This window comes from Oncorhynchus mykiss, chromosome 2, assembly GCF_013265735.2.
Source record: "Oncorhynchus mykiss isolate Arlee chromosome 2, USDA_OmykA_1.1, whole genome shotgun sequence".
Taxonomy (NCBI): Eukaryota; Metazoa; Chordata; class Actinopteri; order Salmoniformes; family Salmonidae; genus Oncorhynchus; species Oncorhynchus mykiss.
The window spans coordinates 23,260,546-23,395,347 of NC_048566.1; the positions used below are offsets into that span (position 1 = coordinate 23,260,546).

At 42.6% G+C, this 134,802-nt stretch overlaps 7 protein-coding genes and 3 pseudogenes across 17 annotated transcripts in view; 5 read left to right on the plus strand and 5 right to left on the minus strand.

Annotated features, from left to right (window-relative positions):
• Nucleotides 1-557: 557 nt before the first annotated feature.
• Nucleotides 558-1,317, plus strand: LOC110538320 (annotated as a pseudogene).
• A 600-nt stretch (nucleotides 1,318-1,917) lies between these two features.
• On the minus strand, nucleotides 1,918-6,514 carry LOC110538325 (protein lin-37 homolog). The gene is made up of 10 exons (XM_021625073.2): nucleotides 6,424-6,514; nucleotides 6,030-6,079; nucleotides 5,829-5,904; nucleotides 5,646-5,693; nucleotides 5,472-5,501; nucleotides 5,292-5,377; nucleotides 3,418-3,578; nucleotides 3,174-3,305; nucleotides 3,007-3,080; nucleotides 1,918-2,823 (listed from the first exon to the last, which is right to left on the minus strand). The coding sequence occupies exons 2-10, from the start codon at nucleotides 6,061-6,063 to the stop codon at nucleotides 2,736-2,738; spliced, it is 729 nt and encodes a 242-aa protein (XP_021480748.1). The 5' UTR covers nucleotides 6,064-6,079; nucleotides 6,424-6,514; the 3' UTR covers nucleotides 1,918-2,735.
• Nucleotides 6,515-6,613: 99 nt separating this feature from the next.
• LOC110534494 lies at nucleotides 6,614-15,547 on the plus strand (annotated as a pseudogene). Its single transcript, XR_005039445.1, has 13 exons — nucleotides 6,614-6,904; nucleotides 7,119-7,203; nucleotides 7,318-7,430; nucleotides 7,554-7,846; nucleotides 8,072-8,222; nucleotides 8,547-8,653; nucleotides 9,241-9,326; nucleotides 9,431-9,564; nucleotides 9,783-9,989; nucleotides 10,127-10,513; nucleotides 10,911-11,069; nucleotides 11,614-11,693; nucleotides 15,414-15,547. The product of XR_005039445.1 is annotated as a proline and serine-rich protein 3-like (transcript).
• On the minus strand, nucleotides 15,493-18,240 carry hspb6 (heat shock protein, alpha-crystallin-related, b6). 2 transcript variants are annotated; one of them, XM_021625096.2, is made up of 4 exons: nucleotides 17,797-18,240; nucleotides 17,238-17,403; nucleotides 16,822-16,944; nucleotides 15,493-16,602 (listed from the first exon to the last, which is right to left on the minus strand). In XM_021625096.2, exons 2-4 carry the CDS (start codon nucleotides 17,394-17,396, stop codon nucleotides 16,435-16,437), a joined length of 450 nt encoding a protein of 149 aa, XP_021480771.1. In that variant the 5' UTR covers nucleotides 17,397-17,403; nucleotides 17,797-18,240; the 3' UTR covers nucleotides 15,493-16,434. The 2 variants fall into 2 exon arrangements, with proteins under 2 accessions (XP_021480771.1, XP_021480779.1); XM_021625104.2 differs by lacking the exon at nucleotides 17,797-18,240 and adding an exon at nucleotides 17,526-17,783.
• A 330-nt stretch (nucleotides 18,241-18,570) lies between these two features.
• LOC110538355 (gamma-secretase subunit PEN-2) lies at nucleotides 18,571-21,306 on the minus strand. The gene is made up of 4 exons (XM_021625116.2): nucleotides 21,176-21,306; nucleotides 20,663-20,773; nucleotides 20,370-20,474; nucleotides 18,571-20,058 (listed from the first exon to the last, which is right to left on the minus strand). Exons 2-4 carry the CDS (start codon nucleotides 20,721-20,723, stop codon nucleotides 19,919-19,921), a joined length of 306 nt encoding a protein of 101 aa, XP_021480791.1. The 5' UTR covers nucleotides 20,724-20,773; nucleotides 21,176-21,306; the 3' UTR covers nucleotides 18,571-19,918.
• Nucleotides 21,307-22,018: 712 nt separating this feature from the next.
• LOC110538034 (histone-lysine N-methyltransferase 2A) lies at nucleotides 22,019-83,347 on the plus strand. Of its 7 annotated transcripts, XM_036942594.1 has the most exons (35): nucleotides 22,019-22,441; nucleotides 28,786-28,864; nucleotides 35,910-40,346; nucleotides 42,160-42,353; nucleotides 42,578-42,691; nucleotides 42,934-43,096; nucleotides 43,244-43,478; nucleotides 43,590-43,888; nucleotides 47,215-47,318; nucleotides 47,618-47,881; nucleotides 47,963-48,073; nucleotides 48,797-48,910; nucleotides 49,102-49,251; nucleotides 49,603-49,813; nucleotides 49,947-50,060; nucleotides 60,353-60,537; nucleotides 60,879-60,980; nucleotides 61,106-61,216; nucleotides 61,791-61,867; nucleotides 63,073-63,308; nucleotides 63,422-63,576; nucleotides 64,866-65,003; nucleotides 65,161-65,319; nucleotides 65,408-65,525; nucleotides 65,651-65,729; nucleotides 65,826-65,986; nucleotides 67,303-67,446; nucleotides 67,609-70,882; nucleotides 71,459-71,571; nucleotides 71,700-71,831; nucleotides 76,330-76,582; nucleotides 79,023-79,130; nucleotides 79,669-79,752; nucleotides 80,175-80,304; nucleotides 80,494-83,347. In XM_036942594.1, the coding sequence occupies exons 1-35, from the start codon at nucleotides 22,109-22,111 to the stop codon at nucleotides 80,767-80,769; spliced, it is 12,957 nt and encodes a 4,318-aa protein (XP_036798489.1). In that variant the 5' UTR covers nucleotides 22,019-22,108; the 3' UTR covers nucleotides 80,770-83,347. The 7 variants fall into 7 exon arrangements, with proteins under 7 accessions (XP_036798489.1, XP_036798454.1, XP_036798483.1 ...); XM_036942559.1 differs by having other exon boundaries at nucleotides 47,618-48,073; XM_036942588.1 differs by having other exon boundaries at nucleotides 47,618-48,073; nucleotides 71,459-71,508.
• Nucleotides 83,348-100,037: 16,690 nt separating this feature from the next.
• On the plus strand, nucleotides 100,038-104,884 carry LOC118944131 (histone-lysine N-methyltransferase 2B-like). Its single transcript, XM_036962212.1, has 7 exons — nucleotides 100,038-100,092; nucleotides 101,937-102,080; nucleotides 102,259-102,596; nucleotides 102,694-102,874; nucleotides 103,198-103,450; nucleotides 104,135-104,242; nucleotides 104,785-104,884. The coding sequence occupies exons 1-7, from the start codon at nucleotides 100,038-100,040 to the stop codon at nucleotides 104,882-104,884; spliced, it is 1,179 nt and encodes a 392-aa protein (XP_036818107.1).
• Nucleotides 104,885-114,333: 9,449 nt separating this feature from the next.
• Nucleotides 114,334-119,223, minus strand: igflr1 (IGF-like family receptor 1). 2 transcript variants are annotated; one of them, XM_021625005.2, is made up of 7 exons: nucleotides 118,698-119,223; nucleotides 118,392-118,460; nucleotides 118,231-118,270; nucleotides 117,856-117,973; nucleotides 117,583-117,684; nucleotides 117,240-117,404; nucleotides 114,334-116,338 (listed from the first exon to the last, which is right to left on the minus strand). In XM_021625005.2, the coding sequence occupies exons 1-7, from the start codon at nucleotides 118,739-118,741 to the stop codon at nucleotides 116,016-116,018; spliced, it is 861 nt and encodes a 286-aa protein (XP_021480680.2). In that variant the 5' UTR covers nucleotides 118,742-119,223; the 3' UTR covers nucleotides 114,334-116,015. The 2 variants fall into 2 exon arrangements, with proteins under 2 accessions (XP_021480680.2, XP_021480673.2); XM_021624998.2 differs by having other exon boundaries at nucleotides 118,392-118,584; nucleotides 118,698-119,219.
• Nucleotides 119,224-130,714: 11,491 nt separating this feature from the next.
• On the plus strand, nucleotides 130,715-131,166 carry LOC110534504 (annotated as a pseudogene).
• A 1,957-nt stretch (nucleotides 131,167-133,123) lies between these two features.
• LOC110538238 (zinc finger and BTB domain-containing protein 16) overlaps nucleotides 133,124-134,802 on the minus strand; it is an 11,758-nt gene continuing 10,079 nt past the window's right edge. For both annotated transcript variants that reach the window (XM_036942736.1, XM_036942732.1), the window contains exon 5: nucleotides 133,124-134,802. This exon is cut by the window's right edge and continues 339 nt beyond it. The gene's annotated coding sequence lies outside the window, so the exon portion shown is untranslated.

The window sequence follows — 134,802 nt, forward strand, 5'->3', positions numbered from 1 at the left end:
TGGTTTTCTTAATATAAAGCAATGATGAAAATTACAGGCCTCTCTCATCTTTTAAGTGGGAGAACTTGCACAATTGGTGGCTGACTAAATACTGACTAAAGGCACTTTAAACTTAGAGGATGTTTGGAGAGAAAGGGAGGGAGGAAGAGTGCAACAGTGCGCACGTGAGAGAGAGCTGTTTCATTTGTGGTGGGAGAGAGTGGATGATATTCATTGCTATAGAGAATAGGATGGAAATGGGTAAGACGCTTTAGTCTTATTTTCTACCCTTTTGATCTCTGACCTCAGATGCTTTAACTTTTCATTCAGACTTATGCTTCATTTGTAGAAGTAGTGTCATGACAAACATGCAATTCCTAATGTCATCTCATAATTTTTTAGAAACTCATATGCATTAGAATTGTTGCATTGTGTGAATAAAGACCATATGAGGGCGAAGTCATGTACTAAATGTCTTCTATAAATCTAATGACTTTATTTGTTTCAAGTCCTACTTGGTCATAGGTGGGAAATGTATAAAAACTGGGCTAACAAATTACCAAAATGTAACCTTCAACATGTTCGCCAGCATCTTCCTCCTGGCGGCCATCAGCCTGGACCGCTGTCTGTCCATGTGGGTGGTTGTGTGGGCCCATAACAAGTGCACGCCATGCAGGGCCGAGGTCATCTGTGTGGGGATCTGGTTAGCCTCATTGGTCTGCAGCCTCCCGTTCACCATCTTTCGGCAGATCATGCACTATGGTAATAGGACAATATGCGGTTATTAATTTTCCCATGATTACTCCACCTACAGGAAAATGGTTGTGTTCCGCTTCCTGCTGGGCTTTCTCATCCCCTTCCTGGTCACCATAGCCTCTTACATTGCCATATGGATACGCACCAGGCGCCTTGAGAGGAAAAACGTGCAGATCCCTCCGGATCATCGTCTCCGTTGTCCTGGCCTTTTTCATCTGCTGGTTGCTCTTCCACGTCTTACAGTTTCTGGACATCATGACAAATGGCAGCCCAGGCCTCAACCTGGTCGTGCATATTGGAATTCCCCTGTCCGCTAGCCTGGCCTTTCGCAAAAGCTGCCTGAACCCCATCCTGTACGTCTTCATGTGTGACGAGTTCCAGAAGAAGATGCGTCAGTCCGTGCTGGTTGTATTCGAGAACGCTTTTCCAGAGGACCAGGGGATGAACTTTGTGTCATCAATGCGCTCCCATCTCTCCCGTAAAGTCTAAGTCTATGACTCCAGAGAAGGACATTTACGCCTCACTGGTGACCAGTCTGATGGTAAAGTGGAAACCGAGGTGTGAGATGTCTTCAAAAGACAGGGCTAGTACATCTGTATTACAGTGTAATTTGACTATCTATACTGTAGTTATGAAACCTGAAATGGTCAGTAGTTGTGGTCATTGTGGTTTTCATGGTGGTATTAATCAAATCAATCAAATGTATTTTATAAAGCCCTTTTTACATCAGTTGTCACAATGTGCTTTACAGATACCCAGCCTAAAACCTCAAAAGTGCAAGTAATGCAAATGCAGTTAACGGATTTAACTTCTAATGTTATAGTGATGTTATGTTGAAGTTATGGGGGACCTTTTTTTGATGTTATGGGAAAATTATGGGGATGCTATGTTGACGTTATAGGGAAATGATGGGGACATTATCACACACAAATAGACAATAACACTCCTAAACCTCGAATTTCAAAATCTTACAAGACTGTTCGACCAGACGGATCGATTAACTGAAGGTATTTTGGTATCAAAAATGTTTAAAAAAAAACTCTTACGGTCATTTATTAATTTCTGTGTTTATATTTTTCTTGTAGCTAATATAAAAGAGTTGACTCCTAAAAGGACTCTTCGTAAGTGTTTTTCTTTGGTCAGATAAAGGTTTAACTTCAGACGACATTCCTTTGTGATCCAAAACAAACTGAACATTTAATGCCTGTATGTGATCAATATCTTGGACCTTATTTCATCCATGTGGACTGTGTTTCTGACCTGCAGATGACAAGATCCCTCTGGAAAAACCCTCTCCCAAAATAACTGCTGTGGAGAAATCCTTTGAATTACATTTCAGTAATCAATCAACTGTAAAAACAGCACTCTGGCAGATTTATTATAGCGATAAATAAATTACAATAGCTCAATAGTTTATAACTTTTTTACACAGTTTACTTACTTTAAATTAGGGAGACGTGTGTGAGACTTTTCTTTTGAACATCTATGCAAAAAAAAATATTCCCAAGGGCACTGCTTATCTGGGAAACTGGTGATCCTAAAACAAATATTTACCATTGGAATTGATTTAGAGTATCCCAGAATTTAGACAAATGTTGTACACTACTTAACCTGTTTACAAACTTTTCATGACACATTGTGGAATCAACAACAGACTATATAACGCATTACCAGATATTCTGTAATATGACAAAAAACGTTAATGTAATTATTATCCAAGAGTCCCAATACACCAGTCACAGGTGAACTTGGGCCCACCAGAAGCATCAACTTGCTGAAAGTATTGCTACATTTTCAAAACGAGGACTTTGGGTCCTTAAATGTGGCAGTATATGGTAAAAATGGGCTCCATGAGGCTCCTTTGACATTGTCACACGCAATGGCCTCCTTGGGGAGAGGACTAGGGCAGCGTCCTGGGGTAGATGACTTCCTCGTAGCTCCTACCTGCTCTATTCTTTTCTCCTCCCTCTGCTGTGGGATACTACCTGGAGGATTCCCAGCTAGCGGTCGTACATTTCCTTCATCTCTTTCAGGATCTTGATGCTCTCGCTATACCTCAGCTGATTCTTGTTGGACGCTTCTTTCCATCTGAACACAGTTATGTATATTAAGATTGATCGCAGCTAGATAAACAATGTTTACTGACAGAATTTGTATAAACTTTTTTCCCCAATCAAGATTACATTCGGATCAATAGTTGATATTCGACTCCCCAATCTATCCATGTCAACTAAGTTAGCTTTTGTGATTATTTAGATGCCTTGGACTTACTTTTGCCTTATCTTTTTCCAGCGTTCTATGTGGTTGTATATGAGGGGACCAGAGACAAGAGCTGTATCTGTAGACTGGTGACAAAGACAGACAGATTGTTTCAATCAACCGTTTTACTGTGGCAAATATGAAAGTGATGGCTAGGCGTAGTAGATGTTATACAGTACCTTGCTGACGATAGGCTTTTCTGTGGATGGGATCCTCAGATTGACAGGATCTCCAGAAGGGTTGAGAGGACAGGTGGTGGGCGGAGGGAGGCGATACACATTCTGTCCCTTACCATTGAGCATGTCTGCAGCCTGGTAAGATGCACGTGAAAACAAATACTGAACAGAGAGCTCTATTGAAAAATATATATATTTATGCCCACATTGTGGGCATCTTTGTCCTGCTTTTTGGGTGTGAGCTTACCTCCTCTTCCCCCATGCTGTGTGGGGGGCTTGGGGATGCAGCTCTCTCTCTCACTGCCGGGTTGTTCCTCATCCAGGCCCGGCAAATGGGGTAAAGTGGGGTACTGGTGGTGTACTGGGCCAGGTCCACACTGCGGTCAAACAACTTGATAATGTAGGCATCTAGCAGAGAGGGAGGAGAACAAATGATTGTACATGTAGGTGAATATCTAGAGCTTGAACGGTAGAGTCAGTGAGTGAGAGACAAAAGGTTTTTAAAAGTCAAACTACAGTGCCTTGCGAAAGTATTCGGCCCCCTTGAACTTTGTGACCTTTTGCCACATTTCAGGCTTCAAACAAAGATATAAAACTGTATTTTTTTGTGAAGAATAAACAACAAGTGGGACACAATCATGAAGTGGAACGACATTTATTGGATATTTCAAAATTATGCAAAATTATTCAGCCCCCTTAAGTTAATACTTTGTTGCGCCTCCTTTTGCTGCGATTACAGCTGTAAGTCGCTTGGGGTATGTCTCTATCAGTTTTGCACATCGAGAGACTGACATTTTTTCCCATTCCTCCTTGCAAAACAGCTCGAGCTCAGTGAGGTTGGATGGAGAGCATTTGTGAACAGCAGTTTTCAGTTCTTTCCACAGATTCTCGATTGGATTCAGGTCTGGACTTTGACTTGGCCATTCTAACACCTGGATATGTTTATTTTTGAACCATTCCATTGTAGATTTTGCTTTATGTTTTGGATCATTGTCTTGTTGGAAGACAAATCTCCGTCCCAGTCTCAGGTCTTTTGCAGACTCCATCAGGTTTTCTTCCAGAATGGTCCTGTATTTGGCTCCATCCATCTTCCCTGTCCCTGCTGAAGAAAAGCAGGCCCAAACCATGATGCTGCCACCACCATGTTTGACAGTGGGGATGGTGTGTTCAGCTGTGTTGCTTTTACGCCAAACATAACGTTTTGCATTGTTGCCAAAAAGTTCAATTTTGGTTTCATCTGACCAGAGCACCTTCTTCCACATGTTTGGTGTGTCTCCCAGGTGGCTTGTGGCAAACTTTAAACAACACTTTTTATGGATATCTTTAAGAAATGGCTTTATTCTTGCCACTCTTCCATAAAGGCCAGATTTATGCAATATACGACTGATTGTTGTCCTATGGACAGAGTCTCCCACCTCAGCTGTAGATCTCTGCAGTTCATCCAGAGTGATCATGGGCCTCTTGGCTGCCTCTCTGATCAGTCTTCTCCTTGTATGAGCTGAAAGTTTAGAGGGACGGCCAGGTCTTGGTAGATTTGCAGTGGTCTGATACTCCTTCCATTTCAATATTATCGCTTGCACAGTGCTCCTTGGGATGTTTAAAGCTTGGGAAATCTTTTTGTATCCAAATCCGGCTTTAAACTTCTTCACAACAGTATCTCGGACCTGCCTGGTGTGTTCCTTGTTCTTCATGATGCTCTCTGCGCTTTTAACGGACCTCTGAGACTATCACAGTGCAGGTGCATTTATACGGAGACTTGATTACACACAGGTGGATTGTATTTATCATCATTAGTCATTTAGGTCAACATTGGATCATTCAGAGATCCTCACTGAACTTCTGGAGAGGGTTTGCTGCACTGAAAGTAAAGGGGCTGAATAATTTTGCACACCCAATTTTTCAGTTTTTGATTTGTTAAAAAAGTTTGAAATATCCAATAAATGTCGTTCCACTTCATGATTGTGTCCCACTTGTTGATTCTTCACAAAAAAATATAGTTTTATATCTTTATGTTTGAAGCCTGAAATGTGGCAAAAGGTCGCAAAGTTCAAGGGGGCCGAATACTTTCGCAAGGCACTGTATCTGTGTTTGGCAGGGGATTGACATCTGCAGCAGACTTACTTTGTTTATGTTGGTTGCTCTCTGTTAAGCTATCATCCATCTCTTTCCGTTTCTTCCTCCGGTGCTGTGGAAACCGTGACGATGGCCTATGACATCAACAACAAGGGAAAGGGGTCAAGGCCTGTCAGTGTCTAACAGCCACACAGTCAGATGTGTTTAAAAAAATCAAATAAGACTTACCGCTTCCCAGCAGAAGATGGAGACACATCCCTATGGAAGAAATAGGCAATCGGAATTACTACAGAAGTAGTGGTACTAACGGAACCACAATAGGCTATTGAGTAAGTCTAAATAGCATACTTCTTTTAATATAAAAAAAAAATACAAAAAAAGAAAGAAAAAAAATGGCCATACTTGCTCAGAGACTCTTCTGCCATCTTTGTCTCGTCTTCATTTTGCTCCCTGTAAAACAGCAAAAACAGCATTTCCCATCACCTAAGCTTGATTAGAGGAAAATGAAAAGTTCCTGAAGCTGTACGTTTCAATGTCAAGCCAGTTAATGTACTGCATCTTCACAAATAAAATGAAAACACCAACCTCTCACTGTCACTCTTCTCTACCAGCCCCTGTAATACTGCATCTAGTCGGCTGCGTGCACCACTCCCCTCTGCATCTGTCATATATAAATAAACAGTCGACTTTACTTAGGAGAGATATAATAATTCCAGTAGATAGTGTTAGGTACCACTGTATCGTCAGCTGAATGGGTTTTTGGTTTTGAAATGTTCAAGCTCTCACCTGGCTTCTCAGTCTTGATCTTGACGTGATGCATGATCTACCCGTTCACACTGACATTCAAAAATCCCCAAAACAAAGATAAAATACAAGTTAGTTGGTAGCTAGCTACAACGACAAGCTTGATAAATTGATTATATAAGAGAAAACCCTGATTCAAAATGTTTCTAGATATTAACGTTAAATGACCCAAGGGGACACTGTTGTTGTGCCTGGATACTGAACCTAAGTAGCTAGTTAACGTTAGCTAATTGAAGCAGTCTTTTCTTGAATACGCATGTGTAGCCGCATTATTCGACTTGTGTCTATTTTATACATCACTTGTCATCAGCAGAACATTATTGTCGAATTAATGTCTAAAGGCCACGTATCTATACATAGAACGTAGTTTTGTTACCCTCCAACAACTAGCTAGCTAGCTGCCTGGTTAGCGCGGTGGTCGGATTTGTTTCAGTAGACTTTCCTCTTCCGCGCGCAGGTCGTTTCCTTTCTGCTGGTTGGGCAATGCGGAGTCAACTACACGACTATCATTGGTCCAGATCGATGTCTGTCACTTACCAACTTTCTGTAGATTGGCCAGAATCGATTGTTGTCGATAATGATGTTCTCGGAAAAGATCAACTCAACATTATCGAATCTGTCAAATAATTGAATAAAAAGTTATCCTACGAGGAATGTAACATTTAGAAAAGTATAACTAATTGTCTAGACTATGCATATTTTCCTAATCTAACTATTTTATTTAGCCGTTTGGTTGCCTGGTAACTGACACAAGTCCAAGCCAGATAAAAACCCGGAAGGCACAGTGTGTTTTTCTTTCATTGAATCAACCCAGGCAGTGATCAAATCGAGATGCTCAAGTAACATTTACATGGAAAGTACGTGCTTTTTAAAAAGTTAATACGTTATCGGTGTCAGTGATCTAGCCTTTCTAAATGAACAAACTAGTTGTAAACTGCAATGCTGTTAGCTAGCTAAGTTACAGGGAAAACGTTTTGCAGTGCTCTTTTCACTCTCTTGTTAAATCAAATGCATGTGTGCTAGCTATTTACCTGACACACACTTTAACACTGTCTCATCCTATGATTATAGCAAAGAGTAGTCTACATGTGGGCTATAACACTTCGCTGCCCATTGTGTGAGTTGGTGCCGGTGGTACTGTCAACATGAAATCCAGGTGAGACGTGGAACAAATAAAAATTAATGCAGAACTACCGTTTTCAAAACCAGAACGATGTGGGTTTTTTTTACCACAATGAAAATGGTCATCTTTTGTCTCTTGCTCTCTTAGTGGTGCTGCTCTGTTCACAAGGAACAACCCCTTTCCGCCAGACCCACCTCTGGGAAAAACACATTTACAACCCCTCACGCACCAAGAAGCTTCCAAAACAACAGAGGAAACCCGTAAGAACTGAACTATGGGGCTGTCGGGGTCTTTTCCAAATACACATACTCCAATACAGTAAATGCATGTATTGTCAGTATAGTCTCCTGATCAAACTAACTTTTTTTCCTGGTTTGTCTTAGACCCTGAACCCTGTTGGCCTTGCCCAGCTGTCTAGCCCTCCTCCTCCCCAGACACACTCACTGAGCCCAGAGGACCTGTGCTTCCTTGGGGCAGCCAACCACTTTGTCCTCTGTCCTCCTCCTGCCACTAGGCCCAGCCTAGTTTTTAAGAGTCCTGGCCCTCCACTGATCTTGTGTCCTCCCCGGCCAACACTGCCGCCTCCCCGAACACAGACAAAGGCATAGGACCCAACATCGGGAAAGTCCCTGGTTTCCACTGGGGGAGGAGAGCAGGAAGATTCAGTGTTGGTAAAGTATGCTTAATTCTATTTCTAGAATTACATAATGGTGATTTGTTTTATTTGTGACGTGTCATACAGCATTTGTGACCCTGCATCCTCATGTATGTCTTCATTGTAGTGTGTATAATGATATCCACAATAAGCTTGCAGGTGACGAATATAGGATTTTTGTATTGCTTTATGGTGTTATGCCCTTTACATGTCTCATTAATAACTACAATAATTCCTATTTCCAAGAACATTGAACGCTTTCGTCACGGAAGGCCGCAGAGTCGAGAGCAACGTCTGCAGACGTCGGCAATGGTGGGAGAGGGCCAGCAGCCTTTCTGGTGGCTGTCCTCCTCCCCTCTACCCTCCAGTTCTACACCCACTCAAACCACTGACAAAGGTACTTCACTTTACTCATTCATTGTTCTTTACATCTCATTGAAACTCATTAAAAGTTTTGCTGGCTCGATAAAACAAGGAATCTAGTGACCGTTGTGATGCATTTGACCAACTGTTTAAAGGAAAGAAATCAAGAATGTAAGGACAAATCCATCTAACAACCCAGATAGCACCATCAAAATGAAATCTATACACTGGATGAATATGTACAGCAGTAGCTATATTAGTGAGATATATCAAGAATCCAGTATGTAAATAAATATGCTGTGTGTATAAACAGTAAAATACAATTTCTTATTAATTCCCTATTTCTTTATGCACACAGGCCTTTCCCTTAGAAAAGACTCAGCCACCACCCTCAGTCCAGTTGGGTAGTTTTGGCATGGCACAACCCTCTCCCCATGCAGGGGACTCCTTGATCTTAGTGCCATGGTGTGTGATGAACCTTGTTGTTACACGTGTACATTGAATTGGTGGGGTCAGTGTAGCCATCTAGTGGTGTTAATTGGAACAGCATTGTTCTGTTCATGCTATGTTTTGTTAAGAGTTTGTGTTTGAGATGTATTGGACAGGTTTATGTAATGCTGTCAAGTGTGCAAGAGCCAGAATGGCTGAGATCTATTGGAAGAAAGACTACCCATGCAGAGTGCCTCTCCTCATAAATATTTGCATACCAACACCAGATGACATGTCCTGCCCAACCAATGTGTTTATGTGAACTAGTCAGAAGCTGTTCCCTTTGATTATGCAACTGTGTTTGATGACTTTGTTGATACCCCTTCTGGTCAAAACACCGCTCCATATCCAGCTTGCTGCATATCCCTGAGGGAATGAGCTAAACTCTATGCAACTGACGTGAGCTTTTATAGAACTGATCCATAAAGCGTTTTCAAAACGAAACCCGCTGAGGGCTCAGTTACACAACATTGTGAATGTTCTAGAATGTTGGTGATAGAAATGGTGACAGGAGATGATGCCTCTAATGCACTCACTGGCCTCTCTTTCTGATGCCCTGTCAGGGCCTGTCAGACTCCTCTCACGGTGACCTTGGAGGCTCCGAGATACTGCATCTACAGGAGAAGGCCAGTAGACTGCTACACAGAAGGTGGATATGCTGGGAGGAATGGGGTTGGGGTCAATTAAATGTAATTCAATCAGTTGCAATGTGGAGAATTGGATTAGTCTTACAAAAAAAAAAAATGTTTTCAGTGAGCACTCACTCAGTAGTGGATATATCCTCATCAGCTCTGAGGGCCTGGGCTGCTCCAATTTGTCCTCCCCTGTGAGCATAGATGAGCCAGTCCGAAGGCCTATAATTACCACTCTTATCAACTCAACCACTGGTGAGTCATGTGGGTTGGGAAGTTCAAAACATCTGATTTGCATGAATTTCCCTGGTCTCAACCACATTATATTGCTTTTTCAAACTCCCAGAGCCACTGTTATTCTGTGCTCTTGCCACGTCCCTCATTTCTCATGGTCACCATTTAGTTTCCTTTTGCAACTTTCTTTATTCTCACACATATTGCAATAACTCTTCTTGTGCAACCGCTTCCTCAAGTTGTGGGGAACCTAAGCTCTTCAGACCTCTATGCTGGAACCGTGCCCAAACTGTCTGTGGTTGGTCCCCCTGACCCATGCACTCGCCCAGAGGAGGACATCAGCTTTCAGTGGCGCCTGAGGAGAAAGATGGAGCAGGCCAGTCGGTGGTCACACCCACATCAGGTTCGCACCCTTCATCAGCACTCTGTCAGCTGGCAGGCACAAGGTACTTACCCTCCTGTCTACTACACCTGCTATTAGAAATATCTTTTGAAGTCTCTTTGAAATGTCTGCTATTGTGTGGTAGGATTTTCCAATGCATTTAGCTAATCACAGATAATTTGATTTATTTTCCTTCGTTAGATACAGCGGAATCCCCACCCTGCATATTCCACTCACCTGCTCCTTCACCCCAGCCCCCCAGGAGACCAGTGTCCCCCATGGACCATTCTCCTCTGCAGCTGCCCTCCCCATCTCCAGCCCCACCGTCTCCAAGTTGTAGCCGGATACCCTGGTCTGTCCCCACATGCACCTCCTCTGTGACATCGTTCCTTATACCACTCAACCCCTCTCCCCTCCACCCAGCCACCAGAGGAGCCCAAAGAGGAGGGAGGTCTCTAGGGCCGACCGGACCATCAGGCAGCCCAAAGCCCAGTTCAGCTCCACAGACACCTCCACTGAGGAGCCCACTAGTAAACATGAGTCCTCTTCAACACCACCCGCCTTGTCTCTTCGCCTTGCTCGCATCACGTTGGTGATGCCGACCATGCTGAGAGGCCCAGCTATACAGATTGGAGTGTAAGCCAACACAGCACCAGATGTAAAGACAGGGTCACCCCATGGAGAGAGGAGCCCAGCAGAGGCGGGGGCAACAGGAAAGCAGGCCAGGGGTAGTGAGAGAGGGCCGCCCTGGAGATCGTGCTCCATCACCCTCTCCCATACACATTAACCTGGGACAGGTCAGTTAACACCGTGGGTCATCAGCATCACCGATGCTAGATACCATTAATACATTGAAGAAAGACAGTTATACATTTTTCATTGTTACAATAATATTCATTTACTTTATTAATTTATCCAGGTTAGTTTAATTTAGATGAAGATATTAGATGAGTAAAGCATATTAATTTACCTTAGTAAATTGTAGTTTCAGAGGTAATGTTACCGACCATGGACTCCCCGGACCCGCCCAGAACCCCTGTGTCCTCTGACTCGCCCAGATATGCGCCCCCACAGTCCCCCGCCCTGCCTCCCAGTGCACAGCAGCCCCGGGAGGTCGTAGCTCAGCTGCTGCAGGAGGCTGAAGGTGAGACTGCCTGGTGCAGTGGGGACTGCTGACCTTAACTCTCTAGGTAGCAGAGGTGGAATAGACTCTGGCCGTATAATACAGTGTGTGTATATATAGCCTCCAGTCAAGTTCCACCGGGACTGAATCCAAACAAACTTTTTCCTGAAAATTTCATTTCTATACATGCATTACTTACTCTAAATAATAAGTTAGGATTTTGCCCTAAATGCTAAAGGGGTCTTTTGCTTACTATATAGGGCAGCATAACAATTGAGTGATGCCATAGTCTTCTGTTACTGTCAATGTACTCCTGTGTGGACCAGTGACAGTTATTGGTTTTTACTTCACCTTGCTCTTGTTCATGTGTACATTTCTGGCTATCTATACCTTTGTACAATTAACATGTGATCTAATATAACATATTATGACCACCTGGCATAGCTTTGCTGGAAAGTAACTAAAGTTAGAACAAAAATAATCGGTCATGTAATCAACTGCTCCTAAAGTTACTTTTGTTATCTGCACAGTGACATTTTAACTGCGTATTTTTTTCCCCCTTAAGATTCAGACGAGCAAGAGTTTAAAGACGACCCCTTACTGAATGTCTTAAGGCAGCAGAGGATGGGTGAAGGAGTAAATCAGGTAAAGAACTGGTATATGTTCCCTAGATACAGTACATCCTTCGTCATTTATTTCATTGACCTTTCCATTACTCATTAAGATAATGAACTTAATATATTTTCAGGGTAATTACAGTGCCTTAGAAACTATTCACTTTTTTCCACATTTTGTGTTAAAGCCTGAATTTAAAATGGATTCATTAGAGATTTTTTTTGTCACTGGCCTACACAATACCCCATAGTGTCAAACGTGGAATTATGTTATTAGAAATCGTTACAAATGAATTAAAAGCTGAAAAATGTATTGCGTTAAGTATTCAACCCCTTTGTTATGGCAAGCCTAAATAAATTCAGGAGTAAAAATGTGCTGAACAAGTCGCATAATAAGTTGCATGGTCTCAATCTGTGTGCAATAGTGTTTAACATGATTTCTGAATGACTACCTCATATATATATATATATATATATATATATATATATATATATATATACCCCACACATACAATTATCTTTAAGTTCCCTCAGTTGAGCAGTGAATTTCAAACACAGATTCAACCACAATGGCCAGGGAGGTTTTCCAATGCCTCACAATTAAGGGCACATATTGGCAGATGGGTAAACAAAGAGGAAGAAAAAAAGCAGACATTGAGTATCCCTTTGAGCATAGTGAAGTTATTAGTTACACTTTGGATGGTGTATCAATACACCCAGTCACTACAAAGATACAGGTGTCCTTGTTTACTCAGTTGCCGGAGAGGAAGGAGACCGCCTAGGGATTTCACCATGAGGCCAATGGTGACTTTAAAACAGTTAGAGTTTAATGGCTGTGATAGGAAATAACTGGGGATTGGTCAACCACATTGTACTTACTCCACAATCCTAACCTAAATGACAGTGAAAAGTAGGAAGCCTGTACAGAATAAAAATATTCCAAAATATACATAATGTTTGCAATAAGGTATTAAAAAGTAAAACTGCAAAAAATGTGGCAAAGAAATTCTATTTTTGTCCTGAATACAAAGTGCTATGTTTGGGGCAAATACAACACATTACTGAGTAACACTCTCCATATTGTCAAGCATAGTGGTGGCTGCATTATGTTATGGGTATGCTTGTAATCGTTAAGGACTGAGGAGTTTTTCAGGATAAAAGAAACTGAATGGAGCTAAACACAGGCAAACTCCTAGAGTAAAACATGCTTCAGTCTACTTTCCACCAGACACTGGGAGATTAATTCAAATCAAATTTTATTGGTCACATACACATGGTGAACAGATGTTATTGCGAGTGTAGCGAAATGCTTGAGCTTCTAGTTCCGACAGTGCAGTAATAGCTTACAAGTAATCTAACAATTTCACAAGTACTTTGTATACACTCAAGTGTAAAGGAATGAATAAGAATATGTACATATAAATATATGGATGAGCTATGGCCGTGCGGCATAGGCAAGATGCAGTAGATGGTTTAGAGTACAGTATATACATATGAGATGAGTAATGTAGGGTATGTAAACATTATATAAAGTGGCATTGTTTAAAGTGACAAATGATACATTTATTACATTAATTATTAAAGTGGCTAGAGATTTGAGTCTATGTTGGCAGCAGCCACTCTGTTAGTGATGGCTGTTTAACAGTCTGATGGCCTTGAGATAGAAGCTGTTTTTCAGTCTCTAGGTCCCAGCTTTGATGCACTGATCTCGCCTTCTGGGTGATAGTGGGGTGAACAGGCAGTGGCTCGGGTGGTTGTTGTCCTTGATCCTTTTTGGCCTTCCAGTGATATCGGGTGCTGTAGGTGTCCTGGAGGGCAGGTAGTTTGTCCCCAGTGATGCATTGTGCAGACCTCACTACCCTCTGGACAACCTTACGGTTGTGGGCAGAGCAGTTGCCGTACCAGGCCCGACAGGATGCTCTCGATTGTGCATCTGTAAATGTTAGTAAGGGTTTTCGGTGACGAGACAAATTTCTCCTGAGGTTGAAGAGACGCTGTCTGTGTGGGTGGACCATTTCAGTTTGTCTGTGATGTGTACGCCGATTCACCTGTCAGCAAGATTGTAACCTAAAACATAAGGCCAAATCTACACTGGAGTTGGTTTCCAAGGAGAAAGTCAATGTACCTGAGTGGCTGAGTAACAGTTTTTAATTAAATCGATTTGAAAATCTATGGCAAGACCTGAAAATGGTTGTCTCGCAATGATCAACAACCCATTTGACAGAGTTTGAAACAAATAATGGGGAAATGTTACACAATCCAGGTGTGAAAAGCTCTTAAAGAGACTTACCCAGAAAGATTCACAGCTGTAATCACTGCCAAAGGTTCTTCTACAAATTTCTGTATTTCATTTTCAATAAATGTGGAATAATTTCTAAAAACATAGATTGTGAATTCAGGCTGTAACACAACAAAATGTGGAATAAGTCCAGGGGTATTAATACTTTCTGAAGGCCCTGTATACAGCCTTTTTCTAAAATGGATTAAATAAATAAATAAATATTTTCATCAATCTACACACAATATCCCATAATGACAAAGCAAAAACAGGTTTTTAGAACAGGACAATGACCCTAAGTACACAGCCAAGACAATGCAGGAGTGACTTCGGGACAAGTCTCTGAATGTCCTTGAGTGGCCCAGCCAGAGCCTGGACTTGAACCTGATCGAACATCTCTGGAGAGACCTGAAAATAGCAGGGCAGCGATGCTCCCCATCCAACCTGACAGAGCTTGAGAGGATCTGCAGAGAAGAATGGGAGAAACTCACCAAATACAGGTGTGCCAAGCTTGTAGCGTCATACCCAAGAAGACTCTAGGTTGTTATCGCTGCCAAAGGTGCTTCAACAAAGTTTTTTTTAATTTATTTTATTTCACCTTTATTTAACCAGGTAGGCTAGTTGAGAACACGTTCTCATTTACAATTGCGACCTGGCCAAGATAAAGCAAAGCAGTTCGACACATACAACAACACAGAGTTACACACGGAGTAAAATAAACATACAATCAATAATGCAGTAGAAAAATAAGTCTATATACAATGTCAGCAAATGAGGTGAGATAAGGGAGGTAAAGGCAAAAAAAAGGCCATGGTGGCGAAGTAAATACAATATAGCAAGTAAAACACTGGAATGGTAGATTTGCAGTGGAAGAATGTGCAAAGTAGAAATAAAAATAATGGGGTGCAAAGAAGCTAAATAAATACAGTAGGGGAAGAGGTAGTTGTTTGGGCTAAATTATAGATGGGCTATGTACAGGTGCAGTAATCGGTGAGCTGCTCTGACAGCTGGTGCTTAAAGCTAGTGAGGGAGATGTGTTTCCCGTTTCAGAGATTTTTGTAGTTCGTTCCAGTCATTGGCAGCAGAGAACTGGAAAGTTCTGAATATTTATGTAAATATCATATTTCAGTTCTTTATTTGTAATACATTTTGCAAAAAAAAAAAAACTTTTGCTTGGTCATTATGGGGCATTGTATGTAGATTGAGGGGGAAAAAAACGATTTAAACCATTTTAGAATAAAGATGTAACAGAACAAAATGTGGAAAAAGTCAAGGGGTCCGAATACTTTCCGAATGCACTGTATTGTTAAATCATGATGTGTTATGCTGATTGTTTTGTCTTGAGTAAAATTGTACTTTTTCTTTTCTCATTGCAGACACAGATATGGATCCTAGAGTGATATAATATTTGGCTATGCAAAGCATTGAAGCAACCTTGGAACATGCTCTAAAAATAGATGTTTTTTCTTTCAGCGAGGTGGACTCACTGTTGGATGAATTCCAGGAAGCGTGATCACTGGTGGTGAGCACACACATGGAACAAAAACAACAATCAATTCAACAGCATTTTTATTTTTGTACCGAAATATAGTGCATTTATTTTTGTTAACAAATTCTCTTTTTACAATGAATAGTTAAATATACAACAACCTTACAGTTGGGTTTTGTGAACATTCTTGATAATCTGATTGTTAACCTTTACACATGATTTAGAGGGCATTAGACACGCCACACAATCAAATCAACATTTTCAATGGTTTTATATCATATTTACAATAAATGGTTCCATAAAAATATTAAGATTGATGAGTTAAATGGGATTCTTTAGGATGAGGGATGCTTTTAAATGAGAGATCTGTCCTGTTAATATGTACAAACCTAATTTTAATGCTGTGACAGCTTAGTTAATGGGTGTTTTGGTACAGGCAGGCACCAGCTCCTTGGTGAGTGTTTGATATGTCTGTTGGAGGAGAGCGTGCCTGTATTTTTGCTTCTATCCTTATTTGGTGTGTGTACAGTTTACCAAGTTACCAATTACTTCACACTGGAAGAAGTTAAGATACCCATAACTACTTTTTTATTTTCTTTAACTAAAGTTAATTTGAAAAATTGCAAACTTCTTTGCGATAAACTATTTTAAATTATAAATGTCAGACTACAAATTGCAAGAACAGATCACTCTGTAGTAAGATGTTAACAGAAAGTGTAATTTAGCATATTAAACAACTGTTTCAAATGAGAATTAGAAAGGGGTAATACTGAAAAAGGAAATGATTGCCTACTTCACCCATGTTTTCAATTTGCAAAAGAAGTAGTGTGTAGTTCCAGTAGTTAACTACTTTTTTTTTTGCTGTGTAGCAAACTACCAGATATGAACTGCCACCAAGCTACTGCAAAATGTAGTTAAATTACTAGTTGAACTACATGTAGTTTACTACTACCCCCACAACACTGGTTCCTATGGATTGTGTGTTTGTTCTTATGGTGTGTATGCTCATGATTCTGAGTGGGGCAGGTGTCTGGAGTTCTCCCCCTGCAGCATAGGGGCCGATATGATGAGGATGCCTTCAGGCGACACAGCCGACTCCAGAGCCATGGAGTCCACTCCCTCTGGAATCCTGTAGCGCCGGTTAAACTGTCGCGTCACCAGCCCCGACCCATCCTGCAAACACACGTTATAGTGAACACAGTCAGTGAGGAATGCTCGTTTTCAGGCTAACAAGTGGCCTTGTTTCCAGTCTGTTTGGTCAGTAGTTGTCTGAAGCAGAAACAGACTGCATAGCAACCAGGCTATATTCAATGTCTGTCATCACACTATGGCAGTGTGATTATGAACAGAGAACAACTCTTGCATAATACATGTAACACAGTAGTTGCTTACTTTTTTCTCTTTGTGTTTCCCTTGGACCTCCACAAAGTCTCCTGTCACCTTGACCATCAGCTCCTCTGGGTTGAAGTGTTTCACATCAACCTGAACTGTGAATCGACTGTGGTCACAACACACCTGGCAACAGGGGAAGATACCAATATTACTACTCAAATTGACACTTGCTGCTCTATTACTGCTGGTTTAATATACTTTTATGTAATTATATTCAAATGATAAAGGCAAGAGCACCTGCAGTAAATGGGCATTCATTAAAATGTCAGTAGAATATAGAAAGTAAAACATAAAATGTATTAATCAAAGCTACCTCATTGATACAGAACAAAGTCATGAAAAATGAATCCAGAAATGGTTTGATCAGTGAGAAATTAGAACACTGCATGCGTGCAGTGTAACGGGAATAAACCTACCTGTGCAGAGCCAGTTTGCTCCGTCACTGGGGTGAGCAGCTCCGACGGCGTGAATGAGTACAGCCCGAATGTCCCGTTCAGCCCGGGAAGAAGAGGCGGCAGGACCCTCTCCCATGCGATACCGCTGGCTGGAAAAGTGGGTGGCAGATCGAAGTCCATTTCGCGTCTGAGGTAAAAAATTAAATATGCAGTGATTACTACAGCCTTTCACACCCGTATGGGCCGGGGATGTTACGAATATTCTAGGCCACAGGAAGAAATCGCACATGGGAAAAATGATAGACCTACATTTATTGGACGATTCGAGAAACTATTAGCCTAATAGAAGTTGTTAGAATGAAGCAAGAAATAATTCAACTATAATATATCCCCTTCACTGCGGAGGTTCAGAAAGTGATTGATTCGTAAAGACTACAGCGATGGTTTTTATAGTCCTTGTCAAATCTGGAATATTGTAAATAATACCGAATACGCTTGAACCTCAAAGACCTTTCAAATTGTTGCTGGGAAGGGTCACCGTGTAAAATCCCGTTTGAGACGTAGAGTCGTTAGCACTTACCGTTATGAGATGCCTGCAAGTCCTATTATGTTCTGACTGCCAATAGGATGGATTGCTGCGTCCGTGTATCTGACTGCCCTTTTCCCTGACAAACTGTGGAAGTGCCAGTTACGGTCTGTATTTATGATAGCAGGAGTTAGATAATGAGGCGGGAACTTCGCTGTGGGGCACCCTGCTTGCTTTGGATTCACCACCAGACCCCCTGGGAATAATGATTTTATTTTAGTTGTGATCAAATGCTTCGATAGCGTGGGGACCTGCCTTAAGGAACACTCCTCCCTATCATATCAACCTAAATATGAAGAACTGTTACTATATTCTCCATTATAATCATATAGTGTACGTGTGATAGTGCACCTTTTTAATTAAGCTTACATGGTCGTTTTCCTTGACACCTATTGGGAGCCCCTTCTGGTGATTTGGCAATTGACATTCAACACTGCCAAAAGCAGTAATCTCAATACAGTGTTCTGCCAGGCAACAGTTCAGACGCTTCCTTCTAGGGATAGACTGCATAACTGACTGGACTGCTCAATAATTGCTACAACAGATTCGTTGAAAACTGATTCAATATTGCAATTTTATTTTGACAGGCTTAATTGGAACGATGGTATCCATTAGGCCTACACTGCATAAACTGTGCTTATCCCGGGTTATCAACTGGGGCATGAGGATTCTTTTTCTTTACCTACACTTATTAAACAGAGGTTGAACAAGGTCACAAACATTGTCAATGTCACACCCTGTAACAATATTTGACCAAATACTGGAATGTTTAAGATGTTACAATATTTATTGTATAGGTCTACATACTTCAGATTTTTCTGTTACATTGTTTATGTAATGATCTTTTGATCAATGTGAAGCAGGCACACTAATCTTCAATCACATTGGCCTTATTTGGAAGTCTTTCTATTCAAAAGAAAAATTATTCAATATTTGTATTAATTTTATAATTTCTACAGAGATGATCATAATCCCAAAGAGAGGGATGAACAAATCTGTGATTAATGTTGGCCAGTCTCCCCGAGCCACTTTGTCCTGGTGATTAAAACGACCTTATAATAAATTAGGTCATCATGACATGCAGGGTGAACATCATGTTCTACAATTACACTGACACCACATCCACAACAATGTCATATAAGCCTCCAGCATGTCACAGATCTTAGCACCTCATCGATTGGGTATCTTATGACCATCCATCACACACACATCTGATTTGGGTTTACATCCACTGCCCCTTGACCCCATTTAGAGCAGACAGTCGTGTGACTTATACAACCCTGGCAGACTCAATGGACTTGTTAAGTACTGGAGCTGGTGGGGTGACATGTCCTTCCTGCCATGGCGTCAGTTGGTAATAGAAGTAGAGTCTGACTGAGTGCCTAAAAATGGCATCAACCATGATCCTGAAGAGGGGGGGGTAACATTTGCTACAGATGGATTGAGTTTCATAATAGGCGCCTAAGAGATTGGCCAGAAGCGGACCTCATTTAAGCACTTAAAAAAATAATAATTCTGCAATCATAAAGTACTTTACTGGCTAATATCTCATCACTGTTGGAATGGTTTACACAGAGTACAAAGGATACTATGAATATTATTATCTGGAATAAGTATGTTGTTATTGTGAGCAGTGTTACACAAATACTGACATATTAAACACAAAGCCAATTGGATATTGTTATCCAAAGCTATTCTCATGCCATTCATATTATCCATAGGAGTCAAATGTCTAATGAAATGCACACTAGACCACAATCTGGCATCTAAACTCAAAACCTTATTACAGCAAATAAAAAAGGCATACACTTCCATTTAATTTAGAAAGTTAATGAATTTGCTATTTATTTTTGTCATACATACCATTCGCCTGTATAACCTTCCAAATTTACTCAAACGTGTTGAGACATCCACACACTACACACAATTTGGGGAAAAGGTGCAGTGTTCATAGGACATCTTCCCACTCATTAAAGCCCAGAAGAAAATTACCATGGTTATCCATTGAGAAACTACACGTTTAACTATTTCAACCTATGTTAGATTTGCCTATTAATTCTGTCATGGTAAAGTTTTATACAGTAGGAAGCTTTCTTGTTTCCCCGCCTTGTCTGTCTCAGGGAATGCCAAGTGGAATGGTGAAGGAGAGGTAGTCGCCCACCTCACCCCATTCTGCTCTGAAGTGCTGGAATATGGTTATCCATGTGGTGAGTACTGCAACCCACAGTAGCAACCCCAGCCCTGAACGCTTTACATCTGAAAGAGAGATGTAATGTATTGTAGTCATGTTTGCATAGAAACTGCATGCTTTCACTAATACTTACACTAATGTTAATTAAACTAATACAAAGCCAACTTTGTTTTAGCTGGATCATCTTATCTCATCATGGATCATAGGCCTACATCTCATAAGACACACAACCTGTAACAAATGTATTATTTATCCAGTATGTGGATTTGCCACAACAAATATGGACAACTAATCATTTGTACAGGAATCTTGAGTTACATTAATTAACAGCACTTTCTCTGTGTACATTGACTCTGATTGGATGATTGACACTCACATGTTTTGATCTGAAGTTGTTCAGTATATGTTGGCTTTACAAAGGCCTCTTTGAAAAACCACACCACATTCACCAGCCACAGGAACGGAAGGAATGCAAATCCCCCTGAGATAGAAAGTCATTACAGTATTACTACATGATTCTTGCATTACTTATATATATATATATATACACACACACACGTTGTAAACACTAACATTGGAGAGCTCATGCAATGTTTTTCTCTTTGAACCATGCTATTGGCTTATAATTAGAGAAAAACAACACTTGGTGGTTCAGACTTACCAACTTACCGAAATAGTATTTCCTACAGAGGGTGAGTTTCTCCTCATTGGGAAGGCGCTCTAGGTTCATGTTGATTTCCTGTTATTTCCCCCTTCGTATTGACAGCTTTTCAAAGAGACCTTGAAGTATGATGGAAGAGGATAAAAGTGAGAGGGTATTTTGAAGATCAAGACTGGCACATTTCGGCTTCATGGAACTGCCCGTCTGTAAAATACGAGGGTGCCATCTATCGATAAGAATGGAACAAGTCTTGTGTTTCCACCGAACTTTTGCCTGGCTATCTGCCCAGATGACACGATAACATATTTAAACACCAATTTTGCGAACTGAAGTATTTTAAGGCGAAATGTGTAGGCTAGTAGATACGTTTTGAAAAAGCAGTCGAGAATAATGCGTACTGGATGGATAAAAATATATGCTACAATGTTAACAGCAATTGTCCTCTATTACAGAAAATACATAATTAATAATATTTTCCGAGGCTTTTACCTGTAATCTTTAATTACATAGATGTCAAATACCTCTAAATTGCTTGACAACTTCACGTTCAACAGCTCAAAACATACACACAAAAGAGAATGTCAATTTGTTCATTTCCGCTTCCTACTCCAGTTTTCTGAAGAGGGGGATGTGACGTCCATATTGCCCCCCCCTCCGTTCGTTGTAGTTCAGATAGCGTACATAGAAACGTATGTTTTGGCATTTAAATTAAAATATATTTCAACAGTGTAATTCACTTTTGCTTGTAGTAAATCACCTATGATTGCTGACAGTGCAGATGATGTGAATTGCAATGCAAAATATGTGCTTTGCAGTTGCAGAATTACTGTTAACCTGCCTGTCTTATTCTGTGAATAATTTTCATCAGGGAAGTTTACTACAATATACAACCATAATTCTCCTCTTATCAATGCAAAATAATATAGGCCTAGACTTGTGGATATTTTCAATTCTTCTTTTCAAATTCTGTTTAGAGCTTGATTTAAGTGCATATACTCTCTCTCTCATGTAAGGAGCGCGCACATAATGTATAGTGGTGCAATTTGTATGATCATATCAAAAGACGAGGACAAGCCGCTCTGAGGAATAGGAAAAAGCATAAAAATATTGGTACAGCGGTAGATGGCCATTCACAAAATGTGTATTTTTTTGCATGGAGGGAAGCTGGGCCTTGTAGTTAATTATCAATAAACGTAATGGTTGTAATGAAACGATGATCGACCAATGCGTCCTTTGTTTAATATCAAATGGGTTTATTACTTGTATTACATAATGCATTGCACACACCACCCCTATAAATTCCAATCATAATTTAAATAAAGATTTGCAAGTTACCCTGTGAAGCTTTCCTTGGACATACTTCATTTCCCGGCAGCCTTGCGGGTCCCCCCTCCCTTTCTCGCGCCTTCCCTCTTGTCTCACCTCAAGTTGCTATCGGTGTTGTTTTTGAAGCTATGATGGCGGCAGCGGGATGCGGATCAGCAACCGCGGCTGCCATAGGAGGCCAAGTTGGTACTGCTGCACCCCGAGGTCGCTTCCCTGGTCGGCCATGGTCGTCTCGCAGCCGCTTGCGTTCTGAGAAGCGATGGCAACTCGACCGATCAGGGGCAGAAGCTGACGATGTGACTAATGCTGGAGGCCCAAGGCCCACAAGCCTGGTTCTCTCGTTAAACGAGGACCAGTCTCACTTGCGCTTACTTGGGATAGAGTCGAACCACAAGAGCTTAGCAGAGGCTGGGTACAGCTCAAGTGGGAGCGAAGAGGTGAGAGCCCAAATCGCTGCTGGAGTTAGTATATTTTTGCTTATTTTATCATGCCATTTTGGTTACCTGTGTTGGTGTGTAGTTTTGTGTGTGTGTGTGTCATGTAGAGTTGGCCCCGTTTCATAATACTTTGCTTTAAGTGTCAACATTAGTTAGCTAGCCAGCTAACGTTAGCAGTAGCGACTTCATGAGATGTTCGTCAATAGCGCTAGCTAACAAAGGGGAAGGCTAATGTAATATTTGTCTACATTGGAGCTCTATGGTTAGTTAGACATAATATTTACCACGAATAACTTACACCCACGCTAGCTAGTCAGGTATTTGTCTTAAATTAGTATTTAACTGGTTCATGCCTGTAATTGCTGCAGTGAGTAACGAACGTAGCTACATAAATGTTTCTATGGATTCAAGAGGGGGAGGGGCTACGTCAGATACCTACTCTCTATGATAGCTAACTAACTACGGTGTATGGGGATCATTTCACGTTCCTTTCAAGAACAAGGCTTGCAGAATGTCACCAGGTCAGTTTTTTTGTCGCTGTCACTGAGTCAATTAATGTAACTAGGTTGTTGAAGTCATTGGAGGGAAACTGATAACGAAACCCGGTAGTGGGTACATTTGTCATGATGTGAGATGTTAACGTTACTTGGCCTGCTATTGCAGTCCATTTTCTATTTCATCACAAGCAAGAGAGGAGCACCAAGCATATTATATATTTACATTTGAAATATAAATGACCTAGGCCTACCTAATGACTGCAAGTATTCATATGTTAATAATCTGGCTTGGACCCAAGCTCCACATTAGCTGACAAAATGCTGCTGCCACAATATCGACTTTATTTGCATATTAACAGGCATGTAGCAGATGTAGTTAGAGGCCTGCAACCCCTCCCCAGTTCCCAGGCATGACTGGGTAAATTGCTGCTGGTTTCTTGGTAATGTCTCGCCATCCATGAACAAAGATGCATTACCTGGAGGAGAAGATCATTTGAAAGATGTGCTTGGACTGTTTTTGAATGATTAACTTAACTAGTTGATGTAATGGCTTGTCCAGTGCACTTGTGTTGGGTTTGTAATGGTATAGTTTGGTGCTCAAGACTAGCACAATAATCTACAGGTCATCCCAGTGATAGTAAACATTTGACATGGGAGACCTATTCCAAGTAGGCAGTAACCTATAACACTATACATGGTCATTTCCATGTAAAAGAACCCATGAGCACCAAGGTGAAGTTCGTAGGAGCATATCAAATTGGGTGTCAAATGAAAGCGAAGAGTATATTTTTGGAAAATAAAGGTACAGATGCATTAAAGAAAATACAGTTTTTTTGCAAATTAGGAATTGATTTCTGGCACAAAAAAAAGATGGAAACGGGTCTTTAAAAATATCTACCAGAAAGTCCTAAAAGGTATTAGAAATAAATCAAAACACAATGTTGAAGTAAAGACTAGAGGTCGACCGATTATGATTTTTCAACGCTGATACCGATTTATTGGAGGACCAAAATAATGACAATTACAACAATACTGAATGAACACTTATTTTAACTTAATATAATACATAAATAAAATCAATGTAGGCTCAAGTAAATAATGAAACGTTCAATTTTGTTTAAATAATGCAAAAACAAAGTGTTGAAGAAAGTAAAAGTGCAATATGTGCTATGTAAGAAAGCTAACGTTTCAGTTCCTTGCTCAGAACATGAGAACATATGAAAGCTGGTGGTTCCTTTTAACATGAGTCTTCAATATTCCCAGGTAAGATGTTTTAGGTTGTAGTTATTATAAGAATTATAGGACTATTTCCCTCTATACCATTTGTATTTCATTAACCTTTGACTATTGGATGTTCTTATAGGCACTTTAGTATTGCCAGTGTAACAGTATAGCTTCCGTCCCTCTCCTCGCTCCTCCCTGGGCTCAAACCAGCAACACAACAACAACAGCCACCATCGAAGCAGCGTTACCCATGCAGAGCAAGGGGAACAACTACTAGAAGGCTCAGAGCGAGTGATGTTTGAAACACTATTAGCGCGCGCTAACTAGCTAGCCATTTCACTTCGGTTACACCAGCCTCATCTCGGGAGTTGATATGCTTGAAGTCATAAACAGCGCAATGCTTGACGCACAACGAAGAGCTGCTGGCAAAACGCACGAAAGTGCTGTTTGAATTAATGTTTACACACCTGCTTCAGCCTACCACCGCTTAGTCGGATACTTAGATGCTTGTATGCTCAGTCAGATTATATGCAATGCAGGACATGCTAGATAACATCTAGTAATATCATCAACCATGTGTAGTTAACTAGTGATTATGATTGATTGTTTTTTTATAAGATAAGTTTAATGCTAGCTAGCAACTTACCATGGCTTACGGCATTTGCGTAACAGTCCTTGTGGAGTGCAACGAGAGAGAGGCAGGTCGTTATTGTGTTGGACTAGTTAACTGTAAGGTTGCAAGATTGGATACCCCGAGCTGACACGGTGAAAATCTGTCGTTCTGCCCCTGAACGAGGCAGTTAACCCACCGTTCCTAAGCCGTCATTGAAAATAAGAATGTGTTCTTAACTGACTTGCCTAGTTAAATAAAGGCGTTAATATAAATAAAAACACATTTTAAAAAATCGGTGCCCAAAAATACCGATTTCTGATTGTTATGAAAACTTGAAATCGGCCCTAATTATTCGGCCATTCCGATTTAATCGGTCGACCTCTACTCTGAATGCCAAGTGTCACGTCTGGAGGAAACCTGGCACCATCCCTACAGTGAAGCAAGTTGGTGGCAGCAGCATGCCATGGGCATGTTTTTCAGTGGAAGGGACTGGGAGTCAGGATCGAGGGAAAGATGAACGGAGCATAGTACCTTGATGAAAACCTGCTCCAGAATGCTCAGGACCTCAGACTGGGTTGAATCTTCAACAGGACAACGACACTAAGCAAAGAAAGGGAAAGGGGGATACCTAGTCAGTAGTACTAACTAAATGCCTTCAACTGAAATGTCTTCCACATTTAACCCAACTCCTTTTGAATCAGAGCTGTGCGGGAGGCAGCCTTAATCGACATCCACATCTTTGGTGCCCAGGGAACAGTGTGTTAACTGCCTTGCTCAGAGGCAGAATGACAGATGTTTACCTTGTCAGCTCGGGGATTCGATCCAGCAACCTTTCGGTTACTGGCCTAACGCTCTAACCACTAGGCTAGACAATACAGGAGTGGCTTCGGGACAAGTCTCTAAATGTCCTTGAGTGGCCCAGCCAGATCCCGGACTTGAACCCGATTTGAACATCTCTGGAGAGACCTGAAATATGCTTCAACAAAGTATTGAGTAAAGGGTCTGAATACTTATGTAAATGTGTGTGGGGGGGGGGGGGGGGGGGGGGGGGGGGGGGTGTAATACGTTTTAGAATAAGGTTGTAATGTATTTTTGTGTTGTAGAAAAAGTCAAAAGGGTCTGATTTACACTCCCCCCCCCCCCCCCCCCCCCCCCCAGTTAATGCAACCTCTCCCAGCTCTTACTGACAACTACCCACGAGACCACTTGCTTTCCATTTACTGTAACTGGCACGTTGACATTTGGTCAGTCCGCCATGGCCTTGATTTCAACGTCCAGAGACGTCGGGTTTAGACCGGCCTCGATTTAGCCCAAACATAGACGTCTATGATCGGTGATCATACCAAATCATGGACGTCTGTTTCACAAGTTTGCACAGTACAGTGAAGCACAACTGGGTACAATAAAGAGTATAGATCATTACGCGTTAATGCAGAAATGTTGCATTTTTCCCTCAGAAAAAGAGAACGCCTAAGATGCTGTATCTTGCTGCGTTTTACAAGCACAGATCTAAAATGCTTATTGTAATTTCTGCTTGGCATCAGACTAATTTTGTGTTTCAGTTGCACTTCACTCGAATGAGAATTCACAAACAGGCATTGTGCTCTGACTGACATGTAGGTACTTTTCTCTGGTAATTTTATCGTTGTAGCCTATTTTTCTCAGGTAAAATGCAAGATTAACTTCAAGAGACACATTAGGAAATGTAGCTAGCTAATCTCTTTCTATGATAATAAACAATTGAAATATGATGGTCATACATCGTTTTTGCAAAAAATACCTAGATTTTTTTTCATTGTAAGCTAATTTACTTGTGTGGCTGTAAGCCAGATAATGTTGCACTTCTGTTGTCATCTGATGAAAATGAAGCTATTTTCTGACGAATGTGTTGCACTAATGTATTTTCTGTAAAGAACTATAGTTGCACTCCACTGATCACCCTATTGAAACAAAAAGGCACTCTTTCAACATAAAACTCGTGGGAAATGGTTTAAAACGCAGATTTTGATGGAAATGCAGATTTCTGAACTCTAACGTGATCCCTTGTACAGTAAAGTTTGGTACAGTAGAGTCTACTGTACTGAATAGGGATCTTAACAGTTAATTGGTTAGCCGCCGAAAATACAGTTGACCGCTCATGCTTATCAGTCTATGGGTTAATTGGCATAATTTAGGGGAATTAAATTGTTCTTGTGTATTTTCATTGGTTCTCCTGTATCTTATTTATCGCACGTGCACAGCATACAGAGAATGGCCTATCACCTGTCAGAGAGCAGCTCCTCAAAAGATGGTACTGGAGTGAAACGTGCTTTTATATATTACTTTTTATTTCTCAATCTCAACTCGTAATTTAAGCCTGCCTCCCATTTCCCATTCGAGTGCATATGCTATAGTCAACGATAGTCAGGCTATCACCCACCACTTTGCAACATGAGCTTTAGGCAGTATAATTGTTTGAAACCTGAAAGTTTTACTTTACTTCAAATAATGAGCCATTTCTTACCTGGCTTCAAGGTCGCCCAGAGAAAATCCAACCATAAAAACAGGCAATTATTTTATATAGACTTCCTCATGCCATTAACTTTAATTTCTCTACTGTTCTATTGATTTTCATATCAACTTTCTTTTGTTGGCTAGAAGCAAAAGGCACAATCCTAGTCATATTAACAACCCATCCTAGTTGTTGCTTTTAGATTCCCCGTCTTTTTGTGTGACAGATTTGAATCCCTGTCACACATGAATCGGCTCGCTTTAGGTGCACAGTTTTAGAACTACTTTTTCCCGCATAATGCATTTTGGCAAGTGTTTGAAAATGACGTTTTATTGGCTGCTTCATTACAAGAGTTGCATGTTCCATAATAGGCTATAACATTTTGACTTTAAAACAATAGGTGTGGTAGAGTTGCATGTTTGCATTTAAGCTCTTAATGAAAAATGTCCTCTCCTTTTTAATGCATAGTATTTTCAGTTGGTCATGCCATTTTACTGTTTGTAAAAATGTAGCTGTTTTATTGACCGGTTAATGATGGTCGGATAGTCGGCAGCAAAATTTACCAAAATGTACAATCCTAGTACTGAACTGTACCCTACATAGAAGTCTATGATTGGTTCAGATTTGTTCTGGACCAACCAAATTTGGTCTTAATTGGTGACAGAGATCATGAGAATAATGGCCAGTGTGTAGAATAATACCCATATATGCAAAGTAAGATATTGCATATTTTGTACCTTTTTGTGTACCTAATTCAGGATACATCACCATGAAGAGTGAAAATCATATCCATAATTATGCATTTCTGTGTTGTACAGATCAGAGACCGATTAGGTAATTCCGCAATCATTGTTCTGTTGCCGGTTGTAAATTCACTTCACATAGTGTATTCAATAACCAACATCGATTTTCAAAGTCAAGGTGTCATGTCATAGCTGACACTCCATTCTTTCTGCTAACATCTTTGAATCTGACGTTTTTGGAAAATGTGGTTGCAATAACAGAGGGAGATTTTACTGTTACCAAATTTAGCATCTGCACAGTTCTACCAGTAAATGTATTTTTGTGAAATGTTCTGTGTAAATTGTTCAAAGTAGTCCTTGTGCATAGAGTTTGTTCGGTTTGTTCAACTTTGAAATCAATGTTTTTTTCTTTCGCATACATTTGAATGTAAAAAATAGGAGTCTCCGCGTAATTCTGTTATCATGGAATAACCTACTCACTACATGACATTACACAATATAATTTTTGATTGCCCTGCCACTGTTCTCCCTCAAGATTGGGATATAAAAAAAGATCCTGTAGTCAACAGTATTAGTACTAGCAATCAATTGCATAGGCCTAGTTGTGTTCAGGTGTGTGTGTGTTAGGTTATTGTCACAGTTGTCAAAGCTTTTAGACCTATTTGTTGCATGTAAACTACTATTCATCAATTTCAAATGCATATTCGGTATCAAACTGTTGTGAGGTTATGGAAAATTGTGAAACAGTCGGAAAAAGAATGTTGGGTGTCCAAAGTTAATAATCTGACCTTGCCTTTCAGGGAGATGATTTCACAGGATTTGAATCTGATCGTAAAGGATATAAAGGCCCCATACGGTCCAGACATAATCCCTCCAAAAGTAAGTATTAGCCTATTCTACACCTATGCCCATCCCTTGCCACCTATCTATTATTCTTGGGCGGAATCGAGATTTTCATACTGTTATTCTGCCATACCGGGATTTACGGTATTACTGGTATAGCACACAAGAGGCTCAAAACGCAAAAAAGGCCCATTGGCAGTCTATTACCAGAATTACAACAAAATTAGCACAATTAATGGCAAATTCTCATGGACGCTTTTAGCTGAATGCTAACGGGCACAAACAAACAAACCAATTGCAAAGACTGGTAAATCCAGCTAATAATGTTATACAAGTATAGCTAGTAGTAATTTCTGGTGTAGACATTTACAAGCTAAAGTGAACGAGAGAAATTGTGCAAATAAACAAATTTGTATTGCATGCTTGTCTGAAGGAAGAACAGCATCTGTATGCTGAGAAGAGGGGAGGAGAACAGAAAGGGTGAAAAAACAATAGTTGGAAGCACAGAGAAAAAATGGCAACTGTACAGATAATTCATCCATAGCTCTTTGACTTATCAAACACGGCAGAAAGCTAACCGCCCATCTCCTTATTAATTCAGCCACTTACAAGTAACTAACAAGTAACCAAATACACAGCTGGAGAGTATAGCACATCTTAGACAGTTTATAAGATATCTGATGGCTAACACTTAGTAGTGAATTGCATACAAGTGTAACTTTATCACCTCATGTGCGCCACACAGAGACCGATAGATAGAGAACACAATGGACTCACCAGCTCCCGCTTTCTCCCGAACACGACTGGCTGCTGTTCTGGGAAACTATGGTATGCTTCATAAATAAAAATGTGACTGGGGAAATAGGGTTGCACATTTTGGGGAATATTCAGAGGTGGAAACTTTCTGTGGGAATATATGGAAATTTGGAAATTTAATATTAATACCATTTAAATGTAGATGTTTTTTGCATTGGATATATTTACCATATCATATGGAGACAAACATAAACCTTTTACCTTATCATAAGTAGACATAATTGCAAATTATTAAATCCTTCCAATGGAAAAAAATAATTTAAAAAATGCAGTTACTAATTGAACTTTAATTAAATGAGTTGACTCTTCACATGGGATGATTTCACTGAACAACAAAAGGGAATATATGATCCATCGCTTCTCCCAAAAATGTTTTCAACATACAGTGGGGAGAACAAGTATTTGATACACTGCCAATTTTGCAGGTTTTCCTACTTACAAAGCATGTAGAGGTCTGTAATTTTTTTTATCATAGGTACACTTCAACTGTGAGAGACGGAATCTAAAACAAAAATCCAGAAAATCACATTGTATGATTTTTAAGTAATTAATTTGCATCTTCACTATCACTTTCCAACCTTGTTGAGGATGTCTCGTTGTCAGTCTCAAAAAGCCTCAAATTTGCCCGGATGTCCACCAATTTTTCAACCCTTGTATTGGTCAGCCTGTTGCCTGCTTTGGTGTGTGTGTTCCCAAACAAGGACCAGTTGCACTCTGACTCGGCTGATGTTGGTGAGATTTGGAGGATGATGGGAGGCAACAGGGGAAAGAGCCTCAGATCCACAATGCCCCTTCCACCAGGTGGCTGATTAGATATGTTGGCACGACTGCCATGTTGCATCTCCATCCCAAAGCCCTTGCTTGGAAGTGTACTTCGCCAGACTGCCAAGACCCTTGCCCTCATCCAGGCCAAGGTGGCGAGACATGGTAGTGATGACACCATAGGCCTTCTTGATTTCTGCACCAGACAGGATGCTCTTGCCAGCATACTTAAGGTCCAACATGTACACTACGGTGTGTATGGGCTTCAGGCAGAAGGCTTTGTGGTTTTTGATGCATTTCAGAACTGCAGTTTCCTCTGCTTTGAGCAACAGTGAAGTGGGCAGGGCCGTACGGATATTCTTCTCTTACATCTGCAAGCAGAGTCTGAACATCAGACAAGATGGCATTGTCTCCCTCAATCCGTGTAATGGCTACTGCTATAGGTTTTAGGCTGTTTACCACTCTCTTCCAAAATACATCATCGAGGAGGATCCTCTTGATGGGGCTGTCCATATTGGCAGACTGTGATATGGCCATTTCTAGGAGAGACTCCTTCCCCTCCAGGAGACTGTCAAACATGATGACAACACCACCCCAATGGGTGTTGCTGGGCAGCTTCAATGTGGTGCTCTTATTCTTCTAACTTTTCTTGGTGACGTAGATTGCTGCTATAACTTGATGACCCTTCACATACCTAAGCATTTCCTTGGCTCTCTTGTAGAGTGTATCCATTGTTTTCAGTGCCATGATGTCCTTGAGGGGCAGATTCAATGCATGAGCAGCACAGCCAATGGATGTGACGGTAAAACTCTTCCACTTTAGACCAAGCAGCCTTCATGTTCGCAGAATTGTCTGTCACCAGTGCAAATACCTTCTGTGGTCCACGTTCATTGACTGCCTTCAGCTCATCTGCAATGTGGAGACCGGTGTGTCTGCTGTTCCTTGTGTCTGTGCTCTTGTAGAATACCGGTTGAGGGGTAAGAGAATGTAGTTAATTATTCCTTACCCACGAACATTTAACCACCCATCAGAGATGATTGCAATACAGTCTGCTTTCTCTATGATTTGCTTGACTTTCACTTGAACTCTGAACTATGCATCAAGCAAATTAGTAGATAAAGCATGTCTGGTTGGAGGGGTGAATGCTAGGCTAAGAACATTCAGAAATCTCTTCCAATACACATTGCCTGTGGGCATCCGAGGTGAACCAGTTGCATGCACAGCTCAACAAGACATTCATCAGCATTTCTCTGATTACGTTCCTCCATTGAGTCAAATAAACTTCTGATTCCAGGAGGACCATGAGCTGTTGCTATCGATAAGGTGTCTCATCATTTTCACCTCGAATAGAAGTAGAGGGACTTTTGTCAGAGGTTGCTTGTTGTGAGCGCTCAGGGAACTTTATGCACTTGGCCAGATGATTCTGCATCTTTGTTGCATTCTTCACATGATTTAGCACAGTATTTGCAAATGGGCACAGCTTTTCCTTCTACATTGACTGCAGTGAAATGTCTCCACACATCAGATAGTGCCTGTGGCATTTTCCTGTAAAGATTAGATTTTTTTTTAAAGAAAATCCAAAATACAATTCCATGTACAGATAAATAGTTAAGCAGTCAGATTAAACAACTCCTTTGTAAGATAAATGTTTTAAAATGAAACGTATTGAAACGGATGAATTAACACTCCTCAGTTAGCAGGCTCATGCAAGCTAAAACACACATGGTAGCAAACACTAACTAGCAGAATTTGTTAACCAGTTAGAAATGATTTAAACACACTTTGCTGTAGGCAACTATTTACTAGTTAACAAATGTATGTATGTCATATAAAATATATCCCCTCACCCAGTATTGTAATCAAAACCTACCAGAAAGCATGTAGTCCTTGGCTCAGACAGTGTAGTAGTGTGGGCTCAACATTAGTGTGCAAGATCTTGAGAATCAGCTGTACATGTGCTGGAAGAGTGCACTGCACATTTGATGGAAGATGCCGTGGGTTGCAATTCCATTGAATTGGGGATAGTTTAACCAAAATATGCCACAAGACCTAGAATTGCCTCGTGTATCCCACATAAAAGGTTCACCGTTATAAGTTAACTTTTTTGATGAATTTAAGCAAAAGTCCCAGGCTTATCTTCCCATGGAAAATTCCCGGAAAGATTCCGACCCTTTGCAATCCTTCTCATGATACCTAGGAAGTAAGTGTTATGTTCGGGGTAAATCCAACACACCACATCATTGAGTAACTCTCTTCATATTTACAATGTTATGGGTTTGCTTGTCATCGGCAACTGCTAGTGAGTTTTTTTTTTTTTAGGACAAAAAGAAACAGGATAGAGATAAGCACACGCAAAATCCTTGAGGAAAACCTGGTTTGGTGTGCTTTCCAACAGCCACTGGAAGATAAGTTCACCTTTCAACAAGACAATAACCTACTACACAATGACAAATATGTACATCAAATTAATATTTGTTACATGCTCCGAATACAACAGGTATTTCACCTTACAGTGAAATTCTTACTTACAGGCTCTAACCAATAGGGCAAAAAAGGTATTAGGTGAACAATAGGTAAGTAAAGAAATAAAACCACAGTAAAAAGGCTATATACAGTAGCGAGTCTAAAAGTAGCGAGGCTACATAGACACAGATTAGTCAGGCTGATTGAGGTAGTATTTAGATATGGTTAAAGTGACTATGCATATATTATGAACAGAGAGTAGCAGTAGCGTAAAAGAGGGGTTGGTGGGTGGTGGGACACAATGCAAATAGTCTGGGTAGCCATTTGATTACCTGTTCAGGAGTTTTTTTATGGCGTGGGGGTAAAAACTGTTGAGAAGCCTTTTTGTCCTAGACTTGGCACTCCGGTTCCGCTTGCCATGCGGTAGAGAGAACTACATACATACATGCATACATACAGTTGAAGTCGGAAGGTTACACACTTAGGTTGGAGTCATTAAAACTCCAACCTCACAAATGTCTCGTTAACAAACTATAGTTTTGGCATATCGGTTCAGAAATCTACTTTGTGCATGACACAAGTTATTTTTCCAACATTTGTTTACAGACAGATTATTTCACTTCATTCACTATCACAATTCCAGTTGGTCAGAAGTTTACATACTAAGTTGACTTTGCCTTTTAAACAGCTTGGAAAATTCCAGAAAATGGTGTCATGGCTTAAGAAGCTTCTAATATGCTAATTGACATCATTTGAGTGAATTGGAGGTGTACCTGTGGATGTATTTCAAGGTCTACCTTCAAACTCCGTGCCCCTTTGCTTGAAATCATGGGACAATCAGCCAAGACCTCAGAAAACAATTGTAGACCTCCACAAGTCTGTTTCATCCTTGGGAACAATTTCCAAACGCCTGAAGGTACCCCGTTCGTTCATCTGTACAAACAATAGTACACAAGTATAAACACCATGGGAACGCGTAGCCGTCATACCGCTTGGGAAGGAGACGCGTTCTGTCTCCTAGAGATGAACGTACTTTAGTGCAAATCAATCCCAGAACAACAGCAAATGACCATGTGACGATGCTGGAGGAAACAGGTACAAAAGTATCTATATCCACAGTAAAACAAGTCCTATATCGACTTATCTGAAAGGCCGCTCAGCAAGGAAGAAGCCACTGCTCGAAAACTGTCATTAAAAAGCCAGACTACGGTTTGCAACTGCACATGGGGACAAAAATTTTACTTTTTGGAAAATGTCCTCTGGTCTGATGAAACAAAAATAGAACTGGCCATAATGACCATCCTTATGTTTTGAGGATAATGGGGGAGGCTTGCAAGCCGAAGAACACCATCCCAACCGTGAAGCACGGGGTGACAGCATCATGTTGTGGGTGTGCTTTGCTGCAGGAGGGACTGGTGCACTTCACAAAATAGATGGCATCATGAGGAAGAAAATTATGTGGATATATTGAAGCAACATCTCAAGACATCAGTCAGGAAGTTAAAGCTTGGTCGCAAATGGGTCTTCCAAATGGACAATGACCTCAAGCATACTTCCAAAGTTGTGGCAAAATGTCTTAAGGATAACAAAGTCAAGGTATTGGAGTGGCTAGCACAAAGCCCTGACCTCAATCCTAAAGAAAATGTGTGGGCAGAACTGATAAGGCATGTGTGAGCAAGGAGGCCTACAAACCTGACTCAGTTACACCAGCTCTGTCAGGAGGAATTGGCCAAAATTCACCCAACTTATTGTTGGAAGCTTGTGGAAGGCTACCCAAAACGTTTGACCCAAGTTAAAGGGAATGCTACCAAATACTAATTGAATCTGTGAAATTCTGACCCACTGGGAATGTGATGAAATAAAAGCTGAAATCAACCATTCTCTATTATTCTGACATTTCACATTCTTAAAATAAAGTGGTGATCCTAACTGACCTAAGACAGGGAATTTTTATTAGGATTAAATGTCAGGATCTGTGAAACTGAGTTTAAATGTACTTGTCTAAGGTGTATGTAAATGTCTGACTTCAACTGTACGTACCTTTTAGTATTTTTACTTAAGTAGTTTGTTTTGGACTTTACTATTTATATTTTTACTACTTTTGCTTCACTACATTCCTAAAGAAAATAATGTACTTTTTACTCCATTTTCTATGACACTCAAAATTACTTGTTACATTTTGAATGCTTAGCAGGTCAGGAACAGGGTCTAATTCACACACTTATCAAGAGAACATCACTGGTCATCCCTACTGCCTGAGCTGGAGGAATCACTAAACACAAAGTGCTTAATTTGTAAATTATGTGTAAGTGTTGGAGTGTTCCCCTCTATCCAGAATAAAATGGTGGTCTGGTTTGCTTAATATAAGGACTTTGAAATGTATTTATACATTTACTTTTGATACCTAAGTATATTTAAAACCCAATACTTTTAGACTTTTACTCTGGTATTTTACTGGGTGACTTTCACTATTACTGGAGTCATTTTCTGTTAAGGTATATTGGGTACTTTTTCCGCCACTGCAAGTCTATACTGGTGTTGCTTACGAAGATGACATTGAAGGTTACTGAGAGGCCTAGTTACAACTGTTCCCTTAAATCTGCTTGAAAATCTATGGCAAGACTTGAAAATGGACGTCTAGCTATGATCAGCAACCAACATGACAGCCTGCAGAATTTTTAATAGAGTAATGTGCAAATATTGTACAATTCAGTGGTGCAATGCTCTTATAGACTCACCCATAAAGACTCACAGCTGTAATTACTGCCAACAGTGATTCTGACAACTATTCACACCCCTGAGTAAATATATATGTAAATTAGATTTGTGTATTTCATTTGCAATAAATTAGTTTTCACTTTGTCATTATGCGGTATTGTGTGTAGATGGGTGAGAAATTTCATTTTAAACCATTTTGAATTCCGGCTGTAACACAACAATGTGGAATAAGAGAAGGGGTATGTATACTTTCTGAAGCCATTGTATATCAGCTTAGATATGATAGTAATTTCTTCTCTCATTTGTTCTTTTCCTCCATAAGGTGATCCTGTCCAAACAAAATCAAAAAGGATACGAGAGAAGCCACCCCTTGTAGTCACCCCAAAGGAGACAGATGAGTCTCCCACTCCTGAAGAAGATGCACGATCTTCACAAGAAATCCACTGTGCAATTTCTCCAGATGCAGTGCCTTCCAATGATGGTAGGAAGGGTTCAAAAAACAAGCACTCAAACCCAGCAAAGGAGAGGCGTCCTGCGAAAAACGGGGCAGCTTTAACTCCAAGGATTACCATCAAGTTGGTGGCCAAGAAGACGGTGCGAAAGGAAAAGGGAGGACGTATAAAATCTGTGGAGAAGCTGAAGGTAAAAGGATTACATTTTCAATCAAAGGCTAATGACGTCAAAGGTGACCAGATCTCCAGTGCCCATGTCAAATTAAAGACCGAGGCACAGCATCTGAATGGCACTGAGGATGAGGGAGGCGGAGGAGCCATACCGGCAAGGAGGCGTGGTAGATCTGCCTCCAAGATCACTGAACCCTGTGTTCAAAGGGGGGCCAAAGTTGGGGATGTTGATGACCAAAAATCAGAGGGGGGTATAAAATCAACAGGCAAACAGGACATTGCACTGGAAAGTGGAAATGCGGAGCCAAAAACGGACATTAAGAAATTCAAACGGAAAGAAAGAACCACAGAGGTAAGCACTGAAGTCAATAAACTGGTGATCCGGAGAAGAAATCGAACTACTAATCCATCCTCCGAAACACATGAAGGCCTTGTAACAGAATTAAAAAACCAGAGCAATGACAAAGTATGTCTGGCAGAGTCATTGTTAGAGGTTTCAAGAATAGAGGAAGCCAAAACACCACCCAGAAAGAGTAGGCGTAAACAAAGCAAGGCACATCAAGGAGAGAAGATTTTCACAGAAATCCATGTTCCGTTAGCCACAGAACCTGAAAAGCCAATTGTTGAATCCAATGACGGTCTGGCTTTTAAAAATGATGATGACATAATCGGGATTCCAAGTTTTAAGCTGATTAAAATCAGAAACCCCAAATTGGAAGGCTCATCTCGGACTGACAGTAAGGGCTCCTCTCGTAAGAAGAAACGAAGCAAGTTTGTGTGGACACTTACATTGGTTAAGGGGAAAAGAAAGGACACCCAAGTGCAGGCCTCTGGAAATACTGTCAAAGGAACAGAGAAGCAGCGGAATAACACTGAATTAGACAATGCCTCTCTTTTTGAACCCAGTGTGATCAAGAATGTTGAGAACCCTGAAGAGAAAGAGGCCACGAGTTGTACCACTTCCAAAGATGCTGAGCACACACATAATGAGAAGTCTTCCAATAAGAAGATTAAGGAGGCTTTGTCTCTTGAGGAAAAGTCATTTCTTCATGTTGAGGTGGGACAGGGAACGCAACCACATCCAGAGGAGGCCACTCAAACTGACTGTGGTAATACTGTGGCAATGGTTGTTCCACCCCTTCAGATAAAAAAGGTCTCCTCACCCGGTAAACCTAAACGCTCAAAACCATCATTCCTGATCCATCAAACTACTCCTGCGCCTGAAGAAAAAAAGATAGTGGTAATCACAAAAGATTCAAGTGAAATTCTGGAGGAAAAAATGTCTTTATCAGACACAAATGCTGTGCCAACTCCCAAAGCAAGGAGGAGAAGACTGGCGAAGATGTCTACACCACGGAAGAAGCGTGGAAGTCATAAACCCTGGACAACCCACAAACACAAGCTTCAAACAAGTCCAAATGTGGAACATCCATCTGATGAACTTTCCAGTGAAGCAGAACCACAGACCAATGAGGTTTTGAAGACTGAGGTTTCCACATTGTCTGTTTCTAAACCTAGAAGGAGAAGAAGTTTGAGTGTTTCAGTTAGAAAGAGGCCAGGGAAGACGCAGATGTTACCTGAACCCACTGAATCTCCAAACACAGAGTTAGCCCCATCTGAACCACAGACCGAGGTCTCCACATTGTCTGTTGTCTCTAAACCTAGGAGAAGAAGTTCTAACCTTTCAATTAGAAAGAAGTCAAGGAAGACACCATCTGAAACTGCAAACACAGAGATGGCCCCATCTGAACCACAGACAGAGGAGGCCTGTAAGTTGTCTGTTGTCTCTAAACCTAGGAGAAGAACATCTAGCCTTTCAATAAGAAAGAAGTCAAAGACACCAACATCTGGAACTCTCAACACCGAGATGGCCCCGTCTGAACCACAGACAGAGGAGGCCTGTAAGTTGTCTGTTGTCTCTAAACCTAGGAGAAGAACATCTAGCCTTTCAATAAGAAAGAAGTCAAAGACACCAACATCTGAAACTCCAACCACCGAGACTGCCCGATCTGAACAGCAGACAGAGGAGATCTCCACATTGCCTGTTGTCTCTAAATCTAGGAGGAGAAGAAATTCTAGCCTTTCAATTAGAAAGAAGTCAAAGACACCAATATCATCTGAAGCTCCAAACACCGAGATGGCCCCATCTGAACAGCAGACAGAGGAGATCTCCACATTGTCTCTTGTCTCTGAACCTAGGAGAAGAACTTCTAGCCTTTCAATTAGAAAGAAGTCAAAGACACCAAGATCTGAAACTCCAACCACCGAGACGGCCCGATCTGAACAGCAGACAGAGGAGATCTCCACATTGTCTGTTGTCTCTAAATCTAGAAGGAGAATACATTCTAGCCTCTCAATTAGAAAGAAGTCAAAGACACCAAGACCTGAAACTCCAACCACCGAGACGGCCCTATCTGAACAGCAGACAGAGGAGATCTCCACATTGTCTGTTGTCTCTAAATCTAGAAGGAGAAGAAATTCTAGCCTTTCAATTAGAAAGAAGTCAAAGACACCAACATCATCTGAAGCTCCAAACACCGAGATGGCCCCATCTGAACAGCAGACAGAGGAGATCTCCACATTGTCTCTTGTCTCTGAACCTAGGAGAAGAACTTCTAGCCTTTTGATTAGAAAGAAGTCAAAGACACCAACATCTGAAACTCCAAACATAGAATTAGCCCAATCTGAACCTGTGACTTTGGCTGACACTCAACCAGTGGTAAAGGTGGAGCCAGAGACCCAGCCAATAGGGAGTGGAAAGGTGCTGCTTTTGGAGCCCTCTGTTATTGAAAAGACAGAACGAAGCCGTCATAGAAGTCTGTTCAAACATGGCAAAAAGAAGCGAAGAGCCTTGATTGGACAGAGGCAGAAACAAAGGCAGAGGCCAGAAGGGAGCACGAGTGATGAGAGTAAATTACCTGAAAGTAAGGTACCTGAAGCTGTTGAAGAGGTGGACCTAAAGGAAGTTTATTCCCCAGAGGCTGCTTCCACACTGGCAAGCTCTAAACCCATTGGTATCCTCAAGACCAAGAACAGAAGGAAAAAGGTCCCCAATTCAAGCCTTCAGTTCCTTGGTAGCAAAAGACCAAGAGCCAGGCCTAAAACTCTATCTAAGCAGGTAGAAATTGATCTCGCCCAGCAAATTTTGGAGGAGCAGGATATACAAGACACTGTGGATGATGAACCACAGTCTGATGCTTTTGATGACCAGCATGGTAAATCAAAGTACCTTAAAAACATAAAGCACTTCATCATGCCTGTTGTCAGTGCCCGGTCCTCACGGGTGATCAAGACTCCACAGAGGTTTATGGATGATGCTGGCATGTCTGTTTTGCCTCGTAGAAACTCCCCGAAGAAAGGCCAACTATTCGGCTTACACCCACGCACTGGAAGGAAACGAGAAGATGGCACAGGTAGAGAGCTTACTCCTGATCTGCCTATCGACGATGAAGAATTTCTGAATGAGGCGCAGTTAGATGTCGATTTGTTCTCAACTCAGGAACTCGAAAAGGAAACCACTGACATGAGTGACGGCTTATCCCCCGGAAAGCAATTTGGAAAGAGGAGGTCCCTTTTGAGGAATCCCAGTTTCAAGTGGCATGTGCCAGGAGAGTCTGGTGAGGAAGTATATACGCTGGACAAAACTCTTCAGAGCGAGTATGAGACTTTACTTTTATCCAAAGAAATCCAAATTGCTTCTGACCCATCAACCGATCCCCAGGAGGTTCAGAAAAAGAAAAGGTGCTACAAGTTCAACAAGCAAACATCTCACCTAAATATGTACAAGCGACTGAAGAAGCTGCAACCAGGACTTCCCAAAAAGAGAAGAAAAAACGTGATGACAGATGGTGTTTGCAATACTCTTCAATCTTCTGTTCATATGCTAGCGGAAGGTCTGGATGATGAAGTCAAGAGCATTTGTCTAAAGAAACGTCCCACAATCACAGCTCCAAGCAAACCCAAATCAAAGCAAGGCAAATCCAAGCTCAAGATTGAGGACCTTGATAGCCCTGGGGTTGTGCGAAAAGTCTCTGTGTGTGTTCGGACTATGAACTCAAACTTCTTAACATTTCAATATGGAGAACATGAGGAGTTGACAGAGGAAGACAAAACAAATGCTGAAAATGTTATTGCAGGTAAGAAAATAACTATCAATCAGTTAATGCGTATAGTTGTTCAACATTAGCTTGCTTGATAAATAACTGCACATTATGTAAATACTGGTATTTTTGTTTATTTGTATGTTACTTGGTTTAATATGTACAGTGCCTTGTGAAAGTATTCGGCCCCCTTGAACTTTGCTACCTTTTGCCACATTTCAGACTTCAAACATAAAGATATAAAACTGTATTTTTTTGTGAAGAATCAACAAGTGTGACACAATCATGAAGTGGAACAACATTTATTGGATATTTCAAACTTTTTTAACAAATCAAAAACTGAAAAATTGGGCGTGCAAAATTATTCAGCCCCCTTAAGTTAATACTTTGTAGCGCCACCTTTTGCTGCGATTACAGCTGTAAGTCGCTTGGGGTATGTCTCTATCAGTTTTGCACATCGAGAGACTTACATTTTTTCCCATTCCTCCTTGCAAAACAGCTCGAGCTCAGTGAGGTTGGATTGAGAGCATTTGTGAACAGCAGTTTTCAGTTCTTTCCACAGATTCTCGATTGGATTCAGGTCTGGACTTTGACTTGGCCATTCTAACACCTGGATATGTTTATTTTTGAACCATTCCGTTGTAGATTTTGCTTTATGTTTTGGATCATTGTCTTGTTGGAAGACAAATCTCCGTCCTAGTCTACAGGTCTTTTGCAGACTCCATCAGGTTTTCTTCCAGAATGGTCCTGTATTTGGCTCCATCCATCTTCCCATCAATTTTAACCATCTTCCCTGTCCCTGCTGAAGAAAAGCAGGCCCAAACCATGATGCTGCCACCACCATGTTTGACAGTGGGGATGGTGTGTTCAGCTGTGTTGCTTTTACGCCAAACATAACGTTTTGCATTGTTGCCAAAAAGTTCAATTTTGGTTTCATCTGACCAGAGCACCTTCTTCCACATGTTTGGTGTGTCTCCCAGGTGGCTTGTGGCAAACTTTAAACAACACTTTTTATGGATATCTTTAAGAAATGGCTTTTTTCTTGCCACTCTTCCATAAAGGCCAGATTTGTGCAATATAGGACTGATTGTTGTCCTATGGACAGAGTCTCCCACCTCAGCTGTAGATCTCTGCAGTTCATCCAGAGTGATCATGGGCCTCTTGGCTGCATCTCTGATCAGTCTTCTCCTTGTATGAGCTGAAAGTTTAGAGGGACGGCCAGGTCTTGGTAGATTTGCAGTGGTCTGATACTCCTTCCATTTCAATATTATCGCTTGCACAGTGCTCCTTGGGATGTTTAAAGCTTGGGAAATCTTTTTGTATCCAAATCCGGCTTTAAACTTCTTCATAACAGTATCTCGGATCTGCCTGGTGTGTTCCTTGTTCTTCATGATGCTCTCTGCGCTTTTAACGGACCTCTGAGACTATCACAGTGCAGGTGCATTTATACGGAGACTTGATTACACACAGGTGGATTGTGTTTATCATCATTAGTCATTTAGGTCAACATTGGATCATTCAGAGATCCTCACTGAACTTCTGGAGAGAGTTTGCTGCACTGAAAGTAAAGGCGCTGAATAATTTTGCACGCCAAATTTTTCAGTTTTTGATTTGTTAAAAATTTTGAAATATCCAATAAATGTTGTTCCACTTCATGATTGTGTCCCACTTGTTGTTGATTCTTCACAAAAAAATACAGTTTTATATCTTTATGTTTGAAGCCTGAAATGTGGCAAAAGGTAGCAAAGTTCAAGGGGGCCGAATACTTTCGCAAGGCACTGTATGTTTTCACTGCTTGAACTACCCTGGAAAGTAAAGTGACATACCTTTTGGACTTTCTCTGTCCCAGAAGCAGGAAAGGTTGAGCCACAGGAACTGCATCTGGACACGATCGCTGAGGCTGACCGTGCTGCTGCTGAGGAGAAAGGAGCCACCCAGAGAGTTTGCCTCACAGGGGCCAATAAGAGGATGTTCAATCTGCTCAAGAAAGCCAAGGTCCAGCTCAACAAGATCGACCAGCAAAAGCAACTCAAGTCTTCAGGGGTAATAATTGTCTCACTCATAAAAATAATACACTTTAAAATTGCAATGCAGATAGTTATTTTTTGCACTAAACAACATGCATGATGGGACTTTTTTCTGATACAGAATATGCTTTATGTTTCCCCTCATTGTCATTAAATAGGATGATATTCATTAACATCTATTGTGATATCTCTGGAGAGCTTCCTGTGTAAGCCCATAGTGATGAAACATGTTACCTGCAGCTTCTATCAGGGCCTGCTGGCTCCAGAGATGCAGCAGGGAAGAGACAAAGGAGGAAACCGAAAGAGCAGCTTGAGCCTGCTGCCTCAAACATGACTGACCCTCCCCTGTCACAGGTATGGGCATATGAACACAATCCTGGTCTGTGCTGTTCTCTGCATACTTTATCTTCAGTGTCTCTCGCTTTTCAATGTGTCTGAATGCAACTTTGTCTCTTTCTCTTAGTCAATAAAGTATCAGTATGTTGTTTCTTCCTCACTAAGACCCACCTATTCTGGTCACAAATACATTTTTCATTGTGATAAAAGAATGTGTCATAACAGCATCCCTCCCTGTCCCCCTCTCTCCTTGTTACCAGGAGTTCCGCAGAGCGGGGGGTCCACGCATCAAACACGTGTGCCGTGCAGCAGCTGTGGTGTTGGGCCAGCCTCGTGCACTGGTGCCCGATGACATGATCCCCAGACTCAGTGCTCTGCCACTGCATGAGAGAACTGGCATATCTCCCTCTGGCAAGAACCAAGGTAGAGCCTCAAGCTTTCAAAACGGATTATCAATGCAAATCTCTCAACAAACTTTTTTAAGTGACATCATGCGTTCTTGTCTTTCCCCACAACTTTCTTTGACTTTCCTATGAAAGATATCATAATCATATACCTTACCTATTGCAGGTGGTCGGTCTCCCTCTGGGCCAGACAGCCCTGGGCTGCCGGACCAGAAGGTTACCAAGGTCAGGAAGTCGGGAGCTGGTTTTGCTAAACAAAAGAGCCTTGGACCATTCGGGCTCCGCTCTCGGAGGTGTGGGATCTGCAAGGGCTGCAACCATGAGGAGGACTGTGGCGAGTGCATGAACTGCCTGGACAAACCCAAGTTTGGAGGGCCCAATACGAAGCGACAGTGCTGCGTGTAAGTGTACTGCTCATCAGAATTGCAAAGGTGACCAACTCACATATATGCTATTGAATTATATAGATTGAATAGACAACTAAATGACAAATGTATTTCTCTCTCCAAAAGATATAAAAGATGCGATCAGATTGAAGACAGAAAGGCACGTCGCCTGAGTGGCAAGTTTCCTAGAGGTCCTGGGAAGCGCAGGCGGCACTCCCTCAGCGTGGGTCAGTCTAGCAATGAGGAAGTTGATGGGATGGAGATGGGGGACAGCCAGAGCCCATCTGTGAGGAAGCAGCCGCGGCGTTGTGTGAAGCCGCGCTCCTACTTTGACCTGCTGGACTATGACTCCGACCTGGAGATCACTGTGGGTTCCAACTCTGCCTCCCCCGGCCGGAGGAGAGGCCCCGGCCCACGCAGCCAAGGTAGTAATATAACATTATTGAGAAGTGATCATACAAAGGGATTTTCCTCTGTTAATTTAATATTGTTAGATTTTCTAGAACAGGTATTCCCAAACTGGGGTACGCACAATGCCGTCGGGGGTACGCCAAATAAAAATGTGATTCACGTTTTAAAAATAAATCAATAAAAATTCTTCACATTTTCAAACAGTCCATTTAGTAAGGTCCACGTCCATAGAGACACATACCAGCTCTACTGATAGTACTACACCTGCACCCGTCGACCATACATTGTTCTGCTTCCACGAGCACGTTGTCGTGGTAATTTCCTGTATTACTAAATGAGGAGAGTTTACAAACCACACACCAGTCAGTTATACTTAAACGTCATCTTTAATTATATGAGCTTCACCATAGCCCTTTGACTCTCAGATCAATTCAGTGTCTATAAATTAATTCTGAGAGTGCCTATAAGAGAATACCAAGATCTTTTATAGCCAAGATACACCCCTCTCAACTTACATGACAAACCACAGATCTTAGGAACAGTTCACAAAGAAAGACTTTTACTTGAGAGAGGAGTATCCCATAGCCAGATAGCATTAGCTATAAATTATCATTCAGTTTGGTCTCTAAGATGAGGTTCTCATCTCGTTCCTGAGACTTTATAGTACCAAAACATTACCTCATCCAATGGCATATATCAATTGTCAATTCTAAATACTCCCATCTCAAATACAACTCCTCCTGGACAAGCTCACTGAGGGGAGTGAGCCTCTAGGTCAGATACTATGAAAGATAAGTTTCAACATCAGAGGGGTAATACAATGGTTCCAGACACTGCCATACTCCTCCCCCCAATGGGAAAAGGAGGGGTTGACTGGCGTACAGACCTTGTGGAGCACTTCACATGATTTAACAGATACATTCACATATGAAGATAATGTTCAAACCTGACCTCTCCCCTCTTTGTGCCCCAAGTGACTTTTCCCTAGCTGAGAAGGGAAAAGTGCAACTGCCAACAGTATAGTCCAAAAAGAGACATTCTAATGACAAATATCTCACATAAGCATATTATGAAAGTAAATAAAACATCTTATTTATCTATGTTACCCAATTCATTCTGATTCATCCGCAACAACGTCCAATGCTAGCATCAGTAATTCTACATTTGTTGTTAGCCCAGCTAGCATGGACACTGACAGTTGTGAATCTGATGCAGCCGAAGAGCTACTGCCCCCTTCCCCAGGAAAACACTGAGCAACAGACAGGGACATTGGACCATCGAAGAGGTGCAAATATGATGAGAACTACATTGATTTGTGGTTCATTTACATTGGGAGTAGTGCTTTTCCTCAGCCACTGTGTGTTATATGTGTAAAAGCACTATCTCAGAACTCAATGAAACCTTCACTCTTGCACAGACATTTAGAAACAAAACATACCAATTTGAAAAATAAGCCAAAGGAGTTTTCTGAGTGAGAATTAAGATTACTTTTGAGTAGTAAGACATGTATAAAAGCAACAGATGCCATTTATAAGAAGGGGCTAGAAGCATCACATATGGTGATCTACAGAGTGGCTAGGAAAGGCAAGCCCCATACCATTGTGGAGGACTTAATTCTTCCTGCTGACGTGGATATGGCTGGGGGGAAAGGCCAAATAAACTATACAGACAGTGCCTTCATCAAACAACACTGTTTCACGACGCAACAGTGACATGGCAGATGTTTTGAAACAATTACTGCTTCGCAAACAAGCCAGTAAATTCTATATGTTACAGCTGGATGAGTCAACAGACGTGGTGGGCCTGGCACAGCTTCTGGTATAGGTCCGTTACTTTTATGGGGGAAGACATCCTCTTCTGCAAACCAGAACAACAGGAGAGGATACTTTTAAAGTACTGGACATCTTTGTGACAATGCTGGGCCTTGTCAAATGGACTTTGGTGGTCAAGATGTGTTATCTGTACTGATGGTGCAAAAGCCATGACGGGGAGACATAGTGGAGCGGTAACGCGTGTGCAAGCAGTTGCTCCCGACGCCACTTGTGTACACTGCAGCATCCACCGAGAGGCTCTTGCTGCCATGGGAATGCCTGGCAGCTTAAAAAGACGTTTTGGACACTAAAGTGAAAATTGTTCAATTTTAAAGCAAGCCCCCTGACCTCTCATGTATTTTCTGCACTATCCAATAATATTATTCAGTGACCATGTAACGTTTTAACCACCCACAGAAGTGCAATTCTCTTTACTGACCATAATTTTCACTTGTGTATATACTGCTTGCATGATGACGAGTTTCTCACACGACTGGCCTATCTGGTTGATGTTTTTTCTCACCTGAATGATCTGAATCTAGGATTACAGGGACTCTCCGCAACTATATTCAATGTGTGGGACAAAATTGAGGCTATGATTAAGAAGTTGTTGCTCTTCTGTCTGCATTAACAACATTTTTAATGTGCAAATTAACTCAAGCTTACGGACAATGTTAAATGTGATATAGCGAAGCGCCTGAGTGAGTTGGGTGCGCAATTACGCAGGTACTTTCCCGAAATGGATGACACAAACAACTGGATTCGTTATCCCTTTCATGCCCTGCCTCCAGTCCACTTACCGATATCTGAACAAGAGAGCATCTTCGAAATTGCAACAAGCAGTTCTGTGAAAATTGAATTTAATCAGAAGCCACTGCCAAATTTCTGGATTGGGCTGCGCTCAGAGTATCCTGCCTTGGCAAAACACACTGTTAAGACACTGATGCCCTTTGCAACCACATACCTATGTGAGAGTGGATTATCTCCCTTCACTACCATGAAACTAAATACAGGCACAGAACCGGGTGTGGAAAATGATTTTAAGACTGAGACTCTCTAGGACAACCCAACATTGCTATGTGCATCCTTTCAAGCACACCCTTCTCATTAATCTCTGGTGAGTTATTCACAATTTTCGATTAACAAATAAAGTTTTATATGTAAGATTGCTAAATAAAGAGCAAATATTATTATATTATTATTTGTGCCCTGGTCCAAAAAGAGCTCTTTGTCACTTCCCACAAGCCGGGTTGTGACAACAACTCACACAGATTCTTGTGTTTAATAAATGTATAGTGTGTGTGTGTGTGGCAGGCTTACAATGATGGCAACAAACAATATTTGAGAGTGCGCTGACCCTGGTATTAGTGCAGCTGAAGGTTGAATGTTTGAAGGGGTACGGGACTATAAAAAGTTTGGGAACCACTGTTCTAGAAGATCCCGTTCATAGCTGTGAGGTAATGCATTAACTCTGAAGTATTAATGCTGTATGTCTAATGACCACTGCAATGGTTCCTTTTCGTCTTCAGACTTTGTCTCTCTGGATGGATTCCTGGGAGACCTGTCAGACGACGGTGTGAGACATCGCCGACTGCACCACCGAGTCCCTCCTGGTCGCCGTAAAACTGACAAGGTAAAGAATCACAACAGGGCTGCTGCTCTGATGCCACTGAGCAGGCGGTGCATGAATTGACAGTTTCTGGGTCTCCTAGGTGTATAACACAAAGGATCTCCACAACCCACTCCCCACCCTTCTCTCTCTCTCTCTCTCTCTCCAATCTCTCCATATTTCCACTCACTTCGTGTTCCCTCTGCTGCACCTCATGGTGGGATTCCCTGTCCTCTCTTCCTTCTCTCATTCTGAGTTAAGCTGCTGCTTGCTTATAGGTGCTCGTGGCAGATAACGCTGGTGCTCTTTTGCTTTGGCCTTAGCAGTCCCACCCTTCACAGGCACAGCAGAAGCAGACCGGCCCGTTGAGCGGTGGTGTCTACAGCTGGCTGGACGATGACTACCAGGGAGAGAGAGAGTCAGAGGGGTTGTCGGCGGAGCAGCTACTTGCACAGATGACTCAGTCCCCCCCACACCCACAGCCAGACCTGGAGCTATCCTCCTCCTACCCCAAGGACCAAGGGTCTCCCCACCCCTGGCGCCTGCTATCCCACACTGGGGCCACTCCGGGGTGGCCAAGGGCCAGGGTAGGGGGTGAGAGGGGAAGGATGTTGGTGGAGGCGGGGTGGGGACGAGCCCGTTTTCATCCTCCGTCATATTTTTCCCAGAATCCTCTGGAACAGACGCCACCCAGCGTCCTGGCCGCCCTGGCCAATGGATTCGACCAGAGGGAGAGGGAGCCCTCCGAGCCTACGCACAAGATCGGCGTGGACTTCAAGGTCGGATGCTTTTCCCTGACTCTTGTAGCTGTGTTTTTAGAGATCTCATTTACCAGTTAGCTACTGATTTTGCTTGTCGAGCCAATCCAGAAAAATATAGGCCCAATACAAGTGCATTGATTTAAACAACTGAACTTGAGCCTTGCATTATAATTAAGCAATAAAGCAGAGGAGGTGTGGTTTATTTCAGCAGTAAGGCCCGAGGGAGTGTGGTATATGGCCAATATACCACAAACCCCTGAGGTGCCTTATTGCTATTATAAACCGTTTACCAACAGAGTTAGAGCAGGGCTCATAGCTTTCAGCATTCAGGGCTTGAACCACCCAGTTTATAATGGCCAATATACCAGAAATCCCTGAGGTGCCTTATTGCTATTATAAACTGTTACCAACATAAATATAACAGTAAATAAGTTGTTTTGTGTCATACCCGTGCTATATTGTATGCAAAATACACGGCAAGAATGCTGTTTCAGCATCCAGGACCCAAACTACTCTGTTTATAACCATTGTTAAATTAGCCATTATCATCAGGTTTTGTCTTTGGTTTGGTTTATTTCTGTAATACCCTTATCTATCCACTGGATGTCAGTGTTATTCTACAACAAGAGTCCAGAAGGCTGTTTCCCATCTCTGTATCTCCCACACCTGTGTCTGACTCTGTACTGCGGGCCTTCGTATGAGAGCTGAAAGCTGTGTCTAAGCCTCCCGTCTGCCATGCAGGAGGACTGTGACCTCCAGAACGTGTGGATGATGGGAGGCCTGAGTATCCTGACCTCTGTACCCATCATGCCCCCCTGTGTCTGCCTGCTGTGTGCCAGTAAAGGACAACAAGAGGTAAAGGCTCACAACATGGCTCTGTTATTACAATGTCCCATTGGAGGAATGTCTTTGTTTTCAACACTGATATTTGCTATAGGATGTTTTGACATGTAGGATGTTTTTGTCAATGTATGGCCATGATGGATCTTTTGAATCCACCATTGGAAGGTCTTAAACCTGCAGACTGTTATCTGTTCCTATCCTAGCAAATGCTGTACTGCCAGGTGTGCTGTGAGCCATTCCACCGGTTTTGCCTTGAGCCAACGGAGCGGCCCTCTGAGGAGAACAAGGAGAACTGGTGCTGTCGTCGCTGCAAGTGCTGCCATATATGTGGTAGAAAAAACAAGCACTCCAAGGTATGGGTCCACACAAGGCCCCAGTCACTCCTGAGAACTTAAACACCTGGTCACTAGTTTTTAGGCTATATCTAGGGTCCATAGTTAACCCATAGACTGAAGAGGAAGTGACACTCCACTCTGTTTATTTTCTGGTTCAATGAGAGTCGATGAACTGAGTAGACCAGATCTATCTGCTATTGATGTCTATGGGAGAGACACTTAAGTAGACCACAACAGACATTTTGTTAAATAGTTCCCACTCAGGCCGTTAACAATCTTCATATATCCACCATATATCCAAACTGTGACATCAGTGTTGCCACCAATCTATGTGTAACTGTAATACTGTATCTCTCTGGTGTTCCTCAGCCTCTGCTGGAGTGTGACAGATGTCAGAACTGTTATCACCCTTCATGCCTGGGGCCTAACTACCCCAAACCCAACAGGAGGAGGAAGGCCTGGGTGTGTATGACGTGCATCAGGTGTAAAAGCTGTGGGGTTACACCAGGGAAGAGTTGGGACACCGAGTGGAACCACGATAAAGGACTCTGTCCAGACTGCACCAAGCTCCACGACCAAGGTGAGATGACGTGAGCGCTTTGGGGAAGTTGATCTGCAAACACTAATGTTAAAACATGATAAGACAAGTTCATTTATTTGATTTCACTGTTCATATGGGAATGGCAGGATATTGACGGTATCTCTTTCTAAAGGCAACTACTGTCCGATCTGCTTCAAGTGCTATGAGGACAGTGACTACGACAGTCAGATGATGCAGTGTGCCACCTGTAACCACTGGGTCCATGCCAAGTGTGAGGACCTGACAGGTGGGTCTTCCAGTGTTACGCCCAACATCTTCTGCTGTGTAACGGGCTCCCATGCTCAGCGGTACCTTTCACAGGGATGCAAACTCGTCACTTTTCCGTGATATTTGCCTTTTTATCTCAGAATAAAGGTCATCCACGTGAGTCATGTAGATCTGACAAAAAGTGCGTAGATAACTCATCGAGTTATAACGTTGAGGCCCCAACAGATCTTCTCCCTGTGAGATCACCTCTGCGTCCTACAAATAGAATACCAGGGTTTAGATCGTGATGTCAGATATGTCATATCAGAACGAGTGCTTCATCCAACATCACGTGTGACAGCTGTGAGCAGCCAGCTGCGTCCCACTAACCAGCCGTTAGCCTGCTCAGCGGCCTCTCTCCATCTGTTTTTTCTGCACATCTCTATCACTTTTAAAATTCAATTTAGCCGTGATGGCGAGCTGGCGTGTGCAGATAGTGATGTGGTTTCTGTTACATTTGTTAAATAATTTGAGCTGCTCGCAAGGGAAGTGGATACATATTATTATTGTATTATGATACTTGGTCTGGTAGCACATCCTTAGTAAAGTGTTGGTGTGGTGACAACCCCACTCTGAAAATAGGCACATTTTCTTGCAGTTTACGTAGTATTTTTTTGTGCGTTTCTGTGCGAAGAATTTCTGTCACCTTTTTAGGCCCTCAACAGTTTACATCCCCGCTTTCACAATAGAGAACATACACTGAGTGTACAAAACATTAGACACCTGCTTTTTCCATGACAGACTGACCAGGTGAATCCAGTTGAAAGCTATGAGCCCTTATGGATGTTACCTTCAATCAGTGTAGATGAAGGAGAGGAGACAAGTTAACCTCTCTTGGGTAGGGGGCAGTATTTTCACCTCTGGATGAAAAGCATGCCCAAAGTAAACTGCCTGTTACTCAGGCCCAGAAGCTAGGGTATGCATGTAATTGGTAGATTTGGATAGAAAACACTCTAACGTTTCTAAAACTGTTAAAATAATGTCTGTGAGTATAGCAGAACTGATATGGCAGGCGAAACCCCGAGGACAAACCATCCTCTGACTATCCGTGAGACTTACTCCCCATCCTCCCTCAAGATAGGGAGACCCTGGGAAGTACTCTCAGTGGCCCCAGCCAAGGTCGGCACCGAATCTTGCTCAGACAATCTGTTTTTAAGATACTATAATAGACATAAACTACATACACGGATATATAATTCTACTGACTAAAACCACACACATCATTAGAATAATCTCATGATTCTAGTCAATTTCATACAGTCATATGGTTTCAGGGTGGAATATTCTAATTGTTCCTATGAACATATAAATCCCATTATCACACATATATTTTCTAGAATGTTAAATATTTGAATTTGGTATTTTTGAATTTCACGCTCTGCGGATTTCACTGGATGTTGGTCAGGTGGGCCACTACCGTCCCACAACCGATACTATGAAAGCTTAACCAACTTTATTCTTCCCAGAGGGTCAGTACAGATCATTCAGACAAAACATGTTTCCACCAACACAAGTATATATACTCCAATTTAGATGCAGTCCACCTTCTCTCCAACCCTTACATCTTTTATGGTTCGACAGGAAGGTGAAGTGATGGGGTAATAAACCGTTCCTTCTCCCTTAAGGTGACCGGACCTCAACCCCCTTGATGCCTAATCCAAAAGCTCTCCACCGATAGAAATCATGTGATTGCCTCCCCTCAGCACATTCCAAAGCCATCTGGCTCCTACAGATAACCATTAACTGCTGATATAAACACCAGTCTGTTTCACTCCTCAGATACTATAGTATTACTTCTGATGTATCATGTCTCTAACAATAACAATGTTCCAAGTTTAAGAAGTCAGAACCCAGAATCTAACAGTATCAAGAATGGTCCACCACCCAAAGGATATCCAGCCAACTTGACACAACTGTGGGAAGCATTGGTGTCAACATGGGCCAGCATCCCTGTGGAACGCTTTAAACACCTTGTAAAGTCCATGCCCCAACAAATTGTCTCTAGCCTAAACGGTTACAAAAATATGACCCATAGTACCAGAGATGCCTTTTTTATTTGTATCAGGATTCGCGTGCATTTTATATATCACAAACCATGACGCGGGACGTTTTGAACAAACCCCGGGTTGCTCATTGATTTGACATCAAATAACGTTGTTCAGTCATGTTACCTAACAACCTGTTAACTTGACAGTAGGTTTGGGCAAATTTGATTGGTATACGAGGAAAGGAATTTGGGTCTGCTACTCATGAGATGTGCTTTAAATGTAGGCTTCATATAGACCTAATGTAAGCCTGAACTATATAAAAAAATATATTTCTGGTGCTCTTTAAATTCTGTTTGGTGCCTAATGTTTTAAGTTGGTCTCAGTGTGTGTATATGTGTGTTTGTGGGAGAGAGTGATGTTTGAGAGTGAGGGAGACAGTGAGTGTGTGTCAACTGAAGAGTAAAGAAGGTTTCATGCAGTGTCTTCTCCTTACTGACACAATGACATGCAGATCATTATGCGTCTATTTCACAGGAGGTTGGTGGCACCTTAATTGGGGAGGACAGGCTTGTGGTAATGGCTGGAGCGGAATTTGTGGAACGGTATCAAACACATGGTTTATATGTGTTTGATGCCATTCCATTTGTCTTGTTCCAGCCATTATTATGAGCCGTCCTCCCTTCAGCACCCTCCACTGATATATATTCCTTCCTCCCATTACTCCAGCCAAATCACAGGTAGGGCTTTGCAAATATCAGAAAATCAGCCATTCTATGCGGTATTCTATTAAGTTCATTATGTTGTATTGAGTACAAGTGTGGTTTTTGGAGAACATTTAGAAAAGCATCCAGGGGATGCTAGGCCACTGATACTGCTCGGTATCGTGATACTTCGCATGGTATTGTATCGTTTGTAAAATGTTGGTATTGTGACAAGCCTACACTGTATATTGACACAAGTCAGAACATCCGGTGCAATGAGCCCAGTAGCATTAAAGAGCATTCAACAAATGACTCATCACATTAAGCACAGGAGTTTCCAATAGAGAACTAGTATGAAAGGTTGAATGAATTACGTGGGTGATTCTCAAGATAGTTATTTAATGTGATGCCCTGATGTCACTTTCTGCCTGAAGGAGTAGTAAAAATGCACGACTAGAGTTCTGCTTTCTTGCTTTGTCCTTTTGCTATCGGGGTTACCCAGAAACATACAGTTGAAGTCGGAAGTTTACATACACTTAGGTTGGAGTCATTAAAACTCATTTTTCAACCACTCCATACATTTCTTGTTAACAAAATATAGCTTTGGCAAGTCAGTTAGGACATATACTTTGTGCATGACACAAGTAATTTTTCCAACGATTGTTTAGAGACAGATTGTTTCACTAATAATTCACTATCACAATTCCAGTGGGTCAGAAGTTTATGTACACTAAGTTGACTGTGCCTTTTAAACAGCTCGGAAAATTCCAGAAAATTATGTCAGAAGCTTCTGATAGGCTAATTGACATCATTTGAGTCAATTGGAGGTGTACCTGTGGATGTATTTCAAGGCCTACCTTCAAACTCAGTGCATATTTGCTTGACATCATGGGAAAATCAAAAGAAATCAGCCAAGACCTCAGAAATGTCAGGTTCTTCCTTGGGAGCAATTTCCAAATGCCTGCAGGTACCACGTTCATCTGTACAAACTATAGTACGCAGCCGTCATACCGCTCAGGAAGGAGATGCGTTCTGTCTCCTAGAGATGAATGTACTTTGGTGCGATAAGTGCAAATCAATCCCAGAACAACAGCAAAGGACCATGTGACGATGCTGGAGGAAACAGGTACAAAAGTATCTATATCCACAGTAAAACGAGTCCTATATCGACATAACCTGAAAGGCCGCTCAGCAGGGAAGAAGCCACTGCTCCAAAACCGCCATGAAAAAAAGCCAGACTACGGTTTGCAACTGCACATGGGGACAAAGATTGTACTTTTTGGAGAATGTCCTCTGGTCTGATGAAATAAAAATATAACTGTTTGGCCATAATGACCATCGTTATGTTTGGAGGATAAAGGGGAGGCTTGCAAGCCGAAGAACACCATCCCAACCTTGAAGCACGGGGTGACAGCATCATGTTGTGGGGGTGCTTTGCTGCAGGAGGGACTGGTGCACTTCACAAAATAGATGGCATCATGAAGAATTGAAAATTATGTGAATATATTGAGGCAACATCTCAAGACATCAGTCAGGAAGATAAAGCTTGGTCGCAAATGGGTCTTCCAAATGGACAATGACCCCAAGCATACTTCCAAAGTTGTGGCAAAATGGCTTAAGGACGTCAAGGTATTGGAGTGGCCATCACAAAGCCCTGACCTCAATCCTAAAGAAAATTTGTGGGCGAAACTGAAAAGGTGTGTGAGCAAGGAGGCCTACAAACCTGACTCAGTTACACCAGCTCTGTCAGGAGGAATTGGCCAATATTCACCCAACTTATTGTGGGAAGCTATTTGGCTTAGCTGTATGTAAACTTCTGACTTCAACTGTATATAATTACAAAGTTTCCCATCTTGTGCTTTAGTAGTGGTTTTTTTTCTCCAGTTATGAAGAAGTTGACCTTTGATCTCAGGAACATGTTTCTCACATTTTTTGTTGTCTAGTTTCAGTTAGTTTTCCTTTGAATTTACGCCATAGGAGAGGCATGTATGGGGAGTGAGTAGCTCTGTTTAGGACGCATGGGGAGTGAGTCGATTTTTTTTTTTTTTAACAGACAAATCTGTTTGTATATATAGAAGCCAGAAAACAGAGTTTAAATTAAGCCCATAAAATCGATAGATCAATATATCCCCAAGTACCTGGGAGAGAGTGAGTGGTAATCTATGTACAGTGGGGCAAAAAAGTATTTAGTCAGCCACCAATTGTGCAAGTTCTCCCACTTAAAAAGATGAGAGAGGCCTGTAATTTTCATCATAGGTACACTTCAACTATGACAGACAAAATGAGGGGGAAAAATCCAGAAAATCACATTGTAGGATTTTTAATGAATTTATTTGCAAATTATGGTGGAAAATAAGTATTTGGTCACCTACAAACAAGCAAGATTTCTGGCTCTCACAGACCTGTAACTTCTTCTTTAAGAGGCTCCTCTGTCCTCCACTCGTTACCTGTTTTAATTGCACCTGTTTGAACTTGTTATCAGTATAAAAGACACCTGTCTACAACCTCAAACATTCACACTCCGAACTCCACTATGGCCAAGACCAAAGAGCTGTCAAAGGACACCAGAAACAAAATTGTAGACCTGCACCAGACTGGGAAGACTGAATCTGCAATAGGTAAGCAGCTTGGTTTGAAGAAATCAACTATGGGAGCAATTATTAGGAAATGGAAGACATACAAGACCACTGATAATCTCCCTCGATCTGGGGCTCCACGCAAGATCTCACCCCGTGGGGTCAAAATGATCACAAGAACGGTGAGCAAAAATCCCAGAACCACACAGAGGGACCTAGTGAATGACCTGCAGAGAGCTGGGACCAAAGTAACAAAGCCTACCATCAGTAACACACTACGCCGCCAGGGACTCAAATCCTGCAGTGCCAGACGTGTCCCCCTGCTTAAGCCAGTACATGTCCAGGCCCGTCTGAAGTTTGCTAGAGAGCATTTGGATGATCCAGAAGAAGATTGGGAGAATGTCATATGGTCAGATGAAACCAAAATAGAACTTTTTGGTAAAAACTCAACTCGTCGTGATTGGAGGACAAAGAATGCTGAGTTGCATCCAAAGAATACCATACCTACTGTGAAGCATGGGGGTGGAAACATCATGCTTTGGGGCTGTTTTTCTGCAAAGGGACCAGGACGACTGATCCGTGTAAAGGAAAGAATGAATGGGGCCATGTATCGTGAGATTTCGAGTGAAAACCTCCTTCCATCAGCAAGGGCATTGAAGATGATACGTGGCTGGGTCTTTCAGCATGACAATGATCCCAAACACACCGCCCGGGCAACGAAGGAGTGGCTTCGTAAGAAGCATTTCAAGGTCCTGGAGTGGCCTAGCCAGTCTCCAGATCTCAACCCCATAGAAAATCTTTGGAGGGAGTTGAAAGTCAGTGTTGCCCAGCAACAGCCCCAAAACATCACTGCTCTAGAGGAGATCTGCATGGAGGAATGGGCCAAAATACCAGCAACAGTGTGTGAAGACTTACAGAAAACGTTTGACCTCTGTCATTGCCAACAAAGGGTATATAACAAGGTATTGAGAAACTTTTGTTATTGACCAAATACTTTTTTTCCACCCTAATTTGTAAATAAATTAATTAAAAAATCCTACAATGTGATTTTCTGGATTCTTTTTTTTTCTTCATTTTGTCAGTCATAGTTGAAGTGTACCTATGATGAAAATTACCGGCCTCTCATCTTTTTAAGTGGGAGAACTTGCACAATTGGTGGCTGACTAAATACTTTTTTGCCCCACTGTATAACAACAAACCAATCGGTTGTTAAAGCGATGTGACGACTCAACCATGACTTCCCTCAGAGGAAAAGACAAGGAACAACTTGGAGATGCAGAGGAGAGTAATGAACATTTAAGGGATATCCAGGAAAGCGTAGCTAAAAGGCTCTTGATGCTCACCAAACAAACAATTTGTGGTGAAAAAGGTAGATTTGCTCAAAGGTAGTAAGTAGTCTTATCGTGCCAGACACGCACCAACAAGGCATGTATATGGGCGAACAAGACGACAAAATTAGCCTTTTGGAAACACAGCTGCGAACTTTGGACGATGAATTGGACCAAACAAGAAAATACTGTAGAACAAGATGAAACATGAGAATATTGTCCTTACCGGAAGACAACGGAAAAGAAGCCCTTTCCAGCTACATGGTCAAACTGATTTCAGAGAAACTTGATGTGGGTATATCACCAGAAGATCTGGAACGGTTCCATTGGATCGGCGTGAAATAGAAGAAAGCTAAATCCCCTTGCATGGTAATCTTCAAGTTGTGGAACTATCGGTCCAAAGTCAATGGAAATTCTGAAGGCACAGGGGTGTAAAGAAATTCAAATCCATGGCCAATCCATTATATTCATCCAGACCTGTCTGCTAGGCTGTGAAAAAAACCCGCTACGAATTCATTCCGATCAGATGGTCACTGGAGAAAAGTGAAATCAAAACTTATCTACGATTCTTGGCAATGCTGTGGGTTTGGAAGGGAAAGTAAACAATGGAATTCACAAGTGCAGATGAGGCCCTGGACACAAAGGAAGAATCCCTTCCTGTTGAAGGAGAGATCTCTTATCTGAGGAAAGGAAGAAGCGGGAAAAGGTGATCAACACTCTAGGCTACATACAGGGATGTCTAGGACCAGCACATTGTAAATTGAGGCATTATTATCCCCCCCCCCCCCTCCCCCCCCCAATATAATCTATACACTACCTTCCCCAAGTAATTATTCTTCATTATGAAGTAATGATAGAAGTAACCGATGCCAATGGGCTGAACAGACATTGAAAAGACAATTCAAAGGGGTAAATGTATGCACAATGCATGTACAGTGCCTTCAGAAATAATTCACACCCCTTGACTTTCTACATTTTGTTGTTACAAAGTGGGATTACAATGGATTATTTGTAGTTATTTTTTATTATTAAAAAAGAACATCTTGATAATAACCTTATCTATGTATTCAACCCCCTTAGTCAATACATGTTATAATATCCTTCTGGCAGTGATTACAGCTGTGAGTCTTTCTGAGTAAATATCTAAGAGCTTTGTACACCTGGATTGTACAATATTTGCACATTCTTTAAAAAATTCTTCATGCTCTGTCAAGTTGGTTGTTGATCACTGCTAGACAGCTATTTTAAAGTATTGCATAGATTTCAAGCAGATTTAAGTCCAAACTAAAAAGGCCACTCAAACATTCAACTTGGTAAGCAAGTCCAGTGTATATTTCGCCTTGTGTTTTAGGTTCTTGTCCTGCGGAAAGATGAATTTGTCTCCCAATATCTGTTGGAATGCAGACCTGAACCAGGTTTTCCTCTTGGGTTTTGCCTGTGCTTAGCTCTATTCCATTTATTTGTATTTTTATCCCTAGTCCTTGCAGATGACAAGCATACCCATAACATGATGCAGCCACCACCATGCTTGAAAATATGAAACGTGGTACTCCGTGATGTGTTGGATTTGCCTCAAACATAATGATTGGCATTCATCAACGGTGGAAAAAGTACTCAATTGTTATACTTGAGTAAAAGTAAAGATACCTTTTTAATAGAAGATGACTCAAGTGACAGTCAGTAAAATACTAATTGAGTAATAGTCTAAAATGATTTGGTTTTAAATATGATTAAGTATCAAAAGTAAAAGTATAAATCATTGCAAATTCCTTAAGCAAACCAGACAGCACAATTTTCTTGTTGACATTTTTTTTTATTTACAGCTAGCCAGGGGCACACTCTCCCCCTCAGATATAATTTACAAACAAAGGATTTGTGTTTAGTGAGTCCATCAGAGACAGTAGGGATGACCAGGGATGTTCTCTTGAGAAGTGTGTGAATTGGATCATTTTTCTGTCCTGCTTAGCTTTCAAAATGTAGCGAGTACTTTCGGGTGTCAGGGAAAATGTAGCGAGTAAAAAGTATAACTTCTTTAGGAATGTAATGAAGTATAAGTTGTCAAATATAAATAGTGAAATACAGATACTGAAAAAAAATACTTTAAATACTTTAAAGTACTCCTTAAGTACTTTATACCACTGGTATTCAGGACATAAAGTTAATTTCTTATTCAAATTCTTTGAAGTTTTACCTTATGCCTTACTGCAAACAGGATGCATGTTTTGGAGGATTTTTAGTATATTCAACAGGCTTCCTACTTTTCACTCTGTCAATTAGTATTGTGGAGTAACTCCAATGTTGATCCATCCTCAGTTTTCTCCTATCACAGCCATTACACTCAAGCTGTTTTTAAAAAAAGTCACACTTGGCATCATGTTGAAATTCCTGAGAGGTTTCCTTCCTCTCTGGCAACTTTGTAGTGACTGGGTGTATTGATACACCATCCAAACTGTAATTATTAACTTCACCATGCTCAAAGGGATATTCAATTTCTGCTTTTTTTTAAACCCATCTAGCAATAGGTGTCATTTGCAAGGCATTGGAAAACCTCCCTGGTCTTTGTGGTTGATTCTGTGTTTGAAATTCACTGCTCAACTGAGGGACCTTACAGATAAGTGTGTGTGGTCAGAGATGAGAATTGATTATGTGTGGTACAGAGATGAGATTGTTGTCCCACACTTCAATGGCTGTGCGAAGCTGCTGGATATTGGCGGGAACTGGAATGCGCTGATGTACACGGCGATCTAGAGCATACAATACATATTTAATGGGTCTGGTAAGTATGCAGGCCATGGAAGAACTGGGACATGTTCAACTTCCAGGAATTGTGTACAGATCCTTGCGACATGGGGCTGTGCATTATCATGCTGAAATGTGATGGTGGCGTATGAGTGGCACGGCAATGGGCCTCAGGATCTTGTTACTCTGAAATCTTATTTTGATAGATTGTAGAATAATAGTGAAGATGTCAAAACTATGAACTAACACATGGAATCATGTAGTAAACAAACACATATTTTATATTTGAGATTCTTCAAAGTAGCCATCCTTTGTCTTGACACCCTTTGTCTTTCACATCCATTTTGTATTCATGTGTCCTAGTTTTGTTAGAACCAATTTATTGATTTGATTATGATAGGCTATAGGTGAGGCCCTATTGGTCTCGTGCATGCGGTGCGTACATGTTTCACGCAAAGAGAACAAGGGTCTAGGGAATATTTTTCCTAAACAAATGTAGGTATTTCAGTAACAGAACTTTTCAGTTTAAGAAACAAGTAAGAAATGAAATCGCTGTTATTATGTTGCAGCATTGGTGCGGACAGTGCAATAAACACTTGCTGCTTGCTGCACCAGGGAGGAGAGACTTGCTGTCATTTATTATAAATGTTTTTACTCAGTGTGGCCAATGGGCTCCCTCGTGAGTAATTTGTCTAAATTATTTAATCAAACATTGAGCTTAAATCATCAGGCAATCTTGGTGCATATAGTTGATTTTATTCAAATGCATAGGGTGTGTCTATGAGGGGAAAACATTTAAATTGTGATTTGTCTAAGGAACAAGACGCCTCTGTTTGGGACAGCCCAAATCTGAAGTTTATCACATGCTGTTACCTCTCATGCTTTGATGTAGTGCCAAGGAATGGTTATTATGGTTGTTCTCCACTCTCCTCCCCTCCAGGTGACCTGTATGAGATTCTGTCCAGCCTGCCAGAGAGTGTGGCGTATTCCTGCCGGCCCTGCAGCCAGTCCCAGCCCAGCCCCTGGAGAGAGCTGCTCCACATGGAGCTGAGGGCCGGGGTAGAGAAGGTGCTGGCCTGCCTGCTCACCTCCACTCTCACCCAGCACCTCATTGCCTGCTCACAGGTGAGAGGTACCAGGCCGTACAATCTTTCTTACCACAGGATGCTAAATGAGACAGGATGCGCAGGCTGAAAATAGCAACATGCTTTTTAACACCTATCATGACTTGTAGTCATGTTTTGATGTGGCTTTTCTGAAGAAATAATTTCAAAGAACGAGTGCAACGACTCTCCACTTTAAAAAAATAAGTTTATTAGCTGATATCAGATGTACATTTGCAGACAGATCTGCTAGGAATATTTGCCTGTTCCTCTTGAACTGTTGCACATAAGTGCTTGTGTGGCTATATGTTCAGTGTTTTTTCTCTGTAGCGTACTAAATGTGTCCTTATTCCCCTCATGTAGTGTGTGACCCAGGTTGTCTCTGACAGTGGAGTGGAGGGCCTGCCAGCCTGTGACCTCCGTGCTGTGGGCAAGAAGTTTGACAAAGGCCTCTACACCACCCTGGTCAGCGTCTGTCTATATAGCATCTGAATTGGCAGGACAGGATCTCAAAGATTTCAAAGGAGATGAGTGAGTAGTGTCAGCTAAATAACTATGTTTGTATATTTCCATGTCTATTTATGTTGTAGAAATCATTCCATGAAGATGTGGTGCAAGTGGTGCGGAGGCGTCTGGACCAGGAGGAGTCTCTCCCGGAGGATGAAAGGCCCACAGCCGTGGCCCGCTCCTACTACTTGAAGGTAATGCTGAGTACTCAGACAGCAACACTCTGGGAGGAAACTAATCTGAAGTATTTACTTGATCGTGTTGCTGCAAGCACAGTACTTTCAGTATGACAGAAAAACAGTTGGTTGAACGATGTCTTCTGCAATGTTATCGCGTTTGTCCTGTACTTTAGCTACACAGCTTTTTTGTTAAAAGGCACACACACGTGATAATAAACGGATAAACAAATGTTTCATAAAGTTAGACAACACAGACCCTTGAATACCCTCATCCTAACACAATGCATGGTCTGTACTCAGTCAGTGACATCAGTCCTCAGAAAATGTCTTGTGGTGTCTTAAGTTGTTCCATATGGCTGTCTAGTCAGCAGAACGGTATGTAATTGGAAATGAGTTATGGGGCGCTATGATTCTGGTGGCCATGACTCCCCTGGTGGTCATAGGTTCACTTGGTTCAAACTAAAGTCATAGAAGATGGTTGAATCCAAGACCATTTGTAATGTTTATTGGAAAGAAAAAAGCGGTACATGTTTTAAAATGGCCAACAGAGGAGTATAGATTCACCCTCTCCTCACTGTTTTCTCTGTAGCTTCTGGAGGAGGTATTCAACTGGTTCAACAGCCAGGACCCCAAAGTGTGGGACCCCCGATCCAAAGACCTGCCTATGTGAGTAGCAATCTGCTCCTCGTATCTCCTAGTTCAGGGTATATCAACTGGTGGCCCACAGTGATTTAATTTCCCGTGCATAAAAGAGAAATAAGTGGTTTTATACAAATGTAAGTTTTGAAATGGCTGTTTTAGTCAAATTATTATCTGTTTGGGGATCTTGCGATCATTTTGCAGTCCTACAAATGATGTGTAATTGTGTTCCGGCCCCCTGACCATCTTCTCAAGAGAAAATCGACCCGCTGCTGAATCTAGTTGATGATCCCTGTCCTTGACTGTTAAACCTGGTTTTTGTTATGCTTGTGAACTCGGCATACGATTAACCAAGGCTCTTAGAAGGTTATCTGTCTGGGAGTTATTTCTCAGACATTGGGATTTGGGGATTTACCACATAGGTTGAAGAAGTTGCCATGTTTTAAGTCATCAGATATTGACTCGTGAACATTTCTATGAAATTCCAGTTTAACTTTGGGTTTGAACATATTGCTTCACTACTGCCCTGCAGGAATTTATGTATTTTCCCATGAAGCAGCATAAGCCTACATTCAGTGGAGCAACTGATTTATGTTTTCTGGTTTGCCACACATTTGTATGACACCCCTGTTGTTCACATCCTGATAGGAAATGATGAGTTGATTGAATTGTACTATACTGTCAACAACAACCTTAAAGTGGGGGGACAGACATTCAAATCCAATGTGACCGGAAGTTACAGAAGTTAGTCTTACAATTATTTTCTTCTTCTGGATGTTAAAACCAGGACTGGCCCCTTCTCTCACACATTCCCAGTTCACATCTTTCCTTCCCTGCGACTGAGGACACAGAGTAGTGACTTCATTTAGCTCATTGTAGGGTGATTCACAGAGTGGTAAAGGTAGAGTGGTACGCTCAGGACCTGACCTGCCTGTCACCTTATCTTCTGGGGGGTAAGATTTATTAATAAACATGAATTATTTGTTAATGTAAATGAGTGTAATCATAATCAGCTAGATGTGAGCCACTGTCTCAGTTGTATACTCTTCAAGTCAAATTCTAACTTGAGTGTAACTGTGCATGTAACTCAGATGTTTGCCCAAACTATCCAAATTTGAGTTACGTGCTGGTAACTCAAGTTGGAATCTGGCACAGCATGACTCTAACACAACTTGACTAACTCTTTTTTTCATCTCCTCACCCCTCCATTTCTCCATCCATTACCTTTCTAGTGGGATGCTGTCCCATGCGGTTCAGCCCCCCACCACTGAGCATGTGTACGCTCAGTGGCGTGAGAGGGAGGAGTTAAGGTCCAGGACCCCTCTGGGGACCCTGCAGACAGAGAACGTACTACGCCTGGAGGTGAAACAAGAAGAGGTGCCTCACCCCACCACCCCACTGACCACAGAGCCAACCAGGGGCCTCCACTTCAGGAAAAACAGGGCTTTCAGGCTTAATAAACTTAAAGGTAATTTACACAACTGAGGGGAGGAAAAACAATGAGAAAGCAAATATTGAATAGACCAATTTCCTAAGGGGATTGTTGTGGTTTTGGTATGATGTCTGTCCTTTGTCCCTCAGGGAAAAGGGGAAGAGCCGGACGGCAATCCATGTCTGAGGGATGGCCATCCAAGTCTGAGGGACGGTTGTCCAACGCTGACCTAGACACAGGGTGGTCCAAGGACGACGGGAGGCAATGCTCACTGTGCCAAAAGTATGGAGATGCCAAGTCCAATGTGAGTAAGACTGAATGAAACTAGGTTTCAGAACACTTCTGAGAAGCCCTTGTCAAAAGTGACTTAAGCTGTAGTGACACCCCATCCCGTGAACGGGACCGTTGTCATCATCTGACACTAATTAGCATAGCGCAACGGACATAAATCTTCCTAGAAAATATTCCTATTCATGAAAATCGCAAGTGAAATATATTGGAACACAGCTTAGCCTTTTGTTAATCACCCTGTCATCTCAGATTTTCAAAATATGCTTTACAGCCAACGCTAGACAAGCATTTGTGTAAGTTTATCATAGCCTAGCATAGCATTATGCCTTGCTAGCAGCAGGCAGCTTGGTCACGGAAATCAGAAAAGCAATCAAATTAAATCGTTTACCTTTGATGAACTTCGGATGTTTTCACTCACGAGACTCCCAGGTAGACAGCCAAAGTTCATTTTTTTCCCAAAATATTATTTTTGTAGGCGCAATAGCCTCGTTTGTTCTTCATATTTGGCTGAGAAATCGGCCAGAAATTGCGGTCACCACAACGCTGAAAAATATTCCAAATTAGCTCCGTAATATCGACAGAAACATGGCAAACGTTGTTTAGAATCCATCCTCAAGGTGTTTTTCTAATATCTATTCGATAATATATCCGTCGGGACAATTTGTTTTTCACTAGGACCGATTGGAATAATGGCTACCTCTGTATTTTACGCGAGAATCTCTCTCGGGGCCACCATGTGACCACTTACGCAATGTGGCCGCCTACGGCTATTCTTCAACAGAAATGTGTAAAACTACGTCACAATGCTGTAGACACCTTGGGGAATACGTAGAAAGCGTAAGCTCGTTGATGGTATATTCACAGCTGAATAGGGAGTCATTGGAACGCAGCGCTTTCAAAACCTGGGGCACTTCCGGATTGGATTTTTCTCAGGCTTTCGCCTGCAACATCAGTTCTGTTATACTCACAGACAATATATTTACAGTTTTGGAAACGTTAGAGTGTTTTCTATCCAAAGCTGTTAATTATATGCATATTCTAGCATCTTTTCCTGACAAAATATCCTGTTTAAAACGGGAACGTTTTTTTTCCAAAAATGAAAATACTGCCCCCTAACACCAAGAGGTAAGGAATCACAGCATGGTGGGAAGAAACACAAACCACACTGACTTCAGAGCACTAAGCCTTCATACCGTTGTTCAACTTAACAGCCCTTGACTATCAGGAAATGAAGTAAACCAAATCCACACAGTAGGTAACCCACCAGTTCTGTATTTCTAACCTCATCCGTGTGTTCCTCAGGAGGCGGGCAGGCTGCTGTACCTGGGCCAGAACGAATGGGCTCACATCAACTGCTCCATGTGGTCCGCCGAGGTGTTCGAGGAGGACAATGGTTCTCTGATGCACGTGCACAGTGCCGTTGCTAGGGGGCGCTTCATGGTGAGGCTTCACTTTATTTGGGCAGTGACGTTCTTGTTTTTCCAGCAGCTGTAGTTTGTGTATCTTTGTCCAACGTCCGTCTCTCTCAAACGCCTTATCCACCCCTATTCTCTCCTCCTGGACTGATCTAACCTGTCTGTGTATCTTGTTCTCTCAGCGCTGTGAGCGCTGTAACCATACAGGTGCCACAGTGGGCTGCTGTCTGACCTCCTGCCAGAGCAACTACCACTTCATGTGTGCCCGCTCCCGCAACTGTGTATTCCAGGACGACAAGAAGGTCTACTGCTACAAACACAGAGACCTCATCAGTGGCAAGGTAAAGTCCTGGGACTACTCAGTAGTGAGACTGTTTTTTTTTAATGAGTTTCCTCACGCATGTGTACACTGTTCTTGTTCGTTTGCAGATCATCACCGGCCAAGGGTTTGAGGTGAATCGGAGGATGTACGTGGACTTTGATGGGGTCAGTCTTCGCAGGAAGTTCTTGACCGGACTGGAGCCAGAAAACATCAATTTGATGATTGGTATGTTGTCTCGACACATTACATTGTTATTTTTTAGCTCCCTTGAGTACAGGTATCACAGTACAGTGGACACAGGACGGGTCATGGGTTTTGCTCATCTAATCATTGTTGTTTTCTGAATTCAGGCTCTTTGCAGATTGAAAAGCTAGGTATGCTGACTGAGCTGTCTGCAAAGCAAGGAAAACTTTTCCCAGTGGGTTACCGGTAAGTAGCAGCAATTCATAGTTAATAATGAATCAGAAATTGGCATGTTTAGATGTGTTTTTTTATGACTTCCTTCCTTTCAACTCCTCTCTGCAGGTGTTCTCGCTGGTACTGGAGCACGGTGAACCCACTGCGGCGATGCAAATACACGTGTACGATCCGTGAGGTCCGCCCTCCGGTCCCTGAGAAACCTGCTGAAGAGATGCCTGACAAAGGAGAGAATAGCACTATAGCACACAGCCCCTGCGCCCAGTCAGGTGAGAGTCCTGGTAATGCAACACTGCATCAAACCCTCACTGCTATGCTGAACAAAAATATAAGTGCAATGTGTAAAGTGTTGGTCCCATGTTTCATGAGATTAAATAAAATATCATAGCAATTTCTGTATGTACAAAAGCCAATTTCGCTCAAATTTAGTGTACAAATTTGTTTACATCCCTATTAGTGAGCATTTCTCCTCTGCCAAGATAATCAATTCACCTGACAGGTGTGGCATATCAAGAAGCTGATTAAACAGCATGATCATTGCACAGGTGCACCTTGTGCTGGGGACAATAAAAGGCTACTCTAAAATGTGCAGTTTTATTACACAACACTACCACAGATGTCTCAAGTTTTGAGGGAGCGTGCAATTGGCATGCTGACTGCAGGAATGTCCACCAGACGTGTTGACAGTGAATTGAATGTTCAGTTCTCTACCATAAGCTGCCTCCAAAGTCGTTTTAGAGAATTTGGCAGTACGTCCAACCAACCTCACAACTGCAGATCACGTCTATGGCGTCGTGTGGGTGAGCGGTTTGCTGATGTCAACGTTGTGAACCGAGTGCCCCATCGTGTCGTGAGGGTATGGGCAGGCATAAACTACGGACATAGAACACAATTGCATTTGATTGATGGCAATTTGAATGCACAGATACCGTGACGCGATCCTGAGGCCCATTGTCATGCCATTCATCCGCCGCCATCACCTCATGTTTCGGCATGATAATGCACGACCCCATGTCGCAAGGATCTGTACACAATTCCTGGAAGCTGAAAATGTCCCATTTCTTCCATGGCCTGCATACTCTCCAGACATGTCACTCTTTGAGCATGTTTGTGATGCTCTGGATTGACGTACAACAGTGTGTTCCAGTTCCCGCCACCATCCAGCAACTTCGCGCAGCCGCAATCTATTTTAGCCACAATCAACAGCTTCATCAACTCTATACGAAAGGAGATGTTGCGCTTCATGAGGCTAAAATAGTGGTTCCACACGATACGGACTGGTTTTCTGATCCACGCCCCCACCTTTTTTTTTGTTAAGGTATCTGACCAGAATATGCATATCTGTATTCCCAGTCATGTGAAATCCATAGATTTAGGGCCTAATGGATTTATTTAAATTGCCTGATTTCCTTATGAACTGTCTCTCATTGAAATCTTTGAAATTGTTGAATGTTGAGTTTCTATTTTTGTTCCTTATAAAATAGTAGTGTGAATGTGTAACTGTTGGCTTTCTTACACTGCAAAGTGGATAATGGCGAAGACTTAACCGTGGCATAGTAAACAGAGTTGTTGTTGTCACCTCTAGAATCTGATGCCCAAGAGGTTGACGTGGCACATTCCCGACCCACTACTCCCAGCTTCTCAGCTCCACTCCCTAAACCTGACCAAGGGGCAAGGCCCAAAATCAGGAGACCAGCTGGAGGACTGTTCCGGCCTCTGCCCTCCCCAGGTAACTGTTCCGTAGTTGGCTGATATTGTTTTGTAGAACACCTCTGGTAAAAAAAAAAAAACAATTGCCAGGTTTGGATTGATTTATAGATATTACCCAGAAAGCATTGATTGTTTGTGTGTCTGTTCAGTTGTCTTACTTCTATCTGTTTTTCCTCTGCAGGAGCTACCAAGTCCAAACCCCACCACATCCTGACCATCAGTGACCTGGAGGAGACACGCAGGCCCCGTCGCCACAGCCCCCACTCCCAAACCCGCAGGGACATGTCCTCCCCACCCCTAGGCTCTCCAACTGGTTCTGGACTAATCACTCTCCGCACTGGGGGCTCCATGCATCCCAAGGCCTCCGTGCCCACCTCTCCGCTGTTTCCCCTAGGGGCTACTGATATCCTGCTGACCTCTCCCTCTACCCGCCCTGTCAGAGGTCGAAGTGCTTCCTCTGCCCGATGCCCCGGGAACATGACTCACTCTACCTCAGGACTCTTTCCCCAGCCACCATGGGAAGACAGTGTGGGCAGCTTCCCTTCCCCTGGCCTGTCCCTCTCCCCCACCATCCAGCACTCTCCTAGACCCAGGCTGTCTTTCGACCTGAACCAGTCAGACTCAGTGGAGGTACCACACAACTTCCTGGCCTCCCCAGAACCGGAGGATAACCCTGCACCTAACAGCACCTCACCACTTAGGGGCTCTTTCACACAATTCCGCGAGGACTCTGACGTGGCCATGGGCTCCGAGTTGAAGACTGAGCTTGAGATTGAGGAGATGCTAGTGAATGAGGGAGTGGCCATGAACTGTGGTGCCCAGATAGACGTGGAGGGTGACGACAACCAAGAGGAGTTCTGGGAGCCAGAGGTTCGCAAGAGGAAGACACGTCCAGCCCTAACCCGCTCAGCTGCGTCTGCCAGGCAAGACTGGGGGAACACTTCCTCCGATGAGGACATGGAGCACTATTTTGACTTCTCGCGGACTGTGGTCAGTCGCACAGGCTCCAGGGACCCAACCCAGGCTCCTGCCTCTCCCTCTTCAAGATCTATCCCTCAACTGGATGGCGTGGACGATGGGACGGAGAGTGATGCCAGCGTGACAACCACGGACGGGGCTCAGAAACTGAAGAGCGCCAGTCAAGTTCAGAACCCAGCTCAAATGCATGTTCCGTCTGAAGTAGAAATGACGACAAATGGTCTAAGTGCAGACTCTGGAAGCCCTGTCTCAGATCAGTCGCCCCTTAGCAACCCTCTCAAATCTTCAACCAGAGTTGTCCTCCCCTCTACAAAACCTCCCCCAGCGTATATACCCCAGGATCCATCCAAAGCCTTTAATGCCGCACAACTGGCTGGGACTGACTTGGACAGTGTGACCCTTGCGCCAATTGAGATCTCACCAGAAGCTCCAAGACCAGCTGCAGTGGACCCATCCACAACAAACAGCCCTTCTGATGTGAATACTACTCCCCTGCAGTTATACACCTTCCCAACTCCTCTTGAACAACAAAACTCAATCCCCACCTTAGAAGCCCAGGAACCAGTGCCGCTTGCACCCCTTCTAGGAACTCTGCCGGACTTTGTCCATACTAAGGTGCCTGATACAGTCTACCCAGAGGATTTATTCCAAGATTCTGGTCTAGACTTCGCCCCTGAGGCTCCACTTGTTCTTGAAAGGTGTGATCCTCCCTCCCCCAGCACCTGTTTCACTGAACTGGTCCCTGTCCAGGTTGATGCTCCCATGGAAACCCATCAGCCTCAAGCTCCAAAAGACCTCTTCTTGGATTCTAACAGCGGCCACTTTGTATTGCCCACAGATGGATCTGCCATTTACATGAATCACTTGACCGAGAGTTCTGGAGATCTCTCGTTGAGCAGTAGTCAGGGCACCCTGTTGGAGCTTCTTCAACCCTCTTCTCTTATCTCCTCGGACTTCCCTAACCCCAGCATAGCACAGATGAACCCTTTACAAATGAGTCCCTCTGTGCAGTCCTCTTTGCCTTGCTTTAACCCTTCAAGGCCACCTCTCACTAGCATCTCACTACAACCCCTGACATCCTCCCAAGGGTCAACAGTCTTGCCACCCATGGAGACCTTTTGTACCAAATTATCAGCACCTATTCCAGGCAGTGCCCTTCCACATTTGTCCTCTCAAATTGATCCCATTTTGTCTGCAACATCAAGTGTCAGTCTCCCAACTTATGGATCAGTCTCTCTGCCTATATTCTCCACACAATCCCAGGCCATGGTCTCCACAGCAATTACCATTGTATCCTCCTCTCCTTCTGTATGTTCTCTCTCCAATGCTCTATCCACCCAGTGTCACCCCATGCTCTCTTCACTTCAGCCCTCCTCTGCCCCTGTGATGATTAACGGATACAGCTCCACGTCTCTGCAGAAGGAAGCTGCCATGGGACACACCATCTCCATCAACTTCTCTACCCCCAGGCCGCCACTGGAGCCCCAACAGCCGCTGTTACCTCAGGGACTACCTGGCCACGCTATCCTTACTGTGAAGGAAGTGGGTGGTCCCAACGTGGACCCTACACCTCACGTTCTGCTGGTCAACCGCCTGGGCCAGATCTTTGTGAAGAACCCAGAGAGCAACACCTTCCAGCTGCCCAGTCAGAGTTCTCCCTCCTATAATTGTGTCACTCAGATAGCCAGCCTCCTTCAGAGCAATGCGCTGTCTGCCACCTTGGCAGCAGCTGGTACAATGTCCACCCCAGCTCCAGGGACAGCCATGCCAACCCATGTCCCTAGGATGGCCACGCCTGCGGTTCAGAACCCAGGTACCATCACTCAACTGCTCACTCACAACAGCAATGGGACAGTGGCAGCAGTCAAGAAACCCAGGAAGAATGCAAGCACATCTGCAGATGGAGCTATACCAGGGATGAAGAAACCCAGAAAGAAGAAAGAACCTTCCACAACTTCTGGGAGAAAAAAGTCTGACAAAGCTGCAGACCTGTTTGAGTTTGCTGGTCAGGACGGGAGTTCCTCCATGACCAAGACTGAGAGCGCCCAAGCCATCATCAACCAAGCCATGGCCAGTAACTACACCCCCAACCGGACCGGTCCGCGCATACTGAGTCCCTCCACATTCCGTAACAACCCTTCCCTGAAATCTGTGGTCCTGCCCCCAGGACTACTCATCGAACCCGAGCCCGCAGCCACCATACTGTCTGTTTCAACACCCCGCCCTCCTCGCGCCCATGTCCGTATGAAGAGGGTGTCCTCCCTTTCTGATCGCATTGGTGCCACAAAGAAGTCCAAGACAGACTTCTTAGAGCCAGAGCCCCCTAGTGCTAAGGAGGACCTGCCGACACCCAAAGACATCTTTGCTGCTGTCTCCAGCAGGGCTGGGGGTGTTCGCATTAAAACCCCAACGGTGAAAGGTGTGTTGGACCTGGACAAGCTAAAGGAGGAGCACTTGAGTGACTCTGAATGCACAAGGTTAGTCTTTTGGAACTTATCAGGGCAGTGATCTTATGAAATGAGTAATGAGACAAAATGTACAAATATTATTTTCAATTAATAATACAAGAATAGTCATGCCTTTATGTTTGATAGCCAGTGAGTCTCATGTAGTGTTCCTTTTTTATTAAGTGGTTAACTTGCTACATCTGCAACTATGCTAAAGGTCAGAATCATATTGAAATAGATTTTTTTTCACTATTGCTACGTCACTCATGTTTCCAGTGTGGGCCTCTTTTCGTCAGTGTCGATAAGATCATGTCTGGCTATTTTTAACCTTATGCTAAACTCTTCCTCTCCCTACTAGTAACCTAATAGTATGATATGACAAATGGAACAGGGCATTTTACTCCTGAAATAGGACTGTCAATATGCTTTGTAGAGGTCAGTAACTATAGAAACCTTTTTGAAGTCATAACTGAGATTGGTAAATGAGTGGTGACGGTTATTATCACTGCATTTTTGCCCTAACCGAAGTGTGTATCTTATACAGTGAGTGATATACAGCCTGTATCCAGTCGATTTCAGTGTTTTCTCTTGTTGTATTCCTCACAGGCCAGGGCTTTGGGACCGCCTGTCGATACCTCGATTAGGGATGGACACAGGTAAACAACAGAACTGGGATGCAGTGGGCCGCAGTGCCCTGACTGACTGGAACAAATACTCCGGTACTTATGTGTAATAGTGCCTTATGAACAGTATGTCTGTATGATGACTGATGATACTTCTTATACCTGTACAATGTAAACAAGTGTGCCTGATTTGAAAATACCCTGTGGTATTTCCATCCTGTCAGGTGCTGTATCGTGCTCAGATGATGAGCTGCTGCCCTCAGACGATGAGTGTCCCCCCAGCCGAGATCAGCCCCACCTCCGTTTTGAGATCAAAAGCGATGACGGCTTCAGTGTGGAGGCAGACAGCGTAGAGGGTGAGGTTTCAGGGAGGAAAGGGCAAATGAATAGATTTCATGTGTCTTACCTGTAGTGTTCATTTACCCAGTACTCAAGGCAATGATTTCTGCACAAATACCCACTATTTCTACATACAGTTGAAGTCGGAAGTTTACATACACATAGGTTGGAGTCATTAAAACTTGTTTTTCAATCACTCCACAAATTTCTTGTTAACCTTTCTGATCTCCCCATCCCGGATCCGGGATCGTGAATACAGACTCAAGCTCATTACCATAACGCAACGTTAACTATTCATGAAAATCGCAAATGAAATGAAATAAATATGCTAGCTCTCAAGCTTAGCCTTTTGTTAACAACACTGTCATCTCAGATTTTCAAAATATGCTTCTCAACCATTGCAAAACAAGCATTTGTGTAACAGTATTGATGGCTAACGTAGCATTTAGCATTAGCATTCAGCTGGCAACATTTACACAAAAAAACAGAAAAGCATTCAAATAAAATCATTTACCTTTGAAGAACTTCAGATGTTTTCAATGAGGAGACTCTCAGATAGCAAATGTTCAGTTTTTCCTGAAAGATTATTTGTTTAGGACAAATCGCTCCGTTTTCTGCGTCACGTTTAGCTATGAAAAAACCCCTGTATCCAGGATTGTGTAAATCTATCAGCAAGCTCATTACCATAACGCAACGTTAACTATTCATGAAAATCGCAAATGAAATGAAATAAATATGCCATCTCTCAAGCTTAGCCTTTTGTAAACAACATTGTCATCTCAGATTTTCAAAATATGCTTCTCAACCATAGGAAAACAATCATTTGTGTAAAAGTAGCTAGCTAGCGTTAGCATTTAGCGTTAGCATTTAGCGTTAGCATTAGCGTTAGCATCCAGCACGCAACATTTCAACAAAAACATAAGCCTTCAAATAAAATCATTTACCTTTGAAGAACTTCAATGAGGATACTCTCAGTTAGATAGCAGATGCTCAGTTTTTCCAAAAAGATTATTTGTGTATTAGAAATAGCTCCGTTTTATACATCACATTTGGCTACCAAAAAAAAACGAAAATTCAGTCCTCAAAACGCGAACTTTTTTCCAAATTAACTCCATAATATCGACTGAAAACATGGCAAACGTTGTTTAGAATCAATCATCAAGGTGTTTTTCACATATCTCTTCATTGATATATCGTTCTTGGACACATGGTTTCTCCCCTATATCAAATGGAAAAGTACAAGCAGCTGGCAATTGCGCACCGAATTCCACGCAGGACACCAGGCGGACACTTGGAAAATGTAGTCTCTTATGGTCAATCTTCCAATGATATGCCTACAAATACGTCACAATGCTGCTAAGACCTTGGGCGAACGACAGAAAGTGTAGGCATTCCTTGCGCAATCACAGCCATATAAGGAGACAATGGAAAACAGAGCTTCAGAAATTCTGCTAATTTCCTGGTTGATGCATCATCTTGTTTTCGCCTGTAGAATGAGTTCTGGGGCACTTACAGACAAAATCTTTGCAGATTCTGAAACTTCAGAGTGTTTTCTTCCCAAAACTGTCAAGAATATGCATAGTCGAGCATCTTTTCGTGTCAAAATATCGTGCTTAAAACGGGAACGTTTTTTATCCAAAAATGAAATAGCGCCCCTAGAGATCTAACAGGTTAACCTCACTAGGGTATGTGGGACGGTAGCGTCTCACCTCGTCAACAGCCAGTGAAACTGCATGGCGCCAAATTCAAAACAACAGAAATCCCCAAATTTAAATTCCTCAAACATACATTTATTTTACACCATTTTAAAGATACACTTGTTGTAAATCCAGCCATAGTGTCCGATTTCAAAAAGGCTTTACGACGAAAGCAAACCAAACGATTGTTAGGTCAGAGCCAAGTCACAGAAAAACACAGCCATTTTTCCAGCCAAAGAGAGGAGTCACAAAAAACAGAAATATTGATCAAATTAATCACTAACCTTTGATGATCTTCATCAGATGACACTCATAGGACTTCATGTTACACAATACATGTATGTTTTGTTCGGTAAAGTTCATATTTATATCCAAAAATCTGAGTTTACATTGGCGCGTTATGTTCAGTAGTTCCAAAACATCCGGTGATTTTGCAGAGAGCCACATCAATTTACAGAAATAGTCATCATAAATGTTGATGAAAATACAAGTGTTATACATGGAATTTTAGATCTATTTCTCCTTAATGCAACCGCTGTGTCAGGTCTTTAAAAAACTTTACGGAAAAATCAAACCATGCAATAATCTGAGTACGGTGCTCAGACGACAAATCTACCCAAAGACATATCCGCCATGTTGGAGTCAACATTATAAATATTAACTTACCTTTGATCTTCATCAGAATGCACTCCCAGGAATCCCAGTTCCACAACACGTGTCTTTTGTTTGATAATGTCCATCATTTTTGTCCAAATTCCTCCTAGTTTTTCGCGCGTTCAGTACTCAATCTAAACTCACGTGCAAGTCCAGCGGACAGTACGGACAAAAAGTCCAAAAAGTACCGTTACAGTCCGTAGAAACATGTCAAATGATGTATAGAATCAATCTTTAGGATGCTTTTATCATAAATCTTCAATAATGTTTCAACCGGAGAATTCCTTTGTCTGTAGAAAAGCAATGGAATGCAAGCTACCTCATGTGAATGCTCGTGATCAGCTCTTGGCTCTCTGGCAGACCTCTGACTCATTCCCCTCTCATTCGGCCCCACTTCACAGTAGAAGCATCAAACAAGGTTCTAAACATCTAGTGAAAGCCTTTGGAAGTTCAACATGACCCCATTTCCACTGTATCTTGGATAAGCAAAGAGTTGAAAACCTACAAACCTCAGATTAACAAACTACAGTTTTGGCAAGTCAGTTAGGACGTCTACTTTGTGCATGACACAAGTAATTTTCACAACAATTGTTTACTGCAGATTATTTCACTTATAATTCACTGTATCACAATTCCAGTGGGTCAGAAGTTTACATACACTAAGCTGACTGTGCCTTTAAACAGCTTGGAAAATTCCAGAAAATGTCATGGCCTGAGAAGCTTCTGATAATTGGCTAATTGACAATTGGAGGTGTACCTGTGGATGGGCCTACCTTCACACTCAGTGCCTCTTTGCTTGAGATCATGGGAAAATCAAAAGCAATCAGCCAAGACCTTAAAAAAAACATTGTCGACCTCCAAAAGTCTGGTTCATCCTTGGGAGCAATTTCCAAACGCCTGAAGGTACCACGTTCATCTGTACAAACAATAGTATGTAAGTATAAACACCATGGGACCACTCAGCCGTCATACCGCTCAGGAAAGAGACGCGTTCTGTCTCCTAGAGATGAACGTACTTTGGTGCAAATCAATCCCAGAGCAACAGCAAAGGACCTTGTGAAGATGCTGGAGGAAACTGGTACAAAAGTAACTATATCCACAGTAAAAACGAGTCCTATATCGACATAACCTGAAAGGCCACTCAGCAAGGAAGAAGCCACTGCTCCAAAACCGCCATAAAAAAGCCAGACTACGGTTTGCAACTGCACATGGGGACAAAGATTGTACTTTTTGGAAAAATGTCCTCTGGTCTGATGAAACAAAAATAGAACTAGCCATAGTGACCATCGTTATGTTTAGAGGAAAAGGGGGGAGGCTTGCAAGCCGAAGAACACCATCCCAACCGTGAAGCACGGGGTGGCAGCATCATGTTGTGGGGGTGCTTTGCTGCAGGAGGGACTGGTGCACTTCACAAAATAGATAGCATCATGAGGCAAGAAAATTAAGTAATATTTAAGCAACATCTCAAGACATCAGTCAGGAAGTTAAAGCTTGGTTGCAAATGGGTCTTCCAAATGGACAATGACCCCAGGCATACTTCCAAAGTTGTGGCAAAATGTCTTAAGGACAACAAAGTCAAGGTATTGGAGTGGTCATCACAAAGCCCTGACCTCAATCCTATAGAAAAATTGGGCAGAAATGAAAAAGTGTTTGTGAGCAAGGAGGCCTAAAAACCGGACTCAGTTACAGCAGCTCTGTCAGGAGGAATGGGTCAAAATTCACCCAACTTATTGTTGGAAGCTTGTGGAAGGCTACCCAAAACGTTTGACCCAAGATAGGCAATGCTACCAAATACTAATTGAATGTATGTAAGCTTCTGACCCACTGGGAATGTGATGAAATAAATAAAAGATGAAATAAATCGTTACTATTATTCTGACATTTCACATTCTTAAAATAAAGTGGTGATCCTAACTGACAGGGACAGGATACTAGGATTAAATGTCAGGAATTGTGAAAAACTGAGTTGAAATGTATTTGGCTAAGGTGTATGGAAACTTCTGACTTCGACTGTATGATTTAACATAAGATTATGACACATTCTTTCTCGTAATCAGCTAGCACAAAATGTTGGCTGTTTTCCATATGTTTTACATTTGTGTGTTATTGTGTGTTACTCACGTTTTACTCTTCTCTTCCTCTTCCCCCTCTTTTCCCTCCTCAGAGGCCTGGAGGGCAGTGATAGACTGTGTCCAGGAGGCGCGGGCGGGGGCCAGGCTTCGGCAGCTGTCCTTCTCTGGGATGACAGGTGCCCGTATGCTGGGCCTGCTCCACGACACAGTGGTCTTCCTGGTGGAGCAGCTCCAGGGGGCCCGCCGCTGCCATAGCCACGCCTTCCGCTTCTTTAAACAGATCAGCCAAGAGGAGGACCTGCCTGTCAACCCCTCTGGATGCGCCCGCTCTGAGGTCTACCTCAGGTCAGTGTCCCGGTGTCTGTTCACTACAGGGGCCCTGGAAGTTAAATATAGAAAATATAAGGGAAGTCATTATTTTGTCATGTAAATTGGTTCACCTCGGATGCCCACAGGCAATGTGTATTGGAAGAGATTTCTGAATGTTCTTCGCCTAGCATTCACCCCTCCAACCAGACATGCTTTATCTACTCATTTGCTGGATGCAGACTTCAAGTGAAGGTCATCTGAAGGTCATCATCTCTGATGGGTGGTTGAATGTTCGTGGGCAAGGAATAATTAACTACATCATCTCCACCCCTCAACCAGTATTCTATAAGAGCACAGACACAAGGGACAGATGAGCTGAAGGCAGTCATCAATGACCTTGGACCACAGAAGGTATTTGCACTGGTGACTGACAATGCTGCGAACTTGAAGGCTGCTTGGTCTAAAGTGGAGGAGTCCTACCCTCACATTACACCTATTGGCTGTGCTGCTCATGCTTTGAATCTGCTCCTCAAGGACATCGTGGCACTGAAAACAATGGATACACTCTACAAGAGAGCCAAGGAAATGGCTAGGTCGTTGAACGGTCATCAAGTTATAGCAGCAATCTACGTCACCAAGAAAAGTGAGAAGAATAAGAGCACCACATTGAAGCTGCCCATCAACACCCGTTGGGGTGGTGTTGTCATCATGTTTGACAGTCTCCTGGAGGGGAAGGAGTCTCTCCTAGAAATGGCCATATCACAGTCTGCCGATATGGACATCCCCATCAAGAGGATCCTCCTGTAGGATGTATTTTGGGAGAGTGGGAAGCAGCCTGAAACTCCTGAAACCTATAGCAGTAGCCTTTGCACGGATTGAGGGAGACAATGCCATCCTGTCTGATGTTCAGACTCTGCTTGCAGATGAAAGAGAAGAAATCCGTACTGCCCTGCCCACTTCACTGTTGCTCCGAGCATAGGAAACTGCAGTTCTGAAATCCTAAAGCCCATACACGCCACAGCGTACATGTTGGACCCCAAGTATGCTGGCAAGAGCATCCTGTCTGGTGCAGATATCAACAAGGCCTATGGTGTCATCACTACCGTGTCCTCGCCACCTTGGCCTGGATGAGGGCAAGGTTCTTGGCAGTCTGGCGAAGTACACTTCCAAGCAAGGGCTTTGGGATGGAGATGCAATATGGCAGTCGTGCCAGCATATCTCATGAGCCACCTGGTGGAAGGGGCTTTGTGGATCTGAGGCTCTTTCCCCTGTTGCCTCCATCAATCCTCCAAATCCCACCAACATCAGCTGCCTCAAAGCGCAACTGGTCCTTGTTTGGGAGCACACACACCAAAGCAGGCAACAGGCTGACCAATACAAGGGTTGAAAAATTGGTGGCCAGCCTGGCAAATTTGAGGCTTTTTGAGCCTGACAATGTACAATCCTTAACAAGGTTGGAAAGTGACAGTGTAGATGAGGCCTCAGAGTCGGATGTTCAAGAGGTGGACATTGAGGAGGTCTAGGGAGAAGACATGGACGCCTGAGAGGAAGACAACTAAAGCTTTAGTTTCTAGACTATCATTTTACAGATGTATGTTGAAAATGTTTTTGGGAGATGCGATGGATCATTGGGGATCATTCAATATTCCCTTTCATTTTGTTCAGTGAAATCATGCCATGTGAAGAGTCAACTCATTTAATTAAAGTAAAATTTGTAACCAAGTTTTTGTTTTTTTCTATTGGAAGGTTTTACCGGTAATCATTTGCAATTATGTCTACTTATGATAAGGTAAAATGTTTGTTTCTGTCTCCATATGATATGGTAAATATATCTAATGCAAAAAACATCTACTTTTAAATTATGTTAATATTAATTTGCATATCTTCCCGTATATTCCCGTTAATTTCCACGGGAAGTTTCCACCTCTGAATTTTCTCCAAAATGTGCAACTCTAACCATGCGTTATTGATTGGAGGATGTTTTAATAAATAAAAATATGTTAATTTGGAAGTTTCAGAGAATTGGTACATCGCCACAAGTGTAATGGTGGGAACCGGTATTACTTTGTCCTTACCTTGCAGTTGGTCAACCCATACCACTGTCTAGCAAATGTCTGGAGAATCTGGGTTTTCCCCTCTGTGGGTGGTTTTCAACTTCAAAGTGGAAGCTAGTCTCTCTGTGTAGAGTATTGGTGGAATGTATGTTTTGAATGTAGACATCTGTCAGGTTTAGAGGAACAAGGGCTGTGGCTGTTGTGTTTCTATGTGTGTCATCTCCACCGCCACATTCTGCGTAAGCTAGAAATAAGACCTGTATGACATCTATGCTGCTCCGTTCATTAACTTATGAAGAGTGTTGGTGACGTCCACATCCCAAGTTCTACACCAATGCTGGGGGGGAAAACAATGATAAAGAAAGTCAAGCCTGCATACTGTAAAATGTAACGTGACACCTTGTTCCTGTCTTCTCTTACAGGAAGACTACCTTCGACATGTTCAACTTCCTGGCTTCCCAGCACCGCCAGCTGCCTGACATCAACCCCTACGATGAGGAAGAAGATGAAGTCCCACTCAAATCCACAAGGTCAGATTAGAGTTATTGTATGCTGGCCATTGCAAAGGAAGCTAGCTAAATGCTAACATCTTAAAAAAGGATGCTTTGGCTTAAATACTGCAGGAGCTAGTCCATGAAAGATCTTGTCTCGCGGAACATTCTTAGAACTTGTTGTACATGGCCGCAAGTGTTGTTCCTTTAAAAAACAACTTTCACATCAACAAATGATCCATGTATAAGTTTGTATACATAACATATCAATGTTCTCATTCAGACTTATGAGTAACAAAGGAGCTGTACAGCTACAGGTTTACATAAACGTTTTTATAGCTGGAACTAATTCACTAATGAAATGTTGTCCATTCCTGTATTTGTAACTCCCCTAAAGTGATCTTTGTGGTTGGACTAAACCATTCCGTCATTTCTGCAACTACCTCCTCCTAACAAGCCATGTTAAAAATATGTTCTACCCTCTTGTGTCTGAGTCTCTAGTGACTCTTTTCTCAGAGTTCAACGTGAAAGGTCAGAAGCACATCGTCATCTTCTTTGCTTATCCCTTTTCTCCTAGACGTGCCACTAGCTTGGAGCTCCCCATGGCCATGCGCTTCAGACATCTGGAGAGGACATCTAAGGAGGCTGTAGGCGTGTACAGGTCAGCACACAACTAGTCCTCATCCCCCCCTGAGGCACTGAGGTCAAAGCCAATACTATGGACAGAGCCTGTGACTATGATCATGATTCTGGGCTGAAGAGCTCATGTGTTTCTCAGTGGAGTGCCAGCTGACCCCACAATAGATCATTTGCAGTCTGTCTGGACAGGAAGCAGTCACTGCGGTTCTCTACAGCTATCACAGCAAACTAGAAACTGAGGCATGGTTTATATTTCCTGCCTCTCCCTTTTCTGCTATTATGTTATTCTGCTACAAAATGAATAGCATGAATTCCCATTGACTCAGGATCAGATAATAAATAAATAAATAATGTGATCATCGCATCCTTTTAATTGCCAAGGAGATTAGCTATGGAAACTGTTGTTCATACTTGGGCCTCTTTTGACATCTCTCTCTGGTGTAGGTCTGCTATCCACGGCCGAGGTCTGTTCTGCAAGAGGAACATTGATGCTCAGGAGATGGTCATCGAGTATGCCGGCATCGTCATTCGCTCAGTGCTCACAGACAAGCGGGAGAAGTACTACGATGGCAAGGTGAGATCAATCAGTCCAGAGTGTGGTTGAGACGACATAACTATGGTTTGTCCCAACGAGACCTTAGTTGGTGGACTTTTTAAAAATCCACTAATTGTGGGCTTGAATGAATAAATGTTATTGATACCAACATAATACATGTTAAACTAAAACTAAGTCCCCTGTCTCTTTTCCCTCCTTCCTTCACAGGGTATTGGCTGCTACATGTTCCGTATCGATGACTTTGACGTGGTGGACGCCACCATGCACGGCAATGCGGCGCGCTTCATCAACCACTCGTGCGAGCCCAACTGCTACTCGCGCGTCATCAACGTGGAGGGCCAGAAGCACATCGTCATCTTCGCCCTGCGCAAGATCTACCGGGGCGAGGAGCTCACCTACGACTACAAGTTCCCCATCGAAGACCCAGCAAGCAAGCTCAACTGCAACTGCGGGGCCCGGAAATGCAGACGCTTCCTCAACTAGGGGCAGGGGGAGGACGTGGTACTGCCACAGTCTCTGCAGGGGGAACAAGGCACAAGGGAAGGGGGTGCGAGCAGAGGCAACAGGGGAAGACAGAGGTTAAAATCCTTAAATTAAGGTTTTTCTGGGTTGGGAGGTGGGTGAAGAGAAAATACAGGAAAGGATGAGCCACTACGAAGAGACTGGGAGAGGAACCAGGGCCATGAGATGGGGAGCAAGAGGGAAGAGGAGCGCCACACAGAGACATGCATCCATAAGCTCACATTGACTTCTAACTAATATGCACTTGCCAGAGGTTGGACAAGTTCACCACAGGAGAGGGTGGAAGTAGCTACCGTTATAGTGTGGGTTTTTTCTTGAGAACAGGAACCCTGCAGACATCTGTTGTGGTTATGCTGGTTCTATGTTGCATGAAGGTATTTTCCTTGACGCCATAACGTCAAGTCCTTTCTGTTGAAATAAGGGTGGACCAGAAAAGCTAGACTTTGGAGATATTCTTTCTTTTGTTGTCGGGTGGCGGGGGTAGATTTTTAATTTTGACACCCATAATCATGTTGGCTCCATGCTATCTAGTTGATCCCTTAGCCATATCTCCATCTTTACTTGATCCTGTAATCATAGTTTTATTTATTTGAAATCATATTTCACAGTGCTCATCATGCGTCAGGTTGTACATATTTGCTTTCCGTTGACTGTTCAGAGAACCATGGTGCTAGATATGATGGGCAATAGGCTTGGAGGCTCCTACGTCAGAGACCCTGCAAATAATACCTATTTTTCTATCCATTCTCCACTCCCCTCACACAGACCGGGGAAGGGACCTCCATTATGTTCAGTTAAACGGTTAGATAACGGTTAGTGTCACCCTTATAGAGTTTGCTGCAGCTAAATCATATCTTTAAGAACTTTCCCTTCACCATTTTTGTATGTTGCAAACACTACCCAATCCAAGAGTGAAGAGTTTAGCTGGAAACCTCAGTGCATCTTTTTTTATTTTAAAATATATTTTATTACTATCATGGCAAATGCTAATTACCTTTGGCAATAATATTAGGCCTACGACTTTGCTGCGTTACAGTTGCGCGTCTTTAGTGAACTAACAAAATCCAGACTCCATATTTCTCAACATTCAGTGGAGTTAACAAAGAACTGACTTCTCTCTCTGACATTCTCCGCAATCCACAAATCCACAAAGGGTGTTCATGTTACACCACTAAGAGATGTGTTATAAACTCTATATATTCCCGACTGTGTGGACTGACAGCACCCCTGTGCACTGGAGATCTCAAGCATAGCATTAGGCCAGTACTGTACTGTATGTTGCTCCCTAGGATGGCTTTAAGAGAGAATCATGTCTTGGTGTAAAACCAAGATGGGGAGAGAATGCACTCAGCACCTTAACGTTTGCTGTCGTACAACTTTAGACATCGCTGTCAGTTCAGTCAGACATATTAGGACATCAAATGTACACATTGTTCACATCTTTACAGGGGGAGAATGTTTGAGCTCTAGAATAGTTGTATTTATTCATGTTTCTGTTCCGATTTTGGACTGGTGAAACTAGCTTTGCTTAGTGTAAATGGTGGTGGTCTTGTGGGAAATCTTCCTCCCCTCGTTTCCTCTTTTTGTTTACTTTGTTTCCTCTTTCTTTTATTTGAACCTTGATGTTTGAGGAAAGTTGTGTATAACATTTCAGTCTTTACACAAGACGTTGTTCTAAAGCAGGTCTTTTTTAATGGTTTTTGATTTTTATTTCTTTGTTCTGGTATAATTTTCATGGAGAAAGTACAGCAGGCCTTATTATCGGCAGGCCTTATAACAGAAGAATAGCAAGCATTCGAGTCCATGCTATTCTTCCCATCTGCGTGCCACAGAGAACCTTTCAAGCTAGAGATAATAATCTAAAGGAAATGAGCACTGTCCTTTTGGAATTTAATACACAGTAAGGAAGAGCTTAAGCCCGCCTGCCTGCGCGACCAATCAGTGAGATGGAGCCTGTATTCCCATGTGTCAATCATCTAACACCCTTAGCAGAGTTTGCCATTAACAGGATGCATCTGGTTTTCAGGGATACGGCTATCCTTTACCTAGCTTCCTTTTCTGCTTAAAACCGGATGTGGGAACACTTCTCAGAGGAGAAGGTTTCTCTATGCCCACTCCACTCCCCAACCTTTTGCCAGGATTCTACCTCAGTAGTTCTGACAGATGTTAAAGAATACTAATGCAAAAAAGAGGATGATGATGATAATAAGAGTAACGTGGTTTTAATGTCCTGCAGAGCTGGCCTGTGTGTTCGATGAAGCATACAAAGCACTAGTTGTAAAACCTGAAGTTACCATGACGATCTCTCCCAGAACTGGTTCAGAAAGCTGTATGTTCTATATGGTAGGGTTATTTTAAAGTATAACAAAGTGTAAAAGACATAAGAAAATGTGTGAACTTGTCTTTGTTACCTTGTACAAATAAACCCTGAGTTTGTAAATAATTGTATACATATTTCTAAACCCGTTTAATTTTTCTATGCACTTTTTTTATTTATAATGTTATTTGCTTAATAAAGATGTTAAGATGTTTGAACAAATCAGACTTGGTCAATTGAAAATGTAATTTAACATGCTGATATGACATTTATATAACATGCAATGTATAAGTACAGCAATATCATTGGTTGGTGATAATACATTTGACAATCGATGATAGTGATTGTGTGAGGGCCAGGTTGGGAACTTAACACCTGTTCTGAGCACCTGAGATTTACGATGCCATCTGACACACGTCAAATCAGTTTCCTTCATCTGATTTCGTGTGAGGATGATGTTCTATACACGGATCTTTATAGGAAACCTATTGATGTAACAGTTTGAGGGCTGTCACCCGCTTCCCATTAAATACAGTTTGCCCTACAGCCAATTCTGTCGCATCAAAAACATGGCTGAGGTGCAAAGAAAATTCAAGGGGAGAGGGTACAAAAATTGTCCGATTTAATACTGCCATTGAGCAAATCCAAATGTACAAATATTTACACAGGGATACTGAATGTCAATTTTAAATGAATATTAGTTTATATGTCAGCGCGCTAAAAAGGTTCCAACCAACTATTTGCACTATAGTACACACGTCTGTCAGGAAAAACTCTGCCGGGGCAGTCCCAACAGTTGTCTTATATACGGCTATACACAGACTAGTTACATTTGCATGATTTAGAATAATTCATTCATCATTACCATTTTGTTTCATAACATGACAGACCAACACCTCACAAGGCTTCTTTCTCTAAGCTGAGACCTTGAAACAGATCTTTTGTTTGTTCTCAAAACACGTTCGTTCTGGGCTTACTGCCAAATTGCAGTTACTGATAGGTGTGACTTATCCAGTCAGCCACTTGCATGAACACAGAAATTGGTTTGTAGAACAGCACATGTATAGAATACAGAAATGAGTTAAGAGAAGCACAAACAAAAATGTCACTTAATCTCTTCCAAGGACAGTCTGGCAAAAAGAAGCATTCTTGCGTCTTCACTACCCGCTATTTAAAGTGCTCTGAACAAATTAAGGGAATCGTTCACAAACATTGCCACATTCTAAGATGACCGAATCGGTAATGTGTTTTCGGACCCTCCCTTGGTCGTATTCTTGTGGGACAGAAATCTCAATTGGTAAACTGATTAACCCCTGCACAATGTATATTTGCACCTCTACGGGATGTAAACTACAAATGTAACGGCTGCGCTCAATGCAATGTCACTTACAAATGTACATCCCTTAAACACCCCCAAACAGGGAAACAGATCCCAATCAACGGTATTATGTATCTTAACTTGTCCTTGTGGTAAAATGATGTGGGTAAAACCAAGGGAGAATTAAAAGTGCAAGTTGTAGTACCATTATGTGCAAAAACTCGACGTACCCAGTTGCGGCCCACTTTTTGGAAGGGAACCACTTGATTTCATCCCTACGTTATATCGGCATCGAACACATCACCCTCCCTTATTGTTAAAACGAGAGGCTGCCTGGATCTTAAATTTAAAGACCCTTGCTCCCCTCGGGCTCAACGTAGACTTTGATCTGAAGCCATTATTGTGATTTTGCTATTCATTATAAATGTTATCTATGATTGTATGCTATCCATTCATGTTTTTTGTATGTTCTATTTATATCTGAAAATTAACCAATGATGTCAAGCCACACCCGGTCATGATTACAGACACCTGTGTGTGTCCTTTGACACTATAACAACTAGTGACCTGCAGCGTTTGTCGTTAGACCCTGATGAAGACAGCTTGTCTGTCGAAACGTTGGTTACTACATTATTGCATCTGAGCTCCTGGAGTGTGTGGCTCTCCTTTTTCAGGACACCGGGGTTAAAACTTCTTAAGGCTAGGGGCCAGTATTTTGACGTCCAGATGAAAAGCGAGCCCAAAGTAAACTGCCTGTTACTCAGGCCCAGAAGCTAGGATATGCATATAATTGGTAGATTTGCATAGAAAACACTCTAAAGTTTCTAAAATTGTTAAATAATGTCTGTGAGTATAACAGAACTGATTTGGCAGGCGAAACCCCGAGGACAAACCATCTAGGGTGGAAAAAATTGAGGTTATAGGATTTTCCAATTGTTTTCTATAGGAAACCTATTTATTTTGAACCTGGTTGCAGTTCCCATGGCTTCCACTAGATGTCAATAGTCTTTAGAAATTGGTCGATGTTTTTCTTTTGAGAAATGAAGAAGTAGTGCTATTCATTCCATGTGTCACTCAGAAGGTCTCTAGTATTTTGTTGCACGTGAACAGGAGCGCGCTCCGTGTTATTTTTCTTCGGTATTGGAAACAAATTATCCCGTCTTAAATGTATCAATTATTTACATATTAGGGTACCTGAGGTTGGATTAGAAATGTTGTTTGAATTGTTTTGACGAGGTTTACAGGTAACTTTTTAGATTCCTTTGTAGTCATGTTGGCCGAGTTGGAACCGGTGTATTTCCGAATCAAACACGCCAAATAAATTGACATTTTGTCGATATAAAGGCATTTATCGAACAAAACGATAATTCATTGTGTCACTGAGACATTTTGGATTGCATTAAATAGAAGCTCTTTAAAGGTAAGGCATTTATTGTATCGTTATTTCTGACTTTTGTGTCGCACCTGCCTGGTTGAAAAATTATTTGAATGTGTTTGTATGCGAGGCGCTGTCCTCAGATAATCGCATGGTGTGCTTTTGCCGTAAAGCCTTTTTGAAATCTGACACAGCAGCTGGATTAACAAGAAGTTAAGATTTATATTAGTGTATTACACTTATATTTTCGTGAATGTTGAATATTGATATTTCTGTAGTTTGAATTTGGCACTCTGCAATTTCACTGGATGTTGTCAAATCTATCCCGCTAACGGGATTGGCGCGTGAAGGGATCACTAAGAGTCTCAGAGGTCCGTTAAAAGCGCAGAGAGCATCATGAAGAACAAGGAACACACCAGGCAGGTCCGAGATACTGTTGTGAAGAAGTTTAAAGCCGGATTTGGATACAAAAAGAGTTCCCAAGCTTTAAACATCCCAAGGAGCACTGTGCAAGCGATAATATTGAAATGGAAGGAGTATCAGACCACTGCAAATCTACCAAGACCTGGCTGTCCCTCTAAACTTTCAGCTCATACAAGGAGAAGACTGATCAGAGATGCAGCCAAGAGGCCCATGATCACTCTGGATGAACTGCAGAGATCTACAGCTGAGGTGGGAGACTCTGTCCATAGGACAACAATCAGTTGTATATTGCACAAATCTGGCCTTTATGGAAGAGTGGCAAGAAGAAAGCCATTTCTTAAAGATATCCATAAAAAGTGTTGTTTAAAGTTTGCCACAAGCCACCTGGGAGACACACCAAACATGTGGAAGAAGGTGCTCTGGTCAGATGAAACCAAAATTTAACTTTTTGGCAACAATGCAAAACGTTATGTTTGGCGTAAAAGCAACACAGCTCACACCATCCCCACTGTCAAACATGGTGGTGGCAGCATCATGGTTTGGGCCTGCTTTTCTTCAGCAGGGACAGGGAAGATGGTTAAAATTGATGGGAAGATGGATGGAGCCAAATACAGGACCATTCTGGAAGAAAACCTGATGGAGTCTGCAAAAGACCTGAGACTGGGATGGAGATTTGTCTTCCAACAAGACAATGATCCAAAACATAAAGCAAAATCTACAATGGAATGGTTCAAAAATAAACATATCCAGGTGTTAGAATGGCCAAGTCAAAGTCCAGACCTGAATCCAATCGAGAATCTGTGGAAAGAACTGAAAACTGCTGTTCACAAATGCTCTCCATCCAACCTCACTGAGCTCGAGCTGTTTTGCAAGGAGGAATGGGAAAAATGTTCAGTCTCTTGATGTGCAAAACTGATAGAGACATACCCCAAGCGACTTACAGCTGTAATCGCAGCAAAAGGTGGCGCTACAAAGTATTAACTTAAGGGGGCTGAATAATTTTGCACGCCCAATTTTTCAGTTTTTGATTTGTTAAAAAAGTTTGAAATATCCAATAAATGTCGTTCCACTTCATGATTGTGTCCCACTTGTTGTTGATTTTTCACAAAAAATACAGTTTTATATCTTTATGTTTGAAGCCTGAAATGTGGCAAAAGGTCGCAAAGTTCAAGGGGGCCGAATACTTTCGCAAGGCACTGTAGTTATGCGCATTTATGACATCCTGTCTGGGTGTTCTCAAGCTATTGAGTGAGTGTTTTGGGTTATTGATGTGTAGTGACCTTGTTGAACTGAAAGAAGATGTGAAACAGCTGGGAAATTTGGGAATTTATGTAGTCAATGGGGAGGCCTGAGTTTGACCATTTTAAACAGATGGGTATTTATATAGTGAATTGGGGAGGCCTGAGGTTGAACATGTGAAACATTTGGGAATTTTTGTGGTGAACTTATGGAGCTGCTGTTAAGGGAGCTTGTGAAATGAAAGGGTATTTTCCGGGTAGGTCTGCCTGAGTATAAGTAACTGTTAGACTTGTCGTGTGTGTGTGTGTGTGTGTGTCTTCCTTTAAAATATCTGTCTTTCCAACAGTTAAAAATAATTATTCTTTTTAAATATGTATTTTGTAGTTCTGTATGACAAACATAAAGGTTGAGTAAAAAAACAGAGGTATAGTTTAATATTGCATAGTAACTTTTAATAAGAGTAATATGTTTAAAATGTTGCTGGTAACATTAAATGTAATTGACCTTTTATGAAATATAAGGCTCTGTGTGTGTGAACCTGAGGCAGGGCGTTGGATTACAAGCAGAGAAACTTACTGGAAACATTATTTTCTAAGACAAATACATATGGTTGTGTGTGTCTGTATGTGTGCTTGTACCAGCGTTTTTTAAAAACCTGTCAAACCTCTGACCTTCCAAAATACTTCTCGGCGTATCTATATGAAGGGTCAACAAATGTTTACAACCCTTACACCTCAGGAGACCACATAACAAATGTTTGAAAACAGTTATTTGTTGTCCTGGGGGTGGCTGTCTCAGTCAATCACACCATCCTCTTTTTGAAAGGGTAATTGTACTCTTTAAGATGGGCCCCTTTGGGCAGAACATTTCCATAATGGATATTTACTCCCCACCCCCCTGATTTCCTCACTAAGGTATGTATAGACTTTTCAGAATTGAACTCAGACACTGCAGTGGTTGGAGGAGATTTTAATTGTTTGTTGAACCCCCTTATTGACAAGTTTCCCAGCGGTATAGCTTCACTCTCTCCTCAAGCTAGGTCGCTTAAAGCTATTTGTGATGATCTGGTGTATGCTGATGTTTGGAGAACCTTTCATCCCTCTAACAGAGAGATCACTTTTTTCTCTGTGCCTCATGGATGTCAGACTAGAATAGATTACTTTTTGATGCCCAGGATAGGAAGCATAGTCATATCTGATCATGCGGAGGTGATCCTGGACATGAAACTCAATGGGGCATTCAATCTGTCAAGACATTGGAGGTTGAATACAACCATTCTTAAAGACCATACATTTACATCTTATTTTATTAGAGTTTAAAGCATTTTTCTCTAACTCTCAATCAACAGATAAACCCTCGCTCCTTTGGGAAACCTGTGAAGCGTACGCCAGGGGTCTGACTATGTCATACACAGCCACAAAGAGGCGGAAAAAGAGTGAAAAGCAAAAAATGTTAGGAACTAAATTAGGAACTAAAGAGAAGGACTACATTAACTCCCACTCCTGCCCTATTAAAGGAAATATCAGTCCTTAGTTTAACGTTGGACTCTCTCCTAACACAGGACGCTGAAAAGAAAATGAGATTTGTCAGGCAAAAGCTTTATGAACATGGAGATAAACCAGGAAAGTATTTGGCTTACCTAGCTAAAAAGCGAGCAGACTCACAGTCAATTGCTACTATTACTTATTCCGATGGCAATCATTTATATGAAAACAAATTGATAAATTACTCATTTAAGACATTTTATGCAAATCTTTATGCCTCAGAACTGACAAATGATGCACCCAAACCTCCCTACTATCTCCAAAGAACAGAGGCCTCTCTTTAATGCCCCTATTACTGAGGAAGAGATAATGTTCGCAATTAAGAATCTGAAAAATGGTAGGGCCCCAGGACCAGATGGGTTTTGTAGTGAGTTTTATAAGGAATTCCATGGTCTGATCCTTGATCCATTGCTTGATATGTTTAACCACTCATTTTCAAAAGACCACCTCCCTCAAACTCTGAGAAGCCAACATTTTACTGATTCTCAAACAGGGAAAATGCCCAGAGTCTTATTCCTCGTACACACCCATTTCCCTTCTGAATGTGGATATAAAATTGCTTTCTAAAATTATAGCCACAAGATTAGAGGACTCACTGCCACTAATTGTGAAAGGAGACCAAACTGGCTTCATTAAGGGCCGAAAGTCATGTAACAATGTCAGGCGACTTCTTAATATAATTCAAGCCTACCAATGAAGTACTATGGATGGCCTTGTGCTCTCACTAGATGCTGGGTAAGCATTTGACTGTGTGGAGTGGTCTTACCTATTCTTTGCTCTGACTAAATTTGGCCTAGGGGACAATATAAAATGGGTGAAAGTTTTATATGATGATCTTCAGGCTACTGTCCTTACTAATGGGCTAAGGTCAAATAGCTTCTCTATACATAGAGGTACCAGACAGGGCTGTTCTTTGTCCCCGCTCCTATTTGCACTCACTATGGAACCACTGGCCGAGGCCACCAGAGTAACGCCTGCTATACAAGGGCTTCTCATTGGTGATGTTCACCATAAAATAAGCTTGTACACTGATGTTCATCTCTAGTCCCGAGACTTCAATTACATCAAATCGCAGACATGCCTTTATCCCCTCTTCCTCTTCTCCTCAGTGTCTTAAATGTCAAACTGATACAGGCATCGTAACACATTGTTTATGGTCATGTACCAAAATACAAAGATACTGGTCTGGTGTTCTGCAAGAATTTGAAAAGATCCCAGGGGTTGATCTAGAATTGGACCCAGTTTATTTTCTGTTTAGGTGACCTTAGCAGACATGTTACTTCTGTGGGTAAGAGGAGGCTTTACAACATCCTTGCCTTCGCAGCGAGGAAAAACATCCTCTTACAGTGGATTAGTGATAAGGTTCCTTCTATCAAAGATTGGCATAAGATACTATTTGAATGGGTGCCACTGGAATATCTGACATGTACATTGCATTCTAAAACAGATCCGTTCTAAAAAAGTATGGGAACCTTATCTAAAATATCTAGAAACTGAGGTATCAGGTATTGTGCTGCAAGGATTCTCTTAGAATGGTGGTGATCTATTTATTTCAGACATTGTACGTTCCATGTGTTGAACCTAACTTCTTGATTTAAACTGAGCTTTTGTGTTTAATTTCTATTTGTATGTTGGTTTAAAATGTGTGTAATGAGAGACGCAATGATGGGGATGAAGTGAAAGAAGCTCCGAGCGGGGAGAGGAAGATTGTATGTATATATGTATGCAGGAACGTGTAAGTGAGTGCTGTTTTTTGCTTTGTCTTTGTATCTCTTAATATGGGTGAAAATTGTGAAATTCCAATAAAAATGCTCTTACAAAAACAGATGGGCCCTTTACTTATGACTTATACAGATCAATTTACACCCCCCCCCCCCCCCCCCCCCCCCCCCCTTAATAACATATTACTGCAGTGGGCTACATCAGGCGCACACAGTGTTTCCTGGTAGTCTTAAACAAATCTACAGTGAAACAAAAGTGTACACCTCACACACATGGTTATGGACATTTGACCAAGTGCCTAATTCCAAAAGTTCCAAAGTATACAGCAATAAGGGCATTATTGTCACCAAAAAGTTGAATGATCGTCGTTTTTCAGGCCGAGTTTTAATACTAGTTCAGGCCCACAGTTGCAGGACGGGTCTGATTTATAACTGGAAACATCCGTGTATATGGCGTGCGCTAAGTTAAATCTCAATAGTTTTGTACTATAGGTTACCTTTTGGGGCTGTTTTCTGGCATTCCTCGCACTGCCGGCATTAATCCTGGACTGCCCTCTTCACTCCGGGCCAGTAGAACCGAGCCCGGATCCGATCATTGGTTTTCTCCACTCCTAGGTGTGTTCCAAGAAAATGTGAGTGGGCTAGGTATAGAACTTTTGAGATGTAACATTTGGGCACTAAGAGTTGTTCTGCCACTTCGTCTCCCAGTGCCGAACTGTCCCGGTGAAGTTCCTTTTCCTTCATCCACAAAGTGAAACTGAAAACATTTCACCTGGGGAGTTCTCCTCCTCAGGCCTCTGGCTGGGGCCTCCACAGAGTCTGAGGAGGTGGGCGGGGAAGCGGCGGAACAGACTGGTATGATGCTTCTATGTCAGAAAACCGTTCTCTTCCCCTAAGCTCTTCTCCTAGGGGCTGTGGCACCTCTGCTCCAGAATCTCTGGAAAATCTGGCACTCCTGGCCCAGTAGGACATCTACTGGCACTTTCTCTACTACCCCAGCTACAATCACAAAGCTACCTTGAGGGGTTTGCACTTCCACACGGCTGGTGGGGTAACTTATCGTATCTCCCAGTGTGGTCTCACCGGGGCGTGGCCATTATAGGCCCAGGAAGGAAACCCATGGGCCCGGGTTGGTAGGTTGCGCCCATTATGGGCCAAGATGCACGTTTTCAGAGCTGCATAGTTGTTGATGTCTGCCAGCGCCAAGTCTCTACAGTCCTCTGGGCCAGCCAAGTCCTCCTTGGGCCATCACTCTCTCTGCAGTGTGCTCAAATACCCCTAGATATGCTTCAATGTCCTCTCCAGCAGTTACCTTGCTGAGGACCATGCCTGGTTCTGTAATTCGGTCCGGCTGGACCATGGCTTGGATAAGCTGTGTTACGGCCTCCTGAAGTGCAATGAGACTTTGGGTTTTCTGCGTTTGGCCTTGCACCAGCTGAGTTACAGCATCTTCCGTAATGATGTCTTATTTTATTGTGATTTCAGAGCAAGGGAGTGTTGTGCCCTCATTCCCCGCCAAATGTGGCAGCCCAGGGGAGTCAGAGGTGAAACTCACAATAAAATAAGACAGCAGGAGACCGATTTATGGTGCTCAAAACAAAGTAGTTATTTAATAAAGGTTGGGGGAGGGGATAAATATAAATGAAAGGCCTCTCAGGTAACTGGTGGGTCACTCTCTGAGTGAGAGTGTGATGAGTCCGGGGTTTCAATCCTTGCTCTCAACTTGCGCCAGGTGGCGTGCTGCCCGGGAATAGGTCCTCTTCTCCGGTTCTTCTGAGGACTCCACCTGTCTGCCCAACCGCCCCAGGAGACCAGATATCCCGGCCCAAGAAGAGAGCAGAGACGCTGCTCTTCAGCCGCACATGCGTCATCGCCAACCGTGATGACCAGCTGTGTCTGATGTTCCAACAGGGTAACTTGAGGGAGGGCCACATGGCCATGAACAGTTGAGGAAGCAGCAGTTTGAGATCATTGTCCTCCTGGAGGGATTGTGGAGGCCACTGGTGGGTCACACACTCTGTGTTCAGTTACGGAAGGAGGGAGGGAGGCGAAGGTAGGGCTGGGTGGGGAGTGACCTCTGGACAGTGTGGTTAGGAGCTGAGTATATGTTGTGGAAATTCTTATACCAGGACACTCAAAGTCAATATTAAATGAATCACTCTTTATTGTCAGCAAGCTGGAGAGGTCACAGTCAAACTTTGATGCATAAGTACCGGTCTGAAGGGAGCTCTAAAAGGACGATCCTTACATAGAGCCTTCTATACTGCCATCTAAACCTACATAAACATGATTTATTGGATCGGTTCACACACGTGAATGGCTCCGTCTCTATCTTAACTTAAAGAACATATTCTGGGTGTTCTGCCAGATGTTCCCTTGGAGGGGGCCCTCCCCCTCTTCTCTTGACCAGATACAGCCAGGAACCAATGATTGTTTATGAGACCAAAGATAAGATGCACAAAGTCCATTTCATTCACAAGATTCCATCCTTTTAACACTTGTGTGATTTGAGCTTCTATCAAAAGGAGTTTCTATAAAATTATCTCATAAATCATAATAAAGCTCAAATCTACAATCAAGAAGTTAAAACCAACGTGTGTGAGTATATAAAAACATAAATACACAAGGGATCTATCGATTCAGAGGTGAACAACTCTCAACGTTATCCATTGTTTCCATACCTCTTTCCACCATCTGGTTGGATTGACCGATGTTTTTCACTAATTGTCCCTGGGACATCAACCTAGTCAAGACATCAAACTCTATTGTTTAACAATTCTGAAAAGACCTTGATCATCAGCTCAGTGTTCCACATAATGGTAAACAGATTAAGGGTTTAGATGACCTTACCCTCAACTTAAAAGAAAACAAACTTCAATCATTACTTATCGTCTGCATCTACAAGGGGGAAATGGGAGGTCATCCAGAGTTGGCAGCTCATTAGTTTCACCATTCTCTGGAGGAGCAGAAAACAACATAATAACAGCTGAAATCTTGCCAGTCAGACAGGCACAAATCGCCTTACAGCATGTTAATAACACAATTAAGCAAACTAAACAAAAAACACATGCTGGGAACACAATTTGGGATCACCAATTTACAAACAGGGATTCAAACCAAGTTGCAAGCGTCCAATCTGGTTTTGGAGAATTATTCTTAGCAACAGTGGCAATGTATTCGGCAAAATCAGTCACATTTGAAAGTGATCTGGGACAAAAGTACAACTTTCATCACCAACGACTGCACAAGTGCCCCCTTGACCTGCCAAAATATAGTCAAGGGCCTCTCTGTTTTGCAGAGCGAAATTATGCAATTATTTAATTTCCCCATTTAATTCTTCCAGGGCATTTCGAGGAGCATTGCCAATTTTCTCTGTGTCTGGAGATGTCTTGAATTTGATCTAACGCACATGAAACTCCATACTCAGGAAAAAGTGTGAGTGATGTCAGTCTTTAAACAAAGCCTTCAAATCCCTATCATTATTCTGAACGGTTCTTATAGCTGTCAGAATCATTGTTGATGGCAGACCCCATCTGGGTATGATCTCTTTCGCCACATGTGAATGGCTCCGTCTCTATCTTAACTTAAAGAATACGTTCTGGGTGTTCTTCTAGATGTTCCTCTGGAGGGGGCCCTCCAGAGTGTCCTGGCCAAGATAGGCAGCACCAAGTCATTACGCAATTACAGACAGACAACATGAAAGACCAAAGGTAACCTAGTTAAAACCATAGAAATCACAAGAGTATAACAAAACCATAAAGCAGCAAATGAAAAACATTGACCGGTCAAGGAATCAGCCTTAGAGTAGGGGCATAAATGTTTATTCTAAAAGTGGGGCAAAAAAGTATTTAGTCAGCCACCAATTGTGCAAGTTCTCCCACTTAAAAAGATGAGAGAGGCCTGTAATTTTCATCATAGGTACACTTCAACTATGACAGACAAAATGAGAAAAAAAATCCAGAAAATCACATTGTAGGATTTTTAATGAATTTATTTGCAAATTATGGTGGAAAATAAGTATTTGGTCACCTACAAACAAGCAAGATTTCTGGCTCTCACAGACCTGTAACTTCTTCTTTAAGAGGCTCCTCTGTCCTCCACTCGTTACCTGTATTAATGGCACCTGTTTGAAGTTGTTATCAGTATAAAAGCACCTGTCCACAACCTCAAACAGTCACACTCCAAACTCCACTATGGCCAAGACCAAAGAGCTGTCAAAGGACACCAGAAACAAAATTGTAGACATGCACTAGGCTGGGAAGACTGAATCTGCAATAGGTAAGCAGCTTGGTTTGAAGAAATCAACTGTGGGAGCAATTATTAGGAAATGGAAGACATACAAGACCACTGATAATCTCCCTCGATCTGGGGATCCACACAAGATCTCACCCCGTGGGGTCAAAATTATCACAAGAACGGTGAGCAAAAATCCCAGAACCACACGGGGGAACCTAGTGAATGACTGGCAGAGAGCTGGGACCAAAGTAACAAAGCCTACCATCAGTAACACACTACGCCGCCAGGGACTCAAATCCTGCAGTGCCAGACGTGTCCCCCTGCTTAAGCCAGTACATGCCCAGGCCCGTCTGAAGTTTGCTAGAGAGCATTTGGATGATCCAGAAGAAGATTGGGAGAATGTCATATGGTCAGATGAAACCAAAATATAACTTTTTGGTAAAAACTCAACTCGTCGTGTTTGGAGGACAAAGAATGCTGAGTTGCATCCAAAGAATACCATACCTACTGTGAAGCATGGGGGTGGAAACATCATGCTTTGGGGCTGTTTTTCTGCAAAGGGACCAGGACGACTGATCCGTGTAAAGGAAAGAATGAATGGGGCCATGTATCGTGAGATTTCGAGTGAAAACCTCCTTCCATCAGCAAGGGCATTGAAGATGAAACGTGGCTGGGTCTTTCAGCATGACAATGATCCCAAACACACCGCCCAGGCAACGAAGGAGTAGCTTCGTAAGAAGCATTTCAAGGTCCTGGAGTGGCCTAGCCAGTCTCCAGATCTCAACCCCATAGAAAATCTTTGGAGGGAGTTGAAAGTCCGTGTTGCCCAGCAACAGCCCCAAAACATCACTGCTCTAGAGGAGATTTGCATGGAGGAATGGGCCAAAATACCAGCAACAGTGTGTGAAAACCTTTCATTTTGTCTGTCATAGTTGAAGTGTACCTATGATGAAAATTACAGGCTCTCTCATCTTTTTAAGTGGGAGAACTTGCACAATTGGTGGCTGACTAAATACTTTTCTGCCCCACTGTATGTATGCATGCTTGCCAGTTCGTGCTGTGAGATGTTACCCCACCCTTCCACCAAGGCACCTGCAAGTTCCCAGACATTTCTGGGGAGAATGGCCTTAGCCCTCACCCTCCGATCCAACAGGTCCTAAATGTGTTCAATGGGATTGAGATCCGGGCACTTCCTGGCCATTGAAGAACACTGACATTCCTGTCTTGCAGGAAATCACACAGAACAAGCAGTATGGCTGGTGGCATTGTCATGCTGGAGGGTCATGTCAGGATGAGCCTGCAGGAAGGGTACCACATGAGCGAGAAGGATGTCTTCCCTGTAATACACCGCATTGAGATTGTTTGCAATGACAACAAGCTCAGTCCGATGATGCTGTGACACACCGCCCCAGACCATGACGAACCCTCCACCTCCAGACCATGACGGACCCTCCACCTCTAAATTGATCCCGCTCCAGGGTACAGGCCTCGGTGTAACGCTCATTTGACCACCATCCCTGGTGAGACAAAACCGCGACTCGTCAGTGAAGAGCACTTTTTGCCAGTCCTGTCTGTTCCAGCGACGGTGGATTTATGCCCATAGGCGACGTTGTTGCCGATGATGTCTGGTGAGGACCTGTCTTACAACAGGCCTACAAGCACTCAGTCCAGCCTATTGCGGACAGTCTGAGCACTGATGGAAGGATTGTGTGTTCCTGGTATAATTCGGGCAGTTGCTGTTGCCATCCTGTACCTGTCCCACATGTGTGATTTTCAGATGTACCGATCCTGTGCAGGTATTGTTACACGTGGTCTGCCACTGCGAGGATGATCATCAGTCTGTCCTGTCTCCCTGTAGCGCTGTCTTAGGCGTCTCACAGTACGGACATTGCAATGTATTTCCCTGGCCACATCTGCAGTCCTCATGCCGTTCACGCAGGCACGTTCACGCAGATGAGCAGGGACCCTGGGCATCTTTCTTTTGGTGTTTTTCAGAGGTAATAGAAAAGCATCTTTCGTGTCCTAAGTTTTCATAACTGTGACCTTAAATGACTACCGTCTGTAAGCTGTTAGTGTCTTAACGACTGTTCCACAGGTGCATGTTCATTAATTGTTCATGGTTCATTGAAAAAGCATGTGAAACAGTGTTTAAACCCTTTACAATGAAGATCTGTATTTGGATTTTTACGAATTATCTTTGAAAGACAGGGTCCTGAAAAAGGGACGTTTCTTTTTTTGCTGAGTTTAGTTGATTTTTTTCAAATGCATAGTCTATGGAAAAAAAAAGTGTGAAAAAATGTTGATTGGCCGACAGAACAGATGACTCTACCCCCGAAACAAAATTATGATCTGGGACAGCCCTAAGTTTATTACATGCTATTATCTCCTATGCTTTGATGTAGTGCCAAGGAATTGTTCTGATTGTTGTCCTCCATTCTCCCCTCCAGGTGACCTGTATGATATTCTGTCCAGCCTGCCAGAGAGTGTGGCGTATTCCTGCCGGCCCTGCAGCCAGTCCCAGCCCAGCGCCTGGAGAGAGCTGCTCCACATGGAGCTGAGGGCCGGGGTAGTGAAGGTGCTGGCCTGCCTGCTCACCTCCACCCTCACCCAGCACCTCATCGTCTGCTCACAGGTGAGAGGTACCAGGCCGTACAATGCTTCTTACCACAGGATGCTAAATGAGACAGGATGCGCAGGCTGAAAATAGCAACAGGTTTGCTGCAGATTTGTATGACACCCCTGTTGTTCACATCCTGATGGGAAATGATGAGTTGATTGAATTGTACTATACTGTCAACAACAACCTTAAAGTGGGGGGACAGACATTCAAATCCAATGTGACAGGAAGTTACAGAAGTTAGTCTTGCAATTATTTTCTTCTTCTGGATGTTAAAACCAGGACTGGCCCCTTCTCTCACACATTCCCAGTTCACATCTTTCCTTCCCTGCGACTGAGGACACAGAGTAGTGACTTCATTTAGCTCATTGTAGGGTGATTCACAGAGTGGTAAAGGTAGAGTGGTAAGCTCAGGACCTGACCTGCCTGTCACCTTATCTTCTGGGGGGTAAGATTTATTAATAAACATGAATTATTTGTTAATGTAAATGAGTGTAATCATAATCAGCTAGATGTGAGCCACTGTCTCAGTTGTGTACTCTTCAAGTCAAATTCTAACTTGACTGTAACTGTGTGCATGTAACTCAGATGTTTGCTTAAACCATCCAAATTTGAGTTACGTGCTGGTAACTCAAGTTGGAATCTGGCACAGCATGACTCTAACACAACTTGACTAACTCTTTTTTTCATCTCCTCACCCCTCCATTTCTCCATCCTTTCCCATTGCAGTGGGATGCTGTCCCTTGCGGATCAGTCCCCCACCACTGAGCATGTGTACACCCAGTGGCGTGAGAGGGAGGAGTTAAGGTCCAGGACCCCTCTGGGGACCCTGCAGATGGAGAACGTACTACGCCTGGAGGTGAAACAAAAAGAGGTGCCTCACCCCACCACCCCACTGACCACAAAGCCAACCAGGGGCCTCCACTTCAGGAAAAACCGGGCTTTCAGACTTAATAAACTTAAAGGTAATTTACACAACTCAGGGAAGGAAAAACTGTGAATTGACCAATTTCCTACGGTGATTTTTCTGGTTTTGGTGTGATGTCAGGTGTTTGTCCCTCAGGGAAAAGGGGAAGAGCCGGAAGGCCATCCAAGTCTGAGGGAAGGCCATTCAAGTCTGAGGGACGGCCATCCAAGTCTGAGGGAAGGCCATCCAAGTCTGAGGGACGGCCATCCAAGTCTGAGGGACGGCCATCCAAGTCTGAGGGAAGGCCATCCATGTCTGAGGGAAGGCCATCCAAGTCTGAGGGACGGCCATCCAAGTCTGAGGGACGGTTGTCCAAGGCTGACCTAGACACAGGGTGGTGCAAGGACGACGGGAGGCAATGCTCACTGTGCCAATAGTATGGAGATGCCAAGTCCAATGAGAATAAGACTGAAACTAGGTTTCAGAACACTTCTGAGAAGCCCTTGTCAAAAGTGAATTAAGGAATTACAGCATGGTGATGTTCCTCAGGAGGCGGGCAGGCTGCTGTACCTGGTCCAGAATGAATGGGCTCACATCAACTGCTCCAAGGTTTTCGAGGAGGACAATGGCTCTATGATGCACGTGCACAGTGCTTTCGCTAGGGGGTGCTTCATGGTGAGGCTTTTTTTCCCAGCAGCTGTAGTTTGTGTATCTTTGTCCAACGTCCGTCTCTCTCAAACGCTATTCTCTCCTCCTGGACTGATCTAACCTGTCTGTGTATCTTGTTCTCTCAGCGCTGTGAGTGCTGTAACCATACAGGTGCCACAGTGGGCTGCTGTCTGACCTCCTGCCAGAACAACTACCAATTCATGTGTGCCCGCTCCCGCAACTGTGTATTCCAGGACGACAAGAAGGTCTACTGCTACAAACACAGAGACCTCATCAGTGGCAAGGTAAAGTCCTGGGACTACTCAGTAGTGGGACTATGTTTTTTTCATGAGTTTCCTCACGCATTTGTACATTGTTCTTGTTCCATTGCAGATCATCACCGGCCAAGGGTTTGAGGTGAATCGAAGGATGAACGTGAACATTGATGGGGTCAGTCTTCGCAGGAAGTTGTTGACCAGACTGGAGCCAGAAAACATCCATTTGAAATTTTCTCGACATATTACATTGTTATTTTTAGCTCCCTTGAGTACAGGTATCACAGTACAGTGGACACAGGACGGGTCATGGGTTTTGCTTATCTAATCATTGTTATTTTCTGAATTCAGGCTCTTTGCAGTTTGAAAAGCTAGGTATGCTGACTGAGCTGTCTGCAAAGCAAGGACAATTCTTCCCGTGGGTTTCCAGTAAGTAGCAGCAATTCATAATTAATAATGAAACAGAAATATCCATGGTTTTGTATGACTTCCTTTCTTTCAACTCCTCCCCTTTCTCCAGGTGTTCTTCCTGGTACTGGAGCATGGTGAAACCACTGTGGCGATGCAAATGAGGTCCGACTGCCTGTCCCTGAGAAACCTGCTGACGAGATGCCTGATAAGGGAGAGAATAGCACTATAGCATACAGCTCCTGCCCCCAGTCAGGTGAGAGTCCTGGTAATGCAACACTGCATAAAACCCTCACTGCTACGCTGAACAAAAATATAAGCGCAACATGTAAAAATCATAGCAATGTTTGTTTAAATCCCTATTAGTGAGTATTTGTCCTTTGCCAAGATAATCCATTCACCTGACAGGTATGGCATATCAAGAAGCTTATTAAACAGTATAATCATTACACAGGTGCTGGGGATAATAAAAGGCCACTCTTGAATTTGCAGATTTATCACACAACACAATATCACAGATGTCTCAAGTTTTGAGGGAGCGTGCAATTGGAATGCTGACTGCAGGAATGTCCACCAGACATGTTGACAGTGAATTGAATGTTCATTTCTCTACCATAAGCTGCCTCCAAAGTCGTTTTAGAGAATTTGGCAGTATGTCCAACCAACCTCACAACTGCAGACCATGTGTATGGCGTCGTGTGGGCGAGTGGTTTGCTGATGTCAACGTTGTGGACAGAGTGCCTCATCGTGGCATGAAGTTATGGTATGAGCTACAGACATGGAACACAATTGCACTTTATTGATGGCAATTTGAATACACAGAGATACCGTGACGAGATCCTGAGGCCCATTGTCGTGCCATTCATCCGCCGCCATCACTTCATGTTTCAGAATGATAATGCATGGCCCCATGTCGCAAGGAACTGTACACAATTCCTGGAAGCGGAACATGTCCCAGTTCTTCCATGCACTGCATACTCACCAGACAAGTCACCCAATGAGCATGAGCCTTTTGGTCCTAGACTTGGCTCCGAAACCGATTGCCGTGCGGTTGCAGAGAGAATAGTCTATGACTTGGGTGACTGGAGTCTTTTGGGAAAAAAATGTGGGCTTTCCTCTGACACCGCCTGGTATATTGGTCTTGGATGGCAGAAAGCTTGGCCCCAGTGATGTACTTGGCCATACGCACTACCCACTGTAGCGCCTTACGGTCAGATGCCGAGCAGTTGCCAAACTAGGCGGTGATGCACCTGGTCAGGATGCTCTTGATGGTTCAGTTGTAGACCTTTTTGAGGATCTGGGGACCCATGCCAAATATTTTCAGTCTCCTGAGGGGGAAAAGGTGTTGTCGTGCCCTCTTCACGATTGTCTTGATGTGTTTGGACCATGACAGTTCGTTGGTGATGTGGACTCGCTCCACTACCGCCCTGTGGACGTTAATGGGGGCCTGTTTGGCCCGCCTTTTCCTGTAGTCCACAATCAGCTCCTTTGTCTTGCTCACATTGAGGAAGAGGTTGTTGTCCTGGCACCACACTGCCAGGCTGTCTCATCGTTGTCGGTCATCAGCCCTACCACTGTTATGTCGTCAGCAACTTAGTGATCAACTCTATGCAAACGAGATGTGTTGTGCTAAATGAGGCAAAAATAATGGTCACACCAGTTTTCTGATCCACGCCCCCACCTTTTTTTTAAGGTATCTGTGACCAAAATATGCTTATCTGTATTCCCAGTCATGTGAAATCCATAGATTTAGAGCCTAATGGATTTATTTAAATTGCCTGATTTCCTTATGAACTGTCTCTCATTGAAATCTTTGAAATTGTTGAATGTTGAGTTTCTATTTTTGTTCAGTATAAAATATTAGTGTGAATGTGTAACTGTTGGCTTTCTTACACTGCAAAGTGGATATTGGCAAGACTTAGCCGTGGCATAGGAAACAGAGTTGTTGTTGTTGACACCTCTAGAATCTGATGCCCAAGACTTAGCCGTGGCATAGGAAACAGAGTTGTTGTTGTTGTTGCTTCAACTCTAGAATCTGATGCCCAAGACTTAGCCGTGGCATAGGAAACAGAGTTGTTGTTGTTGTTGCTTCACCTCTAGAATCTGATGCCCAAGAGGTTGACGTGGCACATTCCCGACCCACTACACCCAGCTTCTCAGCTCCACTCCCTAAACCTGACCAAGGGGCAAGGCCCAAAATCAGGAGACTAGCTGGAGGACTGTTCCGGCCTCTGCCCTCCCCAGGTAACTGTTCCGTGGTTGGCTGATGTTGTTTTGTAGAACACCTCTGGTTAAAAAATAGAAAACTTTGTTAGGACTTTTAATTGTCAGGTTTTGAGTGATTTATAGATATTACCCAGAAAGCATTGGTTGTTTGTGTGTCCGTTCAGTTGTCTTACTTCTATCTGTTTTTCCTCCGCAGGAGCTACCAAGTCCAAACCCCACTACATCCTGACCATCAGTGACCTGGAGGAGACGTGCATGCCCACGTCGCCACAGCCCCCACTCCCAAACCCGCAGGGACATGTCCTAGCACCCCTCGGCTCTCCCACTGCAGCTGGACCCTCTACCCTGGGGGCTCCATGCATCCCAAGGCCTCCGTTCCCACCTCTCCACTGTTTCCCCTCGGTGCTACTGATATCCTCTCCATCTGCCCGCACTGTCAGAGGTCGAAGTGCTTCCTCTGTCCGATGTCCTGGGAACATGACTCTACCTCAGGACTCTTTCCCCAGGCAGTGGGCCGCAGTGCCCTGCCTGACTGTAACACATTCTTAGGTACTTATGTGTAATAGTGCCTTATGAACAGTATGTCTGTATGATGATGACTGATGATACTTCTTATACCTGTACAATGTAAACAAGTGTGCCTGATTTGAAAATACCCTGTGGTATTTCCATCCTGTCAGGTGCTGTATCGTGCTCAGATGATGAGCTGCTGCCCTCAGACGATGAGTGTCCCCCCAGCCGAGATCAGCCCCACCTCCGTTTTGAGATCAAAAGCGATGACGGCTTCAGTGTGGAGGCAGACAGCGTAGAGGGTGAGGTTTCAGGGAGGAAAGGGCAAATGAATAGATTTCATGTGTCTGTTATCTGTAGAATGTTAGTTTAGAAAGAATTACATTACCCAGTACTCAAGGCAATGATTTCTGCACAAATACCCACTATTTCTACAAATGAGTAAACATAACATGAAGAAATATGCTCCTTCTCGTACTTGGCTAGAATGAAATTGTGTAATAAACCATCTAGCACAAAATGTTGGCTTAATTTCCAGATTAATTACATTTGTGTGTTATGCTGTGTTACTCACACCTTACTTATCTCTCTCTCCATTCCTCTTCCCCCTCCTTTCCCTCCTCAGAGGCCTGGAGGGCAGTGATAGACTGTGTCCAGGAGGCGCGGGCGGGGGCCAGGTTAAGGCAGCTGTCCTTCTCTGGGATGACAGGTGCCCATATGCTGGGCCTGCTCCACGACACAGTGGTCTTCCTGGTGGAGCAGCTCCAGGGGGCCTGCCGCTGCCATAGCCACGCCTTCCGCTTCTTTAAACAGATCAGCCAAGAGGACGACCTGCCTGTCAACCCCTCTGGATGCGCCCGCTCTGAGGTCTACCTCAGGTCAGTGTCCCGGTGTTCTGTTCACTAAGGGGGCCCTGGAAGATAAATATTGAAATGACAAGGGGAGTCATTATTTTGGAATGTAATTCGGAAATTGAGTCCGAGTTGTCTGACAGATTCATCTTAAATATCTTGTAAACATTTTAACCAATACTTACTAGGTATCATGAGTCGTAGCTTAGAATACATTTAATACATTCAAATGTATTCATTGGTGAATTGGTACATCGCCACAAGTGTAATGGTGCGAACCGGTATTACTTTGTCCTTACCTTGCAGTTGGTCAACCCATACCACTGTCTAGCAAATGTCTGGAGAATCTGGGTTTTCCCCTCTGTAGGTGGTTTTCAACTTCAAAGTGGAAGCTAGTCTCTCTGTGTAGAGTATTGGTGGAATGTATGTTTTGAATGTAGACATCTGTCAGGTTTAGAGGAACAAGGGCTGTGGCTGTTGTGTTTCTATGTGAGTGTCATCTCCACCTCCACATTCGGCGTAAGCTAGAAATAAGACCTGTATGACGTCTATGCTGCTCCGTTCATTAACTTATGAAGAGTGTGGGTGACGTCCACATCCCAAGTTCTACACCAATGCTGGGGGGGAAAACAATGATAAAGAAAGCAATAATAATAAGAAAGTAATCATGTAAAATTTAACGCGACACCTTGTTTCTGTCTTCTCTTACAGGAAGTCCACCTTCGGCATGTTCAACTTCCTGGCTTCCCAGCACCGCCAGCTGCCTGACATCAACCCCTACGATGAGGAAGAAGATGAAGTCCCACTCAAATCCACAAGGTCAGATTAGAGTTATTGTATGCTGGCCATTGCAAAGGAAGCTAGCTAAATGCTAACATCTTAAAAAAGGATGCTTTGGCTTAAATACTGCAGGAGCTAGTCCATGAAAGATCTTGTCTCGCGGAACATTCTTAGAACTTGTTGTACATGGCCGCAAGTATTGTTCCTTTAAAAAACAACTTTCACATCAACAAATGATCCATGTATAAGTTTGTATACATAACATATCAATGTTCTCATTCAGACTTATGAGTAACAAAGGAGCCAGCTGTACAGCTACAGGTTTACATAAACGTTTTTATAGCTGGAACTAATTCACTAATGAAATGTTGTCCATTCCTGTATTTGTAACTCCCCTAAAGTGATCTTTGTGGTTGGACTAAACCATTCCGTCATTTCTGCAACTACCTCCTCCTAACAAGCCATGTTAAAAATATGTTCTACCCTCTTGTGTCTGAGTCTCTAGTGACTCTTTTCTCAGAGTTCAACGTGAAAGGTCAGAAGCACATCGTCATCTTCTTTGCTTATCCCTTTTCTCCTAGACGTGCCACTAGCTTGGAGCTCCCCATGGCCATGCGCTTCAGACATCTGGAGAGGACATCTAAGGAGGCTGTAGGCATGTACAGGTCAGCACACAACTAGTCCTCACCCCCCCCCCCCCCCCCCCCCCCTGAGGCACTGAGGTCAAAGCCAATACTATGGACAGAGCCTGTGACTATGATCATGATTCTGGGCTGAAGAGCTCATATTCTCTCCAAGATGGCATAGCAGTTCAGACGTCTTTTGTCCTCGTCTTGTCGTGTCCCGTATATACAGTGCCTTGCGAAAGTATTCGGCTCCCATTGAACTTTGCGACCTTTTGCCACATTTCAGGCTTCAAACATAAAGATATAAAACTGTATTTTTTGTGAAGAATCAACAACAAGTGGGACACAATCATGAAGTGGAATGACATTTATTGGAGATTTCAAACTTTTTTAACAAATCAAAAACTGAAAAATTGGGCGTGCAAAATTATTCAGCCCCTTTACTTTCAGTGCAGCAAACTCTCTCCAGAAGTTCAGTGAGGATCTGAATGATCCAATGTTGACCTAAATGACTAATGATGATAAATACAATCCACCTGTGTGTAATCAATGCACCTGCACTGTGATAGTCTCAGAGGTCCGTTAAAAGCGCAGAGAGCATCATGAAGAACAAGGAACACACCAGGCAGGTCCGAGATACTGTTGTGAAGAAGTTTAAAGCCGGATTTGGATACAAAAAGATTTCCCAAGCTTTAAACATCCCAATGAGCACTATGCAAGCGATAATATTGAAATGGAAGGAGTATCAGACCACTGCAAATCTACCAAGACCTGGCTGTCCCTCTAAACTTTCAGCTCATACAAGGAGAAGACTGATCAGAGATGCAGCCAAGAGGCCCATGATCACTCTGGATGAACTGCAGAGATCTACAGCTGAGGTGGGAGACTCTGTCCATAGGACAACAATCAGTCCTATATTGCACAAATCTGGCCTTTATGGAAGAGAGGCAAGAAGAAAGCCATTTCTTAAAGATATCCATAAAAAGTGTTGTTTAAAGTTTGCCACAAGCCACCTGGGAGACACACCAAACATGTGGAAGAAGGTGCTCTGGTCAGATGAAACCAAAATTGAACTTTTTGGCAACAATGCAAAACGTTATGTTTGGCGTAAAAGCAACACAGCTGAACACACCATCCCCACTGTCAAACATGGTGGTGGCAGCATCATGGTTTGGGCCTGCTTTTCTTCAGCAGGGACAGGGAAGATGGTTAAAATTGATGGGAAGATGGATGGAGCCAAATACAGGACCATTCTGGAAGAAAACCTGATGGAGTCTGCAAAAGACCTGAGACTGGGATGGAGATTTGTCTTCCAACAAGACAATGATCCAAATCATAAAGCAAAATCTACAATGGAATGGTTCAAAAATAAACATATCCAGGTGTTAGAATGACCCTGTCAAAGTCCAGACCTGAATCCAATCGAGAATCTGTGGAAAGAACTGAAAACTGCTGTTCACAAATGCTCTCCATCCAACCTCACTGAGCTCGAGCTGTTTTGCAAGGAGGAATGGGAAAAAATGTAAGTCTCTCGATGTGCAAAACTGATAGAGACATACCCCAAGCGACTTACAGCTGTAATCGCAGCAAAAGGTGGCGCTACAAAGTATTAACTTAAGGGGGCTGAATAATTTTGCACGCCCAATTTTTCAGTTTTTGATTTGTTAAAAAAGTTTGAAATATCCAATAAATGTCGTTCCACTTCATGATTGTGTCCCACTTGTTGTTGATTCTTCATAAAAAAATACAGTTTTATAACTTTATGTTTGAAGCCTGAAATGTGGCAAAAGGTCGCAAAGTTCAAGGGGGCCGAATACTTTCGCAAGGCACTGTATATATATTTACAACTTTTTTCACATACATTTTTAAAATTTTCCATCAACTCATCTTCAAAACACTCTACTGCAACCCGCCTCACCAATTTGTATTTATAAAAAAAGTATTAAGGTAAGGTAAGTATTAAGGTAAGTATTAAGGTAAATAAAGGTATTATTTACCTCAAATCTGTAATCCTCCCAGAAGCTAGCCAGAAACTCCAAGAAGCTAGCCAGAAACTAGCCAGAAACTAGCCAGGAGCTAGCCAGAAGCTAATCCAGAAGCTAGTTCAGAAGCTAGTTCAGAAGCTAGTTCAGAAGCTAGTTAGCTTCTTTACTGGCAAATCGCTAGTATTCAGCTAACCACGGTTTGTGGTCATCAGCTATCCTTTAGCTCGAAAATCTATCGCCAGTTTTGTACGGCGCAGCGCAGCGCGGCTCAGAACGGAACATACCGGACCAATTTTTCTCTCCATGTCCCTGGATTTCAACCGCTAACTCAGGACATTCATACCTGGATCTCACAGCTAGCTAGCTGCTATCCGTGTGACTATCGGCTTTCGTCGATTCCGGAGCAAACATCAATTATTCCGGAGCTAGCCAGCTCCGTCAATCACTCCTGAGTTCCATCAATCACTCCTGGGCTGCAGTCACCTATCCGGACCCGTTTTACTGCCTACGCGGAGCCCCACCGGGCCTTCACAACTGGACTGCCGACGTTATCTACCCGAAGGAGTTATCCGGCTGGCTCCTCCGTCGCGACGTTACCTGAACGCCCATCTGCGGCCTGCTAACCGTTAGCTGTCTTATCGGCTGCTATCTGAATAGACAATCGGACAATTTATTTATTTATTATTAATATTATTATTATTATTATTATTATGTTTTCTTCTTGGGCCTCTATAACTATATCTATTGTTTTTATTTTTGTTGTTGTTGTGTGATTTGGATTAATCCCCTCTACCACACGGAACCCCACTAATCTACTGACCGAACACAAGAGGTGGCTAATAACAGACCTCCATCCTATGCTAGCTTGCTACCGATGGCCTGGCTAGCTGTCTAAATCGCCGTGACCCCCAACCAACCTCTCCACTCACCGGACCCTTTTGATCACTCGACTAAGCATGCCTCTCCTTAATGTCAATATGCCTTGTCCATTGCTGTTCTGGTTAGTGTTTATTGGCTTATTTCACTGTAGAGCCTCTAGTCCTGCTCACTATACCTTATCCAACCTATTAGTTCCACCACCCACACATGCAATGACATCTCCTGGTTTCAATGATGTTTCTAGAGACAATATGTCTCTCTTCATCACTCAATACCTAGGTTTACCTCCACTGTATTCACATCCTACCATACCTTTGTCTGTACATTATACCTTGAAGCTATTTTATCGCCCCCAGAAGCCTCCTTTTACTCTCTGTTCCAGACGTTCTAGACGACCAATTCTTATTGCTTTTAGCCGCACCCTTATTCTACTCCTCTTATGTTCCCCTTGCGATGTAGAGATGAATCCAGGCCCTGCAGTGCCTAGCTCCACTCCTATTCCCCAGGCGCTCTCTTTTGACGACTTCTGTAACCGTAATAGCCTTGGTTTCATGCATGTTAACATTAGAAGCCTCCTCCCTAAGTTTGTTCTATTCACTGCTTTAGCACACTCTGCCAACCCAGATGTTCTAGCTGTGTCTGAATCCTGGCTTAGGAAGACCACCAAAAATTCAGAAATTTTAATTCCAAACTACAACATTTTCAGACAAGATAGAACTGCCAAAGGGGGCGGTGTTGCGATCTACTGCAAAGATAGCCTGGAGAGTTCTGTCCTACTATCCATGTCTGTACCCAAACAATTTGAACTTCTACTTTTAAAAATCCACCTCTCTAAAAACAAGTCTCTCACCATTTCCGCCTGCTATAGACCACCCTCTGCCCCCAGCTGTGCTCTGGACACCATATGTGAACTGATTGCCCCCCATCTATCTTCAGAGCTCGTGCTGCTAGGCGACCTAAACTGGAACATGCTTAACACCCCAGCCATCCTACAATCTAAACTTGATGCCCTCAATCTCACACAAATTATCAATGCCTCATTGCCTGCATCCATAATGGGTCAGCGGTCAAACGACCTCCACTCATCACTGTAAAACGCTCCCTGAAACACTTCAGCGAGCAGGCCTTTCTAATCGACCTGGCCGGGGTATCCTGGAAGGATATTGATCTCATCCCGTCAGTAGAGGATGCCTGGATATTTAAAAAAAAAATGCCTTCCTAACCATCTTAAATAAGCACGCCCCATTCAAAAAATGTAGAACCAGGAACAGATATAGCCCTTGGTTCACTCCAGACCTGACTGCCCTTGACCAGCACAAAAACATCCTGTGGTGTACTGCATTAGCATAGAATAGCCCGTTAGGAAAGCAAAGGCTAGCTTTTTCAAACAGAAATGAACATTCTGTAGCACAAACTCCAAAAAGTTCTGGGACACTGTAAAGTCCATGGAGAGTAAGAGCACCTCCTCCCAGCTGCTCACTGCACTGAGGCTAGGAAACACTGTCACCATCGATAAATCTCTCTCTTTCATATCGTCTGAGATCCCCAAAGATTGGAAAGCTGCCGCGGTCATTCCCCTCTTCAAAGGGGGAGACACTCTGGACCCAAACTGTTACAGACCTATATCTATCCTACGCTGCCTTTCTAAGGTCTTCGAAAGCCAAGTTAACACAGTGTCCAAAGAAGGGCCAGAAGTATACAGAATGGTGTCGTCTGCGTAGAGGTGGATCAGAGAATCACCAGCCGCAAAAGTTACATCATTGATGTAGACAGAGAAGAGAGTCGGCCCGAGAATTGAACCCTGTGGCATCACCATAGAGACTACCAGAGGTCCGGACAACAGGCCCTCCCATTTGACACACTGAACTCTATCTGAGAAGTAGTTGGTGAACCAGGTCAAGACAGTCATTTGAGAAACCAAGGCTGTTCAGTCTGCTGATAAGAATGCTGTGATTGACAGAGTCGAAAGCCTTAGACAGGTCGATGGATACGGCTGCACAGTATTGTCTTTTGTCAATGGCGATTATGATATCGCTCTTGAATCTAGGGGGCACTATTTTCATTTTTGGAAAAATAACGTCCCCAAAGTAAACGGACTATTTTGTCAAGACAAGATGCTAGAATATGCATATAATTGACAGCCTAGGATAGAAAACACTCTAAAGTTTCCAAAACTGTAAAAATATTGTCTGTGAGTATAACAGAACTGATATTGCAGGCGAAAGCCTGAGAAAAATCCAATCAGGAAGGGACTCTTATTTAGAAAGCTCTGCGTTCCTATGCGTCCCTATTGAACATTGAATGAGATATCAACCAGGTTCCTTTTTCTACGGCTTCTCTAAATGTGTCTAGTGTCACAATACATAGTTTCAGGCTTTTATTTTGAAAAATGAGCCTGAACGTCAACATTGGGTCAGTGGTCAGCTGAAGTCTCTCAGAGTGTTTTGTGCGTAAAGGACAATTGCGGCCATTACATCTCTTTCCTACTAAGAAGCCACCAGTTCCAGTTGATATATTATCGAATAGATATTTGAAAAACACCTTGAGGATTGATTATAAACAACGTTTGCTATGTTTCTGTCGATATTATGGAGCTAATTTGGAATATTTTTTGGCGTTGTCGTGACCGCAATTTCCGGTTGATTTCTCAGCCAAACGTGAAGAACAAACGGAGCTATTTCGCCCACAAAAATAATATTTTTGGAAAAAAGGAACATTTGCTATCTAACTGGGAGTCTCGTGAGTGAAAACATCCGAAGCTCATTAAAGGTAAACGATTTAATTGGATTGCTTTTCTGATTTTCGTGACCAGGTTGCCTGCTGCTAGCTAGACATAATGCTATGCTAGGCTATCAATAAACTTACACAAATGCTTGTCTTGCTTAGGCTGTAAAGCATATTTTCAAATGACAGGGTGATTAACAAAAGGCTAAGCTGTGTTTCTATATATTTCACTTGTGATTTCATGAATGGGAATATTTTCTAGTAATATTTATGTCCGTTGCGTTATGCTAATTAGTGTCAGTTGATGACAACGCTCCCGGACCCGGGATGGGTAGTATCAAGAGGTTTTAAGACCTTGAGTGTGGCTGAGGTGCATGCATGACCAGCTTGGAAACCAGATTGCATTGCGGAGAAGGTACGTTGGGATTCAAAATGGTCGGTGATCTGTTTGTTAACTAACCTCCAAACGAGCTTCAATGCCATACAACTCTCCTTCCGTGGCCTCCAACTGCTCTTAAATGCAAGTAAAATTAAATGCATGCTCTTCAACTGATCGCTGCCCGCATCTGCCCACCCGCATAGCATCACTACTCTGGACGGTTCTGACTTAGAATATGTGGACAACTACAAATACCTAGGTGTCTGATTAGACTGTAACTCTCCTTCCAGTCTCATATTAAGCATCTCCAATCCAAAATTAAATCTAGAATCAGATTCCTATTTCACATCAAGGCATCCTTCACTCATGCTGCCAAACATACCCTCATAAAACTGACGATCCTCGACTTCGACGATGTCATTTACAAAATAGCCTCCAACACTCTACTCAGCAAATTGGATGCAGTCTATCACAGTGCCATCCGTTTCGTCAACAAAGCCCCATATACTACCCACCACTGGGACCTGTATGCTCTCGTTGGCTGGCCTTCGCTTCATATTCGTTGCCAAACCCACTGGCTCCAGGTAATCTATAAGTCCTTGCTAGATAAAGCCCCCCTTATCTCAGCTCACTGGTTACCATAGCAGCACCCACCCATAGCACGCGCTCCAGCAAGGGTATATTTCGCTAGTCACCCCCAAAACTAATTCCACCTTTTGCCGCCTTTCCTTCCAGTTCTCTGCTGCCAATGACTGGAATTAATTGCAAAAATCACTGAAGCTGGAGACTCATGTCTCCCTCACTATCTTTAAACATCAGCTGTCAGAGCAGCTTACAGATCATTGCAACTGTACGTAGCCCATCTGTAAATAGCACATCCAACTACCTCATCCCCATATTGTTATTTATTTTATTTATATATATATTCTTCCCCTTTGCACCACAGTATCTCTACTTGCACATTCATCTTCTGCACATCTCACTCCAGTGTTTATTTGCGAAATTGTAATTATTTTGCCACTACGGCCTATTTATTGCCTTACCTCCCTAATCTTACTTAATTTGCAGACACTGTATATAGACTTTTGTATTGTATTATTGACTGTACATTTGTTTATTCCAAGTAACTCTGTGTTGTTGTTTGTGTCACAATGCTTTGCTTTATCTTGGCCAGGTTGCAGTTGTAAATGAGAATTTGTTCTCAACTGGCTTACCTGGTTAAATAAAGGTGAAATAAAAAAATGTAAAATAAAAAGAAAATACTGTATGTGGATATGTATGTCTTATGTCCGTCATACATGTAGTGATGGTACATGGAATATTCCTCAACTGCATATATCATAAATTGCTATTGCAAATAGAAGTATTCTGTTCAACAACTGACATTTTCAGATATTATTTTGACAAGCACACTTTGGTGCTTACAATTAGTTCTCTATTGTCATAGATTTGGTGGGCACTGTCATCTGTGATCTTTGTGATATGACTTTCTTTAAGCACATACTGATGAAACTGTCACTTAATACTTTTTTCTTAAAGTCTAAAAACGCTCTAAAGTCGTGGCCAAACGTTTTGAGAATGACACAAATATTAATTTCCACAAAGTTTGCTGCTTCAGTGTCTTTAGATATTTTTGCCAGATGTTACTATGGAATACTGAAGTATAATTAAAAGCATTTCATAAGTGTCAAAGGCTTTTATTGACAATTACATGAAGTTGATGCAAAGAGTCAATATTTGCAGTGTTGACCCTTCTTTTTCAAGACCTCTGCAATCCACCCTGGCATGCTGTCAATTAACTTCTGAGCCACGTCCTGACTGATGGCAGCCCATTCTTGCATAATCAGTGCTTGGAGTTTGTCAGAATTTGTGGGTTTTTGTTTGTCCACCAGCCTCTTGAGGATTGACCACAAGTTCTCAATGGGATTAAGGTCTGGGGAGTTTCCTGGCCATGGAACAAAAATATCGATGTTTTGTTCCCCGAGCCACTTAGTTATCACTTTTACCTTATGGAAAGGTGCTCCATCATGATGGAAAAGGCATTGTTTGTCACCAAACTGTTCCTGGATGGTTGGGAGAAGTTGCGTTGGTACCATTCTTTATTCATGGCTGTGTTCTAAGGCAAAATTGTTAGTGAGCCCACTCCCTTCGCTGAGAAGCAAACCTTTTGAAGCTTCCAGTCTGTTATTCGAACTCAATCAGCATGACAGAGTGATCTCCAGCCTTCTCCTCGTCAACACTCACAAATGTATTAACGAGAGAATCACTGACATGATGTCAGCTGGTCCTTTTGTCGCAGGGCTAAAATGCAGTGAAAATGCTTTTTTGGGGGGGATTCAGTTCATTTGCATGGCAAAGAGGGACTTTGCAATTCATTTTAATTCATCTGATCACTCTTCATAACATTCTGGAGTATATGCAAATTGACATCATAGAATCTGAGGCAGCAGACTTTGTGAAAATACATATTTGTGTCATTCTCAAAACTTTTGGCCACGACTGTACATTTATTCACTCTGTGATTGGGTTGGATCCCATATGCCACTTTTATTGTCCTGTAAATGGTTCAGTGCCTATAATTTAGGCTGTGTGTAGAATGGGGAATAAAGGAAATTACCTCTACTAATAAATTACTACCAGATTATAGTGATAAGGAAAACAGCATACAAATTTGGCCTGTGTATTCATTTGCCTATTGCTAATCAGAATTCCATTATTTTTACATTACAAAAAGGGAATAATTCAAAATGAGAAGATCCTGCCATGGAAAGCATGACTGGGCGGACATAAAGTGTAAAGGAGGGGAAATAACTCACCACGCAGCAGGACACCTTCAGCTGTGGGGTCTTTATAATGCAGGTTTGATAGTTATATTTTCAATAATGAATGGTTAGCTGTTCTTTTTTGGTGAAGATGGCCAAGGAAGTTGCACAGAACTTCCCCAACATCCCTTCCCAAATTAATATGGAACCTTCAAAAACACATGGAGCAACTGTGAAAAGAAATGGCTGAGGATATACTAAAAATGTCTGGTATGTAATGACATTTAATTCAAAGTAAATGTAAATTCTTTATTTTTATGTAGTAGTGTGGGAAAGCCATATGTTCAGTTCATGACTCTGATTTCAGAGTTCAACAAAGCCAACAACTGCTTCATGTGTGCCACTGATAAAGAACCTGGATGTGGCCCAAAGACTGACTGGGTTAGTAACTTAATTTAACATGTTTATAATCTTTTGACAACAGTGACGGCATGTAAGACAATTTATGATATAACACAATGGACGGCTAATTTGTCATATTGCATTGATATTTTATATTATTTATAACGTGTTACACTTTGTTTTGTTTTGATTTAATATTTTGCATGCCAACGGTGGTTCCATGCGCTGTGCCTAGGAATGATGACAGAGTTCAACATAGTAAAGAACACAAACTGGAAGTAAGTCTTTGTTGGTGAAATGGTGAAATGTTTCATACTTAATTGAAGTTAAGTGTCTGTTGACATGTTGGAAAAGATTAAAGGTCTACAAGTTGTTTAATTTGTCAGTATAACATTTTTATTAATTGATTTACTGGCCACCAATACTGTGGTTACATGTTCAGTATATGTATTGACCAGCAAACCCACTGCAGCTTACCTCACTAGCTCCCGCTCCATCCCTGCTTTGGACAATTAATAGCATGACTCTCGTACTTTGCCCCTTTCCTTTATGGTTGATATTAACGACGAAAGGAGATATTATCTGTCTCTCTCCTATTGTGTACCAAATACACAATAGGAAAAATAAAAAACAGGGAAAATAAGTACTTAGAACGACCAACTATTGTAGATAAACATTAAAGAAAAGGGTAAACACTGGACTGAACCCCCTAATTGTCAAACTAATAATAATGTACAACAATATAGAAGATACACGACTAGAGGTTATGCAATATGGGTGTATATCTACTGCATGCTTCTTAGGTGTGTAATTGACATGACCAAGGAGCTATTGCAAATGTGAAATTATGAAAAAGGTATGTTACACCACGTGATTTTACAGTACACAAACAAGAGTGTGCAATATAGAAGGGTAGTCAGCGGACATTAGGTCACATGACCAAGGAGCTATTGAAATTCTACATTTTTATAAATTCATGTAAAACCATGTAAGATTAAAATGGACAAACTAAAGGTTGTGCAATGTGTAGGGACACTGAGTGGACATTCTGAACCTTGTTTGAAGTCACATGACCAAGGAGCTATTGAAATTCAAACCCCCGAGCTGACAAGGTACAAATCTGTCGTTCTGACCCTGAACAGGCAGGTAACCTGTTCCTAGGCCGTCATTGAAAATAAGAATTTGTTCTTAACTGACTTGCCTAGTTAAATAAAAATAAAAAAGCCCCAACCAGGGAAACGGATCCCAATCAAACGTGTTGTTTATCTTATAACTTGTCCTAGTGGTAAAATGAAGCACGAATTAAAACTACGGATCTCAGAGCATCACAGCACCATTAGGTGCAAAAACTCAACATACCCAGTTGCGGCACACTTTTTGGAAGTGAACCACCCGATTTCGTACTCACGTTATATCGGCATCGAACACGTCACCCTCACTAGGAGAGGGGGGTGGGGGGGACCTCGACAATTTATTGTTAAAACGAGAGGCTGCCTGGACTTTGATCTGAAGCCATTTTTGTGATTTTACTATTCATTGTATAGGTTTGTAGGCCGATGTAGCAAAATTGTATCTATGATTCATGTTTTTGTATGTTCTATATATATCTGAAAATGAACCAACGATATCAAGCCACACCCGGTCATGATTACAGACACGTGTGTGTCCTTTGACACTATATAAACTAGTCACCCCACCGTGTTTGTCATTATACCTTGATGAAGACAGCTTGTCTGTCGAAACGTTGGTTATTAGGTTATTACATTATTGCATCTGAGCTACTAGAGTGTGCGGCTCCTCTTTTTCAGGACACCGGGGTTAACATCCCTGCTTTAAGTAATAAGTGCCATGTTATCACAGTTAAATATCTTATTTGAACCGTAATGCAAAAGAACAGTGTTCCCAATCACTGCCTTGGGACTTTGGGGTCCCCAAGGAAAGCATGCCTCCTACTGGCCCTCCTGTTATATCTCAGTGCCTTTGCAGGTGGTAGAGACTTGTGATTGTATCTGGATGGAGCCATCTTTTCCGGACCCAACACAAAACACACCCAGACTAGACAACCTTAAACAAGGTGAGTTTGGTGAGCACCACCACTGCGTCGTTCCGGTCCATCTCTCTCAGCAGCCTGGCCAATTGTCCTACAGTCCAGTCTGGGTGCTTGGTGGTGACCCCCTCCAGCACGGCCCTCAGGGGGCTCTTGCTGTCCCTCATGGAGTAGGTGTAGGTAATCCAGGTGGCGGGGAAGGAGCAGCGAGATGCTAGGTGGCTGGTGTTCTTTACCCCAGGGATCTCTGGGTCCAGCAGGATCACAAGCTCCTCTAGAACATCCAGGTTGTCCAGAACCGTTTGCAGTGGCGCAGACTGGAGGTTAGGACCTGGTGAGACGAGGGGAAATATCACTAAGGGTGAGTTACGCGTCTGTAATGCTGACTTGTGTCAAACTAGAGCCAAATGCGTAAATCATGAACTAATGGGCTGTTCCACGAAATGAGTCCCTTTTGGGTAGTGTAACTTGAAGGAGAAAAACCTGATTTCACCTCATTTAACATTCTGTCATGAAGTCACCACAGTCACCTTAATAAAAAACATGTTTTCCCATATCAAGAGGTTCATTAAAATAATTACTATATTAAGTGCCATATAAAGTAACAGGGATGACGATTTCATCTTAAATCAGCTATGAATCCCCTTTGACAGGGGGAATGTAAGCTTATGTGTAACAGGGAGGGGCAATTGAATGCAAGCTTCACAACGTAAATTGTTGAGTAACAGGGTTGACTTGTTATGCTCAACCCACTCAGTTTTCAACCTCAAAACACCAGAAAATGTACAAAAAGAGTAGAACCAGCTCACCTGCTTTTACACTATGATTTGACTATTAGATGTTTAATGTTTCTTTTGAAACAATTATTTTAAAAGGAATAGTTGAAAGCCTTTTCAGTCTTTATTCATATGAAAGACCTGATTTATTTAATTATCCATGTGGTCTATATTAAAGGGCACTTCATTTAATATTGCAGGCATTTCAAATTCAATATTGGTGCACATTTTCTACTTAAAATATGAAAGAAACACAATAGGGACCCATTTCATGGAACCACCCAAATGTCATGGGAGATTTGAGCTGAAATTTGAGTGCCGTGTTAAAACCTCAAGAGCCTTTTGGAAACTTATGGAAGAATAGTGATGTAGAGGTACTAGTAATACCAATGAATAACAGACTGGTAGTAGCTCTATTAGTAATAGAACCATCAGTAATAGCACTTGATAACTCACTCAAAATGTCCTCTAGGTTCCTTGTCTCTGACTGTAGGAGAGCAACCTCTTCATTGACAGCTGCTGTTCTTCTACTAGTCCATGACTGTTGGTTGGTGTACAGGATATTGTCTGATGGGAGGCAGTCTTTAAGGCTGACCATGAAGCATGGCTTATTCTCCTTACCTGTGTCAAACCACACCCATTCAAAAACAGGACAGGAAAAAAATAGCTTTTTACACAGAGTAAGGTAAGTAGAAGAGTTAAAGCGGTTTTAAGCAAACATGTCAAACCAGATGTTCTGTGTTATGCATTGACAGGTTGACATTTTTAAATTCTGCCTAATGCTCATCATTCTGCTCACCTCTGATGCAAAAGGCTCTTGATCTTCCCCTTCTCTTCTTAATATAGATGAATAAGAGAAATGCAAGTACAGCGAGAACCAAGATGACAGTAAGCACTATCCCTGAAAGAACACAGAGGACCGTGGCAATGAGCAGTTAGACATGTTCAGCAGTATCCTAACAAAGCAGTTTAGTCATATTTTTGAATGTTGAAGGACTGGTATTATCAAACTCAGTACCTTCTAATATTACTTCTACTATTGATCATATTTGTGGTTTGGGTTGTAACTTACATGCAGTCTTATGGTTGACGTCTGGTGGTCTGATGGTTTGATCAGTGTGTTTGGCTGTGGTGGGATTTGATGTTGACATTTGGACCTTTAACATTGTTGACTGTTGCACCTGTTGAGTCTAAAATTGACGTGAAGTCAACATATTAACTATGTCATTCCTAATTTAATACGTTTGTTTTGTTTTCTCTTTTCCCTATTGGGAAGTCATTGACCAAAATTAAAAACATTTGTGAATTACTGGCCTCCCTGGGTCACTGTCTGTTGATGTGGGTCACTGTCTGCCATGATAAGTTTGAGAGTGGACTTCAAGGTCTACCACGCAAATGCTCTTAACTAACTAGAATCATCAGCTTCATCATCATAGATTAAACTCACCGTAGTACCCAGGACTCCTTCCCGACAGCCTGTCTGGTCCCTAGATAAAGGGTTTACAGTTAAACATGTTACTCAACTATCCAGAACCAGATGAAAAACAATGGGCATCCTTTTTTTTCCTGTCAAGGTTTGAAGCTATCCCAGACTGAATTTGCGCTCACCTCGATCCGCAGCATTGCGTGTCTGTCGTGATGTTGCATTCGGACAGCTTTTGATGAGTTGGGGGGCAGCTAGAACAGGGTTGGCATTTCACGAAACTCCCATTATTGAAGGTCTGAGCCGCACATTTCCGATATGGTATTTCCGACCTCCCCCCATCATCATGCATGCCACAGTTTGGACTAAATTCGTGCCCTGGTCAAAAAATGTATATTTGTTTGTAGACTACAAGTGTGTGCTGTGCACAGACAAACATCAAAACGTATCAACATCAAATAAAGATGATCTTTTCCGCATGTCGAGCTCACCTGGTTGGATCGGATGCTGTGGATGTTGATGACATGGCACACATTTATTTCTCGACTCATCCCAAAATGTATCCAAGTCATCAGAGCAATTATCAGAATAGTGGCCCATTTTGTTAAGAGAAGCCTGTGGCTCCCGAGTGGCGCAGCGGTCTGCACTGCGTCTCAGTGTTGGAGGCGTCCCCACAGACACCCTGGTTCACAACCGGCCGTGACTGGAGTCCCATAAGGCAGCGCACAATTGGTTTGTTTGTTTCAGTATTTTTAGACTGTCTGGACGAAATGTCATACTACTTCTGGCCAGACAGAATCAGGGCTACATAAAGTAGGAGGTGTTTCGCTCGATCGGCTGTTTTCTCTGGTGGTATAGTTTCAGCGCGGAGACGCCCAATTCGAATAAAATACAGACTTAAACTGTTGTTGCCTTCCTTCCCGCCTTTGGAACAAAGACTCATAATGTTAGAGCGGAAACATGAGCATCTCTTCGTTATATACTGAACGCTGGTTTCAGCCCCATGCAAATTTGAAAGGAAAGTTGGTGGGTGCACAGCGCACTGACATGATGCTGGATTGCACTAAAGTAAATTGATGTTACGTAAAAAAATATATAATTACTCCTGTCTAAATGAAATAATTTAAAATACTTAACCGGAGAGCATGACATCATTAGCTTATTTTTTGTTGCTGTGGATTGTTTCAAATCGGAAATGTGTTTAGGAAGCCTCGATTTGGGTAGTGCATGGGTGGCAGTAGGTCTAGCTGATTGAGTTGCAGCTGTCAGTGAAAAGAGTCTAAAACATGTGTGAACATAATGTGTCTTGAGTATAATGTAAAATGTTGCATCAAGAAGAAGGGGAGGGGAGTGTGGCGAAAATATGGTCCTGATGGTCTCTCTGCAGGATGCATGCATATGTAGGAAAGTGCCCATTTGGCAGTGTTACTTCTGATTGTCTTAACTCAATAGGTACACCACTAATACAGTGTATTTGGAAAGTATTCAGACCCCTGGACTTTTTTCACATTTGTTAGGTTACAGCCTTATTCTAAAATTGATTAAATACCCCCCCCCCCCCCCCTCAATAATCTACACACAATACCCCATAATGAAAAAGCAAAAACAGGTTTAGAAATTTTAGCAAATGTATTTAAAAAAAATAAGGTCCCGAGCGCTCAGGAGCAGGTTTTCATCAAGGATCTCTCTGTACTTTGCTCCGTTCATCTTTCCTTCAACCCTGACTAGTCTCCCACTGCCTGCCGCTGAAAAACATCCCCACAGCCTGATACAGCCACCACCATGCTTCACCGTAGGGATGGCACCAGGTTTCCTCCAGGCGTGACGCTTAGCATTCAGGCCAAAGAGTTCAATCATTGCTTCATCAGACAAGAGAATCTTGTTTCTCATGGTCTGAGAGTCCTTTGGGTGCCTTTTGGCAAACTCCAAGCGGGTTGTCATGTGCCTTTTACTGAGGAATGGCTTCCATCTGGCCACTACCATAAAGGCCTGATTGCTGGAGTGTTGCAGAAACGGTTGTCCTTCTGGAAGGTTCTCCCATCTCCAAAGAGGAACTCTGGAGCTCTGTCAGGGTGACCATCGGGTTCTTGGTCACCTCCCTGACCAAGGCCCTTCTCCCCAGATTGCTCAATTTGACCAGGTGGCCATGTCTAGGAAGAGTTTTTGTGGTTCCAAACGTCTTCCATTTAAGAATGGAGGCCACTGTCTTCCCCAGGTCTGTGCCTCGACACAATCCTGTCTCAGAGCTCTACCAACAATTCCTTCGACCTCATGGCTTGGTTTTTGCTCTGACATGCACTGTCAACTGTGGGACCTTATATAGACGTGTGTGCCTTACCAAATCATGGCCAATCAATTGATCCACCACAGGTGGACTCCAATCAAGTTGTAGAAACATCTCAAGGATTATCAATGGAAACAGGATGCACCTGAGTTTAATTTCGAGTCTCATAGCAAATGATTTGAATACTTATGTAAATAAGGTATTTCTGTTTTTTATTTGTAATACATTTGCAAAAATGTCTAAACCCGTTTTCACTTTGAGGTCTTGTGTGTAGATTGGTGATACTTTTAAATTAATTTAATCAATTTTAGAATAAGACTGTAATGTAACAAAATGTGGAAAGAGTCAAAGGTTCTGAACACTTTCCAAATTGACTGTAAACTGAGCATCTCAGTCATTTTTTTCTTCACACAAGTCAATGAAGTCTGTTTGATTAACATCCATTGCGAATAATATTTCTTCATTGTTTAAAAAATCCTTCCAACACCTCGATATCCAACAAGCCTCGGTGTGAAATAGCTAAATCTAATTATCTGATGATCCCATATATCCAGTGGAAACGTCATAAAAAAAACAGCTGTCTGCCTGGAGCTCTCTGGCGCAGTAAACGCTGAGGGACGGAATATGCTAGTTGACACAATGTTGCAAGTTCACTAGTGACAGCTTCTGGCCGGACCAAGTGATGATTTTATATGTTGCACTTCACTACCGATAGCTCAAGTCAAGACAAATATTAAAGGAGGCAGACAGACGGAGTAGAGAGATTAATGTGATTGAAAAAAATGGAATTTTCATCAGGATATTTCCTACTGTTTTGTCGGCTTTAGGCCTATATATTGTACTTAGAAGATGATGATTAACGTGACTGATTTAGAGAAATTAAACTGTTCCACGAAAATGTGCATATAAAAATAATTTTAACTGTAGAACTGGTATGATCAATTGTAAGCTTCACCAAACTTGAAACTCACGAGCTGCCTATGGTCTTTACTATTACACCCATAAAAGGAGGTCCCATGAGAAAACGTGCCCCCTTATGGAAATCAAAGGCCTGTCCAACTGATTTGTTCTGCTGCCGGCCCTGGAAAAGGGTATGTGATCGGATTGTGGGAGGTGGCTACATGGCAGTAGATCGAGCTACATATGGCCTCAGGTTATTTATTGGATATGAGATACATGGCCTGCGTTTACACAAACAGCCCAATTCTGATCTTTTGCCCAATTATTGGCAAAGAGCTGAGCCCATTTGGTCAAAAGACCAACTAATGAAAATGTTCAGAATTGGGCTGCCTGTGTAAATGCAGTCTAAGTTATTTATTCATCTTATTCATTGGTTAAAAGCAATGGAGAATCCTCTGAGGAAGGGGAGGACGATCCTTTTCAGTGAATTTCATAAAAGTAAAAACAGTGAAACATAACTAACTGTAAGTTGCTCTCCACTACTTTTTTCCCACTGCTTTTAACTGCTTTTAATGAATAAGATGAACAAATAACTTAGAATTGGGCTGCCTGTGTAAATGCAGTCTAACTTTCACCTTGACTTAGCTAGCAAATGCAGCTAGCTAGTTTAGCCTGCTCACCCTACTCTGTCTTTATCTGTCTAGTAAATCCCCCTATTGCTGTAAACACTGTTCCCAGGACAACTCCAGACTGTGTATCTGATCTCAGCAGTGCGTAGAGGAAACGCTAACAGAGTGGTTCTGTTGCACACGGTTTTATAGGGTTCTTGGTTGGTGGGTTGCTGCCAGTTAGACTAGGGAGTGGCTAGGAACATGGTTGTAGGAAAGTACTTGATGTGATGTCCCTGACATGTAGAAGTGGCTAAACAAGCAAACAGGATTTGTAAATTATTCAGGCAGGTTTTATTTTAGGCTGAAGCCTTCCAAAGATAGTGTCTGGATCAGGAAATGCCCAATGCAACCTCTAAAGAAAATGGAGACATTTGGCATAACTGCAGGCAACAGAGATATGAGAGAAAATTAAATGCACAACATTATTGAATTCAAACGATCTGTTTACAGGTCCACAACAATTTGCAATTGTTTTTGTATTTCAGAAACGGTTAGATGCCTCAAAAGGAAACATTCTGTCAACAGCTACAAAGACATTGATCAAGTTCGCCATTGCTATTTCCTTTAGATACTCTTGACTTAATTCCAATACTTCCAAAGTATACAGCAAATAAGGGCATTAATGTCACCATAAAAGGTGAATGATGGGTATTTTTGAGGCGGAGTTGTAATGCTAGTTCACGCGCGCATAGTTTCAGGACGGGTCTGATTTATAACGGGAAACATGGCGTGCGCTAAGTTAAATCACAATAGTTTTATACTTGTCCAGTCTTTTAAAAAATGTCGCAGAAATATATTTAGTGTGTCATGTACGCAACGGCTATAAACGAGGCACCTGAGCTGTCTGTGGTTCTGAAATGGGAGCTGGTCAACCATACCTATGACCATGCCCCTGACTCTGCCAACAAGGTTTTGTTTGCTTGAGTCTCAAAACAGTTATGGATGTGTACTGTATCTCCTTTCTCTGGTCATCGGCTGCTATCTGAACAGGTCTATCGAACAATCTTCTTGGGCCACTATAACTAACTATTTTGACAATTGGATTGGTCCCCTCTACCACACGGAACCCCATTAATCTAGCGACGGAAACGCACGGGGTGGCTAAAAACAGACCTCCATCTTCTGCTAACTTGCTACCCATGGCTCGGCTAGCTGTGTGAATCGCCGTGACCCCAACCAACCTCACTACTCACTGGACCCTTATGATCACTTGGCTAAGCATGCCTCTCCTTAATGTCAATATGCCTTGTTCATTGCTGTTCTGGTTAGTGTTTATTGGCTTATTTCACTGTAGAGCCTCTAGCCCTGCTCATTATACCTTATCCAACCCTTCAGTTCCACCACCCACACATGTGATGACATCACCTGGTTTCATTTATGTTTCTTGAGACAATATCTCTTTCATCACTCAATGCCTAGGTTTACCTCCCCTGTATTCACATCCTACCATACCTTTGTCTGTACACTATACCTTGAATCTATTCTATTGCCCCCAGAAATCTGCTCCTTTTACTCTCTGTTCCGGACGTCCTAGACGTCCAATTCTCATAGCTTTTAGCCGTACCCTTATCCTACTTCTCCTCTTCCTCTGACGATGTAGAGGTGAATCCAGGCCCTGCAGTGCCTAGCTCCACTCCTATTCCCCAGGCACTCTCTTTTGATGACTTCTGTAACCATAAAAGCCTTGGTTTCATGCATGTTAACATTAGAAGCCTCCTCCCTAAGTTTGTTTTATTCACTGCTTTAGCACACTCTGCCAACCCGGATGTCTTAGCCGTGTCTGAATCCTGTCTTAGCAAGACCACCAATAACTCTGAAATCTCCATCCCTAACTACAACATTTTCAGACAAAATAGAACTGCCAAAGGGGGCGGTGTTGCAATCTACTGCAGAGATAGCATGCAGAGTTCTGTCCTACTATCCAGGTCTGTACCCAAACAATTTGAACTTCTACTTTTAAAAATCCACCTCTCTAAAAAAAAAGTCTCTCACTGTTACCACCTGCTATAGACCACCCTCTGCCCCCAGCTGTGCTTTGGATACCATATGTGAACGGATTGCCCCCATCTATCTTCAGAGCTCTGCTGCTAGGTGACCTAAACTGTGGCACCCCGGCCATCCTACAATCTAAGCTTGATGCCCTCAATCTCCAACAAATTATCAATGAACCTACCAGGTACAACCCCAAAGCCATATACACGGGCACCCTCATAGATATCATCCTAACCAACTTGCCCTCTAAATTCACCTCTGCTGTTTTCAACCAAGATCTCAGCAATCACTGCCTCATTGCCTGCATCCGTAATGGGTCAGTGGTCAAACGACCTCCACTCATCACTATCAAACGCTCCCTGAGACGCTTTAGCGAGCAGGCCTTTCTAATTGACCTGGCCCGGGTATCCTGGAAGAATATTGACCTCATCCCGTCAGTAGAGGATGCCTGGTTATTCTTTAAAAATGCCTTCCTCACCATCTTAAATAAGCATGCCCCATTCAAGAAATTTAGAACCAGGAACAGATACAGCCCTTAGTTTTCTCCAGACCTGACTGCCCTTAATTAACCAACACAAAAACATCCTGTGGCGTTCTGCATTAGCATCGAAGAGCCCCCGTGAAATGCAACTTTTCAGGGAAGTTAGGAATCAATATACACAGGCAGTTAGAAAAGCCAAGGCTAGCTTTTTCAAGCAGAAATTTGCTTCCTGCAACACAAACTCAAAAAAGTTCTGGGACATTGTAAAGTCCATGGAGAATAAGAGCACCACCTCCCAGCTGCCCACTGCACTGAGGATAGGAAACTCTGTCACCACCGATAAATCCACTATAATTGAGAGTTTCAATAAGCATTTTTCTATGGCTGGCCATGCTTTCCACCTGGCTACCCCTACCCTGGTCAACAGCACTGCACCCCCCACAGCAACTCGCCCATGCCTTCCCCATTTCTCCTTCTCCCAAATCCAGTCAGCTGATGTTCTGAAAGAGCTGCAAAATCTGGACCCCCACAAATCAGACAATCTAGACAATCTGGACCCTTTCTTTCTAAAATTATCTGCTGAAATTGTTGCAACCCCTATTTCTGGCCTGTTCAACCTCTCTTTCGTGTCGTCTGAGATTCCCAAAGATTGGAAAACAGCTGCTGTCATCCCCCTCGTCAAAGGGGGGGACACTCTTGGCCCAAACTGCTACAGACCTATATCTATCCTACACTGCCTTTCTAAGGTCTTCGAAAGCCAAGTCAACAAACAGATCACCAACCATTTCGAAACCCACCGCACCTTCTCCGCTATGCAATCTGGTTTCAGAGCTGGTCATGGGTGCACCTCAGCCACGCTCAAGGTCCTAAACGATATCTTAACCGCCATCGATAAGAAACAATACTGTGCAGCCGTATTCTTTGACCTGGCCAAGGCTTTCGACTCTGTGAATCACCACATCCTCATCGGCAGACTCAACAGCCTCGGTTTCTCAAATGATTGCCTCGCCTGGTTCACCAACTACTTCTCCCACAGAGTTCAGTGTTCAGTGTATCAAATCTGAAGGCCTGTTGTCCGGGCTTGTTGTCCGGGCCTCTGGCAGTCTATGGGGGTGCCACAGTGTTCAATTCTTGGGCCGACTCTTCTCTGTATACATCAATGATGTCTCTCTTGCTGCTTGCTGCTGGTGAGTCTCTGATCCACCTCTATGCAGACGACACCACTCTGTATACTTCTGGCCCTTCTTTGGAGACTGTGTTAACAACCCTCCAGACGAGCTTCAGACGAACTCTCCTTCTGTGGCCTCCAACTGCTCTTAAATACAAGTAAAACTAAATGCATGCTCTTCAACCGATCGCTGCCTGCACCTGCCCGCCCGTCCAGCATCACTACTCTGGATGGTTCTGACTTAGAATATGTGGACAACTATAAATTACTAGGTGTCTGATTAGACTGTAACCTCTCCTTCCAGACTCACATAAAACATCTCCAATCCAAAGTTAAATCTAGAATTGGCTTCCTATTTCGCAACAAAACATCCTTCACCCATGCTGCCAAACATACCCTCGTAAAACTGACCATCTTACCGATCCTCGGTGATGTCATTTACAAAATAGCCTCCAACACCCTACTCAACTAATTGGATGCAGTCTATCACAGTGCCATCCGTTTTGTCACCAAAGCCCCACATACTACCCACCACTGCGACCTGTATGCTCTCGTTGGCTAGCCTTCGCTTCATACTCGTCGCCAAACCCACTGGCTCCAGGTCATCTACAAGACCCTGCTAGGTAAAGTCCCCCCTTATCTCTGCTCGCTGGTCACCATAACAGCACCCACCCGTAGCATGCGTTCCAGCAGGTATATCTCACTTGTCACCCCCAAACCCAATTCCTCTTTGGCCGCCTCTCCTTCCAGTTCTCTGCTGCCATTGACTGGAACGAACTACAAAAATCTCAAACTGGAAACACTTATCTCCCTCACTAGCTTTAAGCACCAGCTGTCAGAGTAGCTCACAGATCACTGCACCTGTACATAGCCCATCTATAAATAGCCCAAACAACTTCCTCTTCCCCTACTGTATTTATTTATTTTTCTCCTTTGCACCCCAGTATTTCTACTTTTCACACTCATCTACTGTCAAATCTACCATTCCAGTGTTTTAATTGCTATATTGTATTTACTTCGCCACCATGGCCTATAAAGGTGAAAAAAAATCATTGGTGAACCAGTCATCTGTAAGCAGCTTTTCATGAGCTCAGACTGCCTGGGTAAATGACCACCCACTGGGCATACTGGTTGAATCAATGTTGTTTCAATTAAATTAAGTTGAACCAACATTGAATAGACGTTGAATTGATGGCAGTGCCCAGTGAGCTTTAACCAGCTGCTCTGGAGATGTAAAGGATTCCTGGGATCTCATCACCTGCTGGTTATTTCAAGACCAAGTACTCATCTGTTTCTGTGTTCTGTTTGTTGACATGCTCTTGTGTTTCTTTAGGTCTTGAATGACTGGGAGACACTCCCCTGCCATGAACATTGTTCCAATATCTGACGCCTCACCAGCTATAGTATGTTGACAAGGGCCAAAGGGGCCCCTAGTGCTGAGGCCTGGGGTTCCACAGGATCCACAGGGACCATACAGGAGGGTCCACAGGGCCGGCAGACATCCATCACCAATCAGCCCAAAGCTACCATGACGGTCCAGACCAGAGCTCCAGAGGAGACCGTTCACTATCAGACTCACCTCATCAACGTGAAGGAATCAAATGTTTACATGGGTGTTTATTGAATAATGTTCTTATAACTAGATTTTTAAAAATCGTTTCTTATGTTTTTTCTCAATGAACAGCACTGGAAAACTAATACCAATGGTTAGATTTGTTTGCTCAAAAAGGAAAACAGAAGAGATAACAGGGATTTAAAAAAACAAACATTTTCTATACTGACTGTATTGCAGTTTTCCAGATGAAAAAGGCATCTCCTGAGAAGGTGTGGAAAGTTTTAAAATGTAAGTTCAGCAGAGCAGCATGAGGCACAAAAAGGGAAACTTAATGTGAGCAAGAAAAAAAAGGGCCAGGTCTAAGGAATGTGGTTTATTCATGTAAACCAGAGGTTCTTCTAGCTTTTCCCAGAAGCTAGAGTTCCTCTCAGGACAAACTTTGCTCTCTCGCTCTCTGTGTGTGTAAAGGGCTGTGTACATTGTCAAAGCAAGTGAAATAGATAATAAACAAAAGTTAAATAATCAATCAAAAATGAACAGTAAACATTACACTCACAAGTTTCAAAGGAATATACACATTTGAAATGTCTTATGGCTATGTACAGTGTTAGAACGATGTGCAAAATAGTTAAAGTAGAAAAGGGAAAATAAATAAACAAATATGGGTTGTATTTACAGTGGTGTTTGTTCTTGTTCTCCCCTTTCTCGTGGCAACAGGTCACAAATCTTGCTGCTGTGATGGCACACTGTGGTATTTCACGCAATAGATATGGGAGTTTATCAAAATTGGATTTGTTTTTGAATTCTTTGTTGGTCTGTGTACTCTGAGGGACATATGTCTCTCTAAAGTTGTCATACATTAGGCAGGAGGTTAGGAAGTGCATCTCAGTTTCCACCTCATTTTGTGGGCAGTTTTCTCTTGAGAGCCAAGTCTCTCAATAGCAAGGCTATGCTCACTGAGTCTGTACATAGTCAACGCTTTCCTTTAGTTTGGGTCAGTCACAGTGGTCAGGTATTCTGCCACTGTGTACTCTCTGTTTAGGACCTAATAGCATTCTAGTTTGCTCAGTTACTTTCTTAATTCTTATCAATGTATCAATATTCTTATCAATGTATCATATTTGTTTCTCATGATTTGGTTGGGTCTAATTGTGCTGCTGTCCTGGGGCTCTGTGGGGTCTGTTTGTGTTTGTGAACAGAGCCCCAGGACCAGCTTGCTTAGGGGACTTTTCTCTAGGTTAACCTCTCTGTAGGTGATGGCTTTGGTATGGAAGGTTTGGGAATCGCTTCCTTTTAGGTGGTTGTATAATTGAACACTTCCTTTTTGGATTTTGATAATTAGCAGGTATCGGCCTATTTCTGCTCTGCATGCATTATTTGGTGATTTACATTGTACACAGATAATGTTTTTGCAGAATTCTGTTTACAGTGTCAATTTGGTCAAACATTTGGCATTGTTTATTTTTTATTATCAATCAAATTCAATACAATGTATTTATAAATCCCTTCTTACATCAGCTGATGTCACAAAGTGCTGTACAGAAACCCAGCCTAAAACCCCAAACAGCAAGCAATGCAGGTGTAGAAAAACTGTGGCTAGGAAAAACTCCCTAGAATGTCCAGAACCTAGGAAGAAACCTAGAGAAGAACCAGGCTATGAGGAGTGGCCGGTCCTCTTCTGGCTGTGCCAGGTGGAGATTATAACAGAACATGGCCAAGATGTTCAAATGTTCATAAATGACCAGCAGGGTCAAATAATGATAATCACAGTGGTTGTCGAGGGTGCAACAGCAGCACCTCAGGAGTAAATGTCAATTGACTTTTCATAGCCAATTATTCAGAGTATCTTTACTGCTTCTGCTGTCTCTAGAGAGTTGAAAACAGCACGTCCGGTGAACAGGTCAGGGTTCCATAGCCGCAGGCAGAACAGTTGAAACTGGAGCAGCAGCACAGCCAGGTGGACTGGGGACAGCAAGGAGTCATCAGGTCAGGTAGTCCTTAGGCATGGTCCTAGGGCTCAGTTCCTCCGAGAGAGAGAATTAAAGAGAGCATACTTAAATTCACACAGGACACCGGATAAGACAGAAGAAATACTCCAGATATAACAGACTGACCCTAGCCCCCCGACACAAACTATTGCTGCATAAATACTGGAGGCTGAGACAGAAGGGGTCTGAAGACACTGTGGCCCCGTCCGACGATACCCCCGGACAGGACCAAACAGGCAGGATATAACCCCACCCACTTTGCCAAAGCACAGCCCCCACACCACTAGAGGGATATCTTCAACCACCAACCGACTACCCTGAGACAAGGCCGAGTATAGCCCACAAAGATCTCCGCCACGGCACAACCCAAGGGGGGACGCCAACCCGGACAGGAAGATCCTGTCAGTGACTCAACCCACTCAAGTGACGCACCCCTCCTGAGTCACTGGCTTACTGGTGATCTTCCAGTAAGCCAGTGACTCAGCCCCTGTAATAGGGTTAGAGGCAGAGAATCTCAGTGGAGAAGGGAACCGGCCAGGCAGAGACAGCAAGGACGATTCGTTGCTCCAGTGCCTTTCCATTCACCTTCACACTCCTGGGCCAGACTACACTCAATCATAGGACCTACTGAAGAGATGAGTCTTCAATAAAGACTTAAAAGTTGAGACCGAGTCTGCGTCTCTCACATGGGTAGGCAGACCATTCCATAAAAATTGAGCTCTATAGGAGAAAGCCCTGACTCCAGCTGTTTGCTTACAAATTCTAGGTACAGTTAGGAGGCCTGGTAAAATATATAGTGAAAACAATAATGGTCCTAAAACAGAGCCTTGAGGAACACCAAAATGTACAGTTGATTTGTCAGAGGACAAACCATCCACCGAGACAAACTAATATCTTTCCGACAGATAAGATAAAAACCAGGCCAGAACTTGTCCGTGGTTGTCTGCTTGAAATTTTTTGATTTTAAAGAGCTCTCTCTTTCTCTCTATCTCCCTTCTAGACTCCCCACGCAGCATCAACCCCCTCCCCTTTCCTGACATCATGCCCAGTGGCTCCTCCCAGCCTGAGCTCCCTCATGCGTCGACACAAGCACCACAGACATCCCCCACAGCCCATACCAAGGGGGGGGGGGGGGGGGGGGGGGCATGGCTACTTCCGGGGCCAGTGGATCTCCATCCAGGGCTCCAGGTAGGCAGATCTAGCCCTGTTCTGCTCCTAGGTCAATGGTGTTCCCCGACACGCCCCCAGTGTGCCCATCATGGCCAAGCCAACCTCTTACGGGGTCTCACCCCTGTCCCCATCGCAACCCTCAAGCAGTCCCTGCCTCACCTGTGAGAAGGACAGCATGGCCAAGGAAAGGAAGTGCTGGGTCAACCTGTGTCACATTGCCGAGAGGGGGCCATTTATTGTCTGACATCTTCACTTCCTTTGTGGACTTGCAGTTCTGCTGGTTCATTTTTATTTTCATGATGTGCTACACCACCACCTGGTTCTGGTTTGCTGGTCTCTACATCCTGAATGTGTTTCTTTGTGGGGACCTGGAGCCTCCTTCTAATAGCAGCCAGGACCAGACCCTGGGGCAGCAGCCCTGCTACCTGGGAGTAGATGACTTCATCTCAGCCCTGCTCTTCTCTGTGGAGACACAGCGCACCATCGGCTACAGCTCGCTCGCCGTCATCCCGGCCAGCCGCGAGGGCGTGTTGCTGGTCATGATGCAGTGCATCGTGGGCTCCATGATCAACACTCTCATGGTGGGCTGCATGTTCGTCAAGATCTCCCTTCCAAGAAGAGGGCAGATACACTGCTCTTCAGCTGCACTTGCGTCATCGCCAACCGTGACGACCAGCTGTGTCTGATGTTCCGACTGAGGGACCTGAGTGAGAGCCACATTCTCCAGCCCCTTCTGGGAACTGGGCCCTGAACAGCTGAGGAAGCATGAGTTTGAGATCATCGCCCTCCTGGAGGGCATCATGGAGGCCACTTGTGGGTCAAACACTCTCCATCAGTTTTCCGTTATGGAAGGAGGGAAGGAGGATGGAGTTACCCATGGACAGTGTGGTTAAGAGCCAAGTGTTCATGTTTACATGTTCTATTCTGGATGGGGGACTCCCACAACCAGGGCTGTGGCACTGACTCAGAGCTAGAATAACACATTGTGTAGAGTAGGGACATAAATGTTTAGTCTAAAATCAGAGCCAGATTTGGATATACAGTTTAGAGTAAAACTACGTGTTGTAATTTTGGCCGAGAATCAGATAAATATTTAGAAAAGCGAAGGATGATGAGTAGCTGTTTTGTTTTCTGTTGAGTGAATACATTGGTTACACAGGACTGTAGAAGGGCTGTGCCATGTAATTACTGTTGCACAAGATCACAGTTATCTAAACCATGTTAATTACAATCATGTGTTGTAGTTTTCTAGCACACTGACAGACAGGCATTAACCTCTAAAAGTCTAAAAATATGGAATTGTTTTTTATTTTGAATTTTGGACCCTTTGCAGTGTCCAAAAAATATATATAAGAAATGTATTTGATAAAATATTGAATTTTTCCTTTACTACTATATCCCATAGAAACACATGGAATAACACAATCATAAATGGCAAAAAAGACCAGTATATTGTATATATTTTACTCATATTTAACCCCTTACTTTTGTTGGCACAAAACTACCTCCATACTTCCACTCATTTGTATGGGTTACCTTCAGACAATTCCCTTGACACGTGTGTTGGCCAACGAGCAAAACGTGTTCATGAGACTCTCCCCTTTCCATAGAGTGGTCACTGGTCATATTAGTTTGTGGGCCAAACCATTCCGATACAACAGATGTGAGAAGACCGATGTCTAATGGTCAGACAAACACCACTGTAGCTTGTCCACCTTCCATCACAGATGCCTAAGGCAACATAGGCCCGATGCGGTTGTTTGGGACGCAGCCCATACAATAAAATTAATCTCTAGTTTAAACTGACAGATTTGGATGGGGATTTTGTTTTCAATTATGTTACTTAGACTCTAAATGACCAGGGGTTACAAAGAGAACGGTTGTTATGAACAACCATAAGTAACAGATGCAAGTTTTGGCTCATAGTGACCTCTTGTGGCCGAATATGGTAATTCGAAAAATGTCGTTCAAATGATGTATAACTTTATTAAGTGCCATGGCTGGCTATGCAGCAGAAAGTATTCAGTAGCTTATTTGCAAACATTTCCAGATGCAGTGTCTGGACCGACTGTATTCCTCTCCTCTCCCAGGTATGATGTGCCAAGCGAATATCTCCTACATAGATACAGAGACGTTTGTTTATCTACTTCACTTGCTTTGGCAATGTTAACATATGTTCCCCATGCCAATAAAGCCCTTAAATTGAATTGATAGAGTAGGGGGCTTGATGTGAGCCATGCATGACCCTGGAGAAGGGATCCTTCCGGGTGGACCTGCGTCGGTTCCACCCCACCCCACATCAGCGCTCGCGAGACCCAGCAGCTTAACGTCCTGGTGGAGGGTTTTGCTCCACTCACCCTCCAAGGCCGGGAGAGGGAGAGGGATATATATCAGGTGCTCTCAGGCTTCCACATGGACTGATTATAATCAACTAAGCTATTTTAATTTAAGATAATAAGCAACTGTAATTTTAAATGTAGAACATTCATTTATTTGTTAATTCCTATTTATTTAAGACTGACTGTTTAAAGTGCTGCCTTAGCGAATGCTGCTTTTCAGATATCTTTTCAGATAGTTCAGATAAATTATGAGGATTGCTTAGACCAGATGAATAAGATGTTAGATATGGTTGTTTTATGTTTTTAAAAAAAAGTACAGTAAGTAAAATGGTAGAACACTGACTGACACAACCTGTCAAAATAAATATGTATTTAAAACATTTATTCTCTGAAGAGATACTAATTGCAAATACACACTGCATGCCAGCTGCTGTGTAATTTATGCCAAAATGTATTCACACTCAAGTTCAGAGCAAATCAATGGTCTCATATCATAAAGGTTTGACAGGCTATTGTTTCTTTGTGGTTGGGTGTGACTGTGTGAGGATCTACATTCAGTACCAAAACAGGCCATCTGCTAAACTAGTACATTGATTATAACAATACTATCATTAAAATAGCAACAGGCTAAAGCACATATACAACACCTGTAAAAAGTCTACACCCCCTTGGATTTCTTCACATTTTATGGTGTTACAAAGTGGGATTCAAATGGATTTAATTGTATTTTTTAGGTCAACGGCTTCCACAAAATATTCTAATATCAAAGTGGAAGATTTTTGTATTTTTTGTATTAATAAAAAATTAAACACTAATATACCTTGATTAGATAATTATAAGACTTTGCATTTAGGCCAAAAAGTATTACTTTAGTGCCTTTATGCATGTTTTGGATTATTTGTATTCTGTATATTTATATTCTTCTTCTCACTCTGTCTTTTAGGTCATTATTGTGGAGTCACTACAATGTTGTTGATCCATCCTCAGTTTTCTTCCATCACAGCCATTGAACTCTGTAGTTGTTTTAAAATCCCCAATGGCATCATAATAACAACCCTAAGCAGTTTCCTTAATGTCCTGCAGCTCAGATCAGAAGGATGACTGCATCTTTGATGTGTCTGGGTGGTTTAATACATGATCCACAGCACAATTATTAATTTGACCATGCTTAAAGATATATTCAATGTCTGATTTGTTATTGCTACCCATCTGCCAATCACTGGTCTTCTTTATGAGGCTTTCAAAAAGCTCCCTGGTCTTTGTGGTTGAATCTGAGTTTGAAATTCAATACTTGGCTGAGGGACCTTACATATGTTCTATGTATGGAGAACAGAGGAAGGGGTAGTCATTAAAAAATCATGTCAATCCCTGTTATTTCACACAGAGGGAGTCCATATAACTTATGTGATTTGTTAAGACACAATTTTACTTCATTTAGGCTTTGCTAAACAAAGGGTGTGAGTACTTCTGCAGCTACTATATTTTAATAATTTAATTGTTATTAATTTGTAAAAACGTGTAGAATTTTCGTTTCACTTTGACATTAGGGACTATTTTGTGTAGCTGAATGATTAAAAAAAAAAAATATATTTCTATCCCACTTTGAAACGCAAAAGAACGTGGGGAAAAAATCCTGGAGGTGCAGACTCTAAAGGCACTGTAAATATGAATCAAACAACATCTAAATGTACTAAACACACATGACTAAATGAAAATCAAAAATTTGTGCACAAAACGATTGCCCCAAGTCTTCTTGAGAGAGATAACGGCCAAACATAGATGGACACATTCATATGAAACAAGGACACATTTTTTGCTGCCTCTAAATAGTCTTGATGTTTCCTTTCCTTGTCTCTTGTAAGTGACTGACTTCAGCTGCAGCCACGATAGAATGGTAATAATACTGTGCTTGATAATGATAATGCTGCTGGTGCTAGACATGTTTTACATTCTTTTCTGAGACCCAGTGTCCTTCTAGTGGTGGAACTATGCATTGACGTACTCCATGCACTTTTGGAGTACATGGATAAATGCTACGGTAACTGGTG

What these genes read in the sequence shown, in the direction of transcription:
- LOC118944131 (XM_036962212.1), top strand. Translation starts at nt 100,038, where the DNA reads ATGCCTGATAAGGGAGAGAATAGCACTATAGCATACAGCTCCTGCCCC. An exon ending in CAGCTCCTGCCCCCAGTCAG is followed by an intron (nt 100,093 to 101,936) that starts GTGAGAGTCCTG and finishes CTTCACCTCTAG; the next exon opens with AATCTGATGCCCAAGAGGTT. An exon ending in GTCCCACTCAAATCCACAAG is followed by an intron (nt 104,243 to 104,784) that starts GTCAGATTAGAG and finishes CTTTTCTCCTAG; the next exon opens with ACGTGCCACTAGCTTGGAGC.
- LOC110538355 (XM_021625116.2), bottom strand. Translation starts at nt 20,723, where the DNA reads ATGAACCTAGAGCGCCTTCCCAATGAGGAGAAACTCACCCTCTGTAGG. An exon ending in CTGTAGGAAATACTATTTCG is followed by an intron (nt 20,475 to 20,662) that starts GTAAGTTGGTAA and finishes TTTCTATCTCAG; the next exon opens with GGGGATTTGCATTCCTTCCG. An exon ending in ACAACTTCAGATCAAAACAT is followed by an intron (nt 20,059 to 20,369) that starts GTGAGTGTCAAT and finishes TCTCTCTTTCAG; the next exon opens with ATGTAAAGCGTTCAGGGCTG.
- LOC110538034 (XM_036942559.1), top strand. Translation starts at nt 22,109, where the DNA reads ATGATGGCGGCAGCGGGATGCGGATCAGCAACCGCGGCTGCCATAGGA. An exon ending in ACCTCATTGCCTGCTCACAG is followed by an intron (nt 60,538 to 60,878) that starts GTGAGAGGTACC and finishes CCCCTCATGTAG; the next exon opens with TGTGTGACCCAGGTTGTCTC. An exon ending in CTTTTCCCAGTGGGTTACCG is followed by an intron (nt 65,730 to 65,825) that starts GTAAGTAGCAGC and finishes TCCTCTCTGCAG; the next exon opens with GTGTTCTCGCTGGTACTGGA.
- LOC110538325 (XM_021625073.2), bottom strand. Translation starts at nt 6,063, where the DNA reads ATGCATCACGTCAAGATCAAGACTGAGAAGCCAG. An exon ending in GCAGAAGAGTCTCTGAGCAA is followed by an intron (nt 5,502 to 5,645) that starts GTATGGCCATTT and finishes TTTCTTCCATAG; the next exon opens with GGATGTGTCTCCATCTTCTG. An exon ending in GAGCAACCAACATAAACAAA is followed by an intron (nt 3,579 to 5,291) that starts GTAAGTCTGCTG and finishes CCTCTCTGCTAG; the next exon opens with ATGCCTACATTATCAAGTTG.
- igflr1 (XM_021624998.2), bottom strand. Translation starts at nt 118,806, where the DNA reads ATGGGCCACTATTCTGATAATTGCTCTGATGACTTGGATACATTTTGG. An exon ending in ACAGCATCCGATCCAACCAG is followed by an intron (nt 118,585 to 118,697) that starts GTGAGCTCGACA and finishes TTTTTTGACCAG; the next exon opens with GGCACGAATTTAGTCCAAAC. An exon ending in AAGGAGTCCTGGGTACTACG is followed by an intron (nt 117,974 to 118,230) that starts GTGAGTTTAATC and finishes CGTCAATTTTAG; the next exon opens with ACTCAACAGGTGCAACAGTC.
- hspb6 (XM_021625096.2), bottom strand. Translation starts at nt 17,396, where the DNA reads ATGGACTTCGATCTGCCACCCACTTTTCCAGCCAGCGGTATCGCATGG. An exon ending in AGCAAACTGGCTCTGCACAG is followed by an intron (nt 16,945 to 17,237) that starts GTAGGTTTATTC and finishes CCCTGTTGCCAG; the next exon opens with GTGTGTTGTGACCACAGTCG. An exon ending in GGAAACACAAAGAGAAAAAA is followed by an intron (nt 16,603 to 16,821) that starts GTAAGCAACTAC and finishes GTGTGTTTGCAG; the next exon opens with GATGGGTCGGGGCTGGTGAC.